Raw genomic sequence first — 115,227 nt, 5'->3', positions numbered from 1 at the left:
CGTCAGCAGACGTCTCTTCAGTCTACTAGAAAAGATTGGATGTCCACCAAAGCTACTAAGTATCATCACCATGACCATATGAAAGACACAATTCAACATGGCGGCACCTCATCGAACCCCTTTCCTATCCTGAGTGGCGTGAAACAGGGCTGTGTTCTCGCACCCACACTCTTTGGGATTTTCTTCTCCCTGCTGCTTTCACATGCGTTCAAGTCCTCTGAAGAAGGAATTTTCCTCCACACAAGATCAGGGGGCAGGTTGTTCAACCTTGCCCGTCTAAGAGTCAAGTCCAAAGTATGGAAAGTCCTCATCAGGGAACTCCTCTTTACTGACGATGCTGCTTTAACATCTCACACTGAAGAGTGCCTGCAGAGTCTCATCGACAGGCTTGCGGCTGCCTGCAATGAATTTGGCCTAACCATCAGCCTCAAGAAAACGAACATCATGGGGCAGGACGTCAGAAATACTCCATCCATCAATATTGGCGACCACGCTCTGGAAGTGGTTCAAGAGTTCACCTACCTAGGCTCAACTATCACCAGTAACCTGTCTCTAGATGCAGAAATCAACAAGTGCATGGGAAAGGCTTCCACTGCTATGTCCAGACTGGCCAAGAGAGTGTGGGAAAATGGCGCACTGACACGGAACACAAAAGTCCGAGTGTATCAAGCCTGTGTCCTCAGTACCTTGCTCTATGGCAGTGAGGCCTGGACAACGTATGTCAGCCAAGAGCGACGTCTCAATTCATTCCATCTTCGCTGCCTCCGGAGAATACTTGGCATCAGGTGGCAGGACCGTATCTCCAACACAGAAGTCCTCGAGGCGGCCAGTATCCCCAACTTATACACACTACTGAGTCAGCGGCGCTTGAGATGGCTTGGCCATGTGAGCCACATGGAAGATGGCAGGATCCCCAAAGACATTGTACAGCGAGCTCGCCATTGGTATCAGACCCACCGGCCGTCTATGTCTCCGCTTTAAAGACGTCTGCAAACGCGACATGAAGTCCTGTGACATTGATCACAAGTTGTGGGAGTCAGTTGCCAGCGTCCGCCAGAGCTGGTGGGCAGTCATAAAGGCGGGGCTAAAGTGTGGCGAGTCGAACAGACTTAGCAGTTGGCAGGATAAAAGACAAAAGCGCAAGGGGAGAGCCAACCGTGTAACAGCCCCGACAAACAAATTTTTCTGCAGCACCTGTGGAAGAGCCTGTCACTCTAGAATTGGCCTTTATAGCCACTCCAGGCGCTGCTCCACACACCACTGACCACCTCCAGGTGCTTACCCATTGTCTCTCGAGACAAGGAGGCCAAAGAAGAAGAAGAAGAAGATCTTTCTTATACCGGCATGTACAGCCACTGTAGTCTTGTGGGTCCTTCTTAATATTTCTACCCGGTACCTCTGCAGCATCACTAACTGGTGAACTACTGCCCACTCCTTGCTCTCAAGTCTGTGAGGAGAACTCCATTTCCTCATCAGTACCTCATTCTTTAAATGGTAGCAATCAGGGACTCCCTCTGCTTCACTTTCAGTCTGGGCAGCCTGTGCTAACTCTTGCAATACTGGGTCAGCTCGCTGAGCCTCAGCTAGGGAAAATCCATTTAATTCATTCCTTGGGTCTCCTAACTTTCCAAAGAAAGTTTCGGACAGGCAGACAGACCTGGTCATCTGCCTGCAGTGCCAATGCATTTTGCTCTGGGGGAGCTGGTTTGATCATGGCCTGATCCACTACACATTCAGGGAAACTGAAGGGGTCCGTCTCTGGCCATTCCCTGTCTCTCTGACCTCCTGCAGTCTTTCTTTCACTACTGGGGAGCTACTACCTTCACCCCCGCCAGATCATTACCTAAAAGCACGTCAACCTCGTCCACAGGCAAACTAGAGACAATCCCTATGGTCACAGGTCCCAAAACTAGGTCGCACTCCAGGTGCACCCAGTGTACAGGTGCAGACATACACTGCCCTCCAATACCATTCACCACCATTTTGGTATTCACTGCACTCTCTGGGGAAAAGCTCAGGCCTTTTCCCAGTAAAAGGGATCTAGTGGCCCCTGTGTCTCTGAGAATCACTATGGGCTTGCTTGCCCCACTCGAGGGGTATGGAGTTACTGTCCCTTCAAATACAAAACCCTGATAGCCTTCAGGTATCCTATTAAATTTTCCTGCACTGGCCATTGTAAGCTTCCTGGGTTGCACTCTTACTGCAGTTAAAGCCACAGCTTGTTCTGCTGTGCTTTCCATCGGGTTCCTTTCTTCACTGAGCGGGTGTGCCCTGATTAACCCTACTGGTTTTCCTTTTAGTTTCCAGCAGTCAGTTTTTAAATGCCCTGCTTCCTTACAATGGAAGCATATAGGTCTCCAGGTCTCACTCTTACTCACAGCACCTTCCTTTTTAGCTGGAGGGGGGCCCCCTGTGTCTCCTGTTTTCCTTTCTCTCCCAGGACTGCCTGGGCGGATAGCACCTTCCCACCCTTTGTCCTTTTTGGATTTGTGGGGACAATTAGGAAAGGTTCTGCCCTGGGAAACTGACTTATAAATTAAGGCAACCTCATCGGCCAGAACAGCCACTTGCCGGGCACTCTGAACCCGCTGCTCCTCTACATGGGTCTTTATTGAGAATGGGAGAGAGTTTTTTAATTCCTCTAACAGGATTACTTTTCTGAGAGTCTCATAGCTGAGCTGTACTTTAAGAGCCCTCAGCCACTGGTCAAGAGCCAGCTGCTTACTTCTTTCTAACTCCAGATAAGTTTGATTAGCTTGCTTCTTGAGGGTTCTAAACTTTTGGCGATAGGCTTCAGGTACTAATTCATATGCCCTGAGGATAGCATTTTTGGTCAGTTCATAATTTGATGAACTCTCATCTGGCAGCAAGGAATAAACATCATGGGCTTTTCTAGTTAGCTTGCTTTGTAGTGAAAGAGACCAGGTCTCAGATGGCCATTTTAGCTGCCTTGCCAGTTTCTCAAAAGACACAAAAATGGCCTCCACATCATCTTCATTGAATTTTGGAATTAATTGGATGAATTTTAGCAGTTTTGTACCCAGACCAGAATTATGCTCCTCCATATTGACCCTGCTTTCACTGCGGTTACTCTGTCGCCCCCTAATTAACTCAAGCCATTTTAACTCTCTTTCTTTGCATTCTTTCTCTCACTCTCTCGCCTCTCTCTCTCTCGTTCCTTCCCTGTCTTTCATTTTCTCTTTCTCTTTTCTGTCTTCTAATTCAAGTTTCCATTATTCCAATTGTATCTTTGCTAACAGTACCCTGTCTGGGTCTACTTCTAACACTGCTTCTGCATTTTCAGATTCTAGGGAATAATGGTTGGTCACTAGCCTTAGGAATTCAGACTTCCTAGCCTTGCCACATACAGTGGTCCCACACTGCTCAGCCATTTTCTCAGCTCCTCCATAGACAGTGCTTTTAACTTATCCCAAGTTACTTCACCCTGGCTTGGAGAGCTACTCTCTTCAGGTGCAGACATGTTAGTATTCAATCACACAGAACCACAAGAAAACCTGTATTAATCTTGTGCTTTTTTTGATTGGGAACAATTTGGCTTCCCACTTCCAATTTCTCGCGTTTGTCTGTGGGTAAAATTCCAGAAGCTAGTATCCAAATTTCTGTTATGACCGGGTGAGAAAGGTGTTGAGGGGTCCCTTTCAGCCTTCAGCCTTCAGTCTTATTGTAACAGGATTTAATTTTTAAACACAATGTGTTTTGAGCTCCCCCTTGGTGAATCCTTGTTCACCACTTTCCAATTATAAGGCAAAGAAATGAGCAGGAACAGGCTTTCTTAGGTTTAAAGAAGAAAAGTGAAATGTATTTATTTATTTAGAGATACAGCACTGAAACAGGCCCTTTGGCCCACTGAGTCTGTGCCGACTATCAACCACCCATTTATACTAATCCGACACTAATCCCATATTCCTACCACATCCCCACCTGTCCTTATATTCCCCTACCACCTACCTATACGAGGGGCAATTTATAATGGCCAATTTACCTATCAACCTGCAAGTCTTTGGCTGTGGGAGGAAACCGGAGCAGACACAGAGAAAACTTGCAAACTCCACACAGGCAGTACCCAGAATTGAACCAGGGTCGCTGGAGCTGTGAGGCTGCCGTGCTAACCACTGTGCCGCCCGCCCAAATTTATTGAAACTTTAATTCAGTTAATGTCTACGGATACAAGCGCACCCCACACTAGCATGCAAATGCGATACACACATGCAAATAGAGACAGAAAAGAGCAGAAGAAAAATAATGGAGAGGTTTGAGGCAATCTTTGAAGAGGAGTTTTTGTTACTGCGCTTCGAGTTCGCTGTAGTCCTTGATTGTAGGTAGATTTTGCTTTTCATTGGGGCCCAGTATTCTTCTTAAATCTTGTTCACTGTAGGAGACTTTTCTCTCTCTTGGGGTTTATATGTCTTCAATGGTTTCCGAAGCTGATGAGAGAGATATTCTCAGTCCAGGAGCAAAGAGCTTTCTGCCTTCAAAACACTGTTTCTCCAATTTAAAACTTCCCCAGTTGGCCAGCAGGTGGTCACGTGACCAACTGGTTTGACCAGGTCTCTTCTGTGTATTGGGGCAGGGACTGGTTCCTTTGTTCCAACAATGTTTGCTAGTATGAAAAAAATGTCTTTCCAGCCAGGGGCTTAGCAACCCCTTGTAATAGGCCTTCTTTCCTACCCAGTAGCAATTTTAAAATTTAATGTCCATGTGGCAAAATATATGTGCCTCATTCTTGGCACTGCCTGCTGACAGTGTGAACCTTGAGTGTATCTGTGTGTGTGAAAGTTGGAGTGTAATTTATTATTTTACTTGGATTGGTTTAAGTACAATAAAGCTAATCTCCTTCTTTATTAAACTCAAGAAAGCCTGTCCGATTGGTTCTATTATGATCATAGCACGTAAATAGTTAAACACTTACTGAATTGACAAGCACATTCACTTTTAAAAAAGAAATAAACCCTGTTGTGGTCAAACAAGGATAGGGACAAGAGGGGAGTCCTTTGACCCCTTCTCGCCTGATTGGAACAGATGACTCTCACCTTGTGCTTTGAAAGTGATTAATTCAAACTAGCTGATGATTCAAACCACCTTTAAAAACTAAATTTCTCCACTGTATTATTTACATTGCTTAGTTCAATTCGGTGCAACTCAAAAACCTTTTAAATGAGCAAAGGTGAGTGATCAAAAGTAGGCGGTTTACTAAAATAGTTCCTGATAAATCTTCAGAAATTTGATATTTATAAATGTTTTTAATCTCTGGGTTATCGAATGAAGTGACTTATTATTTCATCCTGTAGGTGTATCGTGCTTATTCCAAGTAAGGGAGATGCACAATGGATTACAGGTGAGATCAGCTTATTATCCAGAAGCATTATGTCAGTTTCCACATATAACCTGATGACTCTCGAGCTGTTCTAATCTCTTCTGTTTGCCTGTCTGACCTCATTTCCTGCATCAGTCAGAATTTTGTACAGTGTCAACAAGGCTACAGTCATCTTAGTTCTTACATCTGTACCTAAGTGCCTCTGGCTCTGACTGAGTCATTAGCTTCTCTGACAGAAACAGGCAGCCAGGAGCATTCGGTTCATCACTCAGCTTTAAACGTCATATCCAGTCAGCTGCCAGAATTGCCACCATCCAGCTAGGCAGGCTTTCCCAATATTGCTTCCATCTCATCCCCAATGCTGCTGAAATTGAATTCCATGCTTTAATCAGCTTGAAGACCAAGCTTTCAAATATTCTCCTCATCAGGCTTCCCCACTTGCCATGAAATTCAAACTAACATTCCTCTCCCTCCCAGAGTTGCACTTCAGCCCATCCTCACCGAGTTTCACCAGCTTCAAGAATCATTTTAAAATATTTGTCTATTTTATTGTGGGATGAATAATATTTTATAAATCAAAGAACACAAAAGATGAGAAAGATTTAAAGATAAATACTATGTGAATAAAAGTAACTCTGATATTTCTACAGTATTAACCGCAATGAGAAATATATCATGCAAATGCCACAGATTCAACAAAAATCTTAATAAAAGTAATGCCTATATTTCCTACAATTTTATCACATTTTACAATACACAGCAAGTCATAAAAGTAATAAATAAAACCAAGATCAAACCAGGGAGGTGAGGCTCAGTCCTCAAGGAGATGCAAATCTCCCCAAGTCCCATAAGAAAACAGACTACACAACACTGCACAATAGAGGCCAACATGAACCTTCCCCCAGTTTGTGTCCCTCTCTCTCTCTCTCTCTCTTTCTCCAGTTTGTTTTTCTCTCCCTCCCTAAGTTTGTGTTTCTCATTCTTTCCCTCCCCAGTTTGTTTTTCTCGTTCTTTCCCTCCCCACTTTGTGCTTCTCTCTCTCATTCCCCCAGTTTGTGTTTTTCTCTCTCTGGCTCCCTGGATTGTGTTTCTTTCTGTTTTTCTCTCTCTCTACCACCCCCTCCATCCTACCACCACCAAGTGTGTTAGCTGTGGCTCAGTTGGTAGCACTCTCACACCTGAGTCAGAAGGTTGGGCACAAACATCAAGGCTAACACTCCAGTACAGTACTGAGGGAGTGCTGCACTGTTCGAGGTCTGTCTTTTGGATGAGACTTTAAACCAGGGCCCTGTCTGCCCTCTGAGGTGCACATAAAAGAATCCCATGGCACTATTTTGAAGAGAAGGGGAGTTCTTCTCTGTGTCCTGGCCAATATTTATCCTTCAATCAACATCATTAAAACAGATCATCTGCTCATTATCACATTGTTGTGTGTGGGGCTTGCAGTGCACAAACTGGCTGCCACATTTTGTACATTACAACGGTGACTACACTTCAAAAATTACATCATAGGCTGTAAGTGCTTTGGGATCTCCTGTGGTCATGAAAGACACGATATAAATGCAAGTCTTTCTTTCCCTCACTCCACCATTTGTATTCCTCTCTCCCTACCTGTTTGTGTTTCTCCCCCTTTCCCTCTGCAGTTTGTGTTTCCCTCCCTCAATTGCTCTCAGGGCTCAGAGTTCCCAGTAGATCTTTCTTGGCCCCGTGCTGTCATAACCAGCAATGAAGCAATGTTCTGAATTACAGGGGGTCTAGCAGGACTATCATCCCCTCCAATGGCCAATGTCTGAAACTGAATTAGGCTGTTTTCAACATCAACATCCTATTTCGCTTCCGAGGCCGTAATCTCCCTCACACTAATCCTGATTTCACCTTTGCAATTGCACCTATCTTTGCCCCTGCTTCAGCCCATCTACTGCAGAAACTCTTATCAATGACTTTGTTAACTCCAGACTTGACTACCCTAATGTTCTCCTGACCTCCCATCTTCCACCTTCCACAAACATGAGCTCATCCAGAACTCTGCTGTCTGTATCCTTATTCGCATCAAGACCCGTTCACCTATTGCTCCTGTGCTCCCCAACTTACATTGACTCCCAGTCCAACAATGCCTCAGTTCTCATTCTTCCTTCCTTCCTCATGGTCTCATGTACCTCCGTAACCATCTCTTCCCTACAACCCTCCCAGATTTCTGCACTGCTCCAATTCTGCCTTCTTACACATCCCCGATTTCCATTGCTCCACCATTGGCAGCCATTTTTTTAGCTTCCTAGGCTGTAAGTTCTGGAACTCCCTCTCTAATTTCCTCCTCCTTTAAGACACCGCTTAAAACCTACCTTTTTTGACCAAGATCTTAGTCATCTGTGCTAATATATCTTTTTGTGGCTTGGTGTTACATTGTATTTGTAACTCTGAAGTTTCTGCAAAGATCCGTGAGACATTTTACTATGTAAAAGGTGTTATATAAATGCAAATTATAACTCAAGCTTTATGGCAAATCTACTGAGGTTAATCTCATGAAGCTTGTCTACCAAATAAAAACTTTAGATTGCTTGTTCAAAGAGGTTCAGAAGGTTGACCCGTTAGTTTATTAACAGCTACTTTAAGAGCTCACTTTTTGGTGGTATGTCTAGATGCAACATTCATAAAACTTTCATGAAAGAAGACATTGAAGGGATGACTTTCAACTGCTCTTTTTTAAAGAACTTATTTCTGATGCAAAACACTAGCCTCACCCTGTCCCTACATACTTGCCTGGCGGGGCTCAGGTGTTTCGTGTTCCCTTGAATGTCTTTGTTTACTAAGCTTTGCTAATTGCATGAGAGCAGGTTGTCTGTCCTCGATTCTTTTACAGTTTTTTCTACAGTTCACTGTTGAAGCCCTTGAGGCCTCATGAAAGCCCTTGACAGTCGGATATGTGCACAAACAGAACTGGTCTTCAAGCACAGACTATTACGGCTGAGAAGGGAGGAGTGCACTGGTTATTCTAGTTCCACTTCTCCACAAGTCACAACATACATTTAAATTTATTTCCCACTTACCGATACGGTCAATCATAGACTATTTTTATCCCAGAATAAAACACACCAACCAGGTTTCTTTAACAACAAAATTATCAGTTTATTATAAAACAAGTCTTAACCAGTAATGAAGTAAAGCATAAACACACAGATTAAAATATTAAAGTTCCCTTTTTACCTCAGCCCCTCACACACACATATATATATATGTATATATATATATATATGTATATATATATGTGTGTGTGTGTGTATATATATATATGTATATATATATATATAATGTGTGTGTGTATATATATGTATGTATGTATATATATGTGTATATATGTATATATATATATGTATGTATATATATATGTGTGTGTATATATATATATATATATATATATATATATACACACACACACACTGGTTAACTGGAAAAATAAATGGATGTGAGTTTTAGAGTTCTATTACAAAAAATACAGGCAAAACAACATTTGGGTTAAATAATTGCTAATTCTTGAAGAACAGAGAGAAGATATAGAAAGGTGTCCTTTGTTTTGGTTTGGCGTCTCAAATGCATATAGACAGCTGTCACTGGGATCTTCCTAGAACAGTTCTTATCAAATGACGTTGAAGATCAGTTGGGTAGGTTTCCAGGAAATGCAGCAACAGAGGCACAGGCCTTACAGGAGGAATACAGCCACAGTTTCAGTCTGCTTCTTACACTTGTTTTTTAGCTCCTCGAGAGTTGGAAAACTGGCAAGCTTTTTCCAAACTGCTGGAACAGACGGAGTTGGGGTGGTTTGTTCTTCTTGGCATATTTTCTCCAACTGTCTTTTTAAAACCATTGTGCATATCCCAACTCACTGTCCAAAGCAAAACTATAAACAATGTCCCAAGAGACAAGCCTCCTGACCTCTATAAATCTTGACCTTTCACTTCTTTGTAAACATCTCCCCAAAGTCAAAAACAACCCCTGCTGGGTAACTATTTAAAAACAGGTGCCTTCCAATAAATGTTTGTTTTCAAAGCCAGACCTCTCAGTAACCCTGGTAAAAACCCATCCATGGAGTCTTTTCAGTTTTTCCAAAATAAACCAATGCCCAGCTCTAAAATACATGAGTCCTCAAAAAAAACTTAAAAGTATACAAGCACTTGTAACAAGACTCAGGATGTGGGTGTTGCTGGAAATACAGGCTTAAATTGCCCATCCCTAGTTACCCTGAGAAGGTGAATGTGGGCCTAATTATTGAATGTTGGCAATTTGATACAATTCAGTGGCTTGCAAGGGCACCTCAGAGGCAGTCCTGAAGGTGGCAACACCTGTCAGAATATACAGCTCCAGAGGGTGAACCTGGGAATTGAGTCTTTGCCAGTTATTCAACCTGCGAGGGCATTGCAATCCACTCTGATCTGTGCAGACCTTCCATCGAGTTACGATTAGTGGTCAGGAATAGGACCGTTGATTTCTCCCCACATCCCTCCCCTCAGAGGTGCTGAGACCATTTGTAGTTTCTGTGGGTCTAGAGTCCATTATAGGGCTCACCCGTCCCTATTTCAGTAATCTCCTCCAGCCCCACAACCCTCCGAGATATTTGTGATCCTCTAATTCTGGCCTCTTAAGCATCCCCGATTTTAATGGCTCCACAATTGGTGGCTGCGCCTTCAACTGCCCAGGCCCTTAGCTTTGGAACTCCCTCCCTAAACCTCTTCACCTCTCTACCTCACTTTCCTCCTTTAAGATGCTGCTTAAAACCTACTGAGTTGACCAAGCTTTTGACCATCTGTCCGAATATCGCCTGTGGCTCAATGTCAAATTTTGATTTATAATGCTTCTGTGAAGCACCTTGGGACATTTTATGATGTTAAAGGTGCTATATAAATACAAGTTAGGGGAGCTGGTGGTGTAATGGTAATGTCACTGGACTAGTAATCCAGAGGCCTGGGGTATACCCTGGGGACACGGGTTCAAATTCCACCATGGCAGCTGGTGGAATTTAAATTCAATTAATTAATTTTTTCAAAATCTGGAATTAAAAGCTAGTCTTAGTGATGGTGCCATAAAACTATCATTGATTGTCATTAAAAACCCATCAGGTTCACTAATGTCCTTTAAGGAAGGAAATCTGCTGTCCTTACCTGGTCTGGTCTACATGTGACTCCAGACGCACAGCAATGTGGTTAACTCTTAACTGCCTTCTGAAATGGCCTAGCAAGCCACTCAGTTGTACCTAACCACAACGAAGTCAATAAAAAGGAATGAAACCGGACGGACCACCCGGCATCGACCTAGTCACCGGAAACGACAACGGCAAACCCAACCCTGTCGACCCTGCAAAGTCCTCCTCACTAACATCTGGGGGCTTGTGCCAAAGTTGGGAGAGCTGTCCCACAGACTAGTCAAGCAACAGCCTGACATAGTCATACTCACGGAATCATACCTCACAGACAATGTCCCAGACACTGCAATCACTATCCCTGGGTATGTCCTGTCCCACTGGCAGGACAGACCAAGCAGAGGTGGCAGGACAGTGGTTTACAGTAGGGATGGATCTGCCCTGGGAGTCCTCAACATTGACTCCAGACCCCATGAAGTCTCATGGCATCAGGTCAAACATGGGAAAGGTAACCGCCCACTGATTACCACCTACCGCCCTACCTCAGCTTATAAGTCAGTACTTCTCCATGTTGAACAGCACTTGCAGGAAGCACTGAGGGTGGCAAGGGCACAAAGTGTACTCTGGGTGGGGGACTTCAATGTCCATCACCAAGAGTTGCTTGGTAGCACCACTACTGACTGAGCTGGCCGAGTCCTAAAGGACGTTGCTGCTAGACTGGGTATGCGGCAGGTGGTGAGGGAACCGAGGGGAAAACATACTTGACCTTGTCCTCACCAATCTGTCTGCCGCAGATGCTTCTGTCCATGACTGTATTGGTAGGAGTGACCACCACACAGTCCTTGTGGAGACGAAGTCCTGCCTTCATATTGAGGATACCGTCCATCGTGTTGTGTGGCACTATCACCGTGCTAAATGGGATAGATTTCGAACAGATCTAGCAATGCAAAACTGGGCAACCATGAGGCGCTGTGAGCCATCAGCAGCAGCAGAATTGTACTCAATCACAATCTGTAACCTCATGGCCCGGCATATCCCCCATTCTACCATTACCATCAAGCCAGGAGACCAACCCTGGTTCAACCAAAAGTGCAGGAGGGCATGCCAGGAGCAGCACCAGGCATACCTCAAAATGAGGTGTCAACCTGGTGAAGCTACAACCCAGGACTACTTGCATGCCAACCTGCGTAAGCAGCATGCAATAGACAGAGCTAAGCGATCCCATAACCAAGGGATCAGATCTAAGCTCTGCCGTCCTGCCACATCCAGTCGTGAATGGTGGTGGACAATTAAACAACTAACTGGAGGAGGTGGCTCCACAAATATCCCCATCCTCAATGATGAGGGAGCCCAGCACATCAGCGCGAAAGATAAGGCAGAAGCATTTGCAACAATCTTCAGCCAGAAGTGCCGAGTTGATGATCCATCTCGGTCCCCTCCTGAAGTCCCCAGGATCACAAATGCCAGTCTTCAGCCAATTCGATTCACTGAAGGCATTGGATACTGCAAAGGCTATGGGTCCTGACAATATTCCGGCAATAGTACTGAAGACCTGTGCTCCAGAACTTGCCGCGCCCCTAGCCAAGCTGTTCCAGTACAGCTACAACACTGGCATCTACCTGCAATGTGGAAAATTGCCCAGGTATGTCCTGTACGCAAAAAGTGCAGGACAAGTCCAACCCGGCCAATTACCACCCCCCCCCACCCCCATCAGCCTACTCTCAATCATCAGTAAAGTGATGGAAGGTGTCATTAACAATGCCATCAAGCAGCACTTGCTTAGCAATAACCTGCTCAGTGATGCTCAGTTTGAGTTCTGCCAGGGCCACTCAGCTCCTGGCCTCATTACAGCCTTGGTTCAAACATGGACAAAAGAGCTGAACTCAAGAGGTGGGGTGAGAGTGACTGCCCTTGACATCAAGGCAGCATTTGACCGAGTATGGCATCAAGGAGCCCTAGCAAAACTGAAGTCAATGGGAATCGGGGGAAATCTCTCCGCTGGTGGGAGTCATACCTAGCGCAAAGGAAGATGGTTGTGGTTGTTGGAGGTCAATCATCAGAGCTCCAGGACATCACTGCAGGAGTTCCTCAGGGTAGTGTCCTAGGCCCAACCATCTTCAGCTGCTTCATCAATGACCTTCCTTCAATCATAAGGTCAGAAGTGGGGATGTTCGCTGATGATTGCACAATGTTCAGCACCATTCGTGACTCCTCAAATACAGAAGCAGTCCAACAATATTCATGCTTGGGCTGATAAGTGGCAAGTAACATTTGCGCCACACAAGTGCCAGGCATTGACCATCTCCAACAAGAGCGAATCTAACCATCTCCCCTTGACATTCAATGGCATTACCATCGCTGAATCCCCCACTCTCAACATCCTAGGGGCTACCATTGACCAGAAACTGGAGTAGCCATATAAATACCGTGGCTACAAGAGCAGGTCAGAGGCTAGGAATCCTGTGGTGAGTAACTCACCTCCTGACTCCCCAAAGCCTGTCCACCATCTACAAAGCACAAGTCAGGAGTCTGATGGAATACTCTCCACTTTCCTGGATGGGTGCAGCTCCAACAACACTCAAGAAGTTCGACACCATCCAGGACAAAGCAGCCTGTTTGATTGGCACCCCATCCACAGACATTCACTCCCTCCACCACTGACGCACAGTGGCAGCAGTGTGTACCATCTACAAGATGCACTGCAGCAATGCACCAAGGATCCTTCGACAGCACCTTCCAAACCCGCAACCTCTACCACCTTGAAGGACAAGGGCAGCAGATGCATGGGAACACCACCACGTGCAAATTCCCCGCCAATCCCCACACCATCCTGACTTGGAACTATATCGCCGTTCCTTCACTGTCACTGGGTCAAAATCCTGGAACTCCCTTCCTAACAACACTGTGGGTATACCTACCCAACATGGACTGCAGCGGTTCGAGAAGGCAGCTCACCACCACCTTCTCAAGGGCAATTAGGGATGGGCAATAAATGCTGGCATAGCCAGCGATGCCCACATTCCATGAATGAATAAAAAGGCCTAGCAAGCCACTCCATTTTCAAAGGCAATGAGGGATGGGCAACAAATGCTGGCCTTGCCAGTGATGCCCACATACCTTGAAAGAATAAAAAAGTTGTTGTTTTGCACTTGTGCTGGGCTCCACCATGATTGAGGATGGGGATTTTCATAAAGACTCCTCCTCCCATTAGTAGATTAATTGTTCACCACCTTTCATGACTGGATGAGTCAGGACTGCAGAGATTTGATCTATTGGTTGTAGGATCGCATAGCTCTGTCTATAGCATGCTGCTTCCGCTGTTTTCTTTGCATGTGTTCCTGTGTTGCAGTTTCACCAGGTTGGCACCACATTTTTAGGGATGCTGCCCCTGGCAAGCTCTCCTGCACTCCTCATTGTCCCAGACTTGGTCCCCTGGCATAATGGTAATGGTAGTATGAGGGATATGCCAGGCCAGGAGGTTACAGCTTGTGGTTGAATACAATTTTGCTGCTGCTGATAGCCCACAGCGCCTCATGAATGCCCAGTTTTGAGCTGCTAGATCTGTTCTGAGACTATCCCATTTAGCACAGCAGTAGTGCCAAACACAATGGAGAATGTCCTCAGTGTGAATACTGGATTTTGTCTCCAAGAGGACTATGCAATAGTCACTCCGACCAATACTGCCATGGCAGATGCATCTGCGAAAGGTAGACTGTTGAGGATGAGATCAAATAGTTTTTTCCCTCTTGTTGGTTCCCTCACCATCTGTCGCAGACCCAGTCCAGCAGTTATGTCCTTCAGGACTTGGCCAGCAGTGGTGCAACTGAGCCACTCTTGATAATGGACATTGAAGTTCCCTAAAGATCTTATCATATGGCCTCATTCTGTGCTGTTGCCTCCCTCAGTGCTGCTTGCAAGTGGTGATTGATGTGGAGGAGCACTGATTCATCAGCTGAGGGAAGGCGGTAGGTGGTAATCAGCAGGAGGTTTCCTTGCTGGATTTCCCCTGATGCATTTGGGACCCAGAATCAATGTTGAGGACTCCCAAGGCCACTCCCTCCCTACTGTTTACCACTGTGCTGCCACCTCTGGTCGCTCTGTCCTGCCAGGGGGACAGGACCTACCCAGGGATGGTGATAGAGGAGTCTGGGACATTGGTTATAAGGTATGATTTGACGAGTATGACTATGTCAGGCTGTTACTTAATTAGTCTGTGGGACAGCTCTCTCAATTTTGCCACAAGTCCCTAGATGTTAGGGAGGAGGACTTTGCAGGGTCTACTGGACTGGGTGTGTCTTAGTCGTGTTCAGTGCCTAAGTCAATGCCGAGTGGTCTGTCTGGTTTTATTCTTATGAAACATTTTCATAGTAGTTTGATAGAACTGAGTGGTAGGGTTGCTCGGCCAATTCAGAGGGCAGTTAAGAGTCAACCACCACATTGCTGTGGGTCTCGAATCACGTACAGAACAGACCCATGGAGACCACAGATTACCTGTCCTTTTATAATAATCCAGTGGTTACTTGGTTCCCATTATTAATAGGAGTTTTTTATTCCAGATTCATTTAATTAACCAAATTTAAATTCCCCAGCTGCTGTGGTGGGTTTGAACTCTTGCCTACAGGATTATTAATTCAGACCACTGGAATATGAGTCCAGTAACATAACCACTATGCTACCGAACCCATAATATTTCATGACAGCATATACTTAGCACCTGGTTTCCACAGAATAAATCACACTTGCCAGCTAGAGTCATAGAGTTATACAGCATAGAAACAGGCCCTTCGGCCTTCCAGCACTTGGCCCGTAGCCTTGTATGCTATGGCGCTTCAAGTGCTCATCTATATTCTTCTTAATGTTGTGAGGGTTCCTGCCTCTACCACATCTTCAGGCAGTGTGTTCTAGGTTCCAACCACCCTCTGGGTGAAAATATTTTTCCCAAAATCCCCTCTAAACCTCCTGCCCCTTACCTTAAATCAATGCCCCCTGGTTATTGACCACTCCGCTAAGAGAAAAAGTTTCTTCCTATCTATCCTATCAATGCCCCTCATAATTTTGTATACCTCAATCATGTCCCCCCTCAGCCTTCTCTGTTCTAAGGAGAACAACCCTAGCCTTTTCAGTCTCTCTTCATAGCTGAAATGCTCAAGCCCAGGCAACATCCTGGTGAATTTCCTCTGCACCCTCTCCAGTGCAATCACATCCTTCCTATAGTGTGGCGGCCAGAACTGTACACAGTACTCCAGCTGTGGCCTAACTAGCGTTTCATTCAGCTCCATCATAACCTCCCTGCTCTTATATTCTATGCCTCAGCTAATAAAGGCAAGTATCCCATATGGCTTCCTAACCACCTTATCTACTGTGCTGCTGCCTTCAGTGATCTATGGACAAGTACACCAAGAGTCTTCTGACCCTCTGTACTTCCTAGGGTTCTACCATTGTATATTCCCTTGCCTGTTTGTCCTCCCAAAATGCATCATCTCACATTTCTCAGGATTAAATTCCATTTGCCACTGCTCCGCCCATCTTACCAGCCCATCTATATCGTCCTGTAATCTAAGGCTTTCCCCCTCACTATTTACGACACAACCAATTTTCGTGTCATCTGCGAACTTACTGATCATACCTCCTATATTCATGTCTAAATCATTAATGTACACTACAAACAGCAAGGGTCCCAGCACCGATCCCTGCAGTACATCACTGGTCACGGGCTTCCACTCACAAAAACAACCCTCGACCATTTCCCTCTGTTTCCTGCCAACAAGCCAATTTTGGATCCAATTTGCCAAATTGCCCTGGATTCCAAGGGCTCTTACCTTCTTAACCAATCTCCCATGCGGGACCTTATCAAAAGCCTTACTTAAGTCCATGTAGACTACATCAATTGCTTTAGCCTCATCTACACATCCAGTCACCTCCTCGAAAAATTCAATCAAGTTAGTGAGACACGGTCTCCCCCTGACAAAGCCATGCTGACTATCCCTGATTAATCCCTGCCTCTCCAAGTGGAGATTAATCCTGTCCCTCAGAATTTTTTCCAATAGTTTCCCAACCACTGATGTTAGACTCACCGGCCTGTAATTACCTGGTCTATCCTTGCTACCCGTCTTGAATAATAGTACCACATTCGCTGTCCTCCAATCCTCTGGTACTTCTCCCGTAGCCAGACAGGATCTGAAAATTTGTGTCAGTGCCCCTGCTATCTCCTCCCTTGCCTCACATAACAGCCTGGGATACATCTCATCTGCGCCTGGGGATTTATCCACTTTTAAGCCCGCTAAAGCATCTAATACCTCCTCCCTTTCAATTTAATATGTTCAAGTATATCGCAATCCCCCTCCCTGATCTCTACACCTACATTGTCGTTCTCCACAGCGAAAACAGATGAAAAGTAATCATTTAAAACCTCACCTATGTCCTCTGGCTCCACACACAGATTGCCACTTTGGTTCCTAATGGGCCCTACTCTTTCCCTGGTTATCCTCTTGCCCTTAATGTACTTATAAAACGCCTTAGGATTTTCCTTTATATTGATCACCAATGTTTTTTCATGTCCCCTCTTCACTCTCCTAATTACATTTTTAAGTACCCCCCTACACTTTCTATACTCCTCTAGTGTCTCCGCTGTTTTCAGCGCTCTGGATCTGCCATAAGCCTCCTTTTTTTTTTTACTGATCCAATCCTCTATATCCCTTGACATCCAGGGTTCCCTGGACTTGTTGGTCCTACCCTTCTCCTTAATGGGTACATGTTGGCTCTGAACTCTCACTATTTCCTCTTTGAATGCCTCCCGCTGGACTGATGTAGACTTTCCTACAAGTAGCTGCTCCCAGTCCACTTTGGCCAGATCCTGTTTTATCAAATTGAAATTGGCCTTCCCCCAATTCATTACCTTTATTTCGGGCCTGTCTTTGTCCTTTTCCATAACTACCTTAAATCTTACGGAGATATGGTCACTATCCCCGAAATGGTCTCCCACTGATACTTCTACCACTTGTCCAGCTTCATTCCCTACTATTAGGTCCAGTACTGCCCCTTCTCTTCTAGGACTTTCTATGTACTGGCTCAAAAAGCTCTCCTGTATGCATTTTAAGAATTCCTCCCCCTTTAAGCCTTTTGCACTAAGACTATCCCAGTTGATATTCTTTTGGGCCTCCTTATCTCGAGAGACAATGGATACGCGCCTGGAGGTGGTCAGTGGTTTGTGAAGCAGCGCCTGGAGTGGCTATAAAGGCCAATTCTGGAGTAACAGGCTCTTCCACAGGTGCTGCAGAGAAATTTGTTTGTTGGGGCTGTTGCACAGTTGGCTCTTCCCTTGCGCCTCTGTCTTTTTTCCTGCCAACTACTAAGTCTCTTCGACTCGCCACAATTTAGCCCTGTCTTTATGGCTGCCCGCCAGCTCTGGCGAATGCTGGCAACTGACTCCCACGACTTGTGATCAATGTCACACGATTTCATGTCGCGTTTGCAGACGTCTTTATAACGGAGACATGGACGGCCGGTGGGTCTGATACCAGTGGCGAGCTCGCTGTACAATGTGTCTTTGGGGATCCTGCCATCTTCCATGCGGCTCACATGGCCAAGCCATCTCAAGCGCCGCTGACTCAGTAGTGTGTATAAGCTGGGGATGTTGGCCGCTTCAAGGACTTCTGTGTTGGAGATATAGTCCTGCCACCTGATGCCAAGTATTCTCCGAAGGCAGCGAAGATGGAATGAATTGAGACGTCGCTCTTGGCTGGCATACGTTGTCCAGGCCTCGCTGCCGTAGAGCAAGGTACTGAGGACACAGGCCTGATACACTCGGACTTTTGTGTTCCGTGTCAGTGCGCCATTTTCCCACACTCTCTTGGCCAGTCTGAACATAGCAGTGGAAGCCTTACCCATGCGCTTGTTGATTTCTGCATCTAGAGACAGGTTACTGGTGATAGTTGAGCCTAGGTAGGTGAACTCTTGAACCACTTCCAGAGCGTGGTCGCCAATATTGATGGATGGAGCATTTCTGACATCCTGCCCCATGATGTTCGTTTTCTTGAGGCTGATGGTTAGGCCAAATTCATTGCAGGCAGACGCAAACCTGTCGATGAGACTCTGCAGGCATTCTTCAGTGTGAGATGTTAAAGCAGCATCGTCAGCAAAGAGGAGTTCTCTGATGAGGACTTTCCGTACTTTGGACTTCGCTCTTAGACGGGCAAGGTTGAACAACCTGCCCCCTGATCTTGTGTGGAGGAAAATTCCTTCTTCAGAGGATTTGAACGCATGTGAAAGCAGCAGGGAGAAGAAAATCCCAAAAAGTGTGGGTGCGAGAACACAGCCCTGTTTCACACCACTCAGGATAGGAAAGGGCTCTGATGAGGAGCCACCATGTTGAATTGTGCCTTTCATATTGTCATGGAATGAGGTGATGATACTTAGTAGCTTTGGTGGACATCCGATCTTTTCTAGTAGTCTGAAGAGACCACGTCTGCTGACGAGGTCAAAGGCTTTGGTGAGATCAATGAAAGCAATGTAGAGGGGCATCTGCTGTTCACGGCATTTCTCCTGTATCTGACGAAGGGAGAACAGCATGTCAATAGTCGATCTCTCTGCACGAAAGCCACACTGTGCCTCAGGGTAGACGCGCTCGGCCAGCTTCTGGAGCCTGTTCAGAGCGACTCGAGCAAAGACTTTCCCCACTATGCTGAGCAGGGAGATTCCACGGTAGTTGTTGCAGTCACCGCGGTCACCTTTGTTTTTATAGAGGGTGATGATGTTGGCATCGCGCATGTCCTGGGGTACTGCTCCCTCGTCCCAGCACAGGCATAGCAGTTCATGTAGTGCTGAGAGTATAGCAGGCTTGGCACTCTTGATTATTTCAGGGGTAATGCTGTCCTTCCCAGGGGCTTTTCCGCTGGCTAGGGAATCAATGGCATCACTGAGTTCCGATTTGGTTGGCTGTATGTCCAGCTCATCCATGACTGGTAGAGGCTGGGCTGCATTGAGGGCAGTCTCAGTGACAGCATTCTCCCTGGAGTACAGTTCTAGGTAGTGCTCAACCCAGCGGTCCATCTGTTTGCGTTGGTCAGTGATTATGTCCCCCGATTTAGATTTGAGGGGGGTGATCTTCTTGATGGTTGGCCCAAGAGCTCTCTTCATGCCATCATACATTCCTCTGATGTTTCCGGTGTCTGAGGCCAGCTGAATATGACTGCATAGGTGTTGCCAGTAGTCGTTTGCGCAACGCCTAGCTGTTCTTTGTGCAGTACTTCTGGCTGCTTTAAGTGCTGCGGATGTTAAATCGCTGGGGGCTTTCTTGTAGTTCAAAAGTGCAATGCGCTTAGCGGCTATGACAGGTTCCAGCTCTTCATTATGAGATTGAAACCAGTCTGCATTTCTCTTCGCACTTTTGCTGTAGGTGGTCAAAGCTGACTCATAGATGGCGTCTCTGATGTGGGCCCACTTGGTCTCAGCATCCCCTGTGGGAGTGTTTTGAAGGGCTGTTACAAGTGAATTTAGAAATTTTTGTAACAGCTGTGGGTGAGAAATTCTGCTCGTGTTGATGCGCGGGTGGCCCTTCTGCTTGGAATGATGCAACTTCTTTGGTCTGAGTCTAACCTTGCTGCACACCAGGGAGTGGTCGGTGTCGCAGTCCGCACTGTGGAAGCTGCGTGTGATTTGAACACTGTTTAAGGCGGCTCGCCTTGTGACAATGAGGTCTAGCTGGTGCCAACGACGTGATCTTGGGTGCCTCCATGAAACCTGGTGACAGGGTTTAGTGTGAAAGAACGAGTTGGTGATGCAGAGGTTATGATAGGTACACAACTCAAGCAGTCTCTGCCCGTTCTCATTCATCCTTCCAACGCCATAGCGCCCAAGGCAGGAGGGCCATGAGTCATGGTCGGCCCCAACCCTGGCATTAAAGTCCCCCAGCAGGAATAGGTGTTCGGTGTTGGGGATGCTGCTAATGATGTTATGGAGTTGTTCATAGAACTGGTCTTTAGCTTCAGGTGCGGAACAGAGTGTTGGAGCATAGATGCTGAGTAGGTGTACTGGACCAGAGGTGGTGAGCAGTCGGATGGACAGTATGCGTTCCGAGCCATTTGAGGGAGGCTCTATCATGCTGAGCAAGGAGTTTCTGATGGCGAAGCCCACTCCATGCTGTCTTGGTTCTTCAGGATCCCTGCCCTGCCAGAAGAAGGTGTAGTCTTGCTCTGCTAGAGAGCCACTCGCGGGGAGGCGAGTCTCCTGAAGTGCTGCAATGTCCACATTGAGTCTACTGAGCTCGTTGTTAATGATGGCGGTCTTCCGAGAATCGTTGATTTGTGTAAGGTCTTCCGACAGGCCAGGACACATAGTTCTGACGTTCCAGCTTGCAAAGCGAAGGGCTGGTACCTTCTTTCCTTTTTTCATGTTGTTTGGTGCGGTGTATCAGTCCACCTTTCGGGCAATGACCCTGAGCTCCAAGCACCCATTGAAGCAGGCAGACTGTGGCGGGACAGAACCTTATTGACCGGGGGCTGCCCGGTTTGAGGCGGGCGGTAGCTGTCCAGTGAGGTGCAATGACCTCTCCCACCGACAAAGGCAACCCGTGGCGCCCAGTTTCTACGCCAATTTATCTGGACTTATAACCCGTAACTGCTGCCTTCCGTGTTGTTTCAGTCGCTGTGAGGCAACTATGGAGTGACCTCTCCATGGCGCATGCCTGGGCAAATTTATGGAGGTTGAGAGTTGCCCAGTTGATATTATCCCAGTTGATATTAGGTAAGTTGAAATCCCCTATTATTTTTATACCTCTCTGAGATTTGCCTACATATCTGTTCCTCTATCTCTCCCTGACTGTTCGGAAGCCTGTAGTACACTCCCAGCCAAGTGATTGGCCCCTTTTTGTTCTTAAGTTCTACCCATATGGCCTCATTTGAGGAACCTTCTAAGATATCATCCCTCCTTACTGCAGCAATTGACTCCTTGATCAACAGTGCAATACCACCTCCTCTTTTATCTCCTCCCCTATCATGCCTGAAGATTCCATACCCTGGAATATTGAGTTGCCTGTCCTGCCCCTCCCTCAGCTATATCTCTATGATAGCAATAATATCATAATCCCATGTGCTAATCATCGCCCTCAATTCATCGGCCTTATTAGTAAGACTCCTTGCATTAAAGTATATGCAATCCAGCCTTGCATTTTTCACTTGTGCTTTAACAGGTCTATATATATGCTCTGCCTTCCAGACCGACTCAGTTTCTCTTCTATATTTGGCTGTGCCTCACCCCCTACTGTACCTCCATTCTGTATCCCATCCCCCTGCCAAATTAGTTTAAACCACCCCCCCCCCACCCCCCACCAACAGCACTAGCAAACCTCCCTGCAAGGATGTTGGTCCCATTCTGCTTCAGGTGCAACCCGTCCAACTTGTACAGGTCCCACCTTCGCTAGAAACAGACCCAGTGATCCAGGAACCTAAAGCCCTCCCTCCTGCACCATCTCCTCAGCCACGCATTCATCTGCTCTATCCTCCTATTCCTATACTCACTAGCACGTGGCACTGGGAGTAATCCAGAGATTACAACCTTTGAGGTCCTGCTTTTTAATCTGCTATCTAGCTCCCTAAATTCTTGTTGCAGGACCTCATCCCTCTTTCTACCTACGTCATTGGTACCAATGTGTATCATGACCTCTGACTGCTCCCCCTCACCCTTCACAATGTCCTGCAGCTGCTCCGAGACATCCTTGACCCTAGCACCAGGGAGGCAACATACCATCCGGGAGCCTCGTTTGCAGCCACAGAAATGCCTATCTGCACCCCTTACGATATAATCCCCTGTCACTATAGCTTTTCCACCCCTTTTCCTCCCCTGCTGTGCAGCAGAGCCCTCCATGGTGCCACGAACTTGGCTGTTGCTGCTTTCCCCTGGGAGGTCATCCCTCCCAACAGTATCCAAAGCGGTATATCTGTTTGAGAGGGGGATGGCCACAGGGGACTCCTGCACCACCTGCCTGCGCCTACTACTCCGTCTGATGGTCACCCATCCCTTTTCTGCCTGTGCTGCCATTACCTGCGATGTGACCACCTCGCTAAACGTGCTATCCACGACGTCCTCAGCATTGCGGATGCTCCACAGTGAATCCACCCGCAGCTCCAGCTCCGTAATGCAGGTAGCCAGTAGCTGCAGATGGATACACTTTCTGCACACATGGTTGTCAGGGACACTGGAAGCGTCCCTGATTCCCACATAGCGCAGGAGGAGCAGATCACAGGGCTGAGCTCTCCTGTCATGACTTACCCTTAGGCTAATTAGTTACTCCCTTAATTAAAAAATACTAATTACACTGGGGGCCTTGTTCTACCCACTACAATCTAAAGTCCTTAATAAGTTACACTGAATTAAGTAGTAGAGGTTTTTTTTTCAACAAAACCTTTCTTTTTTTAAAGCTATTTAAATGCATTAACAGCTGCTACTTACCCAACCAATCAGCTTGCAGATTTCCCGTGATGTCACTAGGTTTTTTTTTTGAGTCTCAGCGCGCGCCGAGAGAGGGAGCAGGTCCACCAGCGTCCGCCGCTCCCGGCTTCAGGTAAGTGAGGGCATCGAGCCCCGCGCTCTCTTTTACAGCTCCCGCTCCGGATCAGCTTCCGCCCAGGTCCGCCAGCCGCCGCCGCTCCTGTCTTCAGGTAAGTCTTACATTATTGCCCAGGAGTCTCCAGGAATTAAAGATTGATCTCCAAGGCACAGCTGTGAGCAATCCAGGAGAAAAACCATACGGACAATTAAAAATAGGTTTTATTAATTTTCTTTGAACACTTTTGTTTAATAGTTATAAGAATGTCAGAGATGGGGATAAGGGCTGAGAGTCAAGAATCATCCAATTGGGTCGTGAAGAGTCTGTTTACTTTCCAATTGGTATGGGAAGGTGGGGCCCCACAAGTTATGGGTATGTCAGGCAAACAATAGGAGGAGAGTGGGGGCGGGGCAGATGGGGACAGAGGTCATGTGATGACACCTACAGGAATATGTTCGACCAAAGTTAGCAACCCTAAGTATAATTAAATCAGGGATTAGGCTGGATCACTCTTTTTGAGCCAGCAGACACAATGGGCTGAATGGCCTCCTTGCATGCTGATCAATTTCTATGATTCTACCTAGCTTTGTGGGTGCACTCTTTCCTCGGAGCCAGAAGGTTGGGTTCTAGATCCAATCCAGGATTTAAGCACTGAGTACTGAGGAGAGTGTTGCCACCTCTCCTGTAGTCTCCAAGCATTAAAGATTAAACACCTGGACACTGCTTTGAATAACTCAAGAGAAACTTCATGGGACCATTACAAAAAAATTGCATTTCTTTTCATTTTCTTTGCAAATTTTCATTTATTTGTTATTATAATTTTGGCGATGAGAAAAAGGGCCGTTTGACTGGGTGGGCAGTTGGAGGTGAAAAGTCCAGCAATGACTCCTTCCAGGAATCGCTCCAACAAGAGTTGGCAAATTTGCTAAGGAAGTGCTACAGTGTTGGAGATGCCATCTTTCAGATGTTTTACCATGGAATTTGCCTCGGATCAGGTTCAACATGCACACTGACCACAACCAGCTCTACCTCACCACCACCTCTCTCGACCCCTCCACAGCTCATGTCATTGAAACTGTTTGTCCAATATCAAGTCTTGGATGAACCATAATTTCATCCAGTTAACTGTTGGTAAGACTGAAGCCACAAACTCTCAACCTTGTTACTGGTTCCATCCCCTCCCCAGCTAATGTCTCAGGCTGAACCACACTGTTCACAATCCTAGCACCCTATTTGTTCCACTATTTCACCTCTATAACAGAGTCAGGGGGGAGCAAGAAGCACCAGAGGAGTGGCCCAAAGGATTTAAACAGAAGCGAGTGGGAACAGCAACAGAGAGAGAGATGAACAGCATAGGACAAAAAAAATCACAAAGTGACGCCGCAGCACAAGGAGGGATGGTAGGGGTAAGTTAATTTAACATACCAATAACTTAAGTACAATCAAGTAATTAGTTTAAAAACTAAAAGAAAATAAACTAAGTTGATTAATTACATAAACTTTAATTAAAATAAATACTACAAGGTTAGATAGGGAGGGCAGTGCATGTGCTGTATCACAACTGCAGCATGTGGGAGTTTGTGGTCCTGGACAACCACATCTGCAATAAGTGTCTGCATCTCAAGGAACTTCAACTCAGAGTTGTTAATGTGATATTACAGGGAATCAGGGAGGGGGAAAAGTTACCTGCACACTTTGTTCCAGGAGGCTGTCACACCCATTAGGTTAGGAAGTGGTGCAGGTCTGGTTAGTGTTCAGGGACAGGAGGGTGTGATTGTTAGTCAGGCACACAAGGGGACTCCAGGAGCAGTGCTGGAGAAGCCTCGACCCTTGCCCTTATCCAACATGTACAAAGTTCTTGTTGTCTATGTGGATGAAGGCAAAGTCTGCAGGGTGGATGGGAAAACTGTCCATGGCACCATCGTACAGGAGGCCAGTCAAGTGTGGGGTGTGAAAAGGAATGTGGTAATAATAGGGGACAGTGCTGACAGGGAGATCGATACCGCTTTCTGCAGCTGCGACCGGGAATTCTGAAGATTGTGTTGCCTGCCCGGTGCCAGGGTTAAGGACATCAACTTGCAGCTGGAGATGAACTTGGAGCAAGAGGGGGAGGATCCAGTTGTCATGGTCCACATCGGAACCAATGCCATGGGTAGAGCTAGGAATGAGTTTCTGCTGAGAGAGTTTGAGGAGCGAGTATCAAAAATTAAAATGCAGAACCTCACAGGTAATAACATTTGGATTGTTACCTGAGGCACGCGCCAATTAGGATAAGACAAACAGATTAAAAGGGTAAATGCATGGCTGAAAGAGTGATGTGGGAGGCAGGGGTTTTGATTCAAGCGGCACTGGCATCTCTGCTGGGGAAAGAGTGTGCTGTTCCATTAGGAAAGGCTCCACTTAAACCAGGCTAGCACCAGTGTCCTGGGAAATCATGTAACTAGGGCAGTAGATAGGGCTTTAAACTAATGAAGGTGGGGTGTAAGATTCAGGAAAGGATGATTTCAAAAGCAATAAAAGAAATGTCAAGGCTGTAGAGCAGAATAGAGATTTGAGTAAAAATGTGCAGAGTGGGTCAAGAGGGACAGAGAGTTTAACAAAGCTAAAGGGGAATTAGTGACTGGGGTAACATCAGGCAAAATAGAAAAACATTACAGCTAAAGGCACTGTATCTGAATGCATGAAGCATTCGCAGCAAGATGGATGAATTAGTAGCAGATAGAAATTAATGGGCTTGGTCTAAAAAGCCATTACAGACACTGTCTACTAATATGTGATTGCAAAATGGCCAAGGTTGGCCAGTTTTGGTCTCCTTGTTTGAAAAAGGATATAATTACGTTAGAAGCAGTTCGTAAAAGGTTCACTCGACTCATTCCTGAGATGCAGGGCTTATCTTATGAAGAAAAGTTGAACAGGTTGGGCCTATACCCATTAGAGTTTAGAAGAATGAGAGGAGATCTTATTGAAACATATAAGATGCTGAGGGGATTTGATAGAGTGGATAGCAGGAGAATGTTTCCTCTTGTGGCAGAGACTAAGACAGAGATGAGGAAAAAAATTTTCTCTGAGGGTCGTTAAGTCTGTTCTTCCCCAGAAAGCACTGGAGGCTAGGTTATTAAATTTATTCAAGACTGAGTTAGATAGATTTTTGATAGACAAGGGAGTCATTGGGGGGGGGGGGGGGGCAGACAGGAAGGTGGAGTTGAGACCACTATCAGATCAGCCATGATCTTACCGAATGACGGAGCAGGCTCGAAAGGCCAAATGGCCTACTCCGGCACCCAAGTCCTATGTTCCAGATAAAAATTAATGGGTTTCATCTAATAAGTCATTACAGAGATGTGGTTGCAAAGTGACCAAGGTTGGGAATTAAATATTCCAGGATACTTAACTTTTAGAAGAGATAGGCAAAATGGAAAAAGGAGAATAATAAAGGATAAGATAAAGACAGCGAAAATGGATCTTACGTCAGAAAATAAAGAAGTAGAATCAGTTTGGGTGGAGCTAAGAATCAGCAAGGGGCAGAAAACATTGGTGGGAGTTGTTTATAGGCTCCCTAACAGCAGTTGTAAATTCGAGCAAAGTATACATCAGGAAATTAGAGTTGCATGAAATAAAGGTAATACATTAATGATGAGAGACTTTAATCTTTGTACATTCTGGATAAAACCAAATTTGCAGTAATAGCCTCTAGGGAATAGTGATCATAATATAATGGACTTGAGGGTGGTTTAGTTAAGTCTGAAACTAGTGTCTTAAATCTGAACAAAGCAAATGATGTAGGTATGAGGGCACATTGGTTAAGGTAGCTTGGGAAACTAGATTAACAGATATGACATCAGCAAACATTTAAGGAATTAATACATGATTCACAACAATTATACATTCCCTTAAGAAATAAAAACCCCACAGGAAAAGTGGTTCAACTGTGCCTGACAAGAGACGTTAAATATATTAGATTAACAGAAGAGGATAATAATGTTACCGAAAAGAGTAGTAAACCTGAGGATTGGGGGGATTTTAAAATTCAGTGAAGGATTGCCAGAAAATTGATAAATAAAGGGAAAATAGGATATGAGAGTAAACAAGCAAAAGACACAATAACAGACTGAAAAAGCTTTCATAGCGATTTAAAAAGGAAAGGATTAGTAAGAATAAATGTGGGCTCTCATCTGAAAGAGGTATATAAGATTATGATAGGTTTAGATAAGGTAAACAAAGAAAAACTGTTCACATAAGCTGATGGTTCAAGGACAAGGGGAAACAGATCAAAGGTTTTGTGCAAGAGATACAGGGGAGATGTGAGGAAGAACTTTTTTATGCAGTAAGTGGCAATGACCTGGAACTCGCTGCCTATAAGGGTGGTAAAAGCGGAGACAATGAATGCTTTCAAAAGGAAATTGGATGGGCACTGGAGGGAAATAAACTTCCAGGGCTACGGGGATAGAAGAGGGGAATGGGACTGACTGGATTGCTCTACAGGAGCTGGCATGGACTTGATGGGCTGAATGGCCTCCTTCTGTGCCGTAATGACTCTGATGCCATTAGAGGCAGACACAGGTGAAATTATAATGGGATTTAAGGAAACAGCAGAGACATTAAACAAATTGAGGGGAGTAGACAGAGAGGATAGAGAGAAACTGTCCCCATTGGCAGAAGGGTCAAGAACCAGAGGACACCGACATAAGGTGAATGGCAAAATAACCTATGGTGACATGAGAAGAAACCTTTTTACACAGTGAATGGTTAAGATCTGGAATGCACTGCCTGAGAGTGTGGTGGAGGCAGTTCAATCATGGCTTTAGAAAGGGAATTGGATAGGCACCTGAAGAGAAAGAAATTGAGGGCTACAGGGAAAGGAGTTGCTCTTACAGCAAGCCGGCACAGACATTGTGGGCTTAATGGTCTCCTTCTGTGCTGTAACCATTCTATGATTCTATGATCCTATAAACACTTTGTATTTGTCTTTACTGTAAAACCACAAAAAAAAAATTCTGGAAGTAATGGGGAACCAAGAGTCTAGTGAAAATTAGGAACTTAAGGATATTAATATTAATAAATAAATAGTGCTGGAAAAATTAATGGGACTAAAAACCTACAAACCCCCTCGACCTGATGGCCTACACCCTAGGGTTTTAAAAGAGGAGTTTACAGCGATAGTGGGTGCATTGGTTTTGATCTTCCATAATTCCCTAGATTCCAGAGTGGTTCCTGTGGCTTGGAAGGTGGAAAATACAACACCGCTATTCTAGACAGGAGGGAGAGAGAAAACAGGGAACTATACGCCAGATAGGCAGATATCAGTTGTAAAGGAAATGCTAGAATCTATTATCAAGGACAGCTAACAGGGCACTTAGAAAAGTTTAATATGATTGGGCAGAATCAACACAGATTTTTTTGAGGTCATAACTAGCAGGGTAGATAAGAGGAACCAGTTGGATGTACTGTGTTTAGATTTTCAAAAAGGATTCCATAAAGTACCATACAAGAGATCATTACACAATATTAGGGCTCATGAGATTGGTGGTAATATATTAGCATGGATTAAGGATTGGTTAATGGACATAAAAAAAGAGTCGGAATAAACAGGTCATTTTTGGGATGGAGGGGTACCGCACAGATTATTGTTTGGGCCTCAGCTATTTACAATACATCAGTAACTGAGATGAGGGGACTGAGTGTAAAAGTATCCAAGTTTGCTGATGATACACAGTTAAGTGGGAATGTAAGCTGTGAGGTGGACACAGAGACTGCAAAAGGATTTTGACAGGTTAATTGAGTGGGACGAAAGTGGCAGATGAAATATAATTTGAAAAAATCTGAAGGTATCTACTTTGGTAAGAAAAATAGACAAGCAGAATATTTTTTAAGTAGTGACAGACAAGGAAATTTTCGTATTCACAAGGACCTGGATGTCCTTGTACACAAACAGAACATAAACAGGCAGAAACAGTAAGCAATTCAAAAAGCAAATGGCAAGTGAACCCTTATTACAAAGGGATTGGAGTATAAGAGTACAAAAGTCTTACTGCAACTGTATAGGGCCTTGGTGAAACCACACCTGGAGTACAATGTACAGTTTTGGTCTCTACCTGCTTGCCTTAGAGGCAGTGCAGCGAAGGTTTTTCTGGGATGAAGAAATTGTCCTATGAGGAGAGATAGAATAAACTATATTCCCTAGAATTTAGAAGAATGAGAGGTGATCTTACTGAAACATATAAAATTCTTAAGGGGCTTAATTGGGTAGATATGGGGGTGGGGGGGGGCATGTTTCCCCTGGCTGGGGAGTCTAGAAATAGGGGTCACTGCTTCAGAATAATGGGTTGGCCATGTAGTACTGAGATGAGGAGACATTTCTTCACTCAAAGGGTTGTGAACCTTTGGAATTCTCTACCCCAGAGAGCAGTGGATGCTCAGTCATTGAGTATATTCAAGTCAGAGATTGATAGATTTTTGGATACTGAAAAATATCAAGCATTATGTGGCTGGTGCAGGAAGGTGCAGCTGAGGTACAAGATCAGTTATGATCTTATTGAATGGCGGAGCAGGCTTGAGGGGCTAAATGGCCTATTTCTGCTCCTATTTCTTATGTCCTCTTCACATCTCCTGCCTCTGCACCTGCCTCAGTCAATCAGCTGCTGAAACCCTCATTTATGCATGTTACCTCGAGACTTAATTACTCCATTGTTCTCCCAGATGGCCTCCCATTTTCTATCCACCGTATAACCAGCTCATACGTGTTGGATACACCTTGGTGACAGGACAGTGTTCCCAATGTAGAATAGCTGCTCTGTTTTCGTTTTCCTGGCACCATTGAAAACTCTTCTTCAGCAGAGTACTTGTCTCTGTTACTCTTTGTCATCTAATCCCTTTTACTCAAGGTTTGTAAAGTATTTTTATTGAAGTACAGCTTCCACCACTTACACCATCTCCACCTGTCACAGATATACGTCTATGTCAGGCAAATGGTGCTGACTATTTGACATCACCAAAGATGTAAATTACAAAACCATGGATTAAACAGTGTTAAGCACACCTTATTAAACTGCGATTACCTCTGGTGATGTGTCTGTCATTCTTGGAACGTCATGACTTGGATCAGGCAGCCTCTTACTCCCCGAGACCTTGAGAACTCCTGCGGCTGCCGCGAGTCCTGGGATGATAAGTAAACTCTTGTCTCACATTGCCCACCAGCAAGTGAATGGCAATGATGGCTGGATGTGGCACTTGCATCACAGTTTGGAGGATTGCCCTTCACACAGCGTCAGTATCTTTATGTAGTTTCTTCATTTTTTTTTGCCCCAGGTCTGTAAAGAACTCTTTCAAAATGTTTTGGTCACACCGGCATCCACGTATAGCAGACAAATCGCATTGGCACCAACTTGCTCACTATAAGTGGTGAGGACTCTGGTTAGGTTACCATGGTTATGGTTGGGACTGGGCATTTCATTTTTGAATGGCCTTTTTACAAATTTTTCAAAATGTAAGCTGGACACCAGAAGTATCTAATTTTAAAAGCTACAAGTCCACGCTTCCACTTCCTGCTACCTCCCATATGCGGTGATCTCATTAAGATTTATAATAGAATCACAGAAAGTTTAAGGCACAGAAAGAGGCCACTTGGCTCATCATGTCAGTGTCGGCTGAAAAACGATCCACCTATTCTAATCCCACTTTCCCGCATTTGGTCCGTAGCCCTGCAGCTTACGGCACTTGAGGTGCATATCCAGACTCCTTTGAATGAGTTGAGGGCTTTTGCCTCAACTACCCTTTCAGGCTGTGAGATCCAGAACCCCATCACCCTCTGGGTGAAAAAGTTTTTCCTCATCTGCTCTCTAATATTTCTACCAATCACTTTAAATCTATGCCCCCTTGTCACTGACCTCCCTGCTAAGGTGAATAGACCCTTCACCTCCACTTTGAGCTTTCATCATTAGGAAATAACAGAACTCAGACTCTGATCCCTATTCCTGCTTTCCCTGCATTAACTTGGCTTGTATTATCTCAAACTTAGGCGGCTAAGGGGTGATCAGATCAAATTTGTAAAATGGTTGATGGAGAGAAACTCTCTCTCTGGTGGGGGATTCCAAAATAAGGGGACATAACCTTCAAATTAGAGCTAGGCCATTTAGGAGTGAAATCAGTGAGCACTTTATCACGCAAAGGATTGTAAAATCTAGAACTTTCTCCCCCAAAATGCTGCGGATGCTGGAACTCATTTGGATCTTTCAAACCTGAGCTCGACAATATTTGCTCGGTAAGGGTATCAAGGGATATGGATTAAAGGCTTGAAAGCCACTTTAACCCCATTCACGCGAGGCCCTCAGGAGTGGTTATTAGTTGGCAGAATGACGGTTGAGACACTGGAAGGATGAGATGGCAGTGTCATTAATTCTTTGCTGGTACCAATTGAAGCTCCAACCACAGACCAGAAACAGATGTTCAACTTCACCACCAGCTGTGTGAATGAAAATGTTAAAGTTCATTATTCTGCTATCACTGAGCTCTGGTTCAGTTGTTTCTTGGCTCCAGGTCAGAAGGTAATGGGTTCAAGCACAATTAAGCACAAAACATAGGCTGACATTCCCAGTCAGGGAGTTCTTCCCAGTCTCCTGCCCAATACTTATCCCTCAGCTAACATCACTAAAACAAATTATGCAGTCATTGCTGGAAACCAATTGGCTGTCTTGTTTCTTACAACAGTGACCACACTTAAAAAGTACTTCATTGACTGTAAAACACTTTGGGACATCGTGAGGTCATGAAAAGCATTATAGAATGCAGTTCTTCTGTTTTTTTTTTGGTAAAGACCTCTGCCCTGCACCACATCTGTTGTAGATACTATATAGATGCAAGTTATTGTTACAAAAGGGGATCACAGGCAATTCTGCTGCACTGAGCTATGAGTTGGGGCAGAAAAGGAGGCTGCAGCGTGGGTTGATGTGGGACTCCAACTGGTGCGATTGGCAGCTACAGTCTGTCAAGTGTGAACGTTGTGTTAGGACTTAAAGCCCTCTCCCAGCTCACATCAGTACACACTAGTGGACTGAGTAATGCATAACCTATTCAATGATGGAAGCTCCACAAAATAATAGTCAGCACGTGGCAGTGCCCAGAAGCATCATGGTACCGCATCTGGGTGCTTCATGTGTGCAAAGAGAGAACTTGCATTTATATAGCACCTTTCATGACCACAGGACATCCTAAAATACTTTTTAAGTGTATTCACTGTTTTAATGCAGTGCACAGCAAGATGCCTTAGATAGCAATGGCCAGATAATCTATTTATGATGGTCAGGGCACCAGACAGAACTCCCTTGCTCTTCTTCAAAAAAAAGTTCCATGTGATCTTTTACGTCCGCCAAAGAGGATAGACGGTAAAGGCCTGCTACCCGACCCGAACCCGACTGCACCCGATGACGTGTCGGGTTCGGGTCAGGTCAGGCCGCTCTTCCGGATCCGGCCTTCGGACTCTGGTCAGGCCGAACACACACTGTAAGAATTGCAGGTAAGTGTTAAAAGTTAAAAACTTGCCTGAGCTGCGAGTTCGGGACGTCAAGCAGGGAAACTCTGAGTCTGCGCAGTGAGCATCTCTATGACATCATCATACTTATGCTGCAGCTTCCTGAATGTTGGGAGTCGGAAGTTAAGTAAAGGTAACTTTCCAGTGGTCGGGTGGGGCGCGGAGGGGAAAATGGAGAGACTCGGGTCGGGTCGGGCTCGGGTCCAATGTGGCTCCGACGGGTTCAGGTCGGGTTTTTTTGTGACTGGAGCAGGCCTTTAACAGACAGAGCCTTAATTTAACATCCCATTTGAAGGACAGAACCACTCGGTGTAACTTTCCCTTAGGTGGCAGCCTGGACTATATGCTGGAGTGAGGCCACAACCTTCTGATTCAGAGGTGACATTACCTCTGAACCAAGGCTGACACTTGGCTATAGCACACCAAATGCTGCCTCAGCTCTGATCAGGTACCAGGGATGAGGGGCTTCAGTAATGTGGAATGACGAGTGACATTGGGATTGTTCTCATTTGAGCAGAGAAAGTTAAGTGGAGCTTTGATAGAGCTGTTCAAAATTCTGAGAGGTTTTGATAGAATAAATAGGGAGAAAATGTTTCCACTACCAGGAGAGTGGGTAACCAGAAGGCACAGATTTAAGAAAGTTGGCAGAAGAACCGGAAGAGAGATGAGAAGAATTTTTTTTAAAGCAACAAGTTATTGTGATCTGGAATGTACTGCCTGAAAGGGTGGGGAAAACAAATTCCATAGTAACTTACAAAAATACAATCATGAATTGGGAGCAGGAGTAGGCCACTCAAGCCTGCTCCGCCATTCAATAAGATCATGGCTGATCTGATTGTAACCTCAACTCCACATTCCCAACTACCCCCGATAACCTTTCACTCCCTTGCTTATCAAGAATCTAGCTCCCTCTGCCTTCAAATATTTAAACACTCTGCTTCCACTGCCTTTTGAGGAAGAGAGTTCCAAAGACTCACAACCCTCAGAGAAAAAATTTCTCCTCATCGCTTTCTTAAATGGACGACCCCTTATTTTTAAACAGTGACCCCTAGTTCGAGATTCTCCCACAAGGGGAAACATCCTTTCCACATCCACCCTGTCAAGAACCCTCAGGGTTTCAATCAAGTCGCCTCTTGCTCTTCTAAATTCCAGTGAATACAAGCCTAGCCTCTCCAACCTTTCCTCATAAGACAACCCGCCCATTCCAGGTATTAGTCTAGTAAACCTTCTCTGAACTGTTTCCAATGCATTTAATCCTTCCTTAAATAAGGAGACCAATACTCAAAACAGTACTCCAGATGTGGTCTCACCAATGCCCTGTATAGCTGAAGCATAACCTCCCTATTTTTGTATTCAATTTCCCTCACAATAAACGATAACATTCTATTAGAATTAGAACATTACAGCGCTGTACAGGCCCTTCGGCCCTCGATGTTGCGCCGACCTGTGAAACCATCTGACCTACACTATTCCATTTTCATCCATATGTCCATCCAATGACCACTTAAATGCCCTTAAAGTTGGCGAGTCTACTACTGTTGCAGGCAGGGCGTTCCACGCCCCTACTACTCTCTGAGTAAAGAAACTACCTCTGACATTTGTCCTATATCTATCACCCCTCAACTTAAAGCTATGTCCCCTCGTGTTTGCCATCACCATCCGAGGAAAAAGACTCTCACTATCCACCCTATCTAACCGTCTGATTATCTTATATGTCTCTATTAAGTCACCTCTCCTCCTCCTTCTCTCCAACGAAAACAACCTCAAGTCCCTCAGCCTTTCCTCGTAAGACCTTCCCTCCATACCAGGCAACATCCTAGTAAATCTCCTCTGCACCCTTTCCATAGCTTCCACATCCTTCCTATAATGCGGTGACCAGAACTGCATGCAATACTCCAGGTGCGGCCTCACCAGAGTTTGTACAGCTGCAGCATGACCTCGTGGCTCCGAAACTCGATCCCCCTACTAATAAAAGCTAACACACCATATGCCTTCTTAACAGCCCTATTAACCTGGGTAGCAACCTTCAGGGATTTATGCACCTGGACACCAAGATCTCTCTGTTCATCTACACTACCAAGAATCTTCCCATTAGCCCAGTACCCTGCATTCCTGTTACTCCTTCCAAAGTGAATCACCTCGCACTTTTCCGCATTAAACTCCATTTGCCATCTCTCAGCCCAGCTCTGCAGCCTATCTATGTCCCTCTGTACCCTACAACATCCTTCGGCACTATCCACAACTCCAACGACCTTAGTGTCATCCGCAAATTTACTAACCCACCCTTCTACACCCTCTTCCAGGTCATTTATAAAAATGACAAACAGCAGTGGCCCCAAAACAGATCCTTGCGGTACACCACGAGTAACTAAACTCCAGGATGAACATTTGCCATCAACCACCACCCTCTGTCTTCTTTCAGCTAGCCAATTTCTGATCCAAAGCTCTAAATCACCTTCAACCCCATACTTCCGTATTTTCTGCAATAGCCTACCATGGGGAACCTTATCAAACACCTTACTGAAATCCATATACACCACATCCACTGCTTTACCCTCATCCACCTGTTTGGTCACCTTCTCGAAAAACTCAATAAGGTTTGTGAGGCACGACCTACCCGTCACAAAACCATGCTGACTATCGCTAATCAAGATGATTATAAATCCTGTCTCTTATAACCTTTTCCAACATTTTACCCACAACCGAAGGCTCACAGGTCTATAATTACCAGGGTTGTCTCTACTCCCCTTCTTGAACAAGGGGACAACATTTGCTATCCTCCAGTCTTCCGGCACTATTCCTGTCGACAATGACGATATAAAGATCAAGGACAAAGGCTCTGCAATCTTCTCCCTAGCTTCCCAGAGAATCCTAGGATAAATCCCATCTGGCCCAGGGGACTTATCTATTTTCACACTTTCCAAAATTGATAACACCTCCTCCTTGTGAACCTCAATCCCATCTAGCCTAGTAGCCTGAATCTCAGTATTCTCAACAACATTTTCTTTCTCTACTGTAAATACTGACGCAAAATATTCATTTAACACTTCCCCTATCTCCTCTGATTCAACACACAACTTCCCACTACTATCCTTGATTGGCCCTAATCTAACTCTAGTCATTCTTTTATTCCAGATATACCTATAGAGAGCCTTAGGATTTTCCCTGATCCTATCCGCCAATGACTTCTCGTGTCCTCTCCTTGCTCTTCTTAGCTCTCCCTTTAGATCCTTCCTGGCTAGCTTGTAACTCTCAAGCGCCCTAACTGAGCCTTCACGTCTCATCTTAACATAAGCCTTCTTCTTCCTCTTGACAAGCGCTTCAACTTCTTTAGTAAACCACGGCTCCCTCGCTCGACAACTTCCTCCCTGCCTCACAGGTACATACTTATCAAGGACACGCAGTAGCTGCTCCTTGAATAAGCTCCACATTTCAATTGTTCCCATCCCCTGCAGTTTCCATCCCCATCCTAAATCTTGCCTAATCGCATCATAATTTCCTTTCCCCCAGCTATAATTTGTGCCCTGCGGTATATACCTGTCCCTGCCCATCGCTAAGGTAAACCTAACCGAATTGTGATCACTATCACCAAAGTGCTCACCTACATCTAAATCTAACACCTGGCCGGGTTCATTACCCAGTACCAAATCCAATGTGTCTTCGCCCCTGGTTGGCCTGTCAACATACTGTGTCAGAAAACCCTCCTGCACACACTGGACAAAAACTGACCCATCTAAAGTACTCGAACTATAGTATTTCCAGTCAATATTTGGAAAGTTAAAGTCCCCCATAACAACTGCCCTGTTACTCTCGCCCCTGTCGAGAATCATCTTCGCTATCCTTTCCTCTACATCTCTGGAACTATTCGGAGGTCTATAAAAGACTCCCAACAGGGTGAACTCACCTCTCCTGTTTCTAACCTCGGCCCATACTACCTCAGTAGACGAGTCCTCAAACGTCCTTTCTGTCGCTGTAATGCTCTCCTTGATTAACAATGCCACACCCCCCCCTCTTTTACCATCTTCTCTGTTCTTACTGAAACATCTAAATCCCGGAACCTGCAACATCCATTCCTGCCCCTGCTCTACCCATGTCTCCGAAATGGCCACTACATCGAGATCCCAGGTACCAACCCATGCTGCAAGCTCACCCACCTTATTCCAGATGCTCCTGGCGTTGAAGTAGACACACTTTAAACCAGGTTCTTGCTTGCCAGTGCCCTCTTGCGTCCTTGTAACCTTATCCCTGACCTCACTACTCTCAACATCCTGTACATTGGCACTACATTTTAGGTTCCCATTCCCCTGCTGAATTAGTTTAAACCCCCCCGAAGAGCACTAGCAAATCTCCCCCCCAGGATATTGGTACCCCTCTGGTTCAGGTGAAGACCATCCTGTTTGTAGAGGTCCCACCTACCCCAGAAAGAGCCCCAATTATCCAGGAAACCAAAACCCTCCCTCCTGCACCATCCCTGCAGCCGTGTTCAACTCCTCTCTCTCCCTATTCCTCGCTTCGCTATCACGTGGCACGGGCAACATCCCAGAGATAACAACTCTGTTTGTTCTCGCTCTAAGCTTCCACCCTAGCTCCCTGAATTTCTGTCTTAAATCCCCATCTCTCTTCCTACCTATGTCATTGGTGCCTATGTGGACCACGACTTGGGGCTGCTCCCCCTCTCCCTTAAGGATCCCAAAAACATGATCCGAGACATCACGAACCCTGGCACCTGGGAGGCAACATACCAACCGTGAGTCTCTCTCGTTCCCACAGAACATCCTATCTGTTTCCCTAACTATGGAGTCCCCAATGACTAATGCTCTGCTCCTCTTCCCCCTTCCCTTCTGAGCAACAGGGACAGACTCTGTGCCAGATACCTGTACCCCATTGCTTACCCCTGGTAAGTCGTCTCCCGCAACAGTATCCAAAACGGTATACCAGTTGTTGAGGGAAACGGCCACAGGGGATCCCTGCACTGCCTACTGGTTCCCTCTCCTTCCCCTGACGGTAACCCATCTACCTACTTCTTTTACCTGAGGTGTGACTACCTCCCCATAACTCCTCTCAATAACCCCCTCCACCTCCCGAATGATCCGAAGTTCATCCAGCTTTCCTAATTGCTTGCTGAACCTGCATACTAACATTTTGCGATTCATGCATTAGAACACCCAGATCCCTCTGCATCTCAGAGCTCTGCAATCTCTCACCATTTAGATAATATGTTTCTTTTTTGTTCTTGTGGACAATTTCACATTTTTCCACATTATACTCCATTTGCCAGATCTTTACCCACTCACTTAACCTATCTATATCCCTTTGTAGCCTCCTTATGTCCTCTTCACAACTTAGTTTCCTACCTACCTTTGTGTCATCAGCAAATTTAGCAACAATACCTTTGGTCCCTTCATCTAAGTCATTTATATAAATTGTAAAATGTTGAGGCCCCAGCACTGATCCCTGCAGCACACCACTCATTACATCTTGCCAACCAGAAAATCACCTGTTTATGCACACTCGGTTTCCTGTTAGCTCGCCAAACTTCTATCCTTTCAAAAGGGAATTGGATAAATAGTTGAAGGGGAAAAATTTGCAGGGATATAGGACTAACTGGATAGTTCTTTCAAAGAGCCAGCACACATAAGAGGGGTCCAAATGGCCTCCTTCTATACTCTCTCTCTCTAGTGTACTCTCACTAACACACACACACACTTACTCCCTAGCATACACAAGGACTCTAACACACACACACACTGTAACACACAGTCACTAACGAACACACACTCACTGACACTATCATGTTCATTCATTCACACTTCTAGCCTTCCAACACACGCACATTCACTCTCCAAGGTGTGTACACTCATGCCCGTGGGACTGAGTGAAGCTCTTGCTGTGAAGCTCTGCCTGGAGGCTCTGGAGTTGCAAACCAATTGCAAAAAAAAGACACGAGGCATAGAGCTCTGTAAAACAGATTTATTCAATGAAAGGTGTAAAATACAATACTGATTAAAAAGTGTTTTTGTGTACACATACAACCCTGCCCAGTATCAAAATACAGATTCAGTCCATCAGCTGAAGTACAAGGACAGAAAAGCAGACAGAGATTGGACATTCCTCTGCCGATTCTACTTTCAGTTCTAGTTACACACCATCCAAACGCACATCAGCACGGACACAATAATGGGCAGGCAGCCCACACTGCCTTGCAAGAATGACTCCATGTGAGTTGGGTAGATACATACTCAGCTCCATCAAGACTATGCACCCATTTAATTGGGAACTCAGACCACAACCCAACTGATGTTGGGACAAGTAGGCTGGCTTTAGGGCAGGGTGTCCAGAAATCTCTAAAATGTAAACCGAACATGTAAAGCCTGTTCTTTTTATCAAAAGCTCATTTTTCAGCTTAATTGTATATTTCGGGCTCAGCATTAGGTGGTAAGCCCCACTAAAGTCAAGCCTGTTGAGTAGAGGAGGCCCAATGAAGTCAGGCCCCAGGGCCACACAGCTATAAAACTACAAAGCCATGAGACATCAGACATGCTCCAGTAAAGGATTAATGGTGGTTGAGTGATGATGCCTGGTATACTCTCAATTGCTGAAGTCCCAGGAACACGATGGCTAACCTTTAAAACCACTGAGATTTTCACAGGAAAAAGAAATGACTGAACTGCCGCTTACAATTCCTAAACAGCATCACAAATCCCAGATCTCAGGCAATACAAAAAAAAACAATTTTTTTCAGCCACAACTCATAGAACATAGAACATAGAAAATACAGCACAGAACAGGCCCTTCGGCCCACGATGTTGTGCCGATCCTTTGTTAGATTACAAACTAGTTCACTGCAAGAAATTTATTCTACAATCTGAAGAGACATCAGTTAGGAGCGCAATCTCGCAGGCTCACTGTTAATACATGGCCCACTCATAACCTTCGGAGAGGGCAGGAAGAAAATCAGAGCATCAGGGCAACAGTGATATTGTCAAATCACTCACCTTCCGGGAGAGCAGACCTGTGGGAAGAACACGGAGTGAGGAGCGGATAAATAGAGCCAGAGGATCACAGACCAGAGCACTTACCTTCCAGGAGAGCAGTGGAGAGGAGCGGACCTGCGGGAAGAACACTGAGTGAGGAGCGGATAAATAGAGCCAGAGGATTGCGACCTTCCAGGACAGCATAGGAGAGGAGTCCAGGCATGCAGAGTTTGAAAACAAAGTGAACAGTGGCATCACAGGAAAGCTGTAAGGTGATTGGTTGGTGAGTAACTGCTGTTAGGGAATAACTCTAAATAGCTGGGTTGGTACACTACTGTTAGGGTGTGTGTGTATAAATAGCTTAGTAATAAGGAACAAGTGAGTAGCTGTTTTTTTTTGAGTAAGACTTATTTTAACTAGTGAACTGTATTGATATTTAGTAGGATTTATCAGTACTAGTAAGGTTTTATTAATAATTCTAAGCTGTTGTAGGATTGGTAAGGTTTTTTTTTAGCAGTAGCAAAGGGTCAACTGATAAATAAAGTAATGGCAGGATTGCTTCAACCTCGAGTATGCACCTCCTGTGCTATGTGGGAGCTCCAGGATGCTTCCCATATCCTGGACTACCATTTGTGCAGCAAGTGTCGTCAATTAAAGTAGCTTGAGCTCTGGGTTTTGGAACTTGAGCAGCAGCTGGCAACACTCTGGTGCATTCATGAGGATGAGAGCTACGTGGATAGCACGTTTATAGATGTGGTCATCCCACAGCTTAAGAGTTTGCAGGGAGAGAGGGAACGGGTGACCAGCAGACAGTCAAAAAGAATCAGGCAGGTAGTGCAGGAGACCCGAGTGCATCTCACTCTCCACAGACGTGAATCCAGGATGGTGTGTTGCCTCCCTGGTGCCAGGGTCAAGGATGTCACTGAGCGGCTGCAGAGCGTGCCCACATCAAAACCAACGACATAAGTGGAAAGAGGGATGTGGTCTTGCAGCCAGAATTTAGGAAGCTAGGTAAGAAATTAGCAAGCAGGACCTCAAAAGTAGTAATCTCTGGATTACTCTCAGTGCCATGCGCAAGTGAGTATAGAAATAGAAGGATAAGACAGATGAATGTGTGGCTGGCAAGATGGTGCAGGAGGGAGGGCTTCAGATTCCTGGGACCGGCTCTGGGGGAGATGGGATATGTACAGGCTGGACGGGTTGCACCTGAACAGAGTTGGGACTGAGTTCCTTGCGAGACATTTTGCTAGTGCTGTTGGGGAGGGTTTAAACTAGTTTGGCAGGGGGATGGGGACCTGAGGGTAGTCTCAGTTGGGACAAAATCAGAAATTAAAATGGAAGGCGGAAAATTAATGGATGAGTCTGGAAGACAGAGGAAACGAGAGTTAGAAAATAAAAAAAGTTTGGCAATGCTCAAGGGTGTATATTTCAATGCAAGGAGTATAGCAAATAAAGCAGGTGAGCGGAGGGCACAGATAGACATATGGCAGTATGATATCATAGCTATTACATAAACATGGCTTAAGGAGGGACAGGAATGGCAGCTCAATGTTCCTGGTTACAGGGTTTTCAGATGCAATAGGGAGGGGGATAACAAAGGAGGGGGAGTGGCAATTTTGGTCAAGGAAACTATTACAGCTGTGAGGAGGGATGATATGTTGGAAGATTCGTCAAATGAGGCTATCTAGATTGAGCTAAGGAACAAAAAAGGGGCAATAACACTGCTGGGAGTGTACCCAAACAAACATTCAGAGGGAGATAGGGGAGCAGATATATAGGCAAATCTCTGGGAAGTGCAAAAACAATAGGGTCATAAAAGTAGTGGATTTTAATTACCCCAGTATTAACTGGGATAGTTTTATTGTGAAAGGAATTGAGGGAGCAGAATTCTTGAGGTATTTTCAGGAGAACTTTTTTGCCCAGTATGTAGCAAGTCCAACAAGAGAGGGTGCAGTTTTAGACTTCGTTTTAGGAAATGAAGGAGTGGCAGTGGGAGAGCATTTTGATGGTAGTGAACATAATTCAGTAAGTTTTAACATAATTATGGAAAAGGACAGAGATAGAACAGGAGTTAGAGTTCTCAATTGCGGCAAGGCCAATTTTACTAAACTGAGGAGTGATTTAGTGAAAGTGGACTGGAAACAGCTACTTGAAGGTAAATCAGTGTCACAACAGTGGGAGGCATTCAAAGGGGAGATTCAAGGGGTTCAGGGTAAACATGTTCCCACAGAGAAAAAAGGTGAGGCAGCCAAATCTAGAGCCCATGGATGTCAGGGAGCCTACAGGGTAAGATAAGGCAGAAAAGGAAAGCTTATGTCTGACACCGAGAACTCAATACTATAGAAAGCCGAGAGGGGTATAGAAAGTAGAGCTGTGAAATCAAAAAGGAAATTAGGAAAGCAAAGAGAGGGCATGAAAGAATATTGGCAAGCATAATCAAGGTGAACCCAAAGATGTTTTATCAATACATCAAGAGTAAGAGGATAACTAAGGAGAAAGTAGGGCCCATAAAAGACCAAAAAGGTAACCTATGTGTAGGAGTGGAAGATATTGGTATAGTTCTTAATGAATACTTTGTGTCTGTCTTCACAAAAGAGGGGGACGATGCAGATATTGTAGTTAAGGAGGAAGAGTTGAGGTATTGGATATGATAAACATAGGGAGAGAGGAAGTATTAATGGGATTAGCATCCTTGAATGTTGATAAATCACCAGCGCCAGATGAAATGTATCCTAGGCTGTTAAAAGAAGCAAGAGAGAGGAAATAGCAGAGGATCTGACCATCATTTTCCAGTCCTCACTGGATACAGGTGTGGTGCCGGAGGATTGGAGAACTGCTAACGTTGTACCTCTGTTTAAAAAGGGAGCGAAGGATAGACCGAATAATTACAGGCCAATCAGTCTAACCTCAGTAGTGGGCAAATTATTAGAATCTATTCTGAGAGACAGGATAAACTTAGAAAGGCACAGGTTAATCAAAGAATGCATGGATTTGTTAAAGGAAGATCTTGTTTGACAAACTTGATTGAATTTTTTGAAGTAAAAGGGAAGATAGATGAGGGTAGTGCAGTTGATGTGGTCTACATGGATTTTAACATGGCTTTTGACAATGTCCCACATGGCAGACTGGTTAAAAAAATAAAATCCCACGGGATCCAGGGAAATGCTGCAAGGTGGATACAAAATTGGCTCAGTGGCAGGAAACAAAGAGTAATTATCGACGGCTGTTTTAGCAACTGGAGGGCTGTTTCCACTGGCATTCTGCAAGGCTCAGTACTGGGTCCCCTGCTTTTTGTGGTGCGTATTAATGATTTGGGCATAAATGTAGGGGACATGATCAAGAAGTTTGCGGACAACACAAAGATTGGCCTGTGGTAATAGTGAGGAGGATAGCTGTAGGCTGCAGGAAGATATTGATGGTCTGGTCAGATGGGCAGAAAAGTGGCAAATGGAATTCAACTTGGAGAAGAGTGAGATGATGCATTTGGGGAGGTCGAACAAGGCAAAGGAATATACGATTAATGGGAAAATACTGAAAAGTGTAGAGGAAGTAAGGGACCTTGGAGTGAATGTCCACAGATCCCTGAAGGTAGCAGACAGGTTGATAAGGTGGTTAAGAAGGCACATGGAATCCTTTCCTTTATTAGCCGAGGTATAGAATACAAGAGCAGGGAGGTTATGCTGGAACTGTACAACCCATTGGTTAGGCCACAACTTGAGTAGAGTGTGCAGTTCTGGTCACCTCATTATAGAAAGGATGTAATTGGACTAGAGAAGGTACAGAGGAGACTTACGAGGATGTTGCCAGGACTGGAAAAATGCAGCTATGAGGAAAGATTGGATAGGCTGGGTTGTTCTGCTTGGAACAGAGAAGGCTGAAGGGAGATCTGATTGAAATGTACAAAATTTTGAGTGGCCTGGATAGAGTGGAGGTGAAGTGTCTATTCACCTTAGCAGAGACGTCAGTGACTAGAGGGCATAGAGTTAAAGTGATTGGTAGAAAAATTAGAGGAAAGATGAGGAAAAACTTTTTCACCCAGAGGATGGTGATGGTCTGGAACTCACTGCCTGAAAGGGTAGTTGAGACAGAAACCCTCAACTCATTCAGAAGGAGTCTGGATAAGCACCTCAAGAGTCGTAATCTGCAGGGCTACAGACCAAATACAGGAAGGTGGGATTAGAATAGGTGGATCGTTTTCGGCTGGCGAAGACACAATGGGCCAGTGGTGAAGCCTGGCTCGGGTATAAAATTAAAACCCGACCCGGGCCCGACCCGACAACAGCCAACCTGAACCCAACCTGGCCAGAGTCCTTCAATTTTTTTTAAATGCCCGACCTGAACCCGACACATGTAGTCGGGTTTGGTCGGGTAGCCAGGCTTTACTGCAGAGTAAAGAGTCCGGACTGCAGGTTTCCCACCTTGACATCCTGAATGTTTATTTGAAGATTATTTCCCAACAAGGCAGCACTGTCCACATCCAGCCCAACCCGACTCGAGCCTGAATGTTGGACCCGGAAGAGAGACCTGACCTGAACCCGACACATGCCGTCAGGTTTGGTCGGGTTCAGGTCGGGTAGCCACCCTTTACCAAGTGGCCTCTTTCTGAGCCTTAAACTTTCTATGATTCTAAATGTAGGTTACTTGCTATATTACTGCCAACTCTCCTGGATTGTCCTGAAGTCTCCTGGAATTAATGATTGATCTCCCAGATCATCCAGGAGAAAAATGCTAGGGTTGTTGTCTTCTCCAGTTTCATACTGATCAGGCTCACAACAAACAGCAGGCTGGCTATGGACCCAGGATGCATAGGGCCCTGGCATGTGCATGCTGTAGCCAGTAAAACCACATGACAGACGGAGCGGTTTCTGGGGTATAAAGGATTGTGGGTATTGCAGCAGCCATTATTGACTGATTGATGTACTTGGTGATCGATAACAAAAGTGTTGGGGGGGCTGTGGGGGGGAAAGAGAGGTGGCGAGGCAGTTGGCAGGAGGTGGTCATGTGATGAGACTTTCCAGAATAAGTCCAAGTACAGTTGGCAACCATAACACACACATTTGAGCTCAGGAACCATACCGCCACCTCAAGGTAACCTAACCTCCCTTACAAAATGATTGCGTATAAACCCACAATAGTGAAGCAGTTGCAAACAGAGGAATTTTTTTGGCTTGTCATTTGCTTTGGCCTTTGCTGCGACAGTCTGGTATTTTAAACCAACAGCTGTCCCCATTTACATTCGACTTGGCTCACGGGGCTGAATGAACTAGTTGAATTCCTATGTTATTAAAATCATTTATCAACTTCAGAAGGAGTAAAGGAAATATCAGAACTCAACCCAATGTTCCAGCTTCTAATGTGATTCCTGCTCCGGCTCTTAATTAGAACATGGTTTTCACACAACCAACCTTAGCTAGATAGACTGCTGCCTTTCACAGCAGCTCGGTACCAGACTGGACAGTGCACGAACCAACTGGCCCATGGGGGAAACCTCACATTTTGCACGATTCTGTTGCTTTATGGTGCATGAACAGTGGGGAGCAACAGATCTGTCATTTGGAGGTGTATTTCTGCTTGTATACAAAGATTCCTGTAAACTGAGTCCAACATTCCTTGCTAGGTGGGTGATGGTGCTAACTGTATTCAACCTACTGTTCGCATGGAGCAGAGGGAGCTCCATCTGGTCTTCAATTGAGCTGTAATGGGGAGTGATGCTCAGTTCGTGAAATGGAGAGTGTCTCATTCCCCCACACCAATATGCATCACCCGGAAAATTCACCAAAAACAGAAGCAGAGCTAAATGTTTTCCTACAGCTTTACCCAAGTAGACAAAACTGAAATATTGACAGTTCAGTTCCAATGATTGACAGCTGAGGGTAGTTCTGGTTAACTGCACACCCTCAGTGAACAAAGGTGTGAAACAAGGGGCCAGAAACTGAGGGGATGACAATGCATTTGGAACAAAATTAATTCCCTGTCGAAACTCACCATCCTCAGAAAGATCACCCAGGCAATGGGGGAGGCATGTATCTCTTTAAACTTTCCCACAATTTAGTGTGAGGTGTTTAGCCTCTCACACCACACCTCTTTAACATTAGGATACCCAGACTATACAATCACCCAGAGCAGAGTGTCATAAGCCTTCGCTCTTCAGTTGTCGTAGTGACTACTGCTTTGGATATCTGACGAACTTTTGTTCAAAAATGAGAATCCAGCCAACATTGGGTGACAGGTATGTTAGGTATGTTTTTTCTGAAGGGGTGTGGGGGGGTGGTGGTTGTTGGTGGGGGGAGCAAGGGAGCCAATATTTCCCAAGGTGACATCAGTGCTCAGAGAGCTCCCTCCCCTCTCCTCCCCCTTGAGTGTTTTGAAATGGTTTGAGCTTCTCTTGTGCAATTGATTTTGGTTCCATGGAGGGATTAGCTCCCCAGGTGACCCAGATTGATGCTCCTCTGTGTACCTCCACTCACTTAAACCAGCACATAGCAGGCAAGAGCCAGTGCAAGAGGCTGATGCTTTCAAAAGTCTGAAATACAAGCTCTCAGACAAAAGGATGAACACAGCAATTACCACCCACCCTCCCTCAACCCCCTACCCAACAGGTCTGGCACAGTCCAAGTGATGTGTGTCCATTTCAGCCTTCTTCCGTTGACTCTTTAGTCAGATTTGTCCTTCTTCTTGGCAGTGAAAGGCACTTTACCGGCCACTGTGGACCCCACTGTCGAGACACCTCCTGCCACAGCCGACACACCGCCCTTCACCAGTCCCACGCCAACTGCTGGCACTGAGGTGACCGCTGTCTTGGTCATTGCCAGCCCTTTGCTGCCAAGCCACACTGCGCCACCCACCGTGGCACCAACGGCTCCCTTGGTGATGTTGTAGAGGCCGCCGGTCACTTTCCAGATCATTCCGCCTTCTGTCTTGGGATGATCCTTTGAGGAGTCAGGAACTGGGAAGGAAGAAAGTCATTGGCCGAGTCAAAACAAAGCTTTTCCATGCTAGGTCACTGCAACATGACCAGCAGCAACAACCCTGCCTGTTCTTTTCATTTCCCCCTCATCCAAGGGTACTGAAGCAAACTTGCATTTACACCGCCTTTCACACCCTCGGGCCATCCCAAAGTAACTTTACAACCAATTAACTACTTTTGAAATGCAGAAAACATTCTCGCCAGTTTGCATACAGCAAGATCTCACAAACAGCAATGAGAGAATGACCATCTAATCTGATTCTCGGTGTTAGTTGAGGAATAAATACTGGCCATGAATACCAGGGAGAACTCCCCTACTCTTCTTTGAAAAGGGCCATGGGACATTTTACATTCACTTAATAGGGCAGTCAGGGCCATGGTTTAACGTCTAATTTGAAAGATGACAGTGTAGCACTCCCTCAGTACTGGAGTATCAACCTAGATTATGTGCTCAAGTCTCTGAAGTAGAACTTGTACCCACCTGCTGACTCAGAGGCAAGAGTGCTACCACTGAGCCACAGTTGACACTTGACTGTGCCACACCAAAAGATGCCTCGGCCATCACCAGCTAACTCAGGGACCAGGGATCAATTCGCTTTCTGTTTTATTGTGAAGCTGAATGTTTGAAATAACCAGTTGGCCTCACATCCACTACTTTCAGAGTAGGTCCATGTCAGTCATGGTCACAAGAACACCAGTGTGTTCCTGACATGAAACTCAGCTCTAGTACTGGAGACATTCTGCTGTGACCTGGACTTCGATAGTGTCAGGAATTATACAGTTATACACAGGTCATCTGTTTGAGGATCCAGCTACTTCCATTCAGCAGGATTTGACAGTGACTGGGTGCAGCTGCCAATACCATGCCCTGTATTTTAACAAGGTTTAAAACACCCAGCTGGAATGAGTTTTTATTAAATTATTAGGACAGGTTGCATAGACTGGACTTGGATTCCAACGATCATAGATTGAGGGATGATCTAATTGACGTGTTTAAGATGAATAAAGGATTTGATAGGTAGAGAGGACCCATTTCTTGTGGTGAGAGAATCCAAAACAAGGGGACATAACATAACAATTAAAGCTGGAACACTCAGTGGTAATGTCAGGAAGCACTTCTTCATACAAAAGGTAATGAAAATATAGAACTTTCTTCCCTACAGGCTGTTGTGGCTCGGGCTCAATTTAAAATTTGAAAACAGAGATTGATAAATTGAGATTGGTATGGAGCTAACGTTGATAAATGGAGTTGAGATACAGATCAGCCAGGGCTGAATGGCCGACTCCTGTTCCTACGTTTTAAATCCACATGCCCCACATCCTTTGACAGTTGACTCAATGTTGTTTTATGCATTTGCACTTACTGTGCAGGGATTCCCATCTCAGCTGATTCCGGTAGCTGGACCAAGTGATGGGGAAGGTGCTTTACATGGGCTGGGGCCTGTTACAGGAGTGGCATGGAGTGCCCAATAACCATAACTGAGGAATGCATGGTACAATGCAATCTAAATGAGGCAGTGAAATTAAATATTTGATTCCTTTTTTCACTTGTCTTCAGTTAGCAGACTGACTTCCTTACCTTCTGTTGGTTCACTATCGAGACCTTCCTGCTCCTTCTTGCTTTGGGATGGTGATCGGTTCATTTCTGTACCATTCACAACCTGAAATGACAAGGACAGGAAGGGGGTGAATTCCACCAGGAGCTCCATAGGAACAGTAGGATACGTGGAACAAGAGGAAGCTGTGTGATCTATCCTACCATTACTTTGACAGTTTACCCTGACAGCAATTCTACCCAATCTCCCAAGGTCACACAATGTTTCTCAGCCATCTCACACAAATTCTACATGCTCCTAACCAATATCAGCCTTGATATCTCCCTGTCTCTGTAAGTTCCTAAAACCCTCCAAGAAATCTACATTCCTCCAATTCCAGCCTCTTGTGCATCCCCAATTTCCATTGCCCCAACACTGGAAGCCATTCCTTCAGCTGCCTTAGCCCCAAGTTCTGGAATTCACTCCTTAAATCTCTCTGCCTCTCGCTTTCCCTTAAAGATGCTCCTTAAAGCCTACTTCTTTGACCAAGCTTTGGGTCATCTGTCCTAATATCCACATGGCTATGTGTCAACTTTGTCTGGTAACACTCCTGTGAAGAACCTAGTGACATTTTACTATGTTAAAGGCACTATATAAATGTTGTTGATATGACATTTCCAACCATCATGTCCCACAAAGCTGAGTGAAATGCCTTGACCTTCCCCTCTGCCCCTCACGCCCACTGTATATACACAATGAATTATAGTCAAAGACCCAGCAAGCCTGCATGGGCCTTGGCATAATTACAACCATTCCTTTAAAGTTTGTGTACAGTTAGGCTTGTCCCTCAAGATTATACTATAAAAAGTTCAACTCTCCATTTAGAGTTTTACACTGTGCATTACATAACACAATATCCATTAGTTAAAGTTACACATCATCTTGACTTGGACAAATAACATTGTTTCTTCATCATTGCTCGGTCAAAATCCTGGAACTCCCTCTCTAAAAGCACTGAGTACCTTCACCACACAAACTGCAGTGGTTCCAAAAGGCAGCTCACCACCACCTTCTCGAGGGCAATTAGGAAAGGGTAATAAATACTGCCCATGAAGAGAATAAATTAAGAAGTTGAAAGGAAAATTATGGCTTGCAATGTGGGAATCGTAAGGGATATGAGAACTGCTGGATAATTTTTAACATTCTGGGGTATCATGCAGGCCCCCACCTGCCAAGAATGAGGCACATTAATTTCAACACATGGACATTAAATTTCAAATTGTTGCTGGGAAGAAGAGAAGGCCTGATACAAAGGGTTGCCAAGCCCCGACTGGAAAGACATTTTTGCATATTAACAGGCAGTATTCGTACACAAAGCCAGAAGTGGCTATACCAGTCATGTGACTATCCTGCTGGTCAACTTGGAGAGTTTTAAATTGCAGAGAGAGTGTTTGAACTGGCAGAAGGCCGTGTGCTCCTGGATTGAAAAGACCTCTCCTGTCTGCTCCCATCTCTTTTTCACGGAACTTCAAAACCCACTGAAGACACATGAACCTCAAGAGAGAAAAGTCTCCTACAGTGAACGAGGTTTAAGAAGAATACTTGGCCCCAATGAAAAGCAAGAACTACCTACAAAAGGACTCTACATTGAGCTCGAAGAACAATAACTCTTCAGATATTGCCTCAAACCTTTCCACTTTAATTTTTCCTCTGCTCTTTTCTGTCTCTATTTGCATGTATCGCGCATGCATACTCACGTGGGCGCGTTATGTATCCGTAGGTGTCAACTGAATTAGAGTTTAAGTTTTAATAAATTTCAATCTTTCTTTTTTAAACCTAAGAAAACCTGTGTGTTTGTTCTGGCTTCTTTGCCTAATAATTGGAAAGCGGTGAACAAAGATTTACCAAGGGAGAGCTAAAAACAGCATGTTTAAAATTAAACCCGTTACAGTAAGACCAGATGAAGGCTGAAAGGGGACCCTAGACCTCTTTCTCACCTGGTCCTAACAGAAATTTGGGTGCTAGCATCTGGAATTGACCCACAGACAAAGAAGAGAAATTGGAATTGGGGAGCCAAATTCTTCCCAAGCAAAATAAAAGAGCAAGTTTTCAATACAGATTTTCTTGTGCTTATGTGGGCTTGACTACTAGCATGTCTGCAAAGCGAGCAGCTCTCCAAGCCAGGGTGAAATAACTTGGGATCAGTTAAAAGCACTGTCTATGGAGGAGTTGAGGAAAATAGCTGAGCAGTGTGGGATCACTGTACGTGGCAAGGCTAGGACGTCTGAACTCCAAAGGCTTGTGACCAACCATTTTTCCCTTGAATCTGAAGAAGCAGAATCCGACAGGGTATGTTAGCAAAGATACAATTAGAACAGAGGAAACTTGAATTAGAAAAAAGAGAAAAAGAGAGAGACAGAGAGAGAGAGAGAATATTCCAGAAAGAATGCGAAGAGCGTTGAAGCGGTTTGAGTTAACTTGGGGGTGACAGAGTAATCCCAGTGAAAGGAGCGCCAATATGGAGGAGCATAATTCAGGGCTGGGTACAAAATTGCTAAAACACGCTCAACTAATCCCAAAATCCAATGTGGAAGATGTGCAGGCATTTTTTGTGTCTTTTGAGAAACAGGCAAAGCAGCTAAAATGGTCAGCTGAGACCTGGTCTCTTTTACTACAAAGCAAGCTAACTGGAAAAGCCCATGAGGTTTATTCCCTTTTGCCAGATGAGAGTTCATCAAATTATGAACTAACCAAAAATGCTATCCTCGGTGCACATGAATTCGTACCTGAAGCCTATCGCCAAAAGTTTAGAACCCTCAAGAAGTAAGCTAATCAAACTTATCTGGAGTTTGAAAGAAGTAAGCAGCTGGCTTTTGACCAGTGGCTGAGGGCTCTTAAAGTACAGCTCAGCTATGAGACACTCAGAGAAGTAATTCCGTTAGAGGAATTTAAATAGTCTCTCCCACTCTCCATAAAGACCAATGTAGAGGAACAGCGGGTCCAGAGAGCCCGGCAAGCAGCCGTTCTGGCCGATGAGTTTGCTTTAACTTATAAGTCAGTTTCCCAGGGGAGAATCTTTCCTAATCATCCCCACAAATCCGAAAAGGACAAAGGGTGGAAAGTTGATATCCGGCCAGGTAGTCCTGGAAGAGAAAGGAAAGCAGGAGGCCCTCCTCCAGGAAGGTGCTGTGAGCTAGAGAGACCTGGAGACCTGTGTGCTTCCATTGTAAGGAAGCAGGGCATTTAAAAGCTGTCTGCTGGAAGCTAAAGGAGAAACCAGTAGGGTTTAATCAGGGCACACCCGCTCAGTGAAGAAAGGAACCTGATGGAAAGCACAGCAGAACAATCTGCGGCTTTAACTGCAATAAGAGTGCAACCCAGGAAGCTTACAATGGCCAGTGCAGGAAAATTTAATTCCTGAAGGTTATCAGGGTTTTGTATTTGAAGGGAAAGTAACCCCATACCCCTCAAGTGGGGCCAGCAAGCCCATTGTGATTTTCAAGGACACAGGGGCCAATAGATCCCTTTTACTGGGTAAAGGCCTGACCCTTTTCCCCAGAGAGTGCAGTGAATACCAAAATGGTGGTGAATGGTATTGGAGGGCAGTGTACGCCTGTCTCTGTACATCGGATGCACCTGGAGTGTGACCTAGTTTTGGGACCTGTGACCGTAGAGACTGTCCCTAGTTTTCCTGTGGACGGGGTTGACCTGCTTTTAGGTAATGATCTGGCGGGGGTGAAGGTGGTAGCCCTTCCAGTAGTAAAAGAAAGACCGCAGGAGGTCAGAGAGATAGGGAGTGGCCGGAGACGGACCCCTGCAGTTTCCTGAATGCGTAATGGATCAAGCCATGATCAAACCAGCTCCCCCAGAGCAGAATGTACTGGCACTGCAGGCAGATTACTAGGTATGTTTGCCTGTCAGAAACCTTCTTTGGTAAGTTAGGAGACCCAGGGAACGAACTGAATGGATTTTCCCTAGCTGAGGCTCAGCGAGCCGACCCAGTATTGTGAGAGTTAGCACAGGCTGCCCAGTCTGAAAGTAAAGCAGAGGGAGTCCCTGATTGCTACTATTTAAAGAATGAGATACTGATGAGGAAACTGAGTTCTCCTCACAAACGTGAGGGCAAGGAGTGGACAGTAGTTCACCAGTTAGTGGTGCTGCAGAGGTACCGGGGAGAAATATTAAGAAGGGCCCACAAGACTACAGTGGCTGTACATGCCAGGAAAGAAAAAAACAAAGTCTGCATAAGACTGTTTGACTGGCCAAAACTCCACAAGATGTGGTGGAGTGCGGCAGGAGTTGCCACATGTGCCAGGTTGAGGGGAAACCCCAACCTACAGTGAAACCTGCACCCCTAAGTCCTGTACCGGTGTTAGGAGGATCCTCCAGCAGACGGCTGGAACTGTAAGGGAACCCCGCTGAGAACAAAAGGGGACAGGCAGGCACACAGCTGGCAAAAGGTTAGAAAAAGAGAAGGGGAAAAAGTGATCAAGAGGGCAGGTAAAGGAATCCCGGGTGAAAATCCCCACTGTCTGGTCAGCCGACCCCAGAAAATGTGAAAGGTTAGAACCTACATCCTCCTATCTAAATGCAGACAATAGAAGCACCCCACCAAATGCTAACAGCATTTACAGGAACCTGCAGAGACAAAGAGAGACCTCTAGGGGGCATAGAAACCGTGAGGGTGATGCCTCACCTAGTCGAAGTGTCACAGGGGAGTCAGTAGAGTCTGCACAATACCCGCAGGCAGGTGTCTCCTAGAGAAGAAAGGGGAGATTAACAAATAATCCTCCCTCACAGTGTGAGAAAAAGGGAACCACCCATTCCCTGAAGTCAAAAGCCTTTGCATGACTCAGCAAAGCACTGAAAGAGAGTTCAGGATAAACCCGCCCACTACTAACTCTCCAGAAATAAAAGACCTCAACAGGAACAAAGGCCTTAGGCAGTCATGGAAATGGGCAAACTGAAGAAAAATTTCCCCAAAGAACCACATGGTTACTGGGATGCCAAAAAGGGGAATTTAAAGCAGCACTGGCACCAAGAATAAACTGTTTCACTAAGTTTTAGGATTCATGAATAAATTGAAATGAGAGAAATGCATGGTTTTCGATATCTTATACACTTTCTTTGAACCTTTTTAATGAAATGCGCATCTCAAATCGCATTTCATTCCACTGGGTATGGAGGAGTCATGCAGGCCCCCACCTGCCGAGAATGAGGCACATTAATTTCGACACACTGACATTAATTTCAAATTGTTGCTGGGAAGAAGAGAAGGCCCGATACAAGGGGTTGCACAGTATTTGTAGACAAAGGACCATTCCCTGACCCACCCAATAGACAAGCCAGATGTGGTTATACCAGTCACATGACTACCCTGCTGGCCAACTTGGTGAGTTTTAAATTGTAGAGACAGTGTTTGAACTGACAGAAAGCTGTTTGCTCCTGGATTGAAAAGACCTCTCGTGACAGCCTCTCCTGTCTGCTCTCATCTTTTTTTCACAGAACTCCAAAACCCATTGGAGGCACATGAACCCCAAGAGAGAAAAGTCTCCTACAGTGAACAAGGTTTAAGAAGAATACTCGGCCCAACGAAAAGCAAGACCTACCTACAAAAGGACTCTACAGTGAGCTCGAAGAACCGTAACAACTCTTCAGATAATGTCTCAAACCTTTCCACTTTTAATTTTTCTTCTGCTCTTCTGTCTCTATTTGCATGTGTATATCACGTATTTATGCTAGCGTGGGTGTGTCATGTATCCATAGGCGTCAACCGAATTAGAGTTTATGTTTTAATAAATTTCACTTTCTTCTTTAAACCTAAGAAAACCTGTGTGTTTGTAATTGGAGAGCGGTGAACAAGGATTCACCAAGGCGGAGCTAAAGACAGTGTGTTTAAATTAAACCCTGTTACATTAAGACCAGGTGAAGGCTGAAAGGGAACCCTAGACCTCTTTTTCATCTGGTCGTAACTGGGGCTAACACACTTGCGGGAAGTGCCTCCAGCTGAACTCACAACAACTTACATTCATATCATGCCTTTAACAAAGCAAAACCCAAGCTCAGCAGTGTACGAAGTTTGAGAAACCATGGGGCATGCACAGCATGGAGGAAGGGAGATGTCTGGAAAACACATTCCAAGAGACAGTCACCCAAAGGTCAAACAGTCGGAGGTTCAAGGTTGGATGCTGCTGATTACACAGCAGGCTGGGAAGAGGTGCAGGAAGTGAGAGAAGGTACTGCCGTGGCAATTAATAAAAGTGTACTTGTTGTAGGGGCCAGGGCAGGCATGAGAAAAGCCATAGCATCGTTGATAGAGAGCTTCCCAAGGGCACAGAAGGGGCATGCAGGACCACAGTGAGAGTGGGAAGAGTAACGGTGGAAGGAGTAAACAGTCACATCTGAAACTGTCCCCAAGAGGTGTTCTTCGCTTCTTGCTGCTAGGGGTAGGCAAAACACCATGGGCTGAATTTTTGGCTCCCATCCGTGCAGGCATGCAGGTGGGGGCAATGGTGGGGGGGGGGGGGGCCAAATATACCAGTGCCAACTGGCGTGTCAGTTTTGAGACTCCGTTCCCGGCGCTGGCAATGTTCACCAGGGCGGGAGGACAGCGGAACAGCATTCCCACTCAGCTCCCAATTCAGGACAATTAAATTACTTGAGAATCTTGTTAAGAGCTTGTTAGAGATGGAGGGTTAAGAGCTTGTTAGAGATGGAGGTTCAAATTTAAAAGGGGCGCACAGGTTTCAGCAATGAGGAGTCAGCCATGGCTGCCCCAGGGAATTACCCCGGCCCCATAAGAGGGTCAGCAGGACAAAGGGGGACTCGGGATTTTCAAAGGAGGATCCCTTGGCTCTGCGCAGGTGGCGGGGAGAGTGGGCGCTCAGCACTCGGGCACTGAGCAGGGTAGTCACCCCCAGCCTCGAGGGAACAGAAAAGCAGGGGGCAAGACTGCCAATCACAATAGGGCGGTCAGCTGTCACAAAAAAAGGCAGCAGCTGGTAATGGGAGCATGACGGTCGGATTTTGGGCCCAGTGGCAATGAGGGGCAACACCCTTCGCAGGAAGGGCGGAAACCAGAGGAGAGCACGGGAGAGGAAAGAGGGGCGGGGAGGCAACGGAGGCCAAACTCTCAGCTCAGGATCTACCACCGAAGACAGAAGTACCTGGAGATGACCGAGATTCAGTGCTGCAGGAGAAACCAACTCTCCAGGCAGACAGTCATAGAGACATGTGTCCTCATCACCAAAGACCTTGAATCTCACATCATGTTCTCCATGCCCTACTAGCAGCAGTAAAAGTCACTGTGGCCTTCAATCTCTTTGCCTCTGGCTCCTTGTAGGGTCAGCTGCAGACCCTGGTGACATCTTCCAAATGGCAACACACCACTACATCTTGCAGGTCACTGATGTCCTATTTGCCAGAGCTGGACAGTACATTGATTTCACGATAAATGTGGCCTGGCAGGGACAGAGGGCATTGGGTTTCATTGCCATCTCTGGATTCCCCCATATGGCCATCAAGTCACCCAGTGACCGGCCAGTCAAATTCATCAACAGGACAGGCATCCACTCCCTCAATCTTCAGCTGGTCTGTGACCATAACAGAAGCTTCCTGCAACTTTGCTTCCAATTTCCACCCTTCTCTCACCTTTACATGGTCCATCTCTGACACTTCCCTTCCCTTCTTCGACTTCTCTGTCTCCATCTCTGGGGATAGGTTGTCTCCTAATATCCATTATAAGCCCACCGACTCCCACAGCTACCTCGACTACACTTCTTCACACCCTACCTCCTGTAAGGACTCCATTCCATTATCCCAGTTTCTCCATCTCCGACGCATCTGCTCTGATGATGCTACCTTCCATGACGGTGCTTCTGATATGACCTTTTTCCTCAACCGAGGATTTCCCCCCACTGTGGTTGACAGGGCCCTCAACCGTGTCCGGCCCATTCCCTGCACCTCTACCCTCACCCCTTCCCCTCCCTCCCAGAACCGTGACAGGGTTCCCCTTGTCCTCACTTTTCACCCCATCAGCCTCCATATCCAAAGGATCATCCTCTGCCATTTCCGCCACCTCCAGCGTGATGCCACTACCAGTCGCATCTTCCCCTCCCTTCCCCTGTCAGCATTCTGAAGGGATCGTTCCCTCCGCGACACCCTGGTCCACTCCTCCATTACCCCCACCACCTCGTCCCCATCCCATGGCACCTTCCCCTGCAATCGCAGGAGGTGTAATACCTGCCCATTTACCTCCTCACTCCTAACTATCCCAGGCCCCAAACACTCCTTTCAGGTGAAGCAGCGATTTACTTGTACTTCTTTCAATGTAGTATACTGTATTCGCTGCTCACAGTGTGGTCTCCTCTGCATTGGGGAGACCAAGCGCAGACTGGGTGACCGCTTTGCGGAACATCTCCGCTCAGTCCGCAAGCAGGACCCTGAGCTTCCGGTTGCTTGCCATTTCAACACTCCCCCCTGCTCTCATGCTCACATCTCTGTCCTGGGATTGCTGCAGTGTTCCAGTGAACATCAACGCAAGCTCGAGGAACAGCATCTCATTTACCGATTAGGCACACTGCAGCCTGCCGGACTGAACATTGAGTTCAATAATTTCAGAGCATGACAGCCCCCCATTATACTTTCATTTTTAGTTATTTTTTCTTCCTTTTTTTTTAAACATTCTTTTTTACATTTTTCATCATTTTTTTTTTGCATTTATTTCATTTCATCTTAGTTTGTTCAGTTCGCTTATCCACTGTTTTTTTTCAGGTTTGCACTTGCTGCTGTTCAATATTCAGTGTATTAACACCTAATCTGTACTAATGCTTTGTCTTTCAACACACCATTAACATATTGTTTGCCTTTGCTCCGTGACCTTTTGGTCAGCTATGTGGCCTGGTCCAATCTGGACCTCCTTTGTTATCTCTTGCCCCACCCCCACCTCACTTGCTTATAACCTGTGACTTTTCTAATATTTGTCAGTTCCGATGAAGGGTCACTGACCCGAAACGTTAACTCTGCTCCTCTTTTCACAGATGCTGCCAGACCTGCTGAGTGGTTCCAGCATTTCTTGTTTTTATTTCAGATTTCCAGCATCCGCAGTATTTTGCTTTTATAGAAGCTTCCTGCATGTGTGCACCCAGTTTCCTGAGGGTTGCCATGACTCCTTCATCCTCTTGCAGTCCAGTCTCCCTCAGATCTTTACTTCAACCCCCAAAGTGTGTGGATGGATCCTAGGGGACAAGGGATATCCCTTGAAGACATGGCTACTGGAGTCCCAGACAGAGGCACAGAGGTGATATAACCAATGCCACCTGCTTGGTAGGACAACAACTGAGCAGGCCATCGGGTTTCTGAAGATGCGATTCCGGTGTCTGGACCAGGTGGGTGGTGCTCCCCAGTAACCTTCTGCAAGGGTCTCAATCATTGTGGTGGTCTGCTGCGATTTACATAACATGGCCCTCCGGAGAGGTGTGGACTTCAAGGATGGTGAGTCCTTAGAAGGAGACAGTACATCGGGGGAGGAGCAGGTGGTGAGAAAGGAGGAGGAAGTGGAGATGGAGAGAGATGGCGATGAACCGAGAGGTGGTGACCAGGCATGGTTCGGGCGCAAAGGGCTTGTGAGGATGCCATGAATGTCAGGGATCACCCAATTCAGGAATGTTTCAACTGAGCCCCTCTAACCCAGGCTGCGGGGCATGGCATGGAAGGGAGTCTGAGATACCTGCACTTACACATGCATGGAAGATGCAGCTGGGAACATCCAATCACTTCCTGCCAATGGAGGAAGTACATCTGCCCAGAGGCTTTGCCCTCACCGTGGAGGATCCCGTTGCTTCTTTCACTAGCTCATGGCACTTTTCCTGTCATGTCAGTAACAAAATGATTCCCAGACATATGGCTTAAAGTATCATTTATACAGTGCAGAGAGGGGGAAACAGTAGACAGAGACAGTAAGAACTCAGTGTACCACATGACCTGGTGGCCTCCTCTTGCCGCACTCCAGGAAGAAGACTTCCCTCCTCTCCCTCACGGCCTCCAACATTACACACAGGTCGGCATCAATGAAGCGAGGGGCAGCCCTGCCCCGGATGCCAGGCTTCTGGCTCTCCGGTGACATGTCGCTTCCCTCTGGTGCTGTGGAAGACTTTAGCACAATCAGCAGATTTCTCCCTCAGGACAACCAGCCGCCTCAGTCATGGCTGCCGTGGCGAGTCTAAATCAGTCCCACATTTCATCTGACCAGCCTCTGTTCGCACCCCCTTTGGCTCTAATTGGACAAGAAACTGTCTCCATATCAATTAAAGGCTCAGTCCTGTGAAAATTGGAATTTAATTAGTTTCCCACCAGAAGCGGGTCCTGAACCCAAAATAAACCCAACTCCTGTTTCCTGCCTCCGCAGCGATAATTCAGCCTCATGTGTAGAATCTGTTGGGAGAGCAAAGGGAATCAGTCACAAGTCAAGGTTCATAAGCGAACCAATAATTTGGAGAAGAATAGAAGTCAGATCCTGCAACAGTAAAATGTATGCTCTGGGAGGTAGACAATGGATTTAAGAATCAGGACCTCAAAAGGTAATAATCCTAAAATTACAATTAGTGTCTCACACTGACCAGATGACAGCATTTGGTTTAGGGAGGTACATCTGTGGTCAGAAATGTGGTGTAGGAGGGAAGGGTTCAGACTTGTGGGGAGCATTGAGATCAGCTCTGGGGAAGGAGGGAGCTGCATTGACAGAATGGCCTAGACCTGAACAGACCTGGGATCAATATCCTTGCAAAGAGGTTAACTCGACAGATGGGGATGGTGTAATGAAAGTGATTCTGTTTTTGTTAAAAATATTTTTGAAAGGAATTTATTGTTAAACTGAATAAATGTTGGACCAGTTTTTTTTTAGAAAGAGCCATCAAGGGGGTACTGAAGGAACCGGATTGGCAACAATGTTATTGATTGTCACATGACTCAAGTTAAAGATAGAACAGAAATCCTGGAAGCAGGGGCAGAGAAGTGACAAACGCCTCTTGATTGGACAAGCCCAGTAGCCGCAAACAGCACCTGGGATGGGCAGAAAACTCAAGCTTTTTGGTTGTGTGTCAGTGTGCGTTTTACCTTCTAGAATGAGATAAAGTAAAATCTGTTGCTGAAGTGTCAAGAAAGGAGAGAATATTATAGCCCAGCTCGATCTCCAGCATTTCTGAAGGACCCTGAGAAGTCCAGTGTCAATTCATCTTATTTCCTGTCTTTGAAGAAAGCTTGCTAAATTACTTCGCAATGCCGCCTGAAAAGAACTGTTCTCAAAGATCTCAGTGACCTGTCTGCATGTATTCTGAAGTTATACTGTATGCTAGTTTTGGATCAACATGTCTCATCTGCTGTTTTCTTCAAAAATGAACAATCAATCTGCCCAAGTGTTTTTTTTTGTCTCAACAGAGCTCTGAATTTATAAAAATCCCTTTTATTTTTTCGGTTAACTGGTGTGTGTGTATATATATATATATATATATATATTTATATATAATATGTGTGTGTGTGTGAGTGAGTGAGAGAGAGAGAGAGAGAGTGTGTGTGTGTGAAGGGGCTAAGCTAAAAAGGGAACTTTAAAATTTCAATCTGTGTTTATGTTTTACTTCATTACTAGTTCAGATTTGTTTTATAATAAACTGAATTTTGTTCTTCATTAAAAGAAACCTGGTTAGTGTGTTCTATTCTGGGAAAAATAGTGTATATGATTGACCATATCGATAAGTGGGAAAATTTAAAATAATACATTATGAGCTGTGGAGAAGTGGGACTAGAATAAACAGTGCACTCCTCCAGCCTCAGTCGTAACAATGGGTTGAAGTTAAACGACGGGGAGGGCGTGGGGAAGGAGAAACAAATTCGCATAGGCAGCTTGGATGAGAATGCAAGTTTTAAATATCGAAGGAATAAGGAGGTAGAAAGGTTGGCAGAAGTTACGCAGGACAAGTTAGTAAAAGAAGTTGGAATGAAGGAAGACACAAAAAGGAGAAATTGCTAACCAAGAAAATCCAAATTTGAAAGGCAGTCCATTAATGCACAAAGTACAAGAAATAAAACAGGGGAACTGGCAGAGTGGTCCAAACAGAGTTCTTTAGGATTAAGCCAATGATTAGCAAAGAAGTATGGCGACCCTCGATAAATCATTGTTCAGGCCTCAGCTGGAGTAGTGTGTCCAATTCTGGACACCACACTTTAGGAAGAATATCAAGGCCTTGAAGAGGGTACAGAGAAGATTTACCACAATGATACCAGGGATGAGGGACTACAGTTACATGGGAAGACAGGAGAAGCAAGGATTATTCTCCTTACAATAGGGAAGGACAAGGGGAGACTAAATAGATACAGAGTAAAGCTCATGCTACACTATCCCATCAAACACTCCCAGGGCATGTACAATGCAGGTTTGATACAGAGTAAAGGGACTTTAACTTCAGTAATTAGGTACAAGGACTTTGCAGTTCAACATGATCTGAGGGACTTTCTTGGTCTGCACTTTCTGCAGTTGTAAATAAACCATCACCATTATGTGCTGACAGCAGAAGCTCAACACAGATTTTGTGGGAACGGTAGTAAAGTGGTAATGTTACTGAACTAATAATCCAGAGGCCTGGACTGATGCACCAGAGACAGGAGTTCAAATCCCATCACAGCAGATGGGGTAATTTAAATTTAATTAATACATCTGGAATAATTGTAAAATTTCAGCTGGTTCACTAATATCCTTTAGGGAAGGAAATCTGCTATCCTTGCCTGGTTTGGCCTAGTCGTCAGTCCCTTGAAATGAGGATGGTGTCTGTTAGGGTTCATGATTTATGTGTCCTCAGGTGACTGAGCAGGCCAATCCTGGAGCCACAGGTCTTTGCACAGACAGGACAAGTGTTGCTCTGAGGGGTGGGGGAGTTTCTCTGCCAGGGTCCTGCTCTCTCTCTCTCTCTCTCTCCTTCTGCTTTCAACGCTTCTCTGCAACAGAGTTGATGCAGTCAGTTTGCAACTATGTTGTGGCTTGTTGGATGAGGGGTCACCACATGGCATGGTTAGCGGCAAGTTCTTCCCGCACACCACTATCAATTTGTCCCCTTTTCAATGAGGCCTTCAGAGTTTCCTTAAAATGTTTTCTCTGTCCTGCTTGAGTTTGGGTGCCATCCATAAGTTGTGAAAAGAGGATCTGTTTCTGAAACTGATTATTTGGCATGTGGATGCTGTGTCCAGCCCAGCGGAGCTGATTTCGCATCATCATGGTTGCAATGCTGGAGGAATTGACTTCAGTGAGGATGCAGGAGTTGTTCACCTGCCTTCCCACTTGACTTTGAGTATTATGCAGAGGCACCACTGGTGGAAATTCTCCAGCGACCGGAAGTGCTTAAGTAGGTGACTTGAGACCCACCACAATGTGGTTGACTCTTAACTGCCCTCAGAAATGGTCCAGAAAGTCACTTAGCTGTATCAAAACCGCTACAGAAAAGTTGAAGAATAAAAAAAACAGACCGACCATCTGGCATCAACTTAGGCACCGGAAATGACAAAGGAACAACCTGCCCAGTCCTCCTCACTAACATATGGGGACTTGTACTAAAATTGGGAGAGCTATTCCACAGACTCGTCAAGCAACCACCTGGCATAATTATACATATTGAATCATACCTTACAGGCATTGTCCCAGACTGCTCCATCACCATTCCTGCGTACGCTTTGTCTTACCGGCAGGACAATTCCACCCAAGGTGGCGGCACAGTGGTATACAGTCAGGAGGGAGTGGTCCTGGGAGTCCTCAACATTGATGGCGGATCCCATGAAATCTCATGGCATCAGCTCAAACATGGACATGGAAACCTCCTGCTGATTATCACTTATGATCCTCCCTGAACTGTTGAATCAGTACTCCTCCACCACTTGGAAGAAGCACTGAGGATAGCAAGAGCACAGAATGTACTGTGGATGGGGGACGTCAATGTCCATCACCAAGAGTGGCTCAATAGGACCAGTACTGACCGACCAAGCTGGCCGAGTCTAAAGGACATATCTGCCACACTGGGCCTGCAGCAGGTGGTGAGAGAACCAACAAGAAGGAAAAAACTTACCTTACCAATCTACTTGTTGCAGATATATCTGGCGATGATAGTATTGGTAGAAGTGATCAGTGCACAATCCTTGTGGAGACAAAGTCCCGTCTTAACACGAAGGACACCCTCCACCATGTTGCACTACCACCATGCTAAATGGGATGATTCAGATACAAACATACGAATTAGGAACAGCGGCACAGTGGCGCAGTGGTTAGCACTGCAGCCTCACAGCTCCAGCGACCCGGGTTCAATTCTGGGTACTGCCTGTGTGGAGTTTGCAAGTTCTCCCTGTGTCTGCGTGGGTTTCCTCCGGGTGCTCCGGTTTCCTCCCACATGCCAAAGACTTGCAGGCTGATAGGTTAATTGGCCATTATAAATTGCCCCTAGTATAGGTAGGTGGTAGGGAAATATAGGGACAGGTGGGGATGTGGTAGGAATATGGAATTAGTGTAGGATTAGTATAAATGGGTGGTTGATGGTCGGCACAGACTCGGTGGGCCGAAGGGCCTGTTACAGTGCTGTATCTCTAATCTCTAAAGCAGTAGGCCACTCAGCCCCTCGAGTCTGCTCTGCCATTCAATAAGTTCATGGCTGAACTGATTATTCCACATTTCCACCTACCCCCGATAAGCTTAAGTCCCCTTGCTCATCACAAATCTATCTACCTCTGCCTTAAAAATATTTAAACACTCTGCTTCCACCGCCTTTTGAGGAAGAGAATTCCAAAGACTCACAACCCTCAGAAAAAATTTCTCCTCATCTCCACCTTAAATGGGCAACCCCTTATTTTTAAACAGTGACCCCTAGTTTGAGATTCTCCCACAAAGGAAACATCCTTTCCACATCCACCCTGTCAAGACCCCTCAGGATCTTATATGTTTCAATCAATTGCCTCTTACTCTTCTAAATTCCAGTGGATACAAGCCTAGCCTGTCCAATCTTTCCTCATAAGACAGTCCGCCCATTTCAGGTATTAGTCTAATAAACATTCTCTGTACTGCTTCCAACGCATTGACATCCTTCCTTAAATAAGGAGTCCGGTACTGTACACAGTACTCCAGATGTGGTCTCACCAATGCCCTGTATAGCTGTAACATAACTTTTGTATTCAATTCCCCTTGCGATAAACAATAGCATTCTATTAGCTTTCTTAATTACGCGCTGTACCTGCATACTAACCTTGTGCAATTCATGCATTAGGACACCCAGATCCCTCTGCATCTCAGAGCTCTGCAATCTCTCACCATTTAGATAATATGCTTCTTTTTCATTCTTCCTGCCAAAGTGGACAATTTCCCACTTTCCCACATTATACTCCATTTGCCAGGTCTTTGCCCACTCACTTAACCTATCTATATCCCTTTGTAGCCTCCTTATGTCCTCTTCACAAGTTGCTTTCCTACCTATCTTTGCATCATCAACAAATTTAGCAACCATACCCTTGGTCCCTTCATCCAAGTTACCATTTATATATATTGTAAAAAGTTGAAGCCCCAGCACAGATCCTTGTGACACACCACTCATTACATCTTGCCAACCAGAAAGTGACCTATTTTCCTGTTAGCTAGCCAATCTTCTATCCATTCCAATATGTTACCCCCACACCATAAGATTTTATTTTCTGCAATAACCATTGATGTGGGACCTTATCAAATGCCTTCTGGAAATCTAAGCACAATGCATCCACCGGTTCCCCTTTATCCACAGCACATGTAACTCCCTCAAAGAACTCCCAATAAATTGGTTAAACATGATGTCCCTTTCACGAAACCATGTTGACTCTGCCTGATTACCTTGATTTTTTCTAAATGCCCTGCTATAACATCTTTAATAATAGCTTCTCTCTGTGTCTCTGCACGCTGAGATTCGAAAGAGGAAAAAAAAACTTAGTGACATCATGGGAAATCTGCAAGGTGATTGGTTGGGTAAGTAACAGCTGTTATTTTTTAAGCTATTTAAATGCACGAAGTGGAAAGTTTTTTTTTGGAAAAACCTCAAAACCTACCGTATAAGTGATAAGGTGAGTACTTTATTATGGGGAACAAAGAAATGGCTGACCAACTAAATGCATACTTTGATTCTGTCTTCACAAAGGAGGACACAAATAACATACAGAAATGTTGGGGAACACAGGGTTTAGTGAGAAGGAGGAACTGAAGGAAATGAGTATTAGTAGAGAAATGGTGTTGGGGAAATTGATGGGTTTGAAGGCCAATAAATCCCCAGAGCCTGATAATCTACATCCCAGAGTACTTAAGGAAGTGGCCTTAGAAATAGTGGATGCATTGGTGGTCATCTTCCAAGATTCTACAGACTCTGAAACAGTTCCTACAGATTGGAGGATAGCTAATGTAACCCCACTATGTAAAAAGGGAGGTAGAGAGATAACAGGGAATTACAGACCAGTCAGCCTGATGTCGATGGTGGGGAAAATTCTCGAGTCCATTATCAAAGATTTTATAGCAGAGCACTTGGAGAACAGTGGTAGAATTGGGCAGAGTCAGCATGGATTTACGAAAGGGAAATCATGCTTGACAAATCTACAAGAATTCTTCAAGGATGTAATTAGTAGAGTTGATCAGGGCGAGCCAGTGGATGTGGTGTATTTGGACTTTCAGAAAGATTTCGACAAAGTCCCACATAAGAGGTTAGCGTGTAAAATTAAAGTGCATGGGATTGGGGGTAGTGTATTGCAATGGATAGAAAATTGGTTGGCAGACAAGAAACAAAGAGTAGGAATAACTGGGTCTTTTTCCGAATGGCAGGCAGTGACTAGTGCAGGAATCGGTGCTAGGACCCCAGCTATTCACAATATATATTAATGATTTAGATGAGGGAACTAAATGTAATATCTCCAAATTTGCAGATGACGCAAAACTGGGTGGGAGGGTGAGTTGTGAGGAGGATGCAGAGAGGCTTCAGGGTGATTTGGACAGGTTGAGTGAGTGGGCAAATGCTGTGTAATGTGGATAAATGTGAGGTTATCCACCTTGGTAGCAAAAACAGGAAGGCAGATTATTATCTGAACGGTTATAAACTGAGAGAGGTGAATATGCAATGAGACCTGGGTGTTCTCATACACCAGTCGCTGAAGGTAAGCATGCAGGTGCAACAGGAGGTAAAAAGGGCAAATGGTATACTGGCCTTCAAAGCGAGAGGGTTCGAGTACAGGAGCAGGGATGTCTAGCTGCAATTATACAGGGCCTTGGTGAGGCCACACCTGGAATATTGTGTGCAGTTTTGGTCTCCTCATCTGAGGAAGGACGTTCTTGCTATAGAGGGAGTGCAGCAAAGGTTTACCAGACTGATTCCTGGGATGGCGGGACTGATATATGAGGAGAAATTGAGTCAGTTAGGATTATATTCGCTGGAGTTCAGAAGAGTGAGGGGGAATCTCATAGAAACCTATAAAATTCTAACAGGACTTGACAGGGTAGATGCAGGAAGGATGTTCCTGATGGTGGGGGAGTCCAGAGCCAGGGGTCAGAGTCAAAGGATATGGGGTAAACCTTTCAGGACTGAGATGAGGTGAAATTTCTTCACCCAGAGAGGGGTGAGCCTGTGAAATTCACTACCACAGAAAGCAGTTGAAGCCAAAACATTGTATGTTTTCAAGAAGGAGTTAGATATAGCTCTTAGGGCGAAAGGGATCAGAGGACATGGGGGAAAGCGGTAACAGGCTACTGAGTTGGATGATCAGCCATGATCATAATGAATGGTGGAGCAGGCTTGAAGGGCCGAATGGCCTACTCCTATTTTCTATGTTACTACTAAAGTAAGTTTTTTTTAAAATTAGTGTAATTCATTAAGGACCTCAGATTGTAGTGGGTAGTGGTTGGAGTAGAACAAGGCCCCTACTGTAATTAGTAACTAATTTAAAGTTATGTCATGGCAGGAGAGCTTGCACCCATGATATGCTCCTCCTGTGTTATGTGAGAATCAGGGACGTGGGAATCAGGAATCAGTGTCCCTGCCGACCATGTGTGCAGGAAGTGTATCCATCTGCAGCTACTGGCTACCCGCATTACGGAGCTGGAGGTGCAGGTGGATTCACTGTGGAGCATCCGTGATGCTGAGGATGTCGTGGATAGCACGGTTAGCGAGGTGGTCACACTGCAGGTAATGGTTGCACAGGCAGAAAAGGGATGGGTGACCACCAGACAGAATAGTAGGCGCAGGCAGGTAGTGCAGGAGTCCCCTGTGGCCATCCCCCTCTCAAACAGATATTTCGCTTTGGATACTGTTGGGAGGGGATGACCTCCCAGGGGAAAGCAGCAACAGCCAAGTTCGTATCACCACGGATGGCTCTGCTGCACAGCAGTGGAGGGAAAAGACTGGGAGAGCCATAACGATAGGAGATTCAATTGTAAGGGGAACAGCCAGGCGTTTCTATGGCTGTAAACAAGACTTCAGGATGGTAGGTTGATTAGCGTGCAGGAGAGACATGTTCCTGTGAAAATGAGGGATAGAAATGGCAAGATTAGGGAACCATGGATGACAGGTGAAATTGTGAGACTAGCTAAGAGGAAAAAGGAAGCATACATAAGGTCTAGGCGGCTGATGAAAGACGAAGCTTTGAAAGAATATCGGGAATGTAGGACCAATCTGAAACGAGGAATTAAGAGGGCAAAAAGCGGTCATGAAATATCTTTAGCAAACAGGGTTAAGGAAAATCCCAAAGCCTTTTATTCATATATAAGGAGCAAGAGGGTAACTAGAGAAAGGATTGGCCCACTCAAGGACAAAGCAGGAAAGTTATGCGTTGAGTCAGAGAAAATGGGTGAGATTCTAAACGAGTACTTTGCATCAGTATTCACCGAGGAGAGGGACATGACGGATGTTGAGGTTAAGGACAGATGTTTGATTACTCTTGGTCAAGTCGGCATAAGGAGGGAGGAAGTGTTGGGTATTCTAAAAGGCATTAAGGTGGACAAGTCCCCAGGTCCGGATGGGATCTATCCCAGGTTACTGAGGGAAGCAAGAGAGGAAATAGCTGGGGCCTTAACAGATATCTTTGCAGCATCATTAAACACAGGTGAGGTCCCGGAGGACTGGAGAATTGCTAATGTTGTCCCCTTGTTTAAGAAGGGTAGCAGGGATAATCCAGGTAATTATAGACCGGTGAGCCTGACGTCAGTGGTAGGGAAGCTGCTGGAGAAGATACTGAGGGATAGGATCTATTCTCATTTTGAAGAAAATGGGCTTATCAGTGATAGGCAACATGGTTTTGTGCAGGGAAGGTCATGCCTTACCAACTTAATAGAATTCTTTGAGGAAGTGACAAAGTTGATTGATGAGGGAAGGGCTGTAGATGTCATATACATGGACTTCAGTAAGGCGTTTGATAAGGTTCCCCATGGTAGGCTGATGGAGAAAGTGAAGTCGCATGGGGTCCAGGGTGTACTAGCTAGATGGATAAAGAACTGGCTAGGCAACAGGAGACAGAGAGTAGCAGTGGAAGGGAGTTTCTCAAAATGGAGACGTGTGACCAGTGGTGTTCCACAGGGATCCGTGCTGGGACCACTGTTGTTTGTGATATACATAAATGATTTGGAGGAAAATATAGGTGGTCTGATTAGCAAGTTTGCAGACGACACTAAGATTGGTGGAGTAGCAGATAGTGAAGGGGACTGTCAGAGAATACAGCAGAATATAGAGAGATTGGAGAGTTGGGCAGAGAAATGGCAGATGGAGTTCAATCAGGGTAAATGCGAGGTGATGCATTTTGGAAGATCCAATTCAAGAGTGAACTATACAGTAAATGGAAAAGTGCTGGGGAAAATTGATGTACAGAGAGATTTGGGTGTTCAGGTCCATTGTTCCCTGAAGGTGGCAACGCAGGTAAATAGAGTGGTCAAGAAGGCATATGGCATGCTTTCCTTCATCGGACGGGGTATTGAGTACAAGAGTTGGCAGGTCATGTTACAGTTGTATAGGACTTTGGTTCGGCCACATTTGGAATACTGGGTGCAGTTCTGGTCGCCACATTACCAAAAGGATGTAGATGCTTTGGAGTGGGTGCAGAGGAGGTTCACCAGGATGTTGCCTGGTATGGAGGGCGCTAGCTATGAAGAGAGGTTGAGTAGATTAGGATTATTTTCATTAGAAAGGCGGAGGTTGAGGGGGGACCTGATTGAGGTGTATAAAATCATGAGAGGTATAGACAGGGTGGATAGCAAGAAGCTTTTTCCCAGAGTGGGGGATTCAAATGCTAAGGGTCACGAGTTCAAAGTGAGAGGGGAAAAGTTTAGGGGGGATATGCGTGGAAAGTTCTTTACGCAGAGGGTGGTGGGTGCCTGGAACGTGTTGCCAGCGGAGGTGGTAGATGCGAACACGATAGCGTCTTTTAAGATGTATCTAGACAGATACATGAATGGGCAGGAAGCAAAGAGATACAGACCCTTAGAAAATAGGCGACATGTTTAGGCAGAGGATCTGGATCGGCGCAGGCTTGGAGGGCCGAAGGGCCTGTTCCTGTACTGTAATTTTCTTTGTTCTTTGTATGTTGCCTCCCTGGTGCTAGGGTCAAGGATGTCTCGGAGTGGCTGCAGGACATTCTGAAGGGGGAGGGTGAACAGCCAGTGATCGTGGTACATGTTGGTACCAACAACATAGGCAGAAAAAGGGATGAGGTCCTACAAGATGAATTTAAGGAGTTAGGAGCTAAATTAAAAAGCAGGACCTCAAAAGGTTGTAATCTCAGGATTACTTCCTGTGCCATGTGTTAGTGAGTATAGGAACCGGAGAATAGACCAGATGAATGCGTGGCTGGAGAAATGTTGCAGGAGGGAGGGATTTAGATTCCTGGGACATCAGGACCGGTTCTGGGGAAGGTGGGACCTGTACAAGTGAGACAGGTTACACCCAAGCAGGACCAGAACCGTTGTCCTCGCAAGGGTGTTTACTCGTGCTGTTGGGGAGGATTTAAACTAGAATGGCAGGGGGATGGGAACCTGAGCAGGGAGACTGAGGAGGAGGAAACAAGGATAGAAACGAAAGACAGGAAACAAAAAGGCAAAAGTAGAAGGCACAGAAATCAAGGGCAAGAAACAAATAGGGCCAAAGTGCAAAATAATGCTAAGATGACTAAGAATGTTAAAAAGGCAAGCCTAAAGGCATTGTGTCTCAATGCGCCGAGTATTCGCAATAAGGTAGGCGAATTAACTGCGCAAATAGATGTAAATGGATAAGATATAGTTGTGATTACAGAGACATGGCTGCACGGTGACCAAGGATGGGAGTTGAATTTCCAGGGGTATTCAATATTTAGGAAGGACAGGCAAAAATGGAAAGGAGGTGGAGTAGTGTTGTTAGTAAAAGAGGAAATCAATCGAATAGTGTGGAAGGATATTAGCTCAGAGAATCCTGATGTGGAATCTGTATGGGTGGAGCTAAGAAACACCAAGGGGCAGAAAACATTTGTGGGGGTTGTACATAGACCCCCACACAGCAGTGGTGACGTAGATGATGGCATTAAACAGGAAATTAGAGACGCATGCAATAAGGGTGCAACTGTAATTATGGGTGAATTTAATCTACATATAGATTGGGCAAATCAAATTAGCAACAATACTGTAGGGGAGGAATTCCTGGAGTGCGTACGTGATGGGTTTTTGGACCAATATGTTGAGGAACCAACTAGAGAACAGGCCATCCTAGATTGGGTATTGTGTAATGCAAAAGGATTAGTTAACAATCTTGTTGTGCGGGGTCCCTTGGGGAAGAGCGACCATAACATGAGAGAATTCTTCATTAACATGGAGAGTGAGAGAGTTAATTCCGAGACTAGGGTCCTGAATCTAAATAAAGGAAACTATGAAGGTATGAGGCACGAGTTGGCTATGATAGATTGGGGAACATTACTTAAAGGGTTGACAGTCGATAGGCAATGGCTAGCATTTAAAGAACACATGGATTAATTACAACAATTGTTCATTCCTGTCTGGCGCAAAAAAAACAGGAAGGGTGGCTCAACTGTGGCTTACAAAAGAAATTAGGGATAGTATTAGATCCAAGGAGGAGAAATATAAAAATGGCCAGAACAAGGAGCAAACCAGAGGATTGAGAGCCGTTTAGAATTCAGCAAAGGAGGACAAAGGGATTGATTAAGAAGGGGAAAATGGAGCATGAGAGTAAGCTTGCAGAGAACATAAAAACTGACTGTAAAAGCTTCTATAGATACAGAAATGGTAGATGCATTGCTGGTCATTTTTCAAAATTTTATAGACTCTGGAACAGTTCCAACAGATTGGAGGGTAGCTAATGTAACGCCACTATTGAAAAAAGGAGGTAGAGAGAAAACAGGGAATTATAGACCAGTTAGCCTGACATCAGTAGTGGGGAAAATGCTAGAGTCCATTATAAAAGATGTAACAGCAGAGCACTGAGAAAACAATGACAGGAGCGGACAAAGTCAGCATGGATTTACGAAAGGGAAATCATGCTTGACAAAACTACTGGAATTTTTTCAGGATGTAACTAGTACAACAGATAAGGGAGAACCAGTGGATGTGGTGTATTTGGACTTTCAGAAGGATTTCGATAAGGTCCCACATAAGAGATGAGCGTGCAAAATTGAAGTACATGGGATTGTGGGTAAGGTATTGACATGGATAGAGAACTGGTTGGCAGACAGGAAACAAAAAGGAGGAATAAATGGGTCTTTTTCCAAGTGGCAGGCAGTGACTAGTGGGATACCACAGGGATCAGTGCTAGGCCCCCAGCTATTCACAATATATATTAATGATATAGATGAGGGAATTAAATGTAATATATCCAAGTTTGCAGACGACACAAAACTGGGTGGGAGTGTGAGCTGTGAGGAGGATGCAGAGAAACTCCAGAGTGATTTGGACAGGTTTAGTAAGTGGGCAAATACATGGCAGATGCAATATAATATGGATAAATGTGAGGTGATCCACTTTGGTGGCAAAAACAGAAAGGCAGATTATCTGAACGGCAATAGATTGGGAAAGGGGAGGTGCACTGAGACCTGGGTGTCCTTGTGCACCAGTTCGTGAAAGTAAGCATGCAGGTACAGCAGGCAGTTAGGAAGGCAAATGGTATGTTGGCCTTCATAGCGAGAGGATTCGAGTACAGGAGCAAGGATGTCTTGCTGCAATTATACAAGGCCTCGGTGAGACCACATCTGGAGTATTGTGTGCAGTTTTGGTCGCCTTATCTGAGGAAGGATATTCTTGCTATGGAGGGAGTGCAGCGAAGGTTCACCAGACTGATTTCTGGGATGGCGGGACTGATATATGAGGAGAAATTGAGTCAGTTAGGATTATATTCGCTGGAGTTCAGAAGAGTGAGGGGGAATCTCATAGAAACCTATAAAATTCTAACAGGACTGGACAGACTAGATGCAGGGAGGATGTTCCGGATGGCGGGGGGAGTCCAGTACCTGGGGTCACAGTCAAAGGATAAGGGGTAAGCCATTTAGGACAGAGACGAGGAGGGGTTTCTTCACCCAGAGGGTGGTGAACCTGTGGCATTCTCTACCACGGAAAGCAGTTGAGGCCAAATCATTAAATATATTCAAGAAAGAGTTAGTTATAGTTCTTAGGGCTAAAGGGAGCAAGAGATACGGGCAGAAAGCAGGAACAGGGTACTGAGTTTGGATGATCAGCCATGATCGTATCGCAGGCTCGAAGGGCCGAATGACCTACTCCTGCTCCTATTTTTCTACGTTTCTATTTTCCCTAAGACAGATGTTAAGCTAACTGGCCTGTAGTTTCTTGCTTTCTGTCTCGCTCCCTTTTTAATAAAGGAGTTACATTCACTCCTTCCCAATATATTGGAACCTTCCCCGAATCTAGAGAATTTTGGAAAATTAAAACTAATGCACCAACTATCTCTCTCGCCACTTCTTTTAACACCCTAGGATGAAGTCCATCAGGACCCGGGGACTTGTCAGCCCACAGCTCCAACAATTTGTTCAGTATCACTTCCATGGTGATTGTAATTTTCTTGAGTTCCTCCCTCCCTTCCATTTCCTGACTTACAGCTAACACTGGGTTGTTACTTATATCCTCAATAGTGAAGACCGATGCAAACTATTTGTTCAGTTCATCTGCCATCTCCTTATTATCTATTATTAATTCCCCAGACTCATTTGCTATAGGACCAACACTCACTTTGTTCACTTTTCTTTTTTAAATATCTATAGAAACTATCTATATTTCTAGCTAACTTTCTCTTGTACTCTAATTTTACCTTCATCATCAATCTTTTAGTCATTCTTTGCTTTTTTTTTTAATATTCTGTCCCATCTTCTGACCTGCCTGCCATCTTTGCGCAATTATAGGCTTTTTCTTTGTTTGATATTACCCTTAATTGTTTTAGTTAACCACGGATGGCAAGTCCCACCCTTGGAATTTTTCTTTCTCATTGAAATGTGTATTCTGAAATATCCCCTTAAATGTCTGCCACTGCATCTCTATTGACCTATCCCTTAACCTGATTTGCCATTTCACTTTAGCTAGCTCTGCTTTCATGCCCTCATTAATTGCCCTTATTTAAGTTTAAAATACTAGTCTTCTCTTCCTCAAACTGAATGTAAAATTCAATCATATTATGATCGCTACTACCTGGGGTGTCTTAATTATGAGGTCATTAATTAATCCTATTTCGTTGCCCAATACCAGGTCTAGTATAGCCTGCTCTGTGGTTGGCTCCAGAACATATTTTATCCAAGAAATTATCCCAAAAACATTCTATGTACTCGTCAACTAGGCTACCTCTGCCCATCTGATTTTTCCAGTCTGTATGTAGGTTAAAATCCCCCATAATTCTCGCTGTACCTTTCTGACAAGCTGCCATTATTTCTTCCTTTGTACCCCGTCCTACAGGGTGGTTAATGTTAGGTGGCACGTACACAACTCCCACAAGTGACTTCGTGCCTTTATAATTTCTCAATTCTACCCAAACTGCTCCTACACCCTGGTATCCTGAACTTAGGTCATCTCTCTCTATTGCGCTAATACCACTAATTAAGAGAGCCACCCCTTCACCTTTTCCTAGCTTCCTGTCCTTCCTAAATGCCATATACCCTACAATATTCAGGTCCCAATCTATGTTGTCCTGCAGTCATGTCTCTGTAATGGCTATCAGATCATACTTATTTATTTCTATTTGTGCTCTCAGTTCATCTGTTTTGTTTCGGATGCTACATGCATTCAGATACAAAGCCTTTAGATTTGTCCTTTTATTATTCTGTAACCTCTAGCCTTATCTGTTGATTTACTCTTAGATTTATATGCTCTGTCCCTTTCGCCATAGGCATTGGGCTAGGAACTGTGTGCCCTCCTCTTTTAAAATCCGCCTTAACATATCACCTCTTTGACCAAATGTCTGGTCACCGCTCCAAATATCTCCTTTTGTTCAGCCCTGATTTTTGTCTGATGATGCTTCTGGGAAGCGTCTTGAGAGTTATTTTTGTGTTGATGGTACTATGGAATCCTGGTTTGGGCTGTGTTGGTATGTTATTGTTGCTTCCCCTCAGGTTTTGCTTTGGTCACTCCCTTAAAAGGGCATGTGTACCAAATACCTTTAAATTTACAGTTCTGATGAAGGTTAAAACATTAACCTGTCTTGTCAGACAGTGACAGACCTGTTGTGTTTTGCCAGCTGTTCAGATGTGAAATGCAACCCTTGCTTCAACAAGCTCTGGGATACTGGAGCAGGAAGCTGTCCCGATTACCTTTTAATCAGCAGTTTCGCAATTAACTAAACTCAAAGGCCACCTTTTATCTGTGGCCACCAATCCTGTGGAACAAAGAACCCATGAACGTTCGCTGGCACTTAGTGATAAATTATGGCAGGCAGTGTTGCAATCTAATTTGTATCTCTGAAATGCCTCAAAGCACATACTTAAACAATGTCGTGAAAAGGTGATTGAAACCCTTCTCAAGAAATATGTAAACCATTAGAATATGCATGGTTACATTTTACATATACACCCTCCGCCCTTCAACTGTGAAAGCAAAGCCACATTGTCAGTGAACCATATCACCAACCACCAGAATTATCACTGTGATTTCAGTATCCTGTCAAATTATCAGGCTTTTTACTTAATCACGAGAAGCACCAGGCAGTAGAATTGAAGATTCTATCCTTTGACATTTAAGTTGAAGGATTTTCAGCTGTATAACTGAAGGGCAGAGCTGCAGGTTACAGATCTGACACTGGAAGTGATTTACACGCTAACCCAATTCTCAGCCCCAATACTGTACAGTAACACACGACAAACAGCTTGTCTTTAATGTAGTAAGCCATCCCAAGATGCTTCACCGGAGTGCAATCAGACAAAGACTGACACCAAGTCAAAAAGCAGACATTAGGTCAGGTGACTAAAATCTTGGCAAGTTTTAAGAAGTGTCTTAAAGTAGGAGATAAATGTGAAGGGAGGGAATTCCAGCACTTGGGGCCTGGACAGTTGGCATGGCCACAAACAGTGAGATGTAGGTAGCGGCAGGTCCAGAACAGGCCAGAGTTGGAGGAATGCAATAATCTCAGGGCATTGTACTGTTATAAGTGATAGAGGTAGGGAGGGGCAAGACCATGGAGAAATTTGAACACAAGGATGTGTTCAAGAATTTTAAAGTTGAGACATTTTTTTTTTATTAGAGATACAGCACTGAAACAGGCCCTTCGGCCCACCGAGTCTGTGCCAACCATCAACCACCTATTTATACTAATCCTACACTAATCCCATATTCCTACCACATCCCCAACTGTCCCTATATTTCCCTACCACCTACCTATACTAGGGGCAATTGCTAATGGCCAATTTACCTATCAACCTGCAAGTCTTTGGCATGTGGGAGGAAACCGGAGCACCCGGAGGAAACCCACGCAGACACAGGGAGAACTTGCAAACTCCACACAGACAGAACCCGGAATTGAACCTGGGTCGCTCGAGCTGTGAGGCTGCGGTGCTAACCACTGCGCCACTGTGCCGCCCAAATCTGTGGATCAGAAGTCAACGTTGGGCAGTGAGCACCAGGGGTGATAGATGAATAGGGCTCGTGCAAGTTAGGATATGGCGGCAGAGTTTTGTAGGAGTTCAGGATTATGGAGGATGAGACACCAGCCAGGAGGTCATTGGAATAGTTGAGCTAACTAAGCATGAATGAGGATTTCAGTAGCAGAGGAGTTGAGATGCTGGTGGAGACAGGTTGGAAAGAGATAGTCTTGGTGATGGAGAGGATATGTGGTCAGAAACTCAGCTCAGGGTAAAATAGCAGTCATAGAGTCATTATGGCATCTGATACGGACATGTGGGAAACGATAGGGGTAGTTTCCCTTTTTAACCTCTCAACTGACCGAAGAAAGCGTGTTTTTAATAAGTGTTTCATCCTCTGAATGTTTTAATGGTCAATGAACAGACAAATGACAGGTTTTCTCATAGGTCTAAAGAAAGAAAGATAAATGTTTATTAAACAAAACTCAAAAACACTTGCAACTTCACCCACTCGCGTGCACACACAAAAAAGAGAGGTTAAAAGGTAGCATGCATTTAGGTCTGATGGTTTTAAAAATAGTTTGTTGTGAAACCTTGTTTGTTTCCCCAGGAGGAAGATTTAAAACGATGCAGGCCTGTTTTTCCCTTTTCCTGGTTCACTGTCAAACTTTGGAAAGTTTCAAGTGGATGGAGGCTTTGGTTTCAGACTTCTTTGGTCAAATCTCAGTCAAAGTTCAATGGCAAATATCCTGTTACAATTTCTCAGGTACAGTGTTTCAAAGGTCACCTTTTAGTCTCTACCTCTAGGTAGTTTAAAGACAGTATTCTGGCAGGGTCCTTCTTGCTGGGATGGGTTTCTCTCTTCCTTCTGGCTTTCTCTGCATATAAAGCGTCTCATTAAAATTCCTTATCAGAGACTTGGTTTCTGTCAGGTGACCAAAGTTTCTCTCCCATTGTGTTTTCATAAATGGTGTTTGATGTGGCCATTGTTAGACAATGCCATCTTGATAAAGTGGTGTTTTTTCACATCCTGAGTTTCAGTCTGGAGTTTCCATGTCTACCAAGTCATTGTTCGCCCAACTTGTTGAAGAGGGGTAGCCATTAACATTGAATAGGCCATATACATTTTTAATGCTTTTTTCAACACTTTATCAGATATGACGATTGGTTCAGGGTTCCAGCAGTTACCATATGTACTCGCGGTACAGCAGAGGTCACCTCACCTCGTACTCCATCTTGTTTCACAGCAAAAGGTATCAGTTTTGAGTTCATTTCATAGCTCATAATTTCTCCATATGTGAGCGTGACACATTGAAGGAGGCCATTTAGCCCATCCAGCCCATGCAGGCTCTCTGTACATCAATCCAATCAGTCCCATTTTCCCTGCTCTCTTCCCGTAGCCCTGCAAGTTTATCTCCCTCAAGTGCCCCTCAAATTTCCTTTTGAAATCATTGATCGTCTCTGCTTCCATCACCGTTGTAGACAGCAAGTTCCAAGTCATTACCACTCACTGTATAAAAAAGTTCTTTCTCACATTCCCTTGTATCTCTTACCCAAAACCTTAAATCTGTTTGCAAACAGTCCAGTTCAGCCTGAGACAATGGGAAGCGAGTGGGATGGAATTGGTATCGAGAGAAGAGAACTTGTGGCAGGGAGGCAAAAGACAATGGCTTCAGTCTTTCCAATGTTTAATTAGAAGAAGTTGCAACTCATCCAGTACTTCATGTTGGTCAAACAGTCTGAAAACACAGAGGCAATAGCGGGTTTGTGAGAGGTGGTTGTGAGGTATAGCTGGGTATTATTAGCATAGATGTGGACCTAATGTGTTTTTGCATGATGTGCTGAAAGGCAGCATGTAGGCAAGAGCAGTCAGATTCAGCTGGATAAATCTAAAGTCTAATCCATATCTCATCCAACACTGCACAGTGCACAAAGGAAGATGGTTGTCGTTGTTGGAACCAATCATCTCAGCTCCAGGATATCACTGCAGGAGTTCCTCAGGGTAGTGTCCTAGGCCCAACCATCTTCAGCTGCTTCATCAATGACCTTCCCTCCATCACAAGGTCAGAAGTGGGGAATATTAGCTGACGTTTGCACAATGTTCAGCACCATTCTCAACTCCTCAGATACTGAAGCAGTCGTGTCCACATGCAACACGATCTGGACAACATCCAGGCTCAGGCTGATAAGTGGCAAGTAACATTCACACCACACAAGCACCAGGCAACAACCATCTTCAACAAGAGAGAATTTAATCAACTCCCCTTGATGTTCAATGGCATTAACATTGCTGAATACACCATCAACACCCTGGGGGTTACCACTGACCAGAAACTTAACTAGACCAACAAGAGCAGGTCAGAGGCTGGGAATTCTGCAGCGAGTAACTCGTCTCCTGATTCTACAAAGCCTGTCCACCATCTACAAAGGCACAAATCAGGAGTGTGATGGAATACTCACCACTTGCCTGGATGGGTGCAGCTCCAACAATACTCAAGAAGCTCGACACCAGCCAGGACAAAGCAGCCGACTTGATTGGCATCCCATCCACCACCTTCAACATTCACTTCCTCCACCACCAGCACAGAGTGGCAGCAGTGTGTATCATATACACGATGTACTGCAGCAATTCACCAAGGCTCCTTCCAAACCCATGACCTCTACCAACTAGAAGGACAAAGGCAGGAGATGCATGGGAACACCACCAGCTGCAAGTTCCTCTCCAATCCACACACCATCCTGACTTGGAATTATATCGCCGTTCCTTCACTGTCACTGGGTCAAAATCCTGGATCTCCCTTCCTGACAGTACTGTGGGTATACTTACACCATCTGGACTGCAGCAGTTCAAGAAAGTGACTCACCACCACCTTTTCAATGGCAGTTAGGAATGGGCAACGAATGCTCACCTCCCGTAAACGAATTTAAAAAAAAATTAATCTAAATTTCACAGCCAATGTGTACCACACTAACACAAACCTCACAAGTCAACACAGGACAGCACTGACACGTTCTCCTCCATGATGCTGAATTGCAGCAGTTTGCTAACCATACAATAAAAAAAGGCAGCTCTATTCATAATCTCAGACTCCAATTTAACCCAGAAATAGACTTGACGTCCTTCTTTAAAATCAACCCAGAAACACAGAGTTGTGTGGCAACACTCAAGCAGAAACAACAGACCAGAAAAAGTACTTGTACACTCCACCCACCCAACATATCTCATACAGTGCTGGGCTATGAAAGAATCAGAATACACAAGAAGTAGGAGCAGGAGTAGGCCATTCAGCCCCTCAAGACTGCCCCGCCATTCAATAAGATCATGGCTGATCTGTCCCAGGCCTCAACTCCTCTTTCGGGCCTGCTCCGCATAACCCTCGACTCTGAGATTTCAAAAATCTATCTACCTCCTCCTTAAATACATTTAGTAACCTAGCCTCCACAACTCTCTGAGGTAAAGAATTCCAGAGATTCACCACCCTCTGAGAGAAGAAATTCCTTTGCATCTCAGTTTTAAATGTGTTCCCCCTTATTCTGTAACTATGTCCCCTAGTTCAAGATTCCCCATCAGTGGAAACATATTCTCAACATCATAATAAAAAGTATTTCAGAAACCAACTTCGAAAGTAACGTGTGTAGGCGCCTTGAAGAAAAAACAAAATCAGGGCTGAATGTGGCTGCACTGCCCCCAGTGTTTATTGTATGGGCTCACACAAAGTAAAGGGTTGGGTGAGCTATTGGAGGGCAGCAAACAACATAGACCAGTAGCTGAGCAAGATCAGTCCCTTCATCAAAGTGGAGTGAACTAGACGCAAGCCATACAGGCAACATCCTCGATGAAAATGGGTTCAGTAGTGGGGGGACTCAACGGGTGTTGGTTGATACTGTGTGAGTTCCAGTGTGTTAATTGGTACTGCATTTAATGAGGTTGCTCTAAAATGGAAAAAAATAAAATTCAGATCTTGCTCTCAGGATTTGAGTATGTTATTCCAAGTATGCTGGTTATGTGAAGCATGGATGTTCTAGCCAGAGTCAGAAGGTTACACAACTATTCAAATCCGGCAACTGCAAGGTGACCCAGACAAAGTTAGAAATGGAATGTTCAAACTAACATTCCAGCAGCTTCAGTCTCCTACAATACCCTCAGTCTACCTATAACACACACAATACTCTCATTCTCACCTTGGGGGTAATTCTCCTTACCTAGGTGATAGAATCATAGAAAGTTTAAGACACAGAAAGAGGCCACTTGGCCCACCATGTCTCTGCCGGCCGAAAAATGATTCACCTATTCTAATCCCAACTTCCTGCATTTGGTCCATTGCCCTGCAGCTTACAGCATCTGAGGTGCATATCCAGACTCCTTTTGAATGAGTTGAGGATCTCTGCCTCAATTACCCTTTCAGACAGTGAGTTCCAGATCCCCACCACCCTCCGGCTGAAAAAATATTTCTTGATCTCCCCTCTAATTTTTCTACCGATCACTTTAAATCTGTGCCCCCTAATCACTGACCTCTCTGCTAAGATGAATAGGCCCTTAACCTCCACTCTATCCAGGCCACTCAAAATGTTGTACATTTCAATCAGATCTCCCCTCAGCCTTCTCTGTTCGAAGGAGAACAACCCCAGGCTATCCAATCTTTCCTCATTGCTGCATTTTTCCAGTCCTGGCAACATCCTCCTAATTCTCCTTTGTACCCTCTCTAGTGCAATTACATCCTTTCTGTAATGAGGTGACCAGAACTGCGCACAGTACTCAAGTTGAGGCCTAACCAATGAGTTATACAGTTCCAGTATAACTTCCCTGCTCTTATATTCTATACCTTGGCTAATAAAGGAAAGCATTCCATATGCCTTCTTAACCATCTTATCGACCTGTCCTGCTACCTTCAGGGATCTGTGGACATTCACTCCAAGGTCCCTCACTTCCTCGACACTTCTCAGTACTTTTCCCATTAATCGTGTGTTCCTTTGCCTTGTTTGACCTCCCCAAATGAATCACCTCACTTCTCCGGGTCGAATTCCATTTGCCACTTTTCTTACCATCTGACCAGACCATCAATATCTTCCTGCAGCCTACAGCTATCTTCCTCGCTATCTACCACACGGCCAATCTTTGTGATAACCTAATTGAGTGAATCTTCTGCCTGTTGAGGCACCTGGTAGAAAATCAGCTATGTTCATAAAGAATGGTGGAATAGGTTTGAAGGGCTGAATGGCATATTGTTGCTTCTGTTTCTTATGTGACATATGTAACCTGCCCAATGTAGATCGCATGGAAATCAACAGGATGAAAATCAGTTGGCTTGTATCATATTAGATGATCCACTCTGCCAGGTTAGATTTAGCAGAGTAATGGAAAAGGACAAAGATAAAATAGGAGTAAAGGCTTTAAATTCGGGGAAGGCCAATTTTATTAGGCTGAGAAGCGATTTACCAAAGGTGGACTGTAAACAGCTACTTGAAGATAAATCAGAGTCAGAGTAATGTGAGACATTCAAGGGGTTCAGAATAAACATCATCCCATAAAGAAATGCGTAGGAAAGCCAAATCTAGAGCCCCTGGATGACAAGGTGCATAGAGGGTAAGGTAAGGCAAAAAAGGGAAGCTGACAGGTGTTTTTGTGACTGGAGGGCTCTTACCAGTGGGGTTCCAGAGGGCTCCGTACTCAGTTCCCTGCTTTTTGTAGTTTAGATCTATGATTTAGACTCAAATGTAGGGGCCATGATAAAGAAGTCGGCAATTGATACAAAAATTGACCATGTGGTTGACACGTGAGGAGGAAAGCTTTAGACTGCAGGAAAATATCTGTTATTTATGCATCAACTGTTGATTATATGCAGGTAGAGGGTGTTAATTGGGGTCTTACTTGAGCACTTATAAGCAGACACCTACTAAGACTGGTGAAGAGTTTGAGTGAGGAGCTACGTGTTTGTAATCCTTTTACTCTTTACAATAAATGTGAAACTGAATAAAGATAGGCTCCAGCATTATCCTTCCATAACAAGCTTTCTGGAATTTAACAATATAGATGGCCTGGTCAGAGAAGTGGAAATTGGAATTCAATCTGGAGAAGTGTGAGGTGATGCACTTTAAGAGGTGTAACGAGGCAAGGGAATATACAATAAATGCAACAAACTGAGTAGTGAGGAAGAACAGAGGGACCTTGGAGTGTACACCCACAGATCCTTAAAGGTAGAGGGACAAGTCAATAAGGTGGTTAAGAAGGTACATGGCTTGCTGTCCTTTATTAGCAGAGGCATAAAATGCAAGGGTCATCAACCTGAAACATTACCTTCCACTCCCAGGGTGTAAGAGTCAGTTACTAGGGGACATAGGTTTAAGGAGTGAGGAGCAAAGTATAGAGGAGATGTGCGAGGCAAGTTCTTTACACAGAGGGTGCTGAGTGCCGGGAACTTGCTGCCGGGGGAGGTAGTGGAAGCAGGTACGATAGCGACGTTTAAGAGGCATCTTGATAAATACATGAATAGGTTGGGAATAGAGGGATACGGTCCTCGGAAATGCAGAAGGTTTTAGTTTAGACAGGCATCAAGATCGGTGCAGGCTTGGAGGGCCGAATGGCCTGTTCCTGTGCTGTACTGTTCTTTGTAAGAGCAGGGAGGTTATGCTATAACTGTATACAACACAGCTTGAGTACTGCTTACAGTTCTAATCAGCACATTAGAGGAAAGATGGAATTGTACTGGATAGGGTGCAGAGGAGATTTACGAGGATGTTGCCAGGACTGGAAAATTTTAGCTATGAGGAAAGATTGGATAGACTGGGGATGTTCTCCTTGGAACAGAGAAGGCTGGGGGGTGTCTTAATTGAGTTGCATAAAATTATGAGGGGCCTAGATAGAGTAAATAGGGACCAAAAACCAGGGGTGATAGATTTAAAGTAATTGGTCGAAGGATTAGAGGGGAGATGAGACAACATTTTTTTTCACCCAGAAGGTAGTAGGGATCTGGAATTCACTGTCAGAAAAGGATGGTAGAGGCAGAAACTCTCACCACATCTAAAAAGTACTTGGATGTCTAGTTGAAGAGCCGTGACCTGCAAGACTACAGACCAAGTGCAGGAAGATGAGATTAGGCTAGGTAGCTCTTCACCAACTGACACGGACAAGATGGACCAAATGGCCTCCTGTGTCAAATTTTCTAAGATTCTATGTTAGTATCCAGGCAGTGAAGGTGAAAATTACCCTCCAGGTCCCTTTCTTTGCTCAACTTCAGTCCCCAAAAAAAAGCATCCAGCGCCAACCATTATGCACTGAAATGCCTTTGCCCCATTTCCCTTGCTATCATTACTTAAGACAAAAATCTATTCATCTCAGTCTTCAAACTTTAAATTGTCCCTCAGCTTTCACAGCCTTTAGGCGAGAGAGTTCAGATTGCCACTACCCTGTGTGTGAAGCTGAGCCTAACTTCCGGATTTCCCTCCTGAACAGCCTGGCTCTAATTGTAAGATTATGTCCTCTTGTTCTGGATTCCTTTACCCAGAGGAAATAGTTTCTACATATCATCCCTATCAAATCCCTTTATTATTTTAAACACCTCGATGAGACCACTACACTCAAATAGAAGCCAAGTTTATGTAACGTGTCCTCAATTTAACCCTTTAAGCCCCAGTGTCATTCCGGTAAATCTGGGCTGCACCTCTTCAAAAACCAACATATATCTTTCCTGCAGTGCAATGTCCAAAACTGAATGCAGTGCTCCAGATGTGCTCTGACCATGGCTCTTCCTCACTTTTGTTTAACCGTCCCCTTGAGACAAAGGCCAACATGCTATTAGCCTTTTTGATTACTTTTTGGGCCTGTGAACTAGTGTTTAAAAACTAAAAAGGGCAGATCGTTAACATCTAACCCCTGTAGCAAATGCACAGATTATGGATGCTGGGTGAGGACAGATGATCCCACAGTCAGGTTGCTGAAACTCACTGTCCAGTCTTGCACGTGAATAATGGTCACTTGGAAAGGTGAAGGAAGAAGCATCTGGTGCCTGGAAACTGTGAACTGGAACTTCACCAGGGACTTGATACATTTGGGGGAGGGAAAAAAAGCAGGCGAGGCGAGAAAAGGAACCCATTTAATGGACAAAAGTATGGTTCTCAACACAAAAGATGCCGGAAATCTGAAATAAAACAGAAAATGTTGGAAATATTCAGGTCAGGCAGAGCCTGTGGAGAAAGAAACAGAGTTAACGTTCCAGGTCGATGATGAAGGGTCATCAACCTGAAATATTAACTCCGTTTCTCTCTCCACAGATGTTGCCAGACCTGCTGAGTATTTCCAGCATTTTCTGTTTTTAGTATGGTTTGCAATACTTTTTAAAGGAAGAACTTTCATTTCTATAGTACCTTTCACAAACTCAGGACCTCCTAAAGTGCTTTGCAGCCCATGAAGTGTTGTCACTGTGGTAATGTAGGAAATGCAGCAACCAAATTGCACACAGCAAGATCTCACACACAGCAATCAAATAATGACCAGATAATCTGTTTCAGCAATGTTGATTGAGGAATAATATTGACCGGGAAACCACAGAGAACTCCCCGGCTCTTCTTCGAAATACTGCACGGTGATCTTTAACACCCAGTTGAAGGAGCACGTAGCCTGCAATTTAATGTCTCATCTGAAAAAGGCTGCATTTGCTGACAATGCTACCACTAGGTGGGGCTGCAGTGGCACATGCGCGAATGCAGCCTGTGCTACTAAAAAGCCAAAGTCTGCGACGTCCGCAGCTGCCAGAACTAAAGATGGCGCTGCTCAAATAATCACACGAAGGCAACCTAAACACATGGCAGCACACAATGGCAGGAGCAGACGGGCGGGCCCGGGGGTTGTGAGAGCGAGCGGGCGGGCCTGGGGGGTGGGAGTGGGTGAGAGCGAACGGGGGGGCCGGGGAGGGGGGGGGGGGGAGCAGGCGGCTGGGTGGGGGTGGGGGTGGGGGAAGGAGGAGAGTTCACCTGCCATCAACAAGGTCTTCGGCTGCGCTCTTCCCACTTCCCCCACCCCCATGCTCTGCGCACATTACTCGATGACGTAATCTGCGCATGCGCCAACCAGTCCTGGCAATGCGGAACGCAGCGCATGCACAGAGAGTAGGAGCCAATCTGCGCATATGCACAGATTGGCACAGTCTGATGACGTCAACTGCCGGCTGCGTTGTCGATAATTACTTTGTCTGAAAAATGCCACCTCTGACAATGCAGCATTCCTTCAATACTGCACTGGAGTATCAGCCTGGATTATAGGCTCAAGTCGCAGAGTGGGAATGGAACCCACAATCTTCTGACTCAGAGGCAAATGGTGCTCGTACTAAACCATGGCCGACACTTACCAACATACAGGTCTTTCTTTTCTTTTTTTTTTGGGTACAGAAGAGGTTTACCAGGATGTTGCCTGGTCTGGAGGGCATTAGCATGTGAGATAGATGAAACTCGGATTGTTTTCACTGGAACGACGGAGGTGGAGGGGCGACATGATAGAGGTTTACAAAGTTATGAGCAGCATGGACAGAGTGGATAGTCAGAAGCTTTTTCCCAGGGTGGAAGAGTCAGTTACTAGGGGGCATATGTTTAAGGTGAGAGGGGCAAAGTTTAGAGGGGATGTGCGAGGCAAGTCTTTGTACACAGAGGGTGGTGAGTGCCTGGAACCTGCTGCCGGGGGAGGTGGTGGAAGCAGGTACGATAGCGATGTTTAAGAGGCATCTTGACAAATATATGAATAGGATGGAAATAGAGGGATACGGTCCCCGGAAGTGCAGAAGGTTTTAGTTTAGACAGGCATCAAGATCGGCGCAGGCTTGGAGGGCTGAACGGCCTGTTCCTGTGCTGTACTGTTCTTTGGAGGAAAATTAAGATGGCACCAGTTTCAATTACAGTAGGTAATTCCACCAACAAAGGGAACTAAAAATACTGTGGAGTAGGGACCCACCGGGTTTGCCTGCATGAACACGCAGCTTATTCCCAAAGCCACTGGGGATCAGCCACATAACTAATAAACCTTAGTTCTCCTGTACACCTGAAGCACTCGTGAACAGGGCCTGGACTAAATCTCCAACCTCACAGCTTTGCAAAGTAGTCCCCTGGTTATATTTTAGAGCAGTGACTCCCTCTTGCTCACAGAATTCATCATTTATCAGATAAACAGGAGTCAAAGAGTGCATCAGATATTTTATAATAAAAAATGCTATGTAAATTCTTAGGTTGTCGTGGCATTGTGAAGGTTATTTATGTGTTCACAGTGGTGTCTGAGAACTGATTGACACCACTAACCTCTGTTGTCTGTCTCTGTGATAGATGGGCTCAGGGGATGGAAGGGTGCAAAGAGCAGAGGTAACTCCTGCCCTCCTCTAAAACTGACCACCAATGCAAAATATGTGACACCCTTCACTGCAGTCAGCTTACTTAATATCCTGGTTAAATACTAGCTACATAGTAAAGTAACGAATGGGCGGATCTTAATAAAACCAGGATGATAAGACTAACTTGCCAAATAGCTCAGTTGGTGATGACACCAACTACTATATAGAGAGCAGGAAAGTCCCAGATTAAATCCCTGGTCTGTCTGTCCTGAGTCAGTTGATCTCAACCAGGGCAGGACTGCAGGCAGCAGAAATAGCCAGAGCGAAGCTGAGCAAGGGAGGGTAGGAAAACATCAAATCACACAAGGATCCTACTGCTGATCACTATCCCTGTTGGATTGTGTATGTAAATATGTGCATGTATGAATCTACATGTGTTATGTTTATGCATGTATGTATACATGTACATTGTATGTGTATATATACATACATATGCCTTTGTGTATATATTTGTGAATTGTGCATGTGTATATATTTGTGTGTGTTATGTACGTGTTTGAGAGATAGAGACAGGCAGATATAAATTGATTCACCTCAGCTATTTTGTTGTTTTCTTCTTTCTCCCCCAACTCATGATCGAAACTCTGCTCACACTTGAGATCTACATTCACATATGAGGAATGGCCACTTGTGTGAGGTTTGGGAGAGCTGCCTGAACTGTGAACCAATAATGAAATAGAGTCCCAGTGAAAATCAGTGCCTTCAAAGAGAAGGGGTGGGGGTTGGGGGGTGGTGGGGGGGGAGAATGAAATTGAAGAGAAAAACAGATGTATTCGTAATGTCAGGCATGTCAGAGTTCACCATTAGCACCAACACCAACCCCCACCACTGTACTAACCTGGTGATGCACCAAAGGACAATGCTTCTCTCTCACAAACATCTCACACTTCTGAAATTATTACTCTGCCATGTTCTGCTGGGGCAGAGACAGAACAAAAAACAAAGAACAGTACAGCACAGGAACAGGCCATTCGGTCCTCCAAGCCTGCGCCGATCTTGATGCCTGTCTAAACTAAAACCTTCTGCATTTCCGGGGACCGTATCCCTCTATTCCCATCCTATTCATGTATTTGTCAAGATGCCTCTTAAACGTCGCTATTGTACCTGCTTCCACCACCTCCCCCAGCAGCAAGTTCCAGGCACTCACCACCCTCTGTGTAAAGAACTTGCCTTGCACATCCCCTCTAAACTTTTCCCCTCTCACCTTAAACCTATGTCCCCTAGTAACTGACTCTTCCACCCTGGGAAAAAGCTTCTGACTATCCACTCTGTCCATGCCGCTCATAACTTTGTAAACCTCTATCATGTCGCCCCTCCACCTCCTTCGTTCCAGTGAAAACAATCGGAGTTTATCCAACCCCTCCTCATAGCTAATGCCCTCCAGACCAGGCAACATCCTGGTAAACCTCTTCTCTACCCTCTCCAAAGCTTCCGCGTCCTTCTGGTAGTGTGGCGACCAGAATTGCACACAATATTCTAAGTATGGTCTAACTAAGGTTCTGTACAGCTGCAGCATGACTTGCCAATTTTTAATACTCTATGCCCCGACCGATGAAGGCAAGCATGCCGTATGCCTTCTTGACTACCTTATCCACCTGCGTTGCCACTTTCAGTGATCTGTGGACCTCTACGCCCAGATCTCTCTGCCTGTCAATACTCCTAAGGGTTCTGCCATTTACTGAATACTTCCCACCTGTATTAGATCTTCCAAAATGCAGTACCTCACATTTGTCCGGATTAAACTCCATCTGCCATTTCTCTGCCCAAGTCTCCAACCGATCTATATCCTGCTGTAACCTCTGACAATCCTCATCACTATCCGCAACTCCACCAACCTTTGTGTCGTCCGCAAACTTACTAATCAGACCAGCTACCTTTTCCTCCAAATCACTTATATATAATACAAACAGCAAAGGTCCCAGCACTGATCCCTGCGGAACACCACTAGTCACAGCCCTCCATTCAGAAAAGCACCCTTCCACTGCTACCCTCTGTCTTCTATAACCGAGCCAGTTCTGTATCCATCTTGCCAGCTCACCTCTGATCCCGTGTGACTTCACCTTTTGTACCAGTCTGCCATGAGGGATCTTGTCAAAGGCTTTACTGAAGTCCATATAGATAACATCCACTGCCTTTCCTTCATCAATCATCCTTGCCACTTTCTCAAAAAACTCAATCAAATTAGTGAGACACGACCTCCCCTTCACAAAACCATGCTGCCTCTCGCTAATAAGTTCATTTGTTTCCAAATGGGAGCAAATCCTGTCCCGAAGAATCCTCTCTAATAATTTCCCTACCACAGATGTAAGACTCACAAGCCTATAATTTCCTAGATTATCCTTGCTACCCCTCTTAAACAAATGAACAACACTGGCTATTCTCCAGGACCTCTGGGACCTCACCTGTAGCCAATGAGGATACAATGATTTCTGTCAAGGCCCCAGCAATTTCTTCCCTTGCCACCCTCAGTATTCTGGGGTAGATCCCATCAGGCCCTGGGGACTTATCTACCTTAATGCTTTGCAAGACGCCCAGCACCTCCTCCTTTTTGATAATGACATGACCCAGAATATCTACACACCCTTCCCTAGAGTCATCATCCAGACTACTTTTCCCAGAGGTCCGATCTATGACTGACTATGTAACACATCTTTTACACATACTGATCTGTGCTCAGACTCCGAATGTGTAGGCAAGGGCAAAGGTGTGGCAAAGACAAAATGCCCCCTCATCCCATGCCATAGTGCAAACACAGAAATGTAGGGAACTCAGCAGACCTCACACCCAGCTTTGTTTAATGGCCATATGCTGATATTCAACTGCACCAAGCAAAAACCAGTACAAGACTGGAACAAAGGAACAGGAGGAGGTCATTCAGCCTCTCATGTCTGTCCGCCATTCAATTAGATCATGGAAAAACCAGCTGGCAAAGAAACAGCCAATTTTCTGGTTTTACAGGAAACTATGCTCCTGACCCAAGTACCAAAATATAGAACATCCATTCAACATCTTATAAGTCAAGAGTTATGGAAGACGAACAGCAATTTATTTCCTTTCATCAGTGACACACGTGTCATTTTTAAAAATATTCATTCATTCATGGGATGTGGGCATCACTAACTAGGCCAGCATTTATTGCCCATCCCTAATTGCCCTCGAGAAGGTGCTGGTGTATCGCCTTCTTGAACCACTGCAGTCCATGTGGGGTAGGTACACCCACAGTTAGGAAGGGAGTTCCAGGATTTTGACCCAGCGACAGTGAAGGAACGGCAATGTAGTTCCAGGTCAGGATGGTGTGTGGCTTGGAGGGGAACTTGCAGGTGGTGGTGTTCCTGTGCATCTGCTGCCCTTGTCCTTCTAGGTGGTAGAGGTTGCGGGTTTGGAAGGTGCTATCGAAGGAGTCTTGGTGAGTTGCTGTAATGCATCTCGTAGATGGTACACAGTGGCTGCAGTGTGTATCAGTGATGAAAGAAATGAACGTTGAAGGTGATGAATGGGGTGACAATCAAGCGGGCTGCTTTGTCCTGGATGGTGTCGAGCTTCTTGAGTGGTGTTGGAGCTGCACTCATCCAGGCAAGTGGAGAGTATTCCATCACACTCCTGACTTGTGATTTGTAGACGGTGGACAGGCATTGGGGAGTCAGGTGGTGCGTTATTCACCACAGAATTCCCAGCCTCTGATCTGCTTTTGTTGCCATAGTGTTTATATCGCTGTTCCAGTTCAGTTGCTGGGCAATGGAAACCCCCAGGATGTTGATAGTGGGGAATTCAGTGATGCTCATGCCATTGAACATCAAGGGGAGATGGTTAGATTCTCTTGTTTGAGATGGTCATTGCCTGGCGTTCGTGTGGCACGAATGTTACTTGCCACTTATCAGCCCAAGCTTGGATGTTGTCCAGGTCTTGCTGTATCTGGACATGGGCTGCTTCAGTGTCCGAAAAGTCTCGAGTGGCGCGGAACATTGTGCAATCATCAGTGAACATCCCCACTTCTGACCTGATGATTGAAGGAAGGTCATTGATGAAGCAGCTGAAGATGGTTTGGCCTAGGACACGATCCTGAGGAACCCTTGCTGTGATATCCTGGGACTGAGATGATTGACCTCCAACAACCACAACCATCTTCTTTTCTGCTCGGTATGACTCCAATCAGTGAAGAGTTTTCCCCCCGATTCCCATTGACTCCAGTTTTGCTAGGGCTCCTTGAGGACATACTCGGTCAAATGCTGCCTTGATATCAAGGGCAGTCACTCTCACCTCACCTCTTGAGTTCAGCTCTTTTGTCCAAGTTTGAACCAAGGCTGTAACGTGGCGAGGAGCTGAGTGGCTCTGGCTGAGCCCAAACTGAGCATCAGTGAGCAGGTTATTGCTGAGCAAGTGCCGCTTGATAGCAATGTCGATGACACCTTCCATCACTTTGCTGATGATTGAGAGTAGACTGATAGGGCGGTAATTGGCTGGGTTGGATTTGTCCTGCTTTTTGTGTACAGGACATACTTGGGCAACCTTCCACATTGTCAGGTAGATGCCAGTGTTGTAGCTGTACTGGAACAGCTTGGCAAGGGGCGCAGCCAGTTCTGGATCACAGGTCTTCAGTACTATTGCTGCAATGTTGTAATGGCCCATAGCCTTTGCAGTATCCAGTGCCTTCAGCCGTTTCTTGATATCACATGGGGTGAATTGCATGGCTGAAGACTGGCATCTGTGAAGGTGGGGACTTCAGGAGGAAGCCGAGATGGATCGTCCACTCATCACTTCTGGCTGAAGATGGGTGCAAATGCTTCAGCCTCGTCTTTTGTGCTGATGTGCTGGGCTCCCCCATATTGAGGATGGGGATATTTGTGGAGCCATGTCCTCCAGTTAGTTGTTTACTTGTCCACCACCATTCACGACTGGATGTGGTAGGACTGCAGAGCTTAGATCTGATCTGTTGGCTGTGGGATTGCTTAGCCCTGTTTATTGCATGCTGCTTCCGCTGTTTGACATGCAAGTAGTCCTGTGTTGTAGCTTTACCAGGCTGACAACTCATTTTTAGGAATGCCTGGTGCTCGTCCTGGCATGCCCTCCTAAACCAAGGTTGGTCCCCCAGCTTGATGGTAATGGCAGAATGGGGGATATGCCGGGCCATGAGGGTACAGATTGTAGTTGAATACAATTCTACTGCTGCTGATGGCCCACAGCGCCTCATGGATGCCCAGATTTGAGTTGCTAGATCTGTTCAAAATCTATCTCATTTAGCATGGTGATAGTGCCACACAACACAATGGTGAGTATCCTCAATGGGAAGAAGAATATGTGAAGAGTCATATGGTTAAATTCAATACTACCTGGCTTAAGAGTCTTCAAATCAAATTGTTCAGCATTCCACATTAAGCAGTCATAGAGAGATACAGCACTGAAACAGGCCCTTCGGCCTACCGAGTCTGTGCCGACCAACAACCACCCATTTATACTAATCCTACATTAATCCTATAGTCCCTACCACGTCCCCACCATTCTCCTACCACCTGCCTACACTAGGGGCAATTTACAATGGCCAATTTACCTATCAACCTGCAAGTCTTTGGCTGTGGGAGGAAACCGGAGCACCCGGCGGAAACCCACGCGGTCACAGGGAGAACTTGCAAACTCCACACAGGCAGTACCCAGAACCGAACCCAGGTCACTGGAGCTGTGAGGCTGTGGTGCTAACCACTGCACCATCCCACAGCAGTGATGGAGAAAGCACTCCCTCCCAGCAAGGAAGCTCTCAATCCCCCAGGTTTGTGCATAGAGTCATAGAGTTATACAACACAGAAACAGGCCCTTCGGCCCATCGTGTCTGCACCAGCCATCAAGCAGCTAACTATTTTAATCCCATTTTCCAGCACTTGGCCCATAGCCTTGTATGCTATGGCATTTCAAGTGCTCATCTAAATACTTCTTAAATGTTGTGAGGGTTCCTGTCTCTACCACCTCTTCAGGCAGTGTGTTCCAGATTCCAACCACCCTCTGAGTGAAAGAATTTTTACTCAAATCCCCTCTAAACCTCCTGCCCCTTACCTTAAATCTGCCCCTTTTATTCCATGAGCTGTAACTTTGTTCACAGGTCTATTGGGCAGCACTGTATCACATGTCTTCTGGATGTCTATGTACACCACAAAAGCAGCATTGCCCTCATCAACCCTCTCTGTTACCTCTTCAAAAACACGCCAGCAAGTTAGTTAAACATAATCTCCCTTAACAAATCTGTGCTAGCTTTCCTCAATTAACACACATTTGTCCATGTGCCTATTAATTTTGTCCCTAATTATTCTTTCTGGAAGTTTCCCCACCAGTGAAGTTAACTGACTAGCCTGTAGTTGCTAGGCTTATCTTTACATGCTTTTTTCGACACGTGTGTAACATTTGCAATTCACCAGTCCTCTGGCACCACCCTCTAGTCTCAGGAAGACTGGAAAATTACCAGTACTTCTGCAATTTCCACTCTCACTTTCCTCAGTATCCTTGGATCCATCCCATCTGGTCCTGGTGCTTTATCAACTTGAAGTATAGACAACCTATATAATACCTCATCAATTTTAAATCTTTCTATGGTATTCCTCTTCCACCATGCCTGGGTTGCATCTTCTTCCTTGGCAAAGACAGATGCAAAGTATTAATTTGCACCTCAGCAATTCCGCCCTGTCTCTATGTAAATCTCCTTTTTGGTTTCTGATTGTCCCTACTCCTCCTTTTACCACCTTTTTACTATTTATATGCCCATCGAAGACTTTGGGATTCCCCTTTATGTTAGCCACCAATCTCTCTTCATACTCTCTCTTTGCTTCTCTTATCTGCCTCTTCACTTCCCTTCAGAAACTTCTATATTCAGCCTAATTCCCCATTGTATTATCCACCTGACATCTGTCATAAGCACAGTTTTCCTTCCTCATTTTAATCTCTATCTCTTTTGTCATCCACAGAGCTCTGGATTTGGTTGCCCTACCTTTCCCCTTACAGGGAACATACCTTGACTGTGCCCGAACTATCTCTTCTTTGAAGGTAGCCTATTGTTCAGCTACCATTCTTCCTGCCAACCTTTGAATCAATTTTATTCAGCCCAGGTCCATTCTTACCCATTAAAGTTGGCTTTCCCCCAGTTAATTATTGCACTGTTTCAAAGAAGAGCAGGGGAGTTCTCCCCAGCGTCTTGGCCAATATTTGTCCCTCAACCAACACCTAAAGCAGATTATTTGGCCATTATCAAATTACTAATTTTGGCAGGTGCTATGTCAAATTGGCTGCCATGTTTCCTACATTACAACAATGACTACACGTCAAAAGCACTTCATTGGCTGTAAAGTGCTTTGGGACGTCCTGATGATGGCCAGATAATCTGTTTTGTTTTATTAACATTGGCCCAGGGATCAGGGAGACTCCATGGGATCTTTTATGTCCACACTGAGAGGGCAAACAGGACCTTTCTTTAATATCACATCTGAAAAAAATGCACCTCAAATAGTGCAGCATTCCCTCAGTACTGCACTGAAGTGTCAGCTTAGATTTTGTGCTCAAGTCCTGGACTGGGACGTGAACCCATGTCCTTCTGAATCAGAAGTGACAGTACTACCACTGAGCCATGGTTGATATTCAATTCCAAACACACAGAAATGTACTATGAGGGACAATACTTACTTTAACCAGAGTGCCTGCTGCAAGCACTCTTTGAAATCCACCATAATTTGCAAGGTATATCATTCCAGCTGCCAGATCCTCCTCCCTGACTGTTATTACAGTCTCTGAGGGCGTGCCTGAGAAGCAACTATTAATCATTACCTGCCACGCTGCCTCGTCTCTTGCTCTGCAGTCACTCAAGTCCAGTATCACTGCCTCTAGCTATTATGTACACAGTGGAGCCCAGTTGGAAATGCCTCTGCATGTTTCTGTATGCCAGAAGTACTAGCTGCAAAGACCAAGATGATTGGCAACTGTGGAACTTGGGCCTGAACTAGGTAGATGTCAGGTATCAAAAAGTCCTCACCAGAAGCATGGGAAGCAGTATGATTCACTGTACCATGTGTGAATGCCACCATCCTCCTGACTGCAGTATGGACACACAGCTTTCCCCAATGAGCAATGATTCCACCAGCTGGAGGTTCAGAGTCACAAGAGCAATTCTTTGATTCCCCAGAATCTAATCAAGTTTCAAGATAGACATCTGCCCTCAGCTGAGTAGAAGGAGCATGTGAAGCAACTTGCAACATGACAGCCATGTTGTATTGTCTCAAATTTTAAAACCTTATCCTCAGGTTCAAATACCTCAATGGTCTCATCCATCCCTATTTCTGTAACCTCTTCCAGCCCTACAATTCTCCAAGAACTCCGTACTCCTTCAATTCTAGCCTCTAGTTCATCCTCAATTTTCATTGCACCACCTGTCATGCCTTCATCTGTCTTCTCCTCAAACTCTGGAATTCCCTCCTTAAATCGCTCTACCTCTCTCCCCTCCTTCAATATGCCCCTTAAAACCTACATCTTTTTGGCCATGTGTCTTAAAATCGCCTTATGTGGCTTGATGTCAAATTTTGTCTGATAATGCTCCTGTGAAGCAGCTTGGGACATTTTAATACATTAAAAGTACTATACAAATGTAAGCTGTTGTTGTTGATGTTCCGGATGTTCAAGTTCAGTGCTGTGTAACAGACTTAATTATCACCAACTGTACAGGCCAGGTAGAAGCGTAAGGATAGGTCTTGACAAACAAACAGTGGCCACCCATCACTGCCACCTTCCCTTTATCTCATTAATCCATTTCAATCCAGTTTGGCCTTGAATATTGCAGGTAGTTGGAAGGAAGTCCTCCTGTTTAATGACTAGATGCTCTGAACTGTGGACGTGTGTTTAGTAAGCTTAAGTGGATAGGATCCTTGCTGTCACTGCACAGAGAACATAAGCAATATGGCCCAGAGACTGCTCCTCCATTCAATAAGATCATGGATGATCTTCAACCTCAACTCCACTTTCCCACCCAATCTCCATAGCCCTTGGTTCCCTTAGAGTCCAAAAATCTATCGCTCTCAGCCTTGAATATACTCAACGACTGAGCATCTACAGCCCCTGGGGTAGAGAATTACAAAGATTCACAACCCTCAGTGAAGACATTTCTCCATATCTCAGTCCAATATGGCTGTTCCCTTTATCCCGAGACTATGCCGCCTAATTCTAGATTCCCCAGCCAGGACAAACACCCTCTCAGCATCTGTCAGGCCCTCTCAGAATCTTATATGTTTCAATTAAATCACCTCGCATTCTTCTAAATTCCAGAGAGTAAAGGCCCACCCTACTCAATCTCTCCTCATAGGACAACTCTCTCATTGCAGAAATTAATCCAGTGGACCTTTGTTACATTCTCTCTAAAGGCAAGTATATCCTTCCTTGTATATGGAGACCAAAACTGTACACAGCATTCCAGGTGTGGTCTCACTAAAGCCCTGTACAATTGTAGCAAGTCTTCCTTACTCTTGAACTCCAAACCCCATACAATAACGGCCAACATAACACTTGCCTTCCTAACTGCTTAGTGAACTGCATGTTAACTTTCTGTGTTTTGTGCACAAGGACACCCAAATCCTTCTGAACAACATTTAATCGTTTTATTTAATTGGTGAAAAACTAAGTTTTTCTATTCTTCCTACCAATGTGGATAGCCTATTTCCCCACATTATACTCAATCTACCATCTACTTGCACAATCACTTAATCTAATTATATCCCTTTGCAGACTCTGTCCTCCTCACAGCTCACATTCCCACCTAGCTTTGTATTGTTAGTAAACTTGGATACATTTACACTCAGTCCCTTTGTCTAAGTCAGTGATATAGATTGTAAATAGCTGAGGCCCCACCACTGATCCTTGCAGTACCTCACTTATAACAGTCTACCAACCTGAAAATTACCCCTTTATTCCTACCCAGTTTTCTGTCCTTAAACGAATTGTCTTGTTGTGCGAATAAGTTACCCCAACCCCACGAGTCCTTATCTTGTATAAGTATTTGGCAAGAGAAGCAAAACTGACTTGAGGGAAAAAAAATTTCACGCAGCGAGTGGTTAAGGTCTGGAATGCACTGCCTGAGAATGTGATGGAGGCAGGTTCAACTGAAGCATTCAAAAGGGAATGAGACAGTTATATGAAAAGGAAGAATGTGCAGGGTTACAGGGAGAAGGCAGGGGAATGGAACTGAGTTGCTCTTTCAGAGAGCCGGTGCGGACATGAGGGGCCAAATGGCCTCCTTTTGCGCTGTAACAATTCTGTGATTCTGTTTTAATGACCTTTTGTGTAACATCTTATCGAATGCCTTTTGAAAATCTAAATATACCACATCGACTGGTTCCCCTTTAGGCAAGAAAGGGCATTCATTACAGGGTCCCAAATAACTTTTTCCAAGAACAATTGCCAACTAACAGAACCCCCCCCCCCCCCCCCTCCCCCTCCCCCCTCCCCCACCACCAATATGTGTCAACAACTGAGATGCAACCTCTTGCATCTGCCACTCGATACCTGAGATCCCATGTTGAGCCGTGGTGCTTTAAACCACCGATAGCAACAGGTTTAACAGCCAACGCAGAACAATCCAACGACAGCTGCTGTAAACTCAGTGCAAAAAAAAATGAAGGGCACAAAACAAAGAGATGAAACACCGAAACAAAGGCAATTCCCGCAACAGACCCTACCTAACCGCCCGATCGGACTGAGATCTTTCCCTTGGTGACATGGCACTGCTGACATGTCACTGTGAAGCTGGAATGACGGGATGGGGCAAACTGAGTTTGAACTGGACACAAAATAAAAGTGTTTAGATAACCTTCTTTGACTTGTTTGCAAACACACCACACAGTTGTGCAAAGTGCACCGAGATGCACAATCATAGCGCTTTCACCTCGTGTGAACACCGTGCAAGTGACAAATATCCTTCTCTCCAGCTCCAAACAAAAGTAAACATTTGCCAACATGTTCTTCGTGTGAAAATCCTCAGCTTCTTCAACATTTACTTTGGGAAAACAGTCCATCAATTCTCTCACTCTTTGGAAATAGGGTAACAAGAACATTCTGGAACTCGTCTATTTTTTAGTATTGCAACGAACTGTTCTGATCAGTTTTTTTTAAAATGAACAATTTAAAACTACAAATCTGAGAACTTAAAACAACGAAAAAGTTGTTTTTCTCTCTGTGATGACAGAAAATAAAAAGCTGAGGCACAAAGCCGAGGGCAGCCCTCCTGCTCCTACCTTCACCATTCTGTGCCTTCCTCCCCTCTCCGACTCTGCTCTTCTGATCGGGATAACGCCGCTACCCCGGTCCCAGTCCCAATCCCGGTCTCGGTCTCACCGAGCCTCTCGGCTGCTCACAGCTCCAGCTCTGTCCTGGCTCAACGCTGCCGACGTGGCGCTCCACCCACCCTACAACCGGACATGGCGTCAAATACAGCGAAAAATCTTTGTCAAAAACAAGGTCTGCACACTTCTTAACCGTTGCTGCACAGATGTCAGTGTTGTTTTTGGGGGCTGGGGGCAACCTCCGAGAAGCTAAACCATCTGGTCCTGAACCTGATACCTCAGTTCACCTATCAGAGCTGAAAAGGCTCCCTGTGAAAGGGATTCACAGGAGCTAATGCAGAGAAAACTGACTGCTCCCGTCCTTTAAAACAATTCTGTATCGGAACCAACTGTAAATATTGATACTTTTTGGGAACTTTTATTAATATTGATAAACTCCCTGGGCAAACTCCTGTCAATATTTTGGGCACCCCCTATCAATATTGATATACGCCTGCGCACCTCCAGTCAGTATTGATACACTCCTGGGACCTCCAGTCAATATTGATAAACTCCTGGGCATCGCTGTCAATATTGATACACTTCTGGGCAACTCTGTCAATATGTATTAATTCCTGGGCACCCTCTGTCAATCCTGATACACTCCTGGGCATCTCCTGTCAATATTGATAAACTCCTGGGCATCCCTGTCAATATTGATACACTTCTGGGCAACCCTGTCAATATGTATTAACTCCTGGGCACCACCTGTCAATCCTGATACACTCCTGCGCACCTCAGTCAATATTGGTACACTCCTGGGACCTCCAGTCGATATTGATAAACTCCTGGGCATCCCTGTCAATATTGATACACTCCTGGGCATCTCCTGTCAATATTGATACACTCCTGGGCACCCCCTGTCAATAGTGATACACTCCTGGGCATCTCCTGTCAATATTGATACACTCCTGGGCATCCCTGTCAATATTGATACACTCCTGGGTACCCCCTGTCAATAGTGATACACTCCTGGGCATCTCCTGTCAATATTGATACACTCCTGGACACCCCCTGTCAATAGTGATACACTCCTGGGCATCTCCTGTCCATTTTGATACACTCCTGGGTACCCACTGTCAATATTGATACACTCCTGGGCAGCCCGATCAATAGTTATTCATTCCTGAGGACACCCTGTCAATATTGATACACTCCTGGGCATCTCCTGTAAATATTGATAACTTCCTGGGAACCCCTGTAAATGTTAACGGTGGTGCTGCCGACACTGCTGAGATGCCGGCCCTCTGATTGGCCGGCAGCGCCTGGAGGTGGGATCCCCATCTTTAAAGGGACGGGGATCCTGGTGCAGGATACTTAGAGGTTAAAAGACTGGAGGATCACTCTGGGAGGGGCGGGGTGTAAAAAGTCGAGGTGGGTTACCCCCCCGCCTTTTCTGCCTGGCGTCGGGAGCCCGCCTCCAACACAAAAACCAGCCCAGTGTGCATGTGTGTGAAAGGGTGAGGAGTGGGTGGGATACAGTGCTCTTTTCTTTCATATGGTAGTAGCAAAAAGCAAATCAAATATCAATATCTACAACAACAACAACTTATGTTTATATAATGCCATTAAGGTAATAAAACGTCCCAAGGCACTTCATAGGAGCATTATAAAACAAAGTATGACACCGAGCCACAAAAGGAGATATTAGGTCACATGATCAATAGCTTGGTCAAAGAGGTAGGTTTTAAGGAGTATGTTACGACCAGGTGAGGGAGGAGTCTCAGGCTCTCCTTTTGCCCCTTCTCTGGTTTGACCGCAACAGGGTTTATCTTTTTTAACACAGTGATTTAACTTACCACCTCAGTGAGCACTTGCTCCTGTTCCTCTAATATAATTGCAAATGAACCAATCACACAAGCTTTCTTGAGTTTAAACGAGAAAGATGCAAGTTTATTAACCTTATCACCCTAAACCGGTTAAAATTACTAAGATACGCGATGCAGTCACACTCACACTCACACAAGAGGCACACACACAAACAGATTACAAAGGGGTATGGTTAGCTCTTTCAAAGCCAATGGGTGTTGATGGCTTTTGACGATCAACATTGACAAAACTATTCAAGGTAATTTAATCAGACAGCACCCTTTGTTCTAGCTAGTCTGGATAATCACCTTTTTTCTCCAGTCGACCTTCGGTTTTTCATGTTCAAATTCATGCGTGGCCATCTTTAGCTGCTTTATTCTGCTTTTTAAAAGTTATTTGTAATAATGTCCAATAAAAGTCTCCGGCAAAGTTCCATATGATGAAATTAATATTTCCACTTGGCATGTAGGGTTTCCGTTACAAGTGTCTTAAAGGAGGAGAGCAAGGTGGAGAGCCAGAAAGGTGTAGTGAGGGTATTCCAGAACTTGGGGCCTAGACAACTGAACACACGGCCACCAATGGTGGAGTGATTAAAATCAGGGATGCTCAAGAGACCAGAATTAGATGAGTGCAGGTATCTCGGAGGGTTGTGGGGCTGCAGATTACAGAGATGGGGAGGGGCGAGGCTATGGAGGGATTTGAAAACAAGGATGAGAATTTTAAAATCAAGACTTGCTTCACTGGGAGCAAATGTAGGTCTGCGTGCACACAGGGATGATAGTGGAATGGGACTTGGTGCGAGTTAAGACACAGGCAGCAGACCTTTGGATGATCTCAAGTTTACGGAGAGTAGAATGTGGGAGACCAGCCAGGAGTACGATGAAAGAGTCAAGTCCAGAGGTAACAAAGGCATGAATGAGGGTTTCAGCAGCAGATGAGCTGAGATGGGCGAAGTCAGGCGATGTTACAGAAATGGAAATAGACGGTCTTAGTTATGGCTCGGGAACGGAGTTTGGAGTGGGGACCAAAAACAATGGCTTCGCTCTTCCCAATATTTAATTGGAGGAAATTTCTGCTCATCCAATACTGGGTATTAGATAAGCAGTCTGATAATTTTGCAACAGTGGAGTATCATGCGTACAAGAAGAGCAACGATGAAAAATTACAGACTAAAACTGAAGAGTTATAAATCTTGACACTGTCTTTTAAAAAACGCTGCTAAAATGGCCACATGTGTATTCAGACATGGCCACACTGTCTGTTTAAGACAAAGGATGCCTAACTAGGTTGAGAGGTGTCAACTGAACCCATCAAAAGACACTTGAACTGAATAGGTTCTTCAGAAACAGAGAAGGTGTGATATGGAAACATGATAACCGGATTATTCTCATCCTTCACATCCCAGGCCATTGTTGGTCACCATAAAGAGGGAGATCCCTGTCTCCCAATAGAAGTGAGATGTCACAACTTTTCACCTTACAAAAGGCAGCCCTCGAAGAGAGAGGGAAACACCCAGAAAGAAGCATCACCAAACAGCTTTTCTGGCTCAGGGACTGAGAGAAATCCTGCAAGCAGAAGGGACACACCCTGCTGTATAATTCTACATCTATACTTATACAACAGTGAATTCGAAGTGATCCATTGTCTTCAACTGAACTTTCAACCAAGACAGAAACCTACAAACACCTCAGGCCTGCAGCCAACAAGAACTTGACTTCCGAGAGAATTCAATAGGTTTACTGTGACCCCCGAAACCTACCCCCACTTACAACCACTTACCCCTTTTCCTCTTTATCTATCGCTTCTTGTGAGTGTGTGTGTGTGAGTGTGTGTGTGTGAATGTGTGTGTGTGAGTGTGTGCGCGCGCGAGCAAATGCGTGACTGGATGCGGTTGCAACAATTTCGGATTCAGGCTGTCATGCCAACGTGCTTTGTTGCATGATAATTTTCTTTAATCCACTGACTGCAGTCCTGAATTTATATTTTTTAAAGAAATTTTTAAAAGGAACGGATAAAAGATGACTTTGCTAGCAGCTCACCGCAGGATTCCTAGACTCTGACCTGCTCTTATAGCCACGGTATTTATATGGCTTGTCCAGTTCAGTTTCTGGTCAATGGTAACCCCCAGAATGTTGTAGTGGGGGATTTAGCGATCATAATGCCATTGAATGTTGAGGGGAGATGGTTAGATTCTCTCTTGTTTGAGATAGTCATTGCTTGGCACTTGTGTGGCGCAAATGTTACTTGCCACTTATCAGCCCAAGCCTGGATGTTGTCCGGGTCTTGCTGCATTTCTACATGGACAGCTTCAGTACCTGAGGAGTTGCGAATGGTGCTGAACATTGTGCAATCATCAGCGAACATCCCCACATCTGACCTTATGATTGAAGGAAGGTCATTGATGAATCAGCTGAAGATGGTTGGGCCTAGAACACTACCCTGAGGAACGCCTGCAGTGATGTCCTGGAGCTGAGATGATTGACCTCCAACAAACACAACCATTTTCCTTTGCGCTAGATATGACTCCAACCAGCGGAGAGTTTTCCCCCTGATTCCCATTGACTTCAGTTTCTCTAGGTCTCCTTGATGCCATACTCAGTCCAATCCTTCTTTGATGTCAAGGGCAGTCATGATCACCTCTCCTCTTGAGTTCATCTGTTTTGTCCATGTTTGAACTAAGGCTGTAATGAGGGCAGGAGCTGAGTGAAATGGGTGAGATTCTAAACGAGTACTTTGCATCGGTATTCACCAAGGAGAGGGACATGACGGATGTTGAGGTTAAGGACAGATGTTTGATTACTCTAGGTCAAGTCGGCATAAGGAGGGAGGAAGTGTTGGGTATTCTAAAAGGCATTAAGGTGGACAAGTCCCCAGGTCCGGATGGGATCTATCCCAGGTTACTGAGGGAAGCGAGAGAGGAAATAGCTGGGGCCTTAACAGATATCTTTGCAGCATCATTAAACACAGGTGAGGTCCCGGAGGACTGGAGAATTGCTAATGTTGTCCCCTTGTTTAAGAAGGGTAGCAGGGATAATCCAGGTAATTATAGACCGGTGAGCCTGACGTCAGTGGTAGGGAAGCTGCTGGAGAAGATACTGAGGGATAGGATCTATTCCCATTTGGAAGAAAATGGGCTTATCAGTGATAGGCAACATGGTTTTGTGCAGGGAAGGTCATGTCTTACCAATTTAATAGAATTCTTTGAGGAAGTGACAAAGTTGATTGATGAGGGAAGGGCTGTAGATGTCATATACATGGACTTCAGTAAGGCATTTGATAAGGTTCCCCATGGTAGGCTGATGGAGAAAGTGAAGGCGCATGGGGTCCAGGGTGTACTAGCTAGATGGATAAAGAAATGGCTGGGCAACAGGAGACAGAGAGTAGCAGTGGAAGGTAGTTTCTCAAAATGGAGACGTGTGACCAGTGGTGTTCCACAGGGATCCGTGCTGGGACCACTGTTGTTTGTGATATACATAAATGATTTGGAGGAAAATATAGGTGGTCTGATTAGCAAGTTTGCAGACGACACTAAGATTGGTGGAGTAGCAGATAGTGAAGGGGACTGTCAGAGAATACAGCAGAATATAGAGAGATTGGAGAGTTGGGCAGAGAAATGGCAGATGGAGTTCAATCAGGGCAAATGCGAGGTGATGCATTTTGGAAGATCCAATTCAAGAGTGAACTATTCAGTAAATGGAAAAGTCCTGGGGAAAATTGATGTACAGAGAGATTTGGGTGTTCAGGTCCATTGTTCCCTGAAGGTGGCAACGCAGGTCAACAGAGTGGTCAAGAAGGCATACGGCATGCTTTCCTTCATCGGACGGGGTATTGAGTACAAGAGTTGGCAGGTCATGTTACAGTTGTATAAGACTTTGGTTCGGCCACATTTGGAATACTGCGTGCAGTTCTGGTCGCCACATTACCAAAAGGATGTAGATGCTTTGGAGAGGGTGCAGAGGAGGTTCACCAGGATGTTGCCTGGTATGGAGGGTGCTAGCTATGAAGAGAGGTTGAGTAGATTAGGATTATTTTCATTAGAAAGACGGAGGTTGAGGGGGGACCTGATTGAGGTGTATAAAATCATGAGAGGTTTAGACAGGGTGGATAGCAAGAAGCTTTTTCCCAGAGTGGGGGATTCAATTACTAGGGGTCACGAGTTCAAAGTGAGAGGGGAAAAATTTTGGGGGGATATGCGTGGAAAGTTCTTTATGCAGAGAGTGGTGGGTGCCGGGAACGCGTTGCCAGCAGAGGTGGTAGATGCGAACACGATAGCGTCTTTTAAGATGTATCTAGACAGATACATGAATGGGCAGGAAGCAAAGAGATACAGACCCTTAGAAAATAGGCGACAGGTTTAGATTTAGGATCTGGATCGGCGCAGGCTTGAAGGGCCGAAGGGCCTGTTCCTGTGCTGTAATTTTCTTTGTTCTTTGACACTGGTGTAACCCAAACTGAGCATCACTGAGCAGGTTACTGCTAAGCAAGTGCCGCTTGATAGCACTGTCGATGACACCTTCCATCACTTTACTGATGATTGAGAGTAGACTGATGAGGCAGTAATTGGTCGGGTTGGACTTGTCCTGCTTTTTGTGTACAGGACATACCTGGGCAATTTTCCACATTGCCAGGTGGATGCCAGTGTGATAGCTGTACTGAAACAGCTTGGATAGGGGCGCAGCATGTTCTGAAGCACAGGCCTTCAGTACTATTGCTGGAATTTTGTCAGGGCCCATAGCCTTTGCAGTATCCAGTGCCTTCAGTTGTTTCTTGATAGCACACGGAGTGAATTGAATTGGCTGAAGACTGGCATCTGTGAAGCTGGAGACTTCAGGAGGAGGCTGAGATGGATCATCAACTTGTCACTCCTGGCTGAAGATTGTTGCAAATGCTTCTGCCTTATCTTTTGCAATGATGTGCTGGGCTCCCCCATTATTGGGGATGGGGATATTTGTGGAGCCACCTCCTCCAGTTAGTTGTTTAATTGTCCACTACAATTCACGACTGGATGTGGCAGGACTGCAGAACTTAGATGTGATCCATTGGTTATGGGATGGCTTAGCTCTATCGCATGCTGCTTACGCTGTTTGGCACGCAAGTAGTCCTGGGTTGTAGCTTCACCAGGTTGACACCTCATTTTGAGGTATGCCTGGTGCTGCTCCTGCCATGCCCTCCTGCACTCTTCATTGAACCAGGGTTGGTCTCCTGGCTTGATGGTAATGGTAGAGTGGGGGATATGCTGGGCCATGAGGTTACAGATTGTGGTTGAGTACAATTCTGCTGCTGCTGATGGCCCACAGTGCCTCATGGTTGCCCATTTTTGAGTTGCTAGATGTATTCAAATCTATCCCATTTAGCACAGTGGTAGTGCCACACAACACGATGGTGAGTATCTTTAATGTGAAGATGGTACTTGTCTCCAAAGGACTGTGCGGTGGTCACTCCTACCAATACTGTCATGGACAGATGCATCTGCGGTGTCTTTGCTGGTCAGAGCGATTGTTAAATATGGCATCTCGTCGCCTTAATATTTCTGTACTTTCCAATTTTATGGTGCGGGGTTCAATTTGAGAATTTTCTGGGTTCGCTTCCTCACCTTGACCATCTTCACGAGTGCTGCCTTCCTCTACTGCTCTTACTGTCTGGCATACACTTACTGCTCTATCTGATTCCCAACTGTGGTATTGTCTCAGCATATTGATGTGGCACAATCTTTGAGATTTTCTCTGGTCTGGGGTATTAATTCGGTAGTTCACTTCATTGATATTTTTCCCTATCCTGGTTGGGCCACAGAATCCGGATCTTAGAGGTTCACCTTGCAATGGTAACAGTACCAGAACCTGGTCCCCTGGTTTGAATTCTCAGTCTGCAGCCTTTTAGTCTGCCTGCCATTTGATGTTTTCAGGTGTTATTTTGCTACGACACAGGCTTTTAAAAGTCTCTCTTGAAAAGTGGACAGATAATTTAGATCCAGGAAGTTTTCTTTAACCAGTTTCAGGGAGGCCTCTCACTTCATGTCCAAAAAACAATTCAAATGGGCTGAAGCCTGTGGATTCTTTTGGTGAATGTTTGGTAGTAAACAGCAAGAAAGATTCCTTTATCCAGTCATGGGGGGTAATCACAGCAATATGCCCTGATCATGGTTTTCAGGGTTTGATGGTATCGTTCCAGAATCCCTTGAGACTATGGTGGTATGCTGAAGATTTCAGCTGATTAATAAGACTGTGTACTACTTCTTGGAATGAAATTAGTTCCCTGATCAGGCTGAATTTCTTTGGGCAAACCATATTTTGTGAAAAATTGGTTCATTCCCTTGACTATGGCTTTGGCTATAACTTCTCTTAAGGGTATGGCTTCTGGGAATTGTGTGGCCATATCCATGATGGTTTAGAGTTGTTCGTAACCTGTCCGGGTTTTGGGCAGTGGTCCCATGCAATCGAGCGGAACTCTGCTAAAGGGTTCCTTAAAGCAGGGATTGAGATTAATGGAGCAGGTTTGATTGTGGGCTGTGGTTTCCCAACAACCTGGCAGGTACGGCAGGCTTTGCAAAATTTAACCACATCCTTGTGGATTTAGAGGCCAGTAACAGTGTTGGCTTATCCAGGCCTGGGTTTTTCTGATACCCACGTGCACAGCCACAGGGATTTCAAAGAACAAAACAAAGAACAGTACAGCACAGGAACAGGCCATTCGGCCCTCCAAGCCTGCACCGATCTTGATGCCTGCCGAAACTAACACCTTCTGCACTTCCGGGGCCCATATCCCTCTATTTCCATCCTATTCATGTATTTGTCAAGATGTCTCTTAAACGTTGCTTTCGTATCTGCTTCCACCACCTCCCCTGGCAGCAAGTTCCAGGCACTCACCACCCTCTGTGTAAAATACTTGCCTCACACATCCCCTCTAAACTTTGCCCCTCGCACCTTAAACCTATTTCCCCTAGTAACTGACTCTTCCACCCTGGGAAAAAGCTTCTGACTATCCACTCTGTCCATGCCGCTCATAACTTTGTAAACCTCTATCATGTCGCCCCTCCACCTCCGTCGTTCCAGTGAAAACAATCCGAGTTTTTCCAACCTCTCCTCAATGCTAATGCCCTCCAGACCAGGCAACATCCTGGTAAACCTCCTCTGTACCCTCTCCAAAGCCTCCGCGTCCTTCTGGTAGTGTGGCGACCAGAATTGCACGCAATATTCTAAGTGTGGCCTAACTAAGGTTCTGTACAGCTGCAACATGACTTGCCAATTTTTATACTCTATGCCCCGACCGATGAAGGCAAGCATGCCGAATGCCTTCTTGACTACCTTATCCACCTGCGTTGCCACTTTCTGTGACCTGTGGACCTGTACGCCCAGATCTCTCTGCCTGTCAATACTCCTAAGGGTTCTGCCATTTACTGTATACCTCCCACCTGCATTATACCTTCCAAAATGCATTACCTCACATTTGTCCGGATTAAACTCCATCTGCCATTTCTCTGCCCAAGTCTCCAACCGATTTATATCCTGCTGTATCCTCTGACAATCCTCATCATTATCCGCAACTCCACCAACCTTCGTGTTGTCCGCAAACTTACTAATCAGACCAGCTACATTTTCCTCCAAATCATTTATATATACTACAAACAGCAAAGGTCCCAGCACTGATCCCTGCGGAACACCACTAGTCACATCCCTCCATTCAGAAAAACACCTATCCACTGTTACCCTCTGTCTTCTGTGACCGAGCCAGTTCTGTATCCATCTTGCCAGCTCACCTGTGATGCCGTGTGACTTCACCTTTTGCACCAGTCTGCCATGCGGGACCTTGTCAAAGGCTTTACTGAAGTCCATATAGACAACATCCACTGCCCTTCCCTCATCAATCATCTTCGTCGCTTCCTCAAAAAACTCAATCAAATTAGTAAGACACGACCTCCCCTTCACAAAACCATGCTGTCTCTCGCTAATAAGTTTGTTTGTTTCCAAATGGGAGTAAATCCTGTCCCGAAGAATCCTCTCTAATAGTTTCCCTACCACTGACGTAAGGCTCACCGGCCTATAATTTCATGGATTATCCTTGCCACCCTTCTTAAACAAAGGAACAACATTGGCTATTCTCCAGTCCTCTGGGACCTCACCTGTAGCCAATGAGGATGCAAAGATTTCTGTCAAGGCCCCAGCAATTTCTTCCCTTGCCTCCCTCAGTATTCCAGGGTAGATCCCATCAGGTCCTGGGGACTTATCTACCTTAATGCTTTGCAAGACACCCAACACCTCCTCCTTTTTAATAATGAGATGACTGAGACTATCTGCACTCCCTTCCCTCGGCTCACCATCCACCAAGTCCTTCTCTTTGGTGAATACTGATGCAAAGTACCATTTCCTCTGGCTCCACGCATAGATTCCCATCACTGTCCTTGTGTGGGCCAACCCTTTCCCTGGTTACCCTCTTGCTCTTTATATATGTATAAAAAGCCTTGGGATTTTCCTTAGTCCTGTTTGCCAATGACTTTTCATGACCCCTTTTAGCCCTCCTAACTCCTTGCTTAAGTTCCTTCCTACTGTCTTTATATTCCTCAAGTGCTTCATCTGTTCCTAGCCTTCAAGCCCTTACAAATGCTTCCTTTTTCTTTTTGACTAGGCTCACAATATCCCGTGTTATCCAAGCTTCCCGAAACTTGCCAGACTTGTCTTTCTTCCTCACAGGAACATGCTGGTCCTGGATTCTAATCAGCTGACGTTTGAAAGACTCCCACATGTCAGATGTTGATTTAGCCTCAAACAGCTGCCCCCAATCTAAATTCTTCAGTTCCTGCCTATTTCCATGGGAAATCCTCAAAATCTCCCTCCGATATTTAGTGGGGGACAACAATTTGGTGGATCACTGTTCACTCCTCCTCTGCAGGTTGCTGTAAAGGTCTCCATTTTCTTATTATTATTCCATTTCTAACGTAATAACATTCAGGCATTTTCTCTGCCTCTGCCTCAGAACAGGGGGTCTGCTGTATTCTGTTTAACTCAGAGTCTGCCTGGTGGGCTTCAGTTAAAGAAGATTTACTATATCCTTCTCTTCACCCAAGTCTCCAAAAATGTTTCAGCCAGCCAGACCTTGGGGCATCTGACTGAATTACTAGCTCAGCCTGCTCTGTTGGAGCTTGCTGAGCCATGGACCTGGTTACCACACAGTCAGGGAATATTCCATGGACTTATTCTTGTAGTTTTTCTGTCTCCTTGGCCTCATTTGGCTGGTTTAAGACCACCAGCGCTGCTACCACTTTACCTCCAGCCAAATCATTGCCTAGCAGCAAATCTATTCCAGCCAGAGGCAGACTATGAACAATCCCTACTGCGACTGGTCCAGATATAGGTCACACTGCAGGTGGACCCGATACAAGGGCACTGACATGTATCCTCCTTCAATGCCTCTTACCAGAATCCCTGCCTTGAGCGAGCTCTCTGGTGAAAGGTCATAACTTTACACAGCATTCAGGACTGAGTGGCCCCGTATCTCGGAGAAGGACAATGGATTTGCCTGTTTCATTAGAGGTGTATGGGGACAACTTTCCCTTTAAAACAAAATCCTGATAACCTTCAGGAATTTTTCTGTTTAAGCCAAATCTAGTTTAGTTTTTAGTTTAGAGATACAGCACTGAAACAGGCCCTTCGGCCCACCGAGTCTGTGCCGACCATCAACCACCCATTTATACTAATCCTACAGTAATCCCATATTCCTATCACATCCCCACCTGTCCCTATATATTTCCCTACCACCTACCTATACTAGGGGCAATTTATAATGGCCAATTAACCTATCAACCTGCAAGTCTTTGGCATGTGGGAGGAAACCGGAGTACCCGGAGGAAACCCACGCAGACACAGGGAGAACTTGCAAACTCCGCACAGTAGTCTTTGAGGGGTCTAATACTGTGGTTAGGGTCACAGGTTTGTCTGCCTTGTTGCCTGCTTGTGCACCCTTTTCTAGGTTAGCTCTGTGAACTCCTACAAAAATGTACTGGCTGCTCCTTTAACTTCCAACAGTCAGCCCTCATTTGCCCTGTTTTACTGCAATGGGAACACACAGGTCTGTGGAAAACATTCCTGCCCTCTTTTTTTTTCTTTACTGGTGGAGGGCTTCTTGCATTCTCACTTTTGGTTCCCTTTTCACTAGCACCCCATCTTTTATCTTTCTGTTCTTCCTAAACCTTTGGGGATTACTATGGAAGGGTTTTCCTTGAAAAAAGGATTGATGAGTCTTGCATCACAGCTGCTTCTCTTATCCTTGTAATTCTTTGCTCCTAAATATGAGTCTTTATGCTAGGGGGAATGCTATTTTAAAATTCTTCTAGTAAAATTACTTCTCTCAAACTTTCATATGAGAGTTCTAACTTGAGAGATCGGATCCAGTGATCGAATGCCATGTGTTTATTTCTGTTTGGGCAGGTCTTTTCCTAGCATTTTGAAACTATTGCCGATATGCTTCAGGGACAACTCGCATGCATTTAATATAGCAGTTTCAGTCTGTTCGTAATCGAGGGAGCTTTGTTCTGACAATTCACAAGCTCTACCCACCAATTCACTTTGTAAGAGGACGGTCCAATATTCTTTTGGCCATCTTAGTCTGGTAACTATATTTTCAAATATGACAAATTATAGCTCTTCCTCATTAATTTTTGGCACTAATCGTGTCTCAAATCATCAAAGTTTTGCTCGAATTGGGGATAAGGTTTGAGTGGCTGGTGGCATTCTCACCTAGTGCTTGCAGCCTTTCCAACTCAAACCTTCTCGCCACTTCCTGTCTTTCCTCTCTTCCCCTCTGCAATTGCATTTCCTCCCTTTTCAATTAACACTCTCCTCTTTCTTTTTGAAGCTGAAACTCTCATTCTTCTTTTTCCTTTTGTAATTCCAATTTTCATGTTTCAAATTGAATCTTAGCTAGGACTATCTTTTCAGTCTCAGGTTCCATGCTTTCCTCTTCTGCTTCTGGGTAAAATTGAAATGGCTAATTAGATTCTTATGTATTTCAGATTTCTTTGCTTTTTGTTTGAACGCGACTCCCACCTGGGCAGCTAGGGTTTTTAAATCTTCAATAATTAATTTATTTACCTTATTATGGGATATGTCACCCTGCTCCACAAACTCTATAGCATTAAATGTGGCAGTGTCTTTTGTTTCTAGCACTGCAGAGAAGAAAAGAATGATATGAGAAAACCTGTTCGTTCAATTTTCCACAGTTTTAGAGATCAATTTTCCTCCCATTTCCAAATCTCTCATTTAATCTGATTGTTCAGAATCCTGGCTTCGAGGCCCCTGATTTGTTACGGAAAGGTGGTGAGCGGTGTGAGTGGATTCCGCTTTTTGCCTCCCAACTGCCCGCAATCATGTTTTGTTAAAATGGTCCCAGAGTGTTTTTTGGGTCAAATAAGCAAACAAAGGACAGGTTTTCTCATCGCTTAAAAAAAGGAAGATAACTATTTATTTTTAAACGATTCCCAAAATGGTCACAACCTCCCCCCCCCCCGCCCACCCCTCCCCCCCCCCACCACATACACACTCATGCATACACAAAAATAGATAGATAGAGAGAAAGGGTGGGATGCAATTAAAGTCCAAGGTGATGTAAGAGTTCATGGTTTACAGAAACCTGTTGAATCTTCTCAGGAGGAAAGTCTTTTTTAAAGGTGCAGGCCTGGATGTTTGCAATCGAGAACTTGCTGATGTGTTGTAAACTTCTAATGGTTGAAACGCAGCCCAAAGTTGGTTGTGCGAATTTGATTTACTTTCACAGATGGAGAGTCTCAAAGTCTATTTCTCTGCTGCCGTGGTTGTTCAAGCTGTTGTTTAGCAGGGTTTTTCTGCTTCACTGGATCTCTCTCACAGCCTCTGGCTGGAAACAGGATTTCTGTGGTCTTGGCTTGATCACCCCTCTCTCGCCAGAGGGCTACAGGAGGGGTCACCTGACTGCTACTTCATTTTGTCTACAAAGTGACTCGTGACAACCCAGAGCATGCACAGAGCTATCGCGGATGTCATCAGTGCATGCAAACATTTGCCAGCTTGCCAGTATGAATGTGCACATGCGTGTGCATGACGTCACCACACAATGACGTCCTCACCCCTCAATAGCCATCTCCATTCACCCGAACAGCACTCGCTCCTTGCCAAGCCACTGCCTTCCCTCAGCCACTGACTCCGTCCACCCCCGGCTGTTACTCCCACCCCATCGGCCGCACTCCCCTCTTGGCCACTCGGTCCAGAACTCCCCACATCCCCCCTCTCAGCCACTCGCTCCCGCCCTTGCTGCTTTCTCTCCCCCACCATCCTCTTCCCCCCTCGGCTGCCGCTTTCCCCTCTCAGTTGCTCACTCCAGGCCTCACCACTGCTCCCTCCCTCTCCTCAGCCAATCATTCCCTGCCACGCCACCCAAAGAAGCAAGGTAGGTCGCGAGGGGTGACAGGGCGACCTGGGAGCGAGTGGCCGAGAGGATGGAAGTGGCGCGGCCTGGAGTGAGTGGCCAGAGAGGGTGGGGGGGGGGGAGGAGTGAGTAGCCGGGCGGGGGAGGGAGCAGGGAGTGAGAGACAGTGGGTGTGAGCGGTGGGAAGATAGGATGGTACAGCGAGGAGAAGCGCGATGGCAGGAGGGAGCAGGAAACTGTTCGGGGTGGGATGGAGGTGGCAATGGCAACCATTGAGGGGATTTCGGTTTGAATTTGTTTTTTGTGATAAATTGAGCAGTGCCATCTTTATTACTGGCAGCTGCCTGAGACGTCGCAGACAGTGACATTTCAGTGGATAAGGCTGCATTTGTGCATGTGCTAGTATTGCACCACCTAGTGGTTACATTGTCAGCAAACGCAGCCTTTTGTCTATGGTACAAATGTCCATGTTCTTGTGGTTCAGTTTAACAGTTGCCTTGTTATTTTCATAATTCCTCCAATTAATTTTTTACTTCATCACGGCTCCTTCCGAGCATGATGTGCAGTTGGATGGAACTAGAGAGACCGCATTTTGAGGCTTTGCTTCAGTAAAAATGAACTACCCACCCCCAACATGGAACTACCATTGCCATACATCCATTTCTGACTCCCCCTTACAAAGCCCCCCTTAGTGTACATCGCTCAATAACGGCCAACAGCAAAAACCTTCACATAAGAACTTTATCCAGCAGTACAACAACAATACAATAAAAAAGAACCAATCACCCTTGCGTATCCATTTAGTGCCTGTCTTGCGGGTGCCCTTGCCTGGCTTAGTACTACTTAACAGTGTTACCCCAGTGGTTGCAGCATTGCTGGGGAAAGCCTGGGGGAGACTGCAGATGGCCTTGCAGGACACACTCGAGCAGCTCTGGGTCCTGAGGGCCCAGCTTTGCACCACCTCAACATAGGTGGCAGCAATCTCAGCTGGCTGGATAATAGGACAGCAAGGGCACTGATGGATTGGCAGTGCTGGGAGCATGAATGCTGCCATCCTGAGAGAAGACAACAGGCCCGTACTCCATGGTGCCACTGCCACTCCCCTGGGGTGGCATCTCAGCAATCCCTGTCATCTTCCGGAACAAAGATTGTTGGACTGCTGTGAAAGTCTACATGACCCACTGAGCACTGAGATCCTTATCAATGATGGCAGCAGTCTGAGGCTGGATGCAGCAACCAGGGATCTCATGACCTCTGCCTGAGCTTCCACTGCTACACTGAGACATCAGGAGGCCTCCGCCTTTTTTGCAATGGAAGCTGAGACAGCAGCCAGCAGACATTCCATCATGGGCCAATTTTGCATTGCAGTTATGGAGGTGCTCACCACTTCCACAGTGGAAAGGATGGCCTCCAAGCTCTAGGTAATGCCCTATGTCACAGTGGAGCCAGACTCCTCCATGTTCCTAGGCGAAGACCGGAGGCTATCTGGCAGGCCAGCCAATGCACCAAGCATCTCATTGTGCATGTTCATTAGTGCTTTCCTATATACCATGCCAAAAGAAATTTAATTGGACCAGCCATATAAATAATATAACTACAAGAGCAGGTCAGAGGCTCAGAATTCTGCGGTGAGCAGTGCACCTCCTGACTCCCCAAAAGTGTGTCCACCTACAAGGCACAAATCAGGAGTGTGATGGAATACTCTCAACTTGCCTGGATGAGTGCAGCTCAACACCATTCAAGAAAAAGCAGCACGCTTGATTGGCACCCCATCCACCATCTTAAATATTCACTCCTCCACCACTGGCTCACAGCGGCAGCAAGACGCACTGCAGCAATTTGCTAAGGCTCCTTTGACAGCACCTTCCGAACCCGCAACCTCTACCACCTAGAAGAACAAGGGCAGAAGATGCATGGGAACACCACCACCTGCAAGTTCCCCTCCTGGTCACACATCATCCTGACTTGGAACTATATCACCGTTCCTTCATTGTCACTGGGTCAAAATCCTGGAACTACCTAACAGCACTACCTAACAGCACATGAACTACAGCATTTCAAGAAGGCAGTTCATCACCACCTTCTCATGGGCAATTGGGGAAGGGCAACAAATGCTGGCCCTGCCAGCGATACTCACATTCCAAGAACAAATATTAAAAAGTTCTCATGAGACCCCTGCAGCAGAACTCTTCTGTAACTTCACCGTCTGGGGAATTTGCATATGAGCTGACCTAACCCTCATCCTGGCTGCAGCCCACTTGTGCCTGGTGTCTCACTATGTGCAGATCCCAATTCTAAACTAGTCTCTAAGTTATGTGCAATACCAGTATCTGAACGGGTGAGGTCAAGTGACGGTGCTTCTTCCTCAGAGGTTGGCTCCCTGAGGTTGCAGTGGCTGGCCAGGCAACAGATCTTGGCTATCTGAAAGCACAGAAGTATAAGAGGAAGGTAAAGGTGAGGGAAGTGTGAGTGGGGAAGATAGCAGGAGATCCACAGTCACCCTATCTGCATTTTCCATTGCATGGCACCTTTCAGGATGAGGGTGAGAGTGAGTGGAAAAGGTGCAACTTCCCATCAGCTAGGCTGACCTCAGCAGCACCAGGTGTCACTTGCTCTGTGGCACTGGTACCCGTGATCCTATGAACCATCTCCTCCAGAGTGCTGAGGGATGCAGGCATGCTGCTCCTCTGCCCATCCCTTGTAGGTGACTTTCTCCAAGAACAAGGGCAGAAGATGCATGGGAACACCACCACCTGCAAGTTCCCCTCCTAGTCACACGCCATCCTGACTTGGAACTATATCAACGTTCCTTCACTGTCACTGGCTAGGGAGAGGACAGAATGTCAGTAACTGTGTGTCAGTGTGGTCGGGTGATGTGCCTGCCATAGCTCTATAGCTGTAGTTTTGCAGAGGCATTGAGGTGTGTGTGCAGCAGGCATGATTGGAAGGTGTGTGTGAGTGAGGTGTAATATAAGGATGTTAGGAGTGAATCCTGAGTGTCAGAGAGTGCTGCTGGGTGAGCAATGAGGGTGTGGTACATTGAGCAGTGTGAGAGGTGAGTGGTGTGGTGGGTGTGAAAGGTGATGTGAAGATTAATTCACTCACCTTGATCACCCCAGTGAGGTCATTAAATTTTTTCTGGCACTATTTCCATTTTCTGGGAGCCACACTCTGGGCATTGACCACCCTTGCTCCCATTCCCTGCAAAGATTAAGTCTTCAGGACTTCCTGCCACTGGCGGAAACATGATCTCCTTTTTGTCATCCACCTCTCTGACTAGTGCACCTAGGGCAGTGTCACGAAAGTGGGAGCCCTTTCCTTCCATGGTGCACCATTCTCCTTCTCCCCCAGTCAGCCTGAAGCACCAACTGAAACTCCCCTATTACAGGGACTGCACCTTTAAAAAGGGAAGACTGCCTAGAGCATGTGGTTTCTTCATAACCTGCAGTGTGCAGAGGACAATGGCAGCATAATAGAGTCCAGAGCAGCACAGGAGTCACCCGTGGCCGCGAAACAATCTGGGAAATGGGGAGGTTAGGCAAGTTTCATGTGCTGCCCATTTTATTTCCAATGGGCTTAGGGAGCTTGCCCAAAGATTGGGGAAAATGAATTTCTATCCTTAAGGCTTCTGCACAAACCAATTGCTCCCAATTATGGGTGCACTAGTAAGTCTTCCCCTTTGAAGAGAGCATGACTGGGAGAATGAGCAGAGGCCATGCAGAACAGGACAAGCTGTTAAAAAGAGGGAGGAAGAAGAGGGGAAAGAAAGGCTTTCAGCAGGAGGACATATCCATCTAGATTGTTGAGATCAATTGTCTTATCTGAACCTCTGAAATGATCAATCTTTGAGATATTTGCTCAAAGGAGGTCATCACTGAAACCTGCCATCTGCTGCAGCCCCAACTCCAAACTAAAAGCAGGACAGGGAATGCATTGCCAGTGGCTGAGAGGGTGACCATGGCTATGAAACCTTATGTGTCTGTTTTCCCAGGCTGGAGCTGGAGATATTAGCAACATCTGAAATTTGCCATCCCCTGTTGCAGAAGGGAGGCTATTGAGGCTCTCCTAGGCAAAGAGATGTAACTATATTTCGTTCTGTCTTGCAAGAGACAAGCAGGTGGAGAAAGCATGATGGTTTGCAAGGACTGCAGACTTCCCCATGGTGCAGGGTGTACACACATTTCTTTGCTGGCGCTGCACGTCAACTCTATATCTGACAGGGTTTCCTTAATATACAGCTAGTGTGTGACCATTGACAGTGCATCACATGT

The 115,227-nt window shown here is 45.4% G+C and overlaps 1 protein-coding gene across 1 annotated transcript; it reads right to left on the bottom strand.

The window, feature by feature from the left end:
- Positions 1–38,504: 38,504 nt before the first annotated feature.
- LOC137383775 (transmembrane protein 263-like) lies at positions 38,505–96,846 on the bottom strand. Its single transcript, XM_068056955.1, has 3 exons — positions 96,671–96,846; positions 48,048–48,129; positions 38,505–46,447 (listed from the first exon to the last, which is right to left on the bottom strand). Exons 1-3 carry the CDS (start codon positions 96,677–96,679, stop codon positions 46,155–46,157), a joined length of 384 nt encoding a protein of 127 aa, XP_067913056.1. The 5' UTR covers positions 96,680–96,846; the 3' UTR covers positions 38,505–46,154.
- Positions 96,847–115,227: the final 18,381 nt, after the last annotated feature.

The sequence above is a fragment of the Heterodontus francisci genome, chromosome 25 (genome assembly GCF_036365525.1).
Source record: "Heterodontus francisci isolate sHetFra1 chromosome 25, sHetFra1.hap1, whole genome shotgun sequence".
Classification (NCBI taxonomy): Eukaryota; Metazoa; Chordata; class Chondrichthyes; order Heterodontiformes; family Heterodontidae; genus Heterodontus; species Heterodontus francisci.
Note: the sequence above shows the minus strand (reverse complement) of the source record. Positions and strands in the feature narration are given on the sequence as shown.

Excerpts from the sequence above, each read along its gene's own strand:
- LOC137383775 (XM_068056955.1), bottom strand. Across the intron at positions 46,448-48,047 it reads CGATAGTGAACCAACAGAAG|TTCCTGACTCCTCAAAGGAT; the intron begins GTAAGGAAGTCA and ends CTTCCTTCCCAG.